The sequence below is a fragment of the Schistocerca piceifrons genome, chromosome 2 (assembly GCF_021461385.2).
Source record: "Schistocerca piceifrons isolate TAMUIC-IGC-003096 chromosome 2, iqSchPice1.1, whole genome shotgun sequence".
Taxonomy (NCBI): domain Eukaryota; kingdom Metazoa; phylum Arthropoda; class Insecta; order Orthoptera; family Acrididae; genus Schistocerca; species Schistocerca piceifrons.
This window is the reverse complement of record NC_060139.1, coordinates 248460612-248604790: the sequence shown is the minus strand read 5'-3', so window position 1 is coordinate 248604790 and position 144179 is coordinate 248460612. Positions and strand designations below refer to the sequence as shown.

General features: G+C 43.3%; 1 protein-coding gene across 1 annotated transcript; it reads right to left on the bottom strand.

The window, feature by feature from the left end:
- Positions 1-34563: 34563 nt before the first annotated feature.
- Positions 34564-103144, bottom strand: LOC124777671 (juvenile hormone acid O-methyltransferase-like). The gene is made up of 6 exons (XM_047253152.1): positions 103003-103144; positions 85533-85691; positions 77610-77830; positions 63856-63985; positions 47804-47951; positions 34564-34860 (listed from the first exon to the last, which is right to left on the bottom strand). The coding sequence occupies exons 2-6, from the start codon at positions 85683-85685 to the stop codon at positions 34673-34675; spliced, it is 840 nt and encodes a 279-aa protein (XP_047109108.1). The 5' UTR covers positions 85686-85691; positions 103003-103144; the 3' UTR covers positions 34564-34672.
- Positions 103145-144179: the final 41035 nt, after the last annotated feature.

Genomic DNA, 144179 nt, shown 5'->3' with positions numbered 1-144179 from the left:
TTGTGTCTGTCGTGTGATCTTTTTTCTATTGTTTACATACTTTTCGGTTTAATTTGTCTACCATACGGATATTATAACCACTTGTTGTTCTCATCATTATTTCATTCTTATCACCGGCACGCAAGTCGCCCAATGTGGCGTCGACTGAAACATGACTTGCACTCGGCGACCGATTTCCCTGGTTGTGGCCTCCCGACCAACAATGCCACACGATCATTTCATTTTTTTTGCCGCCTGAGTAGCAGATCCATTAGGGACATTTCGGTCCTTCTAAAGCTGCCGAAGTCGACTGTTAATAGCGAGACTGTGAAGTGGGAACGCGAAGGAACAACCACGACTGAACCAAGATCAGGCGGACTAGATGTACTGACAGATGTGGACGGTCGAACGTTGTGGAAGGTACCTGTAAAAAATCATATGTCCGTGAAAAGACTTCCTCGTGAATTCCACGGTAGTATCAGTTGTCCAGCTTACACAGTGATAGTGCGCAAGGAATTAAAAAGAATAGGCTATTCATAGACCACGCATTTCTATAGTCAGTGTTAAGCTCCACTTAAGATGATGATTTAAAGAGACCGAGCGACCGCTACGGTCGCAGGCTCGAATCCTGCCTCGGGCATGGATGTGTGTGATGTCCTTAGGTTAGTTAGGTTTAAGTAGTTCTAAGTTCTAGGGGACTGATGACCTCAGATGTTAAGTCCCACAGTGCTCAGAGCCATTTGAACAATTTTTTTAAGGAGACACCACTGGGTGGTGGATGACTGGAAACGAGTATTGCGCAGAGATGAATCGCGCTATACCCTGCGTCAATCCTATGAAAGACTTTGGGTTTGTCGAATTGCTAGAGAGAGCCACCTGCCATATTGTGCTGTGAATAATAACGATCCTGAAATAGACTGACCTCAGAAGGGACCTGACCTGAACCCAATGGAACACTATGGGATGACTTAAGACTTCGATGTCGCTCGAGATACCAATTCCAACATTACTACCTTGTCTGGTTTCAGCTCTTGAAGAAGAACGAGCTGTCATTCCTCCACAGACACCAAGGTACCTCATTGGATGTGTCCCCAACAGAGTTCATGCAGTAATAAAGGCGAAGGATGGACCCCTCTCACATCAATGTCCACTAACAGGTATGCGGATACATCTAGTGATATAGTGCACCACGTAGAAAGATATAGGTGTCACATAGATGTCTCAGTTACAGAAACGGCAGAGAAAATATTGTTAAGGTTACATTTCTCCTTTTACTGAAGTATAAAAATGAATTATTTTCTTACCTAATTCATTTTTATACCTAGGTGTTATAAGCCTACCACTACCCTTGTAATTTAGTTTGTTTTTCCCTAAATAACAGAAAACCCTGTCTCTATGTTGCCATATATAACCCTCTTACAAAACTTAGTTTAGTTTCCAAATAATGTGCACTATTAGAAGATAGTTATGTTAATAGGAAAAGCTAATCAATAGGATTTGACCATGCGTTATGTATAATGGATAAGTAAATCAGATTATTCAATTCTTTTCCTAAGATCTTACCCAGCGATTAGAAAGAAACGCAGTATGAATAGTATTATATTGAAGCTAATGCAAATCAGTTCCAAGTTCATTTAGTGGTTTACAATAGTTACTAACGGTAGCCGGCCTATCCAGGCAATGAAACAGTAAAGTATTGGAAAAGCAGAAGTATGAATTCTGCCTACTTTCTTGCAACTGTTTAAGTTGCTTCTTCAAATAATTATTACTGCACGTAAAAAAAGTTGGTGGATACATTGGAATTTCTTTTTGACTGCTACACCTTGTAAGTAGGCTGTTTAGGTTCTTATATTGGTAACGCCAACGCCACGTAGCGCTCTGTATGAAAATCACTGGCTGTGCTGTGTGCAGTCTGTGGCTGCTTTGCATTGTTGTTGGCTATTGTAGTGTTGGGCAGTTGGCTGTTAACAGCGCGCAGCGTTGCGCAGTTGGAGGTGAGCCGCCAGCAGTGGTGGATGTGGAGTGTGAGATGGCGGAGTTTTGAGAGCGGATGATCTGGACAGAGACAATAAATTTGTAAGACTGGATGTCATGAACTGATATATAACGACTTTTGAACACTTTTAAGGTAAATACATTGTTGTTTCTCTGTCAAAATCTTTCATTTGCTAACTATGCCTATCAGTAGTTAGTCCCTTCAGTAGTTAGAATCTTTTATTTAGCTGGCAGTAGTGGCGCTCGGTGTATCGCAGTAGTTCGAGTAACGAAGATTTTTGTGAGGTAAGTGATTTGTGAAAGGTATGGCTTAATGTTAGTCAGGGCCATTCTTTTGTAGGGATTATTGAAAGTCAGATTGCGTTGCGCTAAAAAATTGTGTGTCAGTTTAGTGTTGATCAGAATAAGTAAAGAGCGAAATGTCTGAGTACGTTCAAATAACGTAAGGGGTTAACCAGCATAGTAATTCAATAATTTTTCTAAGGGGACGTTTCAACCTTTATACATTACGATCTTAAAAGAAAACCCAGTAGATAACTCCGAGGAAGCTAAAAAAATTATTCCTGGGGGAGGGGGGACCTTTAGAAGAGCACTTTCCGTATTCAACAAAATACTAAAATACTTAGATACTAAAGCACACACTTTTTATACTGAACATTTCACTTCAAGAAAATCTCTTTCTTACTAGAATTTACTTTCAAACACTATTATTCTTTGAACTAACACTGTGTAGTCATTTAGCAGGTTCTAGTAACTTGGCTTCACTCTGATTTAATTTTACGTAAGCAAACTTTTACTATAATAAAGCGCTGTACCTCCGAGGATGTCTGCCGCAGTCGGAGGCAAAACATCAGGAGAGAGTTTTATATTTCGACCACGGCCTATCAGCCTGGAAGTTTCAAGTGAAGACAATACCGGCCGTGAAAGCCTACATTGTATGATTTTACTAAAATACTTTGCAATTGTTAAAAAACTTTCTCATTATTTCCACAAAATAATTTAAATGGCGCCTTTTTATATCAACTTGTCACTTCATAAATCTGTAAAACAGGATACTCGGATTAATCAAACACCAGGAAGGAACCATTTCTAGGTGTATGATTAGGATGAAATAACAGGGTGAACCAGTTTCTTTAAAGTTCGAGAACGATTATTCACAGTTTAAGTTAATGGTTTAGGCTGTATAAAAGTAGAATACAAAAAAAAAAAATATCTGGTGGCTGTGGACTTGAGAGTGGTGAACAATTATAGTGGCTACACTCCCACAGCTTCCCGTAGTTCGCGTATAAGGTCGTTGTGACAGAGACGGTCGAAAACTTTTTCGATGTGCAGGAACACGGCCCCTGTGGCTTTGTCCGTGTTGTAGCCGTGTATTATATGTTCGACTACGCGGAGGAGTTGTGTGTTATTGAGTGGTGATTCCTAAAGCCGAACTGATCCGGTCTTAGGTGTCGTTGGTGATGCAGTGTCTAGTGATGCGTTTTAGCATTACCTTCTCAACAATCTTGCTGGGCGAGCACAGCAGACCGATGGGTCGGTAATTATGGGGGCGAGAGTGTTCTTTATCCGGCTTCCTGAACATCAGGACCTTGGCCACCTTCCAAAAGTCAGGGACATGGAGGACACGGATGTGAATGCCATCAGACGCAGGGGCTTTCCTAGCATTGGTATGTTTGATAGCCCAAGTAATTTCATTTGTCCTCCTGCGTCTGACTGCGTCACGCGAGGGCTGGGCAACAAGTCGTGTAACCTTCTGGTCCGTTTCAAATGTGAATACTGGATCTGAAGAAGCCTGATTCGGCATGAAAGACGCTGCAAGTGTTGTGACGTAAGCTCTGCCTTCTCCATCGCGGAGTAAGCTGGACCGTCTGGTCCTTGTAGAATAGGAATGTAACGTTTCTCCCTGGTGATGTGTCTGGCTAGCTTCCACACGCCAGGACGTGTGGTCTCTAGCCCTGCGAGATACTCTTTCCCCCCCCCCCCCCCATTGTTGGTTTCGAAATGTTTGTATTTTGTCCCGTATTATACCCTGAAGTCTCTAGAACGGGCACCTGGTACTCTGTCAGTATCTCCTGAGGCTGTTGCTCATTGAGATAAGGTCCAGGATTTCCTGGGGCAGGGCCGTCGAGTGTTGTTTTGGTGTTATACGTGGAATGGCATCAGTCATTGCGTCTTGGACGGTAGTAGTAAGAGCCTCCACCGCCTCATCGATTTGTTGCGTGTTGTTAATTTAGTGGCTGTCCAGAATACGACTATCAAGCTTTTCATTGAACAGGGTCCAATTCGCGCCCTTGTAGCTCAGTATCCTGCGTGGTTCTGTGTCCTGCAGTTTTTCTTTCGTGTGTAGTGTTACGGGCATGTGGTCTGAGACCAGATCGTTTTCAACCGTGTGCTGTGTGACCACCAGCGCATTTGCGGCAGTGGGGAGCGAGACCGCATCGGATACCCGAGTGCGCAAAGCGCTGGCAGTTGTGGCATTGTTGGGGGGGGGGGGGGAGGGGGGGGAGGGTGCGCCGTGTGTTGTAAACCTCTACATTGACTACCATGTGAAGAAATAATTTTAACTTCAGCAGGTGGCGGCCAGCTTGACCATGTAGTTATGTGATGATCTCGCTGTGACGAGCTCAAGTCATTCGATTTACACGAATGCATTTCCATACGAGGGTGGTGAGTTCCTCGTATACTGCCTCGATCTGGGTTCGAGAGTGTACCCCCTTGATCAAGTACTGCTTGGTAGTTTCCAAGACTGCCCTGTACGTGAAGTGTTTTACCTTTCTTTCTTTAAGAAAGTCCAGCAGATTCTTGTAGTGTAATTTGTTCGCCACGTACTATGCGGCGTGGTCCCCGGTGAGTTTGGAGTAGAATGTTGTGGGGTTGTGTTTGTTATTAAATTATTTGTTTAGGAGACTAAGGTCTCCATAGTTGTGTACAATGACTGGTGGGAAGCCAGCCGAGGGCTTGTTCGGATTCTGCGCAGCTGCTTGTGTGTTTGTGTGTGCTGCAGTAGCAGGGTTGTTCCCTGTGTTGCTGGTGTTGCTATTTTGCGTTGTAGGTAGAGTTTGCAGCAGGACACGGCGGTTGCCTCGTGAGTTTGTGGGCTCACTTGTTTGTGTGTTTTAGGGGGTTTGTGTCGTAGACCGATCTGCTGCCATGACAGTTGCTTGTCTCTTCTGTCGGCTCTGGCTCCGGCTCTGTTGGAGCTTCGGCCGCCAGAGGTGAAGGCGAGGACATATCTAATGTGTTTTTAGCAGGCGCTTGTGTGTGTGGTGCGTGTGTCGGGGTTTGTGTGTGTTCACCCTCCATCATCAGCTCGATCAGCTGTTGCTGCTCGGCGATCTGCTGATCCTTCGAAGCAACTGCCTCTTGGAACACGGAGAGTGGGATGGAGATGCTGGCGGGAACAGCCGGCATTCCTGCCTCTCGTGCTGCAGCTTTGCTACGGGTTAATTGGAGGAGATATGCTGGAAGGATCGGACATGTTTCCTGAATAAGGATGTTTTATTTGGATAGGTTCAAGGGGGCAGGCGGTGTACGACAATTTTGCTCTTTTCGAAAACGACAACTTTTGCTTTTTTGGCGAGAGTGTAATGTATTGTGTACCTACAGAAGAGGGGAGTCACTACGACCTATTTGCACAAAGTGCAATGCGCGGCGCAAGAGAGCGCGGGTAGAAGAGAGCGGCCTACAGTGCGCGGGGTTATCCGACGTGAACGAACCCCTGTCACTGAAACACCCTACCAAAGAACGGGAGAGTCCCGCTGGGGGGGTTTGCAATTGAGGTTGCGGAGAGGTGAGCCGAAACTCTTGCCGCTTAGCGCTCGGAAGCGAATGCCAGTACGGCCTCCAAGTAAGTTGTTGTACAGCCTCAATTTCTCTTCTTGGCGTCGTTCAGTTTAACATACAGTTGCCCAACAACTCGCAGCTATGCCGTAAGCCGTTTGCAGTCTTCATCCGAGGCATTTTCGTGCAAATATGCACGCAAAGCTTCTCCGGCTCCACAAGGGTGCTGCCTCAATCACTGCTGCCTACAGACTGTGTGACTTACTTTCTGCGCTCGCTCTAGGTAGCTCGCTAATTCACCCTTGCCACCTTTTCCACTCCCCAGAGCCACTTTCGTTTCAAACAAAAGCACACTGGGTTTTACATAATACCTATTTCTTACATTGTTCTTAAGTGTGGCCATTTATTACAACTGTCAAATTTACATCAACATGAGTAGTTTCTACACACAACTATTTTTAAATATAAATGTCATAATAGAATAAAATGTTCTCGGGTTTCCAACGGCGTCACTTGCTTGAAACTAGACGAGCTTTCAGCCAAGCACTCCTTGGCCATTGTCAAGTGTTATGACTGCCGGTGGGCTGTTGATGCGCCCTTATATATGCTAGCTGCAGCTCTGACGTCACTGGTGCCCGTGACATTGCCATACGTGGGCATGTTTTGAGTCGGCGTTCGATGTGCCCTCTTCAACCGCGCTATCGCTGGATCCCACGCAGCGCTGAGCTGCAAGCCACCGTCTCTATTCAGGGTGTTTGCGGTTATTTTTTATTTCAATAGCTTTCTTTATTAAACTGTCCCAGAAGCCGTTAGTGCGAGCCACGACAGAGGTATCGTCAGATTTTATGTGGTGACCGTTTTCTAACGCACGCTCAGCTAACGCAGATTTATCTGGATGCGTAGGCGATAATATCTCTGACGTTATTTCCTGCGTAGTTCCACAGTGCGTAGTGTTTGTCCGATGTACTTCTGGCCACACTCACAAGGTATTTCGTAGACTCCAGGTATTCTGAGACCTACTGTGTCTTTAACTGGTCTCAGTAATTGACGGATTTTCGTTGGAGGCCTGAAGATTGATTTGATCTTGTGTCTTTTCAACAAGCGGCTTATCTTGCCCGACACAGAGCCACAGAATGGCAGTAAGCAAGTTTCTTTTCCTGCTCTTCGTCGGTGGTCTTATTCTGATATTTCCCAGAAATCACTTCTTTCACTTGATGGGCGCTGTAGCCGTTATTCCTGAAAACCTTGCGTAGGTGGCTCAGTTCATGGGGCAGGTTATCGTCGTCTGAGATTACTCTTGCACGATGCACCAATGTTTGTAATACTGTGCGCTTCTGTGCTGGATGATGATGGCTGGTGGCGTGAAGGTACAGGTCTGTGTGGGTGGGTTTTCTGTAGCTGCTGTGACCGAAGCACCCATTTCGTTAACGGTGGACAAGGACGTCGAGGAAGTGCAATGCACTATCTTTTTCCACCTCCTTGGTGAACTGGATATTACTGTTGATGTTATTGAGATGTTACAAAAACTCGTCTAGTTTCTCGCGTCCGTGTGGCCAAATGACGAACGTGTCGTCAACGTATCGAAAGAAACACTTCGGCTTCAATGGCGCAGTATCTATGGAAATATCCACAAAATTCTCCATGAAGAGGTTTGCAACAGCTGGAGCCAACGGGCTACCCATTGCTACGCCGTCTGTCTGATCGTAATACTGGCCGTTGTACACGAAATAGGAGGACGTAAGAGTGTGCCTAAATAGCTAGACCACGTCACTTACAAAGTACTGGGAAGACACAAGATCAAATCAATCTTCAGGGCTCCAACGAAAATCCGTCAATTAATGAGACCAGTTAGAGACGCAGTAGGTCTCAGAACACCTGGAGTCTACGAAATACCTTGCGAGTGTGGCCAGAAGTACATCGGACAAACAGTGCGCACTGTGGAACAACGCAGGAAGGAACATCAGAGGTATTATCGCCTACGCTATCCAGATAAATCTGCATTAGCTGAGCATGCGTTAGAAAACGGTCACCGCATAAAATTTGACGATACCTCTGTCGTGGCTCGCACTAACGGCTTCTGGGACAGTTTAATAAAGGAAGCTATTGAAATAAAAATTACCGCAAACACCCTGAATAGAGACGGTGGCTTGCAGCTCAGAGCTGCGTGGGATCCAGCGATCACGCGGTTGAAGAGGGCACATCGAACGCCGACTCAAAACATGCCCACGTATGGCAATGTCACGGGCACCAGTGACGTCACAGCCGACAGCTAGCGTATGTAAGGACGCACGAACAGCCCACTTGACAATGGCCAAGGAGTGCTTGGCCGAAAGCTCGTGTAGTTTTAAGCAATTGACGCGGTTGGAAACCCGAGAACATTTTGTTCAATGTTATCGCCGCGAGACTCTGCATTCATATATAAATGTCATAAGAAAATTATTGAACATAATAAATAATTTACATAGTATTTTACAAACATTACTAACATACAATGTCAAAAACTTCAATCTCCAGTATAGTACACTTTACATATACAGAAAATGTAGTACCAATATGCGAAAAATTTAAAGAAAAAAATTATAAAAAATGTTCATGAACCATAAACAAATAGTGTTATGTTGTGAGGAGGATGGCAAAAAGGAAGTGTGAGAGATGAAGTACGGTTAACATTTTGGGAAATTGCGAAAGAGAGGGGGAGTGGTGTGAGGCTTCAAAATTATCGGGAGTAATTTTACATCCGAAATGGTCGCCCCAACGCTTTGGTGTCAACTGTAAGTGAATTAAAGCCTAATAAGTGGACTGCGGATTTTTAGGTCGTAAAACGTGTAATTTAGGCACCTAAAATAGGTTCTTTCAGTACATCATTTAGGCCATATTAAAACTAAAATTGACCCTAAAAAGTATTTCACAGAAAAACTAAACGTAATGTAAAGTACGCATTGTTCACTTATGAGCGAATTGTTATTCGTTTACGATAAGGAAAATGAAAACAGGCACAGCTGCACAACACAGAAAGCATTACCCACTATTAATGTTCCAAATGACTCCAAACCTTTATAGATTATCGAAGATAAAAATACGGTACAGAACACAAGCCATATGTTGAAATACATGTAATATATAATTTAACAATGCCTGAATAAACTAGTGGTTTCAAAGTTGAGACCATAGTTGGATTCACAGTAAATGACTAAATCCTTTATAGGTTTTCCATTGAAACACGACGGTGCTTGTCAGTAAATGTTAATTTATACGCCGAGAAAAAACGTTCTAAATCAACGGATGTGACAGGGGCGCACTTCATTAGCGGCACATGTTGGATAGGAACGCTGCATCCAGCAGAACTGGATTTTCAAGTATTGGTGCTGCCGCGCTCACGTCCTTCAGGCCGGGTCTCTTCTGGAAAACCTGCTCCTTTTTTGCCTGTACTTTTCCGCCGACTTCTACTGGCGCTTCATTAATTTTCTTTCTCACTTCCCGTGGCAAAGCAATGTTCTCGTAGGTAGATCTCCCTGAGCCTTGTAAAGCGGAAATAATTCTCGTCATAAATGTGTAGGTTGCTCTAGTGTAAGTCCAGTCCCGTTGAACTGAGGGATCTATGACTGACTGTTTTGCGGAAGTTACAGAAGCGGCATCCTCCGGCGGATTTTGAATTACCCCCTGAACTGCTGGGATGTGCTTACTGTAATATTCTGCTGCAGCGAACGACGTGCCCCAGCGAGTAACTATAGGTTCAGGTGGCCAGGGGACATCTGGAAGTTGCTCCTTGAATGCCTGTACCCTTGATAGTCCCTTAACAAAAACTTCTTTTGCCGTGGAGATTAATTTATTTACCTTAGGGAACTCTAGCCTTACTTGCTCCGTTATATGGTTGATACCATGTGCTACACAAGTTACATGCAGCATCAAAGGGTAGAACACTTGGAGCAAATGAGACGCGGCAAGCATGTATGCAGCGGCATTTATGACGGCCAGAAGCACTTTATTTTCATCTGCGCCATTTGGATATGACACCTTCAGCCTATTGTTGACAAACTGTGCAATTGTTTGTCTTTGGGAGTTATTCTGAGCAAATCGAATAAGCTGTGGATGGCGCATCTGGATCCAACTTGCCAACAGTCAGATTTGCAGTGTACCGGCCGAGATTGTCAGTAGTTCCATCCACAGAAATCCACATGCAAGACTCCCCAATTTCCTCGTGGATTCTTTGCAATGCATCAGTGTAAGTTGGGTCCACGTAATTTTTACGCAACGTTGATTCTGCAGGTACAGACTGACGGCAGTACTTCTAAAGAAAACCTTACAAAATAGGATTTTCCTATTTTTCTAAAAGGATGCGTTAAGTGGGACTTTCGAAACCTAATCCAAGAAAGAAGCAGGATGCTGAAGTGTGTATAGAAGTGGCATTCTTTGTGGCTTTCGTTTACAAAAAATAAAAAAAAAAAATTAGAAAAACTTAAAGCACAGATTACAAATTTTTGTTTCCCAAGTATCCTGACACTGAATAGATTTTTGTTATAACTCAAAACTTTTATAAAAATGTGCATCATTTTAAAAACATTCATGCTTTGTACCGTAGAAATGACATTTTCACATCGCTTAATTTTCCTTTACATCAAAATCGAACTCGGCAACTTAGAAGTTATGGTAAAACAATTAAGCCCCTGTGTCTGTTAATATTATTTTAAAGGATATTTACACAATAAACTGCCTCACAAATGCCCTGGTGTCGAAAGATGTGAAAAGAAATTCGCAATTCCGAAATGGCAGGAAAAGCTAAGAGGCATAAAAATATAACAGCTGACTTCTTTGTTGCAAGCCTGGCAAAATATAATTTTCCCATCTGTCGTATAGAGCGGAAGCTCTGTCAGCCACTGTGTAAGCAGGCTGTTTAGGTTTTTATATTGGTAACGCCACGTAGCGCTCTGTATGAAAATCACTGGCTGTGCTGTGTGCAGTCTGTGGCTAGTTTGCGTTGTTGTCTGCCATTGTAGTGTTGGGCAGCTGGATGTTAACAGCGTGTAGCGTTGCGCAGTTGGAGGTGAGCCGCCAGCAGTGGTGGATGTGGGGAGAGAAATGGCGGAGTTTTGAAATTTGTAAGACTGGTTGTCATGAACTGCTATATATATTATGACTTTTGAACACTAGTAAGGTAAATACATTGTTTGTTCTCTATCAAAATCTTTCATTTGCTAACTATGCCTGTTAGTAGTTAGTGCCTTCCGTAGTTTGAATCTTTTATTTAGCTGGCAGTAGTGGCGCTCGCTATATTGCAATAGTTCGAGTAACCAAGATTTTTGTGAGGTAAGTGATTTGTGAAACGTATAGGTTAATGTTAGTCAGGGCCATTCTTTCGTAGGGATTTTTGAAAGTCAGATTGCGTTGCGCTAAAAATATTGTGTGTCAGTTTAAACATAGTCATGTATAATTTTCCTAAGGGGACGTTTCATATGTCGACCCTTAGCCGAGGATACCTCACTGGAATCTTCTGATTTTTTCTTGTAGTTTGTGTAGTTAGTGTAGATTTTGTTTAAAACAGTTGTGGCATGCATGTAGATTTGCACCAAATATTTCGCAGCTGCGCTTGCGACTAACTAGATATTATTTTCAATGCTATGTTAATGTGTTTTCTTATTTTGCTCTTCAAATTGTGCTTTTCTGTGTTGTTGTGTGAAATATTGTGACAATAATGGCGTGTGAAAAACGTAATACTAGGCTCCAAAGTAAACTGAGAAATGACAGTGAAGACGAAAGCAGTGTGTTAGCGCCACCGTGTAATGAATTAACTAATGTTCAAAGTACTAATTTGGTAATTGTATATAGGGAAATGGAGCGGGATGCAAATAATGGCGTAGACCGTGAAAGAATTAGTGAACAGGGAAGCATTATCGATCGATCGGTCGGCAACAGCTCGCTTCAGGAATCCGAAATGACAGGACAAAATCTCGCAAATACTGTAGATTCAGGTTTTGGTTCCTCACCGTTTTCTCAAATAAGTCAAGACACATTTTCTGCTTTTCGAAATGTGAATGTTGCCGGTGCAAATTCACTGCCGAAAAGCACCGAGGAATCTGTTTCAGACACCAGTGCATTGTTATTACAATTAATACAACAAATGGGACAAACACAGCAAAAGCTTCAAAAGTTAGACACAATGGAACAAAATCTTCAAAAGTTAGACACAATGGAACAAAATCTTCAAAAGTTAGACACAATGGAACAACACCAGAGACAAACACAGCAACAGTTAGACGCAATGGAACAAAATCTTCACACCATGCTTGAACAAACACGTGAAGATTTAACTACTGAGTTACATAAAATAGAATCGAAATGTCAAAAAGTTTGTAATGACGTAAAAACACAAATTTATTTTGAGCATTTCCAATCTATTTTTTTGCGTCATGAAAATGCATTGCAGAATCACGAAGCAGCCATAAAAGAACTGCAAACTATTGTTCATGAAAATTACGACACCTTGCAAGCTAAAACTGACTCAGTTGCATCTACCGATTCGGTTACGCAACTTGCAAAAACTCAGGAAAACTTACAGGACACAGTAGATACGATTTCAACACAAATGGATACTCTGAAACTTGGTTCAGAAAAACACACAGAGGAAATAATTTCACTATCGGGTAAAGTAGCCGAACTTTCAGATCAGTTCACTAACTTATCTACAAAGGTAGATGGTGATCTGAATGACACAAAACCGGTAGTCTTTAATGACACAGAAGAGTGCAAACAAATTAGGAAATTCAAACAAAATCAGAATCAAATTAATACGCAACACCAAAGAGAAATCCGGGAAGTACAAGATCAGATGACACAGGTAATACAAGAATTACGTATTTCAGAGGCCACTCGCGCTCCAATACGGGAAGAGGGACATAGTAATACGGAACAGCCACAAAATAATACCTCAGGGCACTTCGGAAATTATGAAAGAAATTGGCAAGGTACACCGAATTTTGAGATGGAACCGCCAAAACGACGTAACAATGACCGACATGCGACTCGCCGATATGATGATTTTGACTACAAGCTGTTCATTACTACACGTAAATTCAAAACATTTAAGAATTCTGGCAACGACATTCATCCACAAGCATGGCTCCATCAATTCTCTCATTGTTTTCCTCCCAACTGGTCATTAGAACACAGATTAGAATTTATGTGTGGCTATTTAGAGAATGAACCAGCTGTAAGAATACGATCGGTCATGCACGATTGTCACAGTGAAGGAGAATTTTACCATGTCTTCCTCTCAGCATATTGGTCTCAAGCTACACAAGACCGAGTAAAACATAGCATCATGATGATGAAACACTTTGAACAATCTGAATTTTCCAGTCTTGTCAAATATCTTGAAGATATGTTGCATAAGAATCAATATCTTTCAAACCCATACAGCCCTTCAGAACTCATCCGCATTTGCTTAATGAAATTGCCTGAACATTTAAGAAATATTATTTTGGCAGGACGTTGCAAAGACGACATTGAAGCTTTTCAGGGACTCTTACAAGAATTAGAAATTGACACAGACAGTCGCGGGATGCAAAAACAGGTAAACAATCACTACAGGTCACATCCGTCACAATCCCGTGATGACAGAAACAATAACTGGACACGACAAGTCTATTCTTACAATGCAAATCGTGACCAAAACAGACACCACCCATATGACAACCACTGGCAGAGTAATAATAGTTACAGAGAAAGATCGCATTTCCGTAGTAATGAATATAACAGAGATTACCATAGAAACAGACAATATGGGAACAAAAACAATTGTTATCAAGGGAGACAGAATAACTTCAGACGCAACAGTTCAGCGCGCAGTAACGATTCTGGGAGAAATTCTCCACCACATGACTGACAAACAAGAAACTATGTAAACTACCGACAAAACGACAGACCTGAAATCCATCAGAAATGGCGGGATTCAAACAGAGCAGGGCACTCTCGACAAGGTGAATTTGTAGAAGTTAGGTCTCCTAATCCCAATAACGACGCACGCCAACAAAGAGACAGACAATGACTCGCACCGCAGGCAGCTACGTGCGCCGGCTGGCTCAGGGAAAAATTACATAGACGCTAACCTTGAGAAAAATTTTAGCATTCTTTACCGATGTACCATATACCACATGATAATTCCACTGAAGTTGAAACTCTGCGTACTAGGAAGAGTAAATGTTTACACCACATTTCACATGTAAAACCGTTTATTGAAAGATAATGTGCTTTTTAACTTTGTCTTTGCCATATAACTTTTCACTTTACATTACCAGTATGCTTTGTCAGACCTAGAATCTGTTAACATACGACAATGTTTGAAGTTAAATATCCAGTCAAGAACCAAGAGATCTTATTTAAACAAAAATTACGAATGCATTGTTATAGTGAACAGATGACACAGTGTTGTTATTTTTACATTCTTGCTTGTTAGTTGCACGATCACGTAATGACTATAAGGCTCACATACTTAGGACATATACCGATACTGCTAATGAGATTTTCATGCTACATTTTGGTTTACTTGAAAAGACATTCTTTATTTGAAGTACTTTCTGTGGGATGAAAGATGACTTAGCACTTGGTTTCTTTGACAGCTACATAATTATATCACCACGCTACTAATGTGTGACACAATTTACATTGTTGCTTTTGTGCTGTATCTGCTTTATATCTGCACAGTTTTTCTGAATTCTTCTGGAAAGTAAAACATGTTTAATAGTAACTTTGTGGTATAGCTACAATAAGACAGCCTTTTTTTTTGTTTAGTAGCACAACAATACGTTACAGTGTAGTACTTTTTTGATCACGGTACTGTACGTAATAACTACGATATCTATACACAAAGCATTTCACTTTTGATTATTATGAGGTAAGTACATTGGCTGCTGCAGAACTTAGCTTTCGGAGGACAATAACTACGGCACTTCCACAGAGATTATCTTACAGCAAGACGCACATTTAGCGCTACAGGACACGTATTTGAGTGATTAATTTTGTACTTAAATCATTTATTTTTAAAGATATTTGAAGTACAATGATACAAAGGTTTTCCGTGATACATTTCATTCCATTGCTGTAATCTGTAACACCTGAGGGTATAATTACATTTAATCGTCAGGGGGGTACACGCTTACTTTGTGCACCATGTGTGTGGCAAGCACAAGGAGCCCTAGCTAATATGGTATTTGCTTATACAACTTTACACATCGGTACCATATTCCTCTAACACACAAATTACACAGCTATCTGATCATTTAACTGAGAGATAAACATTTTTTTAATTACATCAGTGACAAATGTTTACGTAATTACACAGTTGAATAACTTCACACTTATGAAACTGTATTTTGTCTGTACTTTGTGAACTGTTCATATTTTTTTTTGGAACCATTATGATACTATGAGAGCTTTGAATGATGTATTTGGTATGGGGTCATGATTTTTCAAGAATGTTGGAGGTAGATGACACTATCGAAATGAGCAGAGAATTTTTTTTATTTTTCGACATTATTGCAGAAAGCTATGCCTTTTTTGAGATTTGGCTGAGGTTTTATGATGTTATGATGACGATGTGTATTACGCTGTTGCGGTATGTTTATGATCAATAAGCTAATGCTATATGAGGAATTTGATTATGCTACATATTTATTATGATGAAATATTGAAGAAGTGTTGACGAATATGTATATGTGTAATAAGGTAAGGAATAATGAGTAGTGGTTAGGGACTCTGACTTGTGGAAAAGTATGTTGGAAACCAAGAATCGTACATTAAGAGTTATGAAATGTGTGTAAACGCGTGAATGTATCACAATGCCGACGAATATTTTTTGGACACTGGTTATATTTATAGGATTTTGTTTCTACAGATTTGCAACGCAAATTCTCGAACTGTGAAATTTTTATATGAGACTGTCACAGTAGTGCAAACTGGTGTCGTAAATATTTCGGTAAGAAAGCCAAGTGACCTTGACGTAATGCATCTTGAGTGGCCAGCTGTGTCAGACACCTGGAGAAAAAGCCATTAGTGTGTGCCTTTTCAGAGGCACAGGTAAAAAAAAGGGAGGCCATTATCCTCGCTATTGACATTTCTTTGTAGAAAGCATCGCAAATACGACACACTCAAACTTGAAAACATATGATTACACTGTGGAGCTCTTAATTTATGATATTTACTGAAATGCCTAATGAAATTATGAGAAACATTTTACATTTATTGTCTTTCTAGTTGAGAGATTCTTTTGCCTTTGGAGACGCCATTTGCCTAGTGAATGACATTTCATGCATTGCTCTATATAGGCTATATGTATATTTGCTCATTTCGTTTAATATCTAGTTTCTAGCTGCACTGCAGCATTGGTTATTATAAAATTTAATAGATGTACTAATATCACTATTTTCTGTCTACAGATCCAGGAAAGAATACATTTATGATGCACTTTCTTAGAAAAGAGAGCACAAATAGACATTTCCCTTCACAGGAACTGCATAAATAATTTTTTAAACGATTTGGTAACTTGTCTGCTACAGTAACTTATCGTGATGCATCACTCTAGTATTATGATGTGACATAGGAATTAGACATGGCCATCTTTAGTGTAATATTTTTTCTGATTGAGCTTTGTCATGTTTAGATATAAGTTATTGCATTTGCTGCTGCTGTTTGCCAGGCATAGTGCTACTAAATTTCGCTTTGTATTACTCTGTTAAGCTAGTTTTACTACTGATTTATTTTTCTTGTTGCTGCACATTGGCTCATATTAGTTGTAATGTTGCATTGCTGGTAATTTAGATTTATTGCAGCTTGGTTTGACAATTTCCATTTTTTCATTGCTGTTTGTATTAATTGTTTTATGCTGCTGCATTGCCTCGTCCCTTAGTTTAGCATCTGAGCTCGGTAGATTTAAGTTAGCTTAAGACTATATAAGAGAATGAGTTGCGATGAATTAGAAGAAATGCATTGAAAAGTTTTACGAAAAAAGTACAGAAAGCAGGTATAGATAGCACTTTTTGAAATAATGGAGAACGAAGGGAGATCTCCAAGAAGTAAAAAAAGTTTTGTTTGCAAGATACTGTAGTAAAACAAACCCTGTCCTTTCCCTTTGTGTTATTCTGCTATGTGTTTGTGTACCCTTGTTTATTTGTGTTTTTTCTGTCTTTATGTGTTTAGCTGATGAGAGTTATGTTGTAGAATTTTTCTAATACAATGTTATTTACTTTGTAAAGATGTATAGACATTATTTATCTGTTCTGTTTTGTTGCTCATGTGTGAAGTTTATGTATCAAAAGTTATTCTGATCTTCTATGTATGTACTTATGTCATAATTCCTGTAACACTGATGTATATGTTATTTCGATTCTTTTGTAAAGCCTGTACTAGAAATGTTATCTGTATTGTTATGTTCTTTAATGATGCATTTTGTACCTTTGTAATTGTATTCTTATGTTATAAAATTGTAATTGACACCAGTTCATCATATTATTAACTTGTAAGTTACAATTCACTGTACACGTTTCTGTTGGTCATAGTATATGGACAATATGTGAGAAGTAGGGACTGTTAGTGTTTGCACATGTGTTAATAATTCAGCATGTACTGGATAACAGCATTGCTGGTTCTAAGGACAATTCCAAAAAACTTTGTGAGTGCAAAGTGGTGGTTATGGACTTGCTATATTATCCGCAAGACTCTTCAATGGTGATTGTGCACCTGCACAGTCACAACAGATGGCTGCTGGCCATCTCTACAAGGACTACAGTGAGTCTGCATCTTTGATGACCCACCAATACCATTATTTCTACAAGGACTACAGTGGGTCTACACCTTTGCTGACTCACCAGTACCATTATTTCTACAAGGACTGCAGTGGGTCTGCACCTCTGGTGGCCCACCAATAACGTAATCTCTACCAGGACTACAGTGGGTCTACTCTGTGATGACCTACCTACCAATATTCTTCAAAACTTCGAATGACTCTGCTGTGGGTTTGCTCTGTTGTGACCCATTACCTGTCTGCATGTCAAGAGTCAGCACTGTCTTTCTGTTGGAAGGACAACACTACTTCTTCAAGACTGCATGGAAATCCACTACTTCCTTGTGCATTGTCTTTTACTGCTCAGACTTTGAGAAAAGAAACGGCAGTTTTACTGTGATGAATGATCAGGACTGTCTTTATGGACTGTGAGAAAATTTTAGCTTTTGACCAACATTGTATTAATAAGTGTGTGCATTTGATATCTTTCTTACTGTAATTATGAAAAAAATTTTCAAATCTGTATTGGCCAGTGCCCAAAACAATTTGTAAAATTTTTTGTGGGGAGCATGGGAGCTATGTAAGTAGGCTGATTAGGTTTTTATATTGGCAACGACACGTAACGCTCTGTATGAAAATCGCTGGCTGTACTGTGTGCAGTCTGTGGCTAGTTTGCATTGTTGTCTGCCATTGTAGTGATGGGAAGCTGGATGTTAACTGCGTGTAGCGTTGCGCAGTTGGAGGTGAGCCGCCAGCAGTGGTGGATGTGGGGAGAGAAATGGCGGAGTTTTGAAATTTGTAAGACTGGATGTCATGAACTGCTATATATATTATGACTTTTGAACACTAGTAAGGTAAATACATTGTTTGTTCTCTATCAAAATCTTTCTTTTGCTAACTATGCCTATTAGTAGTTAGTGCCTTCCGTAGTTTGAATCTTTTATTTAGCTGGCAGTAGTGGCGCTCGCTGTATTGCAGTAGTTCGAGTAACCAAGATTTTTGTGAGGCAAGTGATTTGTGAAACGTATAGGTTAATGTTAGTCAGGGCCATTCTTTCGTAGGGATTTTTGAAAGTCAGATTGCGTTGCGCTAAAAATATTATGTGTCAGTTTAAACACAGTCATGTATAATTTTCCTAAGGGGACGTTTTCAACTGTCTTATGCGATTACACTTTGAACCAGCAGTTTTCGCCATTTTCTTCTGTTGAACCACTTGCGCACTGAAACTAGAATAGATTTTGAACAGTGAACATGTTCCACCTTGAACATGCAGCTTTACACTATGTAGCAGTTGCCACCACCAAAATAGATAAGAGAACGTCATACCCGCTGTGTGACGTCGTCAGCGCATAGCGCACTGATTTGTTAGCTTCACAGCATTGTTGCCACATTCGAGACACTGCAAAACGATGGTCAGCACCAGCTGAATTTTCACTCTTTCCGTGCAGTACTCATGTGTGGCTTCAGTCTTCAGGGGAAAGGTGAATGTCCGAAAGAACAGATACCATCGGTGACCATACAGCTCGTTAGAATGAATTTACAATGAAATAAACGCCCTTAGCTGCTTACATGCGTTGACATACGTCAACGGGGACAAATGAAAATGTGTGCCCCGACCGGGACTCGTACCCGGGATCTCCTGCTTACATGGCAGACGCTCTACCCGTCTGAGCCACCGAGAACACAAAGCACAGCGCGACTGCAGGGATTTATCTCTGGCACGCCTCCCGCGAAAGCCACATTCTCAACGTATTGTCCCGCACTACGTTCGTAGTGCCCCCGCCCATTATACTCATTACTCGCGACGCGTTGCCGATTCCCGTAAGAGTTCGGGCTCTATTTGTGCATTCGCACAGAAGAAGAAGATGGTCAAGTGGCCGGTGAGCCTTAACTATATATATACTGAGATGGTATCTGTTGTTTCGGACATGTAATGAGTATAATGGGCGGGGGCACTACGAATGTAGTGCGGGACAGTACGTTGAGAATGTGGGTTTCGCGGGAGGCGTGCCAGAGATAAATCCCTGCAGTCGTGCTGTCCTCTGTGTCCTCGGTGGCTCAGACGGATAGAACGTCTGCCATGTAAGCGGGAGATCCCGGCTTCGAGTCCCGGTCGGAGCACACATTTTCGTCTGTCCCCGTTGACGTATGTCAACCCCTGTAAGCAGCTAAGGATCTTACTTTCATTGTGAAGTGATTTCTGTTTGTAGTAAGTGTAATGCAGGAGCAATGGCGTGGATCGAACGGTAAGCGTAAAGGGCGACAAAACTAATATTGTAGTATCAAAATGTACTGATCTCCAGATGTGAGCACATGTTGTGATTCTCGAAGAAAGGGACATAAATGAAAACGGAAATATACGGAAAATGGCGAGTTTGACAAAACGTTTGGGCGTAGAACTGCACTCCGTTACTACGAAAGAGAACGGTATGTGACGGATAGAAAAATACATACTGATCTCGTGATAAAATTTATTATTCTGGCTCAGAGACCTCCGTTAATTGTCTTCTCCGTTCACCAGATTTTCGATTTAGAAAGTGTAACGATGGTTGCAAATGTTTATGGAATACAGGGACAGTACAGCAGCAAGAACGAAGTTTTGTGTACAATGCACTGTTTGCGTTCTGAGGATAACAGTCTTGCAGTACATTTCGATGGAACGTGGCTTTGACAAAACCACACGCACAAATTCAGTATACTTTTCTCGGCTTCAACGGAAATATTAGTCTAAACTTACCCACAATTTCTTTTTTATAGCGTATACCGGCGTCTTGCGTGGTGGGCTAGTACTGAAGGGTTTGCAGCAGCTGCAGATTTAAAATTTCACGAGGTAAGGAATATTCACGGTTCTGTTAAGACGAGTCCTAGGAACTAAAATCCTGTCGCGGATAGATGAGCTCGCAAATAAATTGCGTTCATAAAGGGTGACAATTATTGAACTGTATGAAATGAAATCGTCATAATTTCTGAACCGTTTGCGTTAGGACGTTCAAACTGCACAGTTGGCTGCATGGGAATTACTATGGGAATTAGTATGCGCATGCGCATAGCACATAGCGACCAAGCCCACTTTCGTTTGGATGGGTTCGTCAGTGAGCAAAATTGGCGCATTTGGGGGACTGAGAATCCCCATTTCGCGATCGAGAAGTCTCTTCGGCCTCAACGCCTGACTGTGTGGTGTACAATGTCCAGTCACGGAATAATCGATCCGGTATTCCTTGATGACACGGTGACAACCGAACGGTACGTGAAGATTTTGGAAGATGATTTCATCCCCATCATCCCAAGTGACACTGATTTCGACAAGATGTGATGCATGTAAGACGGAGCTCGACCCCATCGAAGCGGGAGAGTGTTTGATATCCTGGAGGAGCACTTAGGGGACCACATTCTGGCGGTGGGTCACTGGCATGTGCCTCGATTGGCCACCATATTCTCAGGATCTCAACACTTGCGACTCCTTTTTGCGGGGCTATATTAAAGACAAGGTGTACAGAAAAACCGCCAAAACTATTACTGTGTTGAAAAACGCCATTCAGGAGCTCATCGACAGCATCGATGTTTCGATACTTCAGTGGGTCATGCAGAATTTCGCTTTTCGTCTGCGCCACATCATCGCCAATGATGGCAGGCACATCGAACATGTCATAACCTAAATCCGAATATCTGTAGTGACGTTTACATGATGAATAAAGCGTGTGCACGCCATAGTTTGTAACTAATTCACATTTTGCTTTTTCAGATAGTTCAATAATTGTCACTCCGTAGGTGACGCGTTAAAATAATGATGTCTCAGATGTTACCAGAATTAATTTCAGGAACGTACCTACAGCTTTTGCATGGGGTGGGGGGGGGGGGGGGCAACACTATCATTTTGGAAGGTAAACCTGTCTTCACCCACCACATAAAAAGGTTTTGCTGTTAACGCCAATAGAGTCAATCAAGAAGAAATAAAAAAAACCACAAATACAGTAGCATCCACATTACATGCAGGTAAAACCGTAGAGAAACGCTAATTGATCCAAGTGTCTTTAAATAAAACATATGTATTGTAGCTGTTGAGGTATTTATTTATGAAAAAGCAACTAATTGTAAGCTAACATTGGAGGTAATTATATATTTTTGAATATCATTATTAATCATTTATGTTAAGCAATAATATTATTATATTAGTCTTTATATTTAAATTGTGACACTTTGGCATTTTGCTGTATCTTCAGGTCGTAAGTTAATTTAAAAATAAACTTTAATTACTTTAATTTAAAGTATTATATTTAGCCTTTTACGTCTTGCTGCTAACTTACTAATAATTTCTTCACAATCCGATTGCACCGCCAGATCACGATGAACACTCAGTAGAGCAAGACCAGTAAGTCTTTCACCTCCCATTTTATTCCTTATGTAAGTTTTTAGCGTCTTCATAGTCGAGAAACATCTTTCAGTGGTCGCCGTTGACACAGGGAGTGTGGCTAATATGATAAGAAGCTTTTTCATCGAAGGGAAAAAGAGTTCATCACACTGATCAATAACTTCTATTGCAGTGACAGGTTTTTCCTTTACAGATTTCCAGTGATTGTGCCATATCTCGTATTAACTCAGATTGTTGTGCCTACATTCTCACCAAGAAATATTTGCACTATCTTCTTAAGATTTTCTTTTGTCCTGGAGTCCTTATTGTTTTTCTCAGGCAGAAGCATCTGAATTCCTTCGATTGTTTCTCCATGTGGTTTAAAACGAGCATCAAATTCTGTTATCACATGTTCAATAAAAGAGTAAAATACATTTCGACGATAATATATTTCAGCAATTTCTCCTGATACATCGCTGCGCTGGGTTTGCCTTCCAGTCGTTCTTGGAACAGCTATGTCACTTGAGCTCATCTACTTTGCCTGCTCGAAAAGGACTGAGAACTCACTTTGATTACGAATATTTTTTAGAGTAGTTTTAACTGTTTTCGCGTAACTGCAAGTGTTCATCAGGTCAACATTGACCTTCTGCATTGCTTTATTCAGGTTCGCTGGATATGAAAAAACTTTTTGTAATATAACAAGTGACATGATAAATTGAGTATTGGCCCATTTGTTCACTTGTAATTAAATGTTAATCTAGAAGGTTCTTCTTTATTTTTTACAAAACTGCGGCTCAAAATCATATAACCCTTTTTATAATGGTAAATAGGAGACTCACCCTTCTTTGCTTCATCCTCAGTTTTCCTAGATGGTCCCGCTTCTTCACGCTGGGATTCCGCATCACGTGGTGACATGCCACTCTCTTTCGAAACATGTGCATCAGAATTCTGTGTCTCTTTTTTAGAAAAAAAACCAGAAGGTATTTCTGTGTTGTCCGTTTCATAGTTTTTTTCTTTCTTCAAACACGACTCTTTTAAACAACCAAACACACGCACGCACACTATAAGCGAGCTTAACACACGACGCTCGAAACTTCGTCACTCTAATTGTGATTTCCCAACAGGAAGCGACAGAACACACTGGATTGGTTCCGTTAAGTGTTGCCAGCCAAAAATAAGTTAATACCGCTACGAGCTCATCCAAATTCCACTACAGTTTCAAATGTAATTTATGATGTAGTCTAGATAATTCCTGAGGATATACAGGCTAAATAAATAATTTAAGCTATAATCAAATATATTTCATATCTTTCCAACTGGCGCATTTAACGATCGGTAACAGCTAGGACGACAGTGTCCAGTGATGGACCTGAATATCGTGTTTCATTCAAATAGTTGCTGTAAATATAGTAAATGTAGTTTGATGCGACAGGTAATTTTCCTCTTTATATGGAATCTGAACTGGCTAATGCGTAAGGAATTAATTAACAAGGTTTTTTTAGCTTTGTGTGTGTGAAACGTTTCAATGTTTATTAAAATCGCAGTGAAATGTATGAATTTGTTGATGCAGCAATACTTTAGTCACCTTCAGTTCTCAGGTAATAATTGATACGTTTTTCAAACTTACGGAAATGTTCCTCCGTAATTTTGTACGAAATATAATAATGATCAATAACGGTTGTTGTTTTGGATGTCTAGTCATACTTTCAACAAGTGGTTCAAAATGGTTCAAATGGCTCTGAGCACTATGGGACTTAACTGCTGAGGTCATCAGTCCCCTAGAACTTAGAACTACTTAAAGCTAACTAACCTAAGGACATCACACACATCCATGCCCGAGGCAGGATTCGACCCTGCGACCGTAGCGGTCGCGCGGTTCCAGACTCTAGCGCCTAGAAAGGCTCGGCCACTCCGGCCGGCTTTCAACAAGTCACTTAACGTTTCTGCGAGTAGCTTAATAAGTCTTTAAGTTTTAATGTCTGTCGTCATGAAGAAAGACTGTTTGGTATCTACATTCCCGTGCATATATTACACATTTTGTACTTGGCAGTGAAAATTTACGAGGGTTTTACATTTCGCCAAAGAAAGTTGAAGTCCGCTACATCTTTAACAATTTCAGAATTTCGCCGCTACGCCACGAAGGCCAAAAAACTCCAATTCGCGTAGAGGAATTCCGCTACGGTTGGAAAAATTGCACTCACTTCCTGTTGCACACATAGTGGGGGTGGGGGTAGACACCCCGCCGCAGGGCACAGCTATTTTTTGCAGCTCATTCCTCCATGCCGTCCGGAGTGGCCGCGCGGTTCCAGGCGCTACAATCTGGAACCGCGCGACCGCTACGGTCGCAGGTTCGAATCCTGCCTCGGGCATGGATGTGTGTGATGTTTTTAGGTTAGTTAGGTTTAAGTAGTTCTAAGTTCTAGGGGAGTGATGACCTCAGAAGTTAAGTCCCATAGTGCTCTGAGCCATTTGAACCATTTTTTTCGTTCCTCCGTGGCTTCTCACTACGTCAACCAAGCGTAGTACGCGAGTATTTTGTGGCACGGGGTTTCAAAAGCGGGTTGTTGTTGTTGTGGTCTTCAGTCCTCAGACTGGTTTGATGCAGCTCTCCATGCTACTCTATCCTGTGCAAGCTTTTTCATCTCCCAGTACCTACTGCAACCTACATCCTTCTGCATCTGCTTAGTGTATTCATCTCTTGGTCTCCCTCTACGATTTTTACCCTCTACGCTGCCCTCCAATACTAAATTGGTGATCCCTTGATGCCTCAGAACATGTTCTACCAACCGATCCCTTCTTCTGGTGAAGTTGTGCCACAAACTTCTCTTCTCCCCAATCCTATTCAATACTTCCTCATTAGTTATGTGATCTACCCATCTAATCTTCAGCATTCTTCTGTAGCACCACATTTCGAAAGCTTCTATTCTCTTCTTGTCCAAACTATTTATCATCCATGTTTCACTTCCATACATGGCTACACTCCATACAAATACTTTCAGAAATGACTTCCTGACACTTAAATCTATACTCGATGTTAACAAATTTCTCTTCTTCAGAAACGCTTTCTTTGCCATTGCCAGTCTACATTTTATATCCTCTCTACTTCGACCATCATCAGTTATTTTGCTCCCTAAATAGCAAAACTCCTTTACTACTTTAAGTGTCTCATTTCCCAATCTAATTCCTTCAGCATCACCCGACTTAATTAGACTACATTCCATTATCCTTGTTTTGCTTTTGTTGATGTTCATCTTATATCCTCCTTTCAAGACACTGTCCATTCCATTCAACTGCTCTTCCAAGTCCTTTGCTGTCTCTGACAGAATTACAATGTCATCGGCGAACCTCAAAGTTTTTATTTCTTCTCCGTGATTTTTAATACCTACTGCGAATTTTTCTTTTGTTTCCTTTACTGCTTGCTCAATATACAGATTGAACAACATCGGGGAGAGGCTACAACCCTGTCTTACTCCCTTCCCAACCACTGCTTCCCTTTCATATCCCTCGACTCTTATAACTGCCATCTGTTTTCTGTACAAATTGTAAATAGCCTTTCGCTTCTTGTATTGTACCCCTACCACCTTTAGAATTTGAAAGAGAGTATTCCAGTCAACATTGTCAAAAGCTTTCTCTAAGTCTACAAATGCTAGAAACGTAGCGGGTATTCTTCTAATATTGGCGTTTTTTGTGTATACTAAGGAAGGGGGGGGGGGGGATGTCCGGATCCCTTATATACGTCCGTGATTAATTTTATAGTTTTGTTAACAACTTTCCCGCTGGAAGTTTCTGCAAGGTCTGACAGAACGCAAATTCATCAGCGATGACAGTATTCGTTGCACAGGTGGAATAGGTTCACTCTACATACGGTATTTTGTTGTTTATCTTGGTATAGTTTTTGTTTTCACGTGAAAATATTTATGGCGTGGATCTATACATTCTGAGAGTGTTCTCATGTTTTTTCAGTCCTGATAGGTCCACTCTGTTTTTTTCCAAACGTTGAAGTAAAAAATTATTTTCTTCAAAATTTATTGTAACTTTATTTTATAACAGTTGACTGGAATTCGCTTTTGGAAAGTACTCCTACATATTCTAGACTAAAAATACAGATGTGTGGCGTTTTTTCGGAATTTTTACTAACATTTGAAATTACCGTTGACTGGCAATGCTGTAAAGGCCTGGCCAGACAGAAAACAGCTTGCATCAGCGGCATACGGCACAGTGGATGGCCGGGGCGTTAAGTGACAAGCACCGCCACTAGAGGAGGGCGGCTGGCAAGTGTCACGCTGTGTAATCCGCCGAAACCCCATTTAGGACGTTGCGTGTGCAGCACAGTAGGACAGAGCTGCCTCGCACTGCTGCTGGCGAGTGCGGTACCAGATGCAAACAGTCCGACCGGCGGTGAGTCTCTATTGTGAGACAAGCTGGTTGCCGCTGCGTCAGAGCCGCTTTCTGTGAGACCGTCACCATACAACAACGAGCACGTCATCGATGCTGCCTAGCCGTTGCAACTCAAGGCCACAGGTTGGAGCACAAGGCCGCGTTGTGTCTGGTCAGGCGTTAGGGTGCGGTCACAGTGGCTTCGATATCGGTGGATTCCGCTGACGACCGACATCGGCCAGAGAATGCCGATCTTTTCAAATCAGTACGCCACTATGTGCGCGGTTACACTACAGACGATCTTATTTCTCGAACGTACAGACTTCGGACGACAATCGGTGAAATTCAAGTCAGTTTGTTTTCTTCGGTCAAATCGACCGACGTTCCCGCAAACGAAATATGGAGCGTGGGAAACTGATTAACTTAGTCCAAGAAAGAGCGAGCTTGTGGCATCCTGAGGATGGAAGTATCACCATCGGGTTATAGCTCGGAATCTATGCACTGAAATCGCAGGTTTATTCGAAACCTCAAATAGGTAAAATCTGTATTGGAAATTTTAAGCATAAATTATAACCTCAAAAAATAACTTATTCTAGTGAAAACGTATCTTATATGCTTATAGCAACTGTACTGGATCTTTCTTGCGGTAGGTTGTCATTAGTTGTCAACAAATCATTATTACTGCTTACTGGCGTTTTATGCCAGCGGGGGAGTGATTCTGTTAATACGACGTGGTTTGCAAATGTGGTGTACGGTATGTATTTCCACTTTTAAGAGCTTTATGTTTTCAGAGTGTCTTATGCTACGTATTTTGCTTGTCTTTCGCTAAATGACAGTCATTGAAGGTTAATTGACGTACGTCTGCACAGCGAAACAGTGTTTATAACTTGCTTTTCAAGGTCATCACGAATTACCATGAGTATGTAACAGAACGTTTCTCCCGTCATCTCATGTATTCGTAAAACTTTCTGCTTATTCCGATAAAGAGGACAGAGTGTATAGTACGAGGCAGGAAAGCTCATTCGTATGTATTCGGCGTCTCTTTAACAGCAGAAGCCACTATGCAGCACTCGTGTCCAAGCACAGAGGTGTCGGATCTAAAAGGTTAAAATCAAACCTACTTCATACCTACAATAGCTTCTAACCTAACCTAACTTAACCTAGCCTAGCCTAGCCTCCTTGACCCTGCAAAAAGCTGACAAAGGAGATCGGACACACTATGACCACGCTGTCGGCCGATGTTATCGGGCGACTTCTGGCCTAGATCTCTGACGACCGTTGTCAGTGCCACTGTGAACACAGCCTTAAGACCGTGAGATGAGCTCCAGGTGCGTATTTTCGTTACAGCCGCTAGTGTTCAGTTTGGCGAGTGGATAACAAAAATTCAACAATGACCTTGAAACGCCCCCTTAGAAAAAATTATGAATTACTGCGTGGTAAACCTCTTACATTGTTTGATTTTCAAACAGCTGAGCAATACTGAATGTACTCAGACATTCACTAAAGTGACACAGAATATTTTTAGTGCGACGCAATCTGACTTTCAGTAATCCCTACAAAAGAATGGCCCTGACTGACAATCACCTATACCTTTCATGAATTCTTACCTCACAAAAATCTTCGTTACCCAAGCTACTGCAATACAGCGAGCGCCACTACTGCCAGCTAAATAAAAGATTCAAACTACTGAAGGCACTAACTGCTATTTGTATATATATATATATATATATATATATATATATATATATATATATATATATATCAGTTCATGACATCCAGTCTTACAAATTTACTGTTTCTGTCCAGATCATCCGCTCTCAAAACTCCGCCATCTCTCTCCCCACATCCACCACTGCTGGCGGCCCTCACCTCCAACTGCGCGACGCCCAACACTACAATAACAATGTTCCAACAATGCAAATCAGCCACAGACTGCACACAGCATAGCCAGTGATTTTCATACAGAGCGCTACGTGGCGTTACCAATATAAAAACCTGAACAGCCTACTTACAACCTTGCTTTTCTACAACGAGAGTCGCTGTATAACTGAGGAGAAAAGTGAGAGTTTTGTTCTTTTTTTCTTTTTTACGACACTTGTTAGGCCATTTCAACTCTCCTTTTTTATGTGTGTTTATCTTCTTTTTCCATCTGAGGTCGATTCAATGCCTACGAATATCTTTCCTTGTGATTCTACGAGCTACAGATTTTTTTTCCAAATATCGACTTCAGTGCTTCTACCTATGATTTTTCGATGCAAGTCTAATCTTTTAAAAGTAGAAGAAATAGGTGCCTTTTAGGATTTTAAAGTTGAAGTAGACAAAAAGAGGCCTTAACATTGAAATAGGTTATATTAGGTGCTATGAAGTTAACGGTTTCGGTTTTAATTAGTCATGAAACACATAAGTACAAGTTTATTTGCAACTAGGAACTCAGGAAACGAATAGGTTTTAACCTAAAGATCCACGGTCTACTAATAAGTGTGTTACATACAGATGTGTGAGTTATGGGTTTCTTATATGAGTTCTTGTTAATGTTGTAGTGGTGGCTACAATGTAGTGTAACGGAAAAAACAACCTCGCAGCTGTCCTCAGTAGCATCAGCGGGCGGCTGCAAATGATAATAACTTGATTGTTAAAGGCTGAGTGGAACGCTGTTCATTTGCCTGGAAAATGGTTCCGAATGAAATGAACGTAGGGCTTCTGGTCAGTACGGTCTGAGGTTGAGAGATGGACAGTTCAGTTTTGGCTTGAGAGTCAATCGTTCGGAAGTAGTAATGGACAGTCGGGAGTTGGCCGCAAGAACTGTGGTAGTGCGCCAACGATCTGTTGAATTCAGTATTGCGCGTCCGGTAAAGTAATGTGAGAAGCGTGGCTCACTGGTTAGTAAAGAGCATGTCAATATAGGGCGATGTTATAGATTTTCCGCGAGAGAGGTTATTTACGCGAACGTGTATCGGAAGGTTGAGTGTCGAGATCTGAGTCTATTGAAAGTTAATTTGAGGTTAATGCCCTATGATTTAATTCGGTAATAGTTGATGCACTGAAACACCTATTGGCCTTTGATAAGGTTAAATTGATTTGTTTGGTGATATTTGAAACGGATCGGAGAGCCGACTATTCCGAAGTAATAAAAGCAGTGCGTCTGTCTAGCTCGCTCAAAATTAGTTGAGTCGAAGCTTTTGAATACGCTGCGGTATTCTTGTGGATTTGTGGGAAATGTTTGAGATTGTAACTCCGTTGTATGTTAGGTTGACGACCCCTACGTACACGCGAATGGAACATTATATGGTAACAGCACTTGGTAATTGATTTAACGTTGCGACTCAGATTTGAAGGTTTAATTTCGTACTCTCTGGAACTGAACAAGTTTCTACGGAACCATTTCACTGAGCAAATACAGTTGACCCATCCACTGTGAATATAAAATTGCGAGTGGCTTAAAGTAACATTTTTAATTTGCGCGCTTTATTGATCCAACGCCTTAAATGACTTTGTACCTTAACCCACTAAACGTCAGAGTTTAAGTGGTGGTGGTTGTCGTTTATTTTTATTTATTTTTCTGATATTTAGTCCACTTTTCAGGGAGTTGCCAGATCTCGTAACGTACCATCGTATGACTGTATTAAAGAGAATTGAAATATTGTTGTTCAAAGTGAAAGAAAACTATCCCGACATATTAATAAATTGAAACCCATCTACTGCCCTTTGATGCAAAGGAAGAGAAAAATAAATGGTTAAAGAAAGTAATAATTTTAATAAAGAATACTTGTTAGATCAGAGACGTTTGCTAGACAGAAGTTTTGAAGCTTGTGGAATAATGAAAGATATTAAAACGAGGTTATTAATTAGGAAAGAAACAAAGTTGTTAAAACTAGTCAAAAGAAGAAGTATAATACCATTCGGAAGGAAAGATCAGGATTAGCTGGCATATTAGGAACAGAAAATAATATTTTGAACAGTTACTAGTACGAAATATTTAGTAATGATAGCAAAGACAGAGATTACCTGTAGCCAATCCGGCAAGCACTGTATCGATGGCATGCATTTAAATTCATAACTGACTTCAGAGAAAAGATGTGTAATCTTTAAACGAGAACTTTTAACGTTGAATTACCATAGGAAGAGTGGAAGAAAAATATCGGGCTTGAGTTTTTGAAGAACTTCAATGGTGCAGTATTTCATGAGTATTGACTCCACTGGTCGGTAAGTTATGTGAAATGAATTGACAGGGGTATAATCCTGTGAGGTTTAAAAGTACATGACTGACCGCCATTTAAGACCTGTGTACTAAAGTTGCGAACGGCAAATATTATTTGTTACTAAATTATTTAGTCCCAAGACGGGCTTTGTGTGTTATTTGTTAGGAGATTGAATGTTACGAGTGGATTAATCTCTCGTGTATATGCTAACATTCTTGAATACCGTAAAAAATTATTAGATGAACTTTGTATGTGTTGATGCGCAATATACGCGTCATTTATCTTAGGAGTTGAGCATAGAAAAGGCTGAAGTCAAAGTAACCACGTTCATTGAAATAGTTGGACTGTAGGGGCGATAGCATGGAAAGGCCCTGCTATGTATTAATAGGAAAACTGTTAGCACAGGGTTAACGTTTTGCTGTTATGGAAGCAGTACGAGCGTGCATTACATTTAGAAGTTGGCGCGGCTGGTACTCAAGTGCTGCAGAGTATGATTGCAGCTGCCTCAGTTAAAACAGTCTTTGAATCGAATAATCTTAGCCCAGCATGACGTCTTGTAAGGCTGTATTCATTGTGAATTGTGATTAACTTTGGTTTACTTGCACGTGTGAAACGGAGTGACGTGAGTAAAGCAAAACACAACACAGCTACCAGTAGTGGTATGTGCCGAAGTTCTGCATCCGGCGTAGACGATTTGTTCATTAGTTCATCTACAGTTAGGGTGGAGACTGTTTCTTCAAACAGTGTCTGTGATCCAATTAGTGAACGTCGTTTCGTACCATTCTCGGTAGAAGTTTTCTGTGGGAAGGACGCATATGCACAATAATACGATACATATAGCATGCTGGTGTATAGTGTTCATGGTTGCGTATTAAAGTAGTGATCCTGTACTAGATAAAACAAAGAATAGGGGATACTCGGATTAACTCTTTAACAAGGCAAGTGGACGAAAGAGATACAGTGTTATATAGATATACAGGGTGCATCAAAAAGAATCATCCAATCAGGCACATCTATATTTCTGAAACTAATAAACATATACAATGAATTTTGTTTTTTGATGAACGGGAGGCTGAAAAAGTTTTTTTTTCATAGGTGTTCAATATGCCCCCTTTGATGATGATGATGATGTTTGGTTTGTGGGGCGCTCTACTGCGCGGTCAGCAGCTCCCGTAAAAAGTTCCAATTTTTACACAGCCCAATTAGCCACTGTCATGAATGATGACGATGGTGATGACATGATGACAACACAAACACCCAGTCCCTGGGCACAGAAACTCGCCAACCCGGCCGGAAATCGAACTCAGGACCCCATGATCCTGAGGCAGCAACGCTGTCCACTAGCTGCGGACTGCCCCCTTTGAGATGCACGGCCTATGTTAATGCGGTATTCAAACTGTTCTCACACTGCAGCTAGAATCTATCGAGTTACAGCTTCCACAGCTGCTGTTAGGCGATGTCTCACTTCGTTCATTATTGTTGGTAACGGAGGTACAGAAACAGTCTTTTATAAACTCCCACAAGAAATAATCACATACAGTCAGGTCCAGTGACCTTGTAGGCCAGTAATGTAAAGAAGAATCATGTGGTCCAGTGTGATCGATCTATCGTTCAGTAATCCTTTGATTTAAAAATTCCCGCACTTCCAGATGCCAGAGCCCCGTTCTGTTAGTAAATGAAGTCGTTCGAATCAGTCTCCAACTGTGGGAAAAAGAAATTTCTCAAGCATATCGAGATATGTGCTTCCTGCAACAGTGTTCTTGGCAAAGAAAAATGGACCATACAGCTTTTCCCGTGAAACTGCACAAAACACATTAAATTTTGGAGAGTCCCTCTCATGTTGTAGAACTTCACGTGTTTGTTCCGTGCCACATGTTCCATTCGGATGGTTCAACTTTCCATTTAAATGGAATGTTGCCACATTACTAAACACTAAGTGCGGAAGAAAACTGTTCTCCTCCGTCTTACCAAGAACGAAATTACAGAACTCTACACGTTGTTGTTTGTCACCTTCACGAAGAGCTTGCAGTAGCTGAATTTTGTATGATTTCATGTGTACACGTTGACGCAACACACGCCAGATGGACATTGGGGCATGCTGAGCTGTCCAGCTGCACGGCGAACGGATTTCTGCGGACTTCTTATGAAACTATGACGGATACATTCGACATCTGTGTCAGACACTTGGGAACGGCCCGGCGATTTGTTTTTACACAAACAACCTGTTTTTCGGAGTTGTTCATGCCATCATCTAATGCTCTGTGTTGCAGGAGGATCCACACCATACGTTATACCAAAATAACGCTGAACAGTTATTACCGAACCGCTCCGCGCAAAACGTAGAACACAAAACACTTTCTGTTGTCCCGACACCATTTTTACTAGAACTCAAGTGGGTGTATACTGCTGCTACCTAGCGGGAACCATGTAACAGTCGAGAATTTGTTCTTTCCAACAGTACGTTGTTCACGCACATATCTCAAATAATCTCAAATAACATAATAGTTATGATTTTTTAAATGGGATGATTCTTTTTGATACACGCTGGATTTATCGGACGTCCGATTAGAGTATTCCTAACACGGCTAGCAATTCGTTTGCTTATCCGAAAATGGCACAGAAAATGGCGTAACTGTTTAGGTGTGGTGAAAGGCTGTAGCTGCACGCTCCGGAGCTTTCATTACTGTGGTTACGCCCCTGGTATTGAGCGCACAATGAATGACTGTCTGTTTCCGTACATAGCATAATTTCTCTTATCTTATTTTCGAGAGCCCCGTGTAAGACACAAGATTGTGGCAGCAATGCGTTTGTATGGTCTTCCTGAAATATAGCTCCTCTACACTTATGCAATAGGATTTGGCAAGATATTCGTCTTCTTTGAGGATTGTCCTTGAAGTTCCCATCCTTTGCAGATCGTAAATCTAGCTGTTCAGCTTTGAGCAGTCTACAGTGCAACAGTCGTATAGTTGTACCTCTTGTTACAACAGCCTCCCTTTAAGTTTTGGTTATTACTCTTTCGTATTATTATACAGTGGTATCTAGTAGATGAGGATGCAAGAGGAATTGTCGCTTCCCCAGCCAGTGGATGTGGCGTTAGATGTCGTGCCTTGCCCTCGGTCGTCTTCTCGGTCTTTTGGTTTATGTCAAAGTGTAGTTTTGGTGGCCTTTATTCCTGCGGAGAATCAATGCCCCGAGGAACATGTTGTGATGTGAATTCCCTTGTTGGTTTACCATGTTATTACGGCCATGAGAAATTCATTCTGGGATGGCTGGGATCTTTTTGACTTGCTCTTTCCTAGTGGCGTCCTTGGTGCAATTATGATGCCCTGCTGCAGTCGATCTGATGTTCCCTGTGTCCAAGTAGACAACCTATAGCTTAGAGAGGTAAAACATGCCGTCTGCTGATAAACAGCTAACACGAAGTGCCCAGAAAGAGTATAACAGTATTTAAACTTTGCTGATTTTTAGTGTCTTACTGGTGTTCTCTCGCTAATTAACTATACTGCGGTGGCTAAATTGCATTCACAACAGTCAAATACACAACATCGATACCTGTCAAATGTTGTAAAGCATAATAGTTTCTGCTATCTAAAATTGTGTAGGTGTACGACGTTTAATATTTAAAACGTCTCATTTCTAGGGAAACCAAGTAAATGTATAACGGTCTCGTTAAGAGCGCCTGCGAGTTTCCCCATAAAGGAAATATGTCTTTAAACCGTATGTTCGTTCTTGTTATGTATTCATGGCTTTATTTTCACATTTACTGTCAATTTTTCTCGATACCCAAAGATTATATGCAAAGAAGCCTCCTTTAGCTCATGACGTATCAAGACAGCGAGTGATACTTCAGTCTCTACCTTGTGTGGTCCCTTTCTCGATTTTACGAGAACATACCCTAAAATGTTTACTGGCGCTTTTGGGCAACGTTACGCAATTAACATGCTATAAAATGAAGCTGCAACTTTTGAGGGTATATAATGATACAACTGAATTTCAGGAATTTATCACTGGAACGATAGAAACTTTGATATTGTAAATCACAGACACCGATTTAAAACTCTGCTGAAGTAGGGCTACAGGTGAGAGATTAAACATGACAGTAAATAGCCGAACAATTTCATAGGTTATGATCAGTTTATTTCACAATACAGATTTGTGCTTGATATTACTTTGACTCCAATAACTTTCGTATGCTGCATCATCAACTGCTAATTTAAGATGCGTCTACGGCTTCCTCGCGACGCAGAGGATACAAGGGAAGTTGTAAGAAAACTTCGTTTTCCCAGTATCTTCGTCACGACGTATGGTAATTGACTTTTGCTTTAGGTTGGCTTCCCATACTGCGTTCATGAAGTCTTCCTTCTCGTGCGCGGGTATGCGATTCAAGAATGGGTTGACAGAGGTCAAGATACCTGAAATAAAGAAAAAAAGTCTGCTATTTACTACATATAGACAGCAAGAAAATTTTAGGGAAGACGATGCTAGATCATGTGTAGGCAAAGTAGCGTATTTTAATCCATGTAAGAGCACAATAAAAGTATCATAATCACACATAGATATCTGTTTCCAACAGTTGAGTCTCTGTATGTAACGCGGGAACTGTGTCAGACACATATACTATTAGGACGAAAAGTGCTGTTACTTGGTGGTGTACTCTGAGATAAGAATTCTGCTCTGAAACATATTGCAGTATCTGACGAACCTTTCATCGCAACTTACTTGCGCTTGTGCAGGAAAATTTAAAATGCATGACAGTATCTGTCGGTGAGCAGAGTGAAGGGAGGTAGTACAGAGGGAAGCATTGTGACAGCATGATTTACACCAGCCACAAATAACTAATGCTGCCCGACCTATGCACATCACAAAAGAGTTAGAATGATCTCCACATATGTAACAATGAACGTCTCTGCGTTCGCATGTGACTAAGGATTGCAAGGAAAAGAAGTGAGCGAGCAAAAAAAAAAAAAAAAAAAAAAAGTAATGCGTAGAACTTTCATCGCACGTCAAGGTGAGTAGAGAACTTTTGATATAATACAATGCCACACACACACCTCACACTCACACATACGCAACCACGCGTAACACAAAATATATGGATTTGCACTTTTACTTTGATGTGAAACTAACGAAAGTGACGATTCCCGCCCTCGCTGGCTCAGATGGATAGAGCGTCTGCCATGTAAGCAGGAGACCCCCCGTTCGAGTGCCGGTCAGGGCACACATTTTCAGCTGTCCCTATTGAGGTATATCAACAACACCTGTTGGGAGCTGAGGGTTTCGATTAATTATCATTTCTTTACAGAGAAGCTGCATGGTCATCATTGGTATCTGTTCTTTCTGACCAGTTAATATCTTCATATAGTTATAGGCTATCCGGCCATTGACCTCCTTCTGTGCGAATGCGCACACTTTGCCCGAACACTCACGGGAATCGTCACCTTAGTTGGCGTGAGTAATGAGTGAATGGGCAAATATCCTTTAGGAACATTACGAATGTAGGTTGTGGACAGTTGGGAATGTGGGTCTCACGGGAAGCTATCCTCTGTGCCCTCGGTGGCTCAGATGGATAGAGCGTCAGCCATGTAAGCAGGAGATCCCGCGTTCGAGTCCCGGTCAGGGCACACATTTTCAGCTGTCCCCATTGAGCCATATCAACAACACCTGTTGGCAGCTGAGGGTTTCGATTAATCATCATTTCTTTGAATAAGGTCTTTACCGTTCGTCTCATTGCGTATGTCTTTCAACTATCTTCTGTACTATACTGTATCAGTTCTTTCTACATATGGTCCTAACGACACATCGTGCAAATGATACCTTCGTCCTTCAGTGTTGCAACCATTGTATGAGGGAATTGTATGGACTACCAAAACGGATGACAATACCATCCTCTGCTCAGGACTGCCAGCACCTCGTCCTCAGCACGATAAGGTTCAAAAATGGCTCTGAGCACTATGGGACTTAACTTCTAAGGTCATCAGTCCCCTAGAACTTAGAACTACTTAAACCTAACTAACCTAAGGACATCACACACATCTATGCCCGAGGCAGGATTCGAACCTGTGACCGTAGCGGCCACGCGGTTCCACACTGTAGCGCCTAGAACCGCACGGCCACCCCGGCCGGCACAGCACAATAAGGCATTTGTGTTAAAGCAGGAAAGAGTGAAAGTATTAACTGTGTAAATACACGTAATAAAACTGAAGTTCGTTATGCCTCATTTACGACTGCATGCTGAAAAGTAATGCCTACGAATTTTTTGCATGAAAATTCTTTAAGTTTTTTAAATAAAACAAATGTTATCAGCATTCATCACCTTTATTTTTCATGGCTAAATATTTTTTCTCAACATTGTCACTCTGGCGACGAACAAATTTTTCCCAACGAGAGACCAGTTTGTTGAGACCGTTACTATGGAATGTTTGACTCTGTCGACAGAGGCACAAGCTGACCTCTGGTCGCACTGCTTCATCACTATCAAAGTGAAGCCATCGAAGGTGTTCTGTAGTTTCTGGGAACAGATGACAACCGGATGGGGCCAAGTCGAGACTGTATGTAGAATGATATGACGGTGAAACCAAGGCGTCGGATTGTTGCAGATGTCACAGAGCTCGTGCATAGACTGGCAGAGGTTGCGTGTGAGTGGACGGATCGTGGAATTCGAAACTCCATTTCAGCACGCTGTTTGTTAGCGCCGACATAGTTAGGTAATAGACCGTCACGTTAGACGCTACAATTCGGAGCCCTCTTGCGGAAGAGGCCTGCAAATCGGTAGACATGAAGAATAAAGATGTAGAATGTCATAATGTTTGATTTACATAAAAAGCTTTAAGAGTTTCCACGTAAAACATTCTGAGGAATTTCTTTACAACACCCTCTGCATCTGGAGTCATTATATCTTTAATGGTAATGATGGTCCATTACAAAATTAAATAAGGTGCTGGTACTAAATTAAGTTTTTAAAGTTTCTCAACAGTTCGCATTATTGCAGTTTGCAACGAATAACATCGTTATTTTATTTTTCGATCTTTTACGGTATTTAATATCGTGTTGCCTTTTCTTTTCTTTTCAAATGTGATATAGTATTTTTGTTACTAGAATTTATAAAGGTTGTTGTTCTTTCCTTTGATGCGTTGTTGGAAACAGTATTGTAACGGCGGTGCTGTGCATACTAGACAAACATTAGTAATGAAATAGTGTTAAATTAAGTTAATCTTGCATGATTCATGAAATTAGTATTGGAAGCATGTCTACGGTAACAACTGTACTATACGAGTACTAATAGCAAACATGTAAACCTTCGTGCCTGCTTGTTTGTCTTTCAACAAATCAATCTCCAAAACCACTACACCAATTTCTACGAGATTTTCACTGGTAATGTCAACGTAGCTTGAGACCATGTACAAGCTTTATTGCAACAAAATCGAATCATGGAGAAAAATGTATCCATACATATAAAAATGTATGTTCCACATCTTCTCCGAAACCAGTGAACCGATTTCAAAGTAGACATTTCACTTACTGTCAGGAAAGAATTGCTGCGGGGGTAAGAACCCCTGCAAATCAAAGTGGTGAAAAAGAAGTGTAGGACACGACATGCGAATGCCCAGATTTTATTCATCCAGTAATTGAGAACTAGAGCACTTAGTGACTTACAACAAACTTTAAACATAATTTCAAGCCTTTAAGAAACTCCCACAAAATAATGAAAGGAAACAAGTTTATCGCTTACTACTATTTCGCTGTTCATTTTCGCATCCTTTTTACTAACTGTATTCGCATCACATTTTGCAGAGAATATTGGCATAAATCCCAGAATATACGTGAAAAATTTTATGACTGTACGACACATACGTCAGGATATATGGAGTCATAAACACTGAGATGCGTTAAAAACTGCCGCATCGTGCATGACATTTAACTTTATTATTACTAACCCACAGAACAGATTTCGATGAAATTTCATAAAAAGATTGAACCCTCTGGGAAAATATGGATTACTTGAGAACGAGTATTGTGCAAGATACTTACTGATTTCAAGAATGTGACGTTAATTAGGGAAAACCGTATACTCTTTGATAAAGCCATTTACTCATTGATTTTTGAACTTTATCATATTTATGGAAATGCTTATGTTGGTTGATATTTGCTATCTGATATGATTAAAATGCATATACAGTGCTTTTGCAATCATCAGTGTGTTCCGTCAGTACTTGCACACTAACGTACACTTTGCATAACGTACAGCTATTATGCACGCATCCAGTATTCGAGGACGAGAGCACTTGTCAGTGACTTGCAACTAGTTTTGCATATAATTTAAAACTTTCTGTGGTGTCACCGCCAGACACCACACTTGCTAGGTGGTAGCCTTTAAATCGGCCGTGGTCCGCTAGTATACGTCGGACCCGCGTGTCGTCACTATCAGTGATTGCAGACCGAGCGCCGCCACACGGCAGGTCTCTCAGCGACGCTCATCATTAATGGATTAAAGTTAAGTATTCCACCAGCTACGTCCGTTTTTCTAAAGTCTAATTTCCTTGTCCTGTTCCAGACCTCACGCCAGCCTGCGTGAGCTAAAACGCGTGCCTTTCGGCTTCCTATAGTAATACGGTGTTGGCTCTCCTGCCAACCCACAACACTGGCGACGAGGCAACACCGCGTTCGTAACTATACTGCCCTGATTTACATGTGTAATGGCTTCGCCACCATCTCCAATGTACTGTCCGAATTTTATCGCTTACAGAATCAGCAGACGCAGGCCTTACTGGATGCCCTTGGGCAGCTCGTCCAGGGTCAACGTGCAATGCAAAACGATGCGGCGGCCGCCGCTCCACCGCTAACGCAGCCACAACACGCAGTTGCACCTCCTTTTCGTCCTTTTGATGCTACACTGGAAAGCTGGACGGAGTGGTCACGTCAATTTGGATTCCATCTCGCCGCCTACAGAATTCGAGGTAACGAGCGGCAGCCTTTTTTATTGTCCTCCGTCGGGGTGCACATGTACCGTGTGATAGTCAAATTATTTCCCCGACGCGACGCAGCAACTCTGTCCTACGAAGAAATTTTGTCTGCATTAGATGCATATTTCAAAGAATCAGTCAATGTAGTTGCCAAACGGTATACCTTCTTTCGCACAAAACGTACGGCAGGTCAGACTAATCGTGAGTGGGTTGCAACCTTGCAAGGCCTTACTAGGGATTGTGCTTTAGAGTGTCAATGTGGACTCCCTTATTCAGATACTATGGTACGTGATGCAATTGCACAAAGAATTTATTCACAGATCGAGAAAGAAGCATTGGCTCTCGTATTTGGTGTTACAAAGTTTCATGATTTCTTGTATGGTCGTCACTTTACCATCATCACAGACCACGAACCTTTGACATCGCTTTTTCATCCGACCAAGCCTGTACCTCCACGTATAGCGCAGAAATTCATTCGCTGGTCTATTTTCCTCTCGCAGTACCGCTACGATATCTTGTATCGGTCCACTGCTAAGCACGGAAACGCCGATGCGTTGTCCCGTTTGCCTGTTGCTGAGGATAGAGCATTCGATTCCTCCGAACTTGCTTGCATGTTCATTGATTCGGAAACCGACGACGTGGTCGAATCGTTTCCGATTGATTTTCGTCGTGTAGCTACAGCCACAGCTGCCGACCCTGTCCTTGCTACCGTTCTGCGTTTTGTTACTACTCAATGGCCCCTGTCAAAGTCACGGATCGGGGACCCGTTGGTTCGCCGATTTTTTGTTCACAAGGAGAGACGTTTTGTACGACGTGGTGTTTTTCTGTTGCGTTCTCATAATGATCAGTCCAGGGTCGTGGTCCCACGTTCGTTACAGTCCTCTGTCTTACAGCTTCTCCACCAAGGACATTGGGGTATAGTGAGAACGAAACAACTTGCTCGTCAGCACTGTACTTCGGTCGGAATCGATGCCGCGATTACGAATATGTGCTCTTCTTGCATGGTGTGTGCCGAACAACAATCAGCACGACCGCGGAAATTCTTTGCATGGCCAAAAGCCGCTACCCCTTGGCAACGCTTACACATCGATTTTGCTGGTCCATTCTGGAATGCTCGATGGTTGGTTGTGGTAGATTCATTCAGTAATTTTGCTTTTGTTGTCCGGATGTCTTCCACGACGTCATCTGCCACCATCCAAGCGTTATCCGCTATCTTTTGCATTGAAGGTCTTCCACAGACTATTGTTTCCGACAATGGCCCACAATTCATGTCCGCAGAATTTCAGTCATTCTGCAAGGCCAATGGTATTCAACAACTGACGTCCGCGCCGTTTTCGCCACAGTCAGACGGTGCCGCTGAACGATTGGTCAGGACTTTCAAGTCACAGATGTTGAAGTTGAAAGAGTCGCATTCTCGGGAGGGCGCGTTATTGCTCTTTTTGTCCTCGTATCGCTCTCAGCCCCGAGATGGTCGCTCGCCGGCTGAGTTGCTTCACGGTCGCCCTCATCGAAACTTGATGTCTTTGCTACATCCGCCGCATCAGGTTCCTGTGCAGCGGCAGACACCTGCTTTTGCCCCAGGCGACGTTGTCTACTACCGCCACTATCGAGGTTCACGGTGTTGGCTCGAAGGGCGCATTCTTCACTGCCTCGGCCGCGCTATGTATCTGGTTTTGGGGGCCTCTGGTGAGGTGCGTCGGCATCTCAATCAGCTGCGCCTCTGTCGTCGCACGGGATCTGCCGCTCCCCGTCTGCTTTCAGCGACGGTGCCGTCCGGTCAGCGCCCTGGGGACCCATCTACTGGCTCGCCTCTGCCCCAGGTGTTACAGACGCTGCCTTCCATTTTGCCCCATGGCGACCCGCCGCCGCCGCTGCCGCCGCGCCGCCGCCGCCGCCGCCGCCGCCGCCGCCGCCTGTTCTCCCGCCGGCGACGCCCGCAGTGGACGCGTCGCTGCAACCGCCGGGCGCCTCCCTGGGTCACGCGCCGCCGATCGCTTCCCGTGACCAGTTGTCCTCCGCCATGGAACTCTTGCCCGCTCCGGACCATATGTCGTCTTCGCCCGTCGTGTGCCCCGGCCCGATGGAGGTCGACCCTTCGGCCCCTCCTGTCTCTCTGCGGGCGCATACACCGCATGTTGGCGTGCACCCTGGAGCAGGTTTTCAGGCGTTTCCTAGCTCCCCTCGGTCCGAATGGCAGGGTGCGGGTGGCACAGCCTCGCCTGTTGTTAGGCTCCCCACTTCGTCGCATACGTCAACATGGGGTCCTTCCCACGGCGGGCGGAAGCCTTATGCCACAACCGTGCGCCGATTTGCGAGGGAGGGATGTGGTGTCACCACCAGACACCACACTTGCTAGGTGGTAGCCTTTAAATCGGCCGCGGTCCGCTAGTATACGTCGGACCCGCGTGTCGCCACTATCAGTGATTGCAGACCGAGCGCCGCCACACGGCAGGTCTAGAGAGACTTCCTAGCACTCGCCCCAGTTGTACAACCGACTTTACTAGCGATGTTTCACTGACAAAATACGCTCTCATTTGCCGAGACGATAGTTAGCATAGCCTTCAGCTACGTCATTTGCTACGACCTAGCAAGGCGCCATTACCAGTTACTATTGATGCTGAGTCATGTACAGTCAAGAGCGACGCTCATCATTAATGGATTAAAGTTAAGTATTCCACCAGCTACGTCCGTTTTTCTAAAGTCTAATTTCCATGTCCTGTTCCAAACCTCACGCCAGCCTGCGTGAGCTAAAACGCCTGCCTTTCGGCTTCCTCTAGTACCCGGTGTTGGCTCTCCTGCCAACCCACAACACTTTCAAGAAACTTTTTCTCGCTTACAACCTCCGCAAAATGAAGAAAGGGAAAAAAACCTCATTTACTGCATTTTCGCCATTCATGCAGCAACACAGTCGCGTGAGGCGTGACGTCATAACGTTTAAATTTATTACGTCTTATGTACTAACTCTATTCGCAACGTATTTAGCAGACAGTACCCACATATACATGGAGTGTAGCCATGTATGGAAGTGAAACATGGACGATAACCAGTTTGGACAAGAAGAGAATAGAAGCTTTCGAAATGTGGTGCTACAGAAGAATGCTGAAGATAAGGTGGGTAGATCACGTAACTAATGAGGAGGTATTGAATAGGATTGGGGAGAAGAGAAGTTTGTGGCACAACTTGACTAGAAGAAGGGATCGGTTGGTAGGACATGTTTTGAGGCATCAAGGGATCACAAATTTAGCATTGGAGGGCAGCGTGGAGGGTAAAAATCGTAGAGGGAGACCAAGAGATCAATACACTAAGCAGATTCAGAAGGATGTAGGTTGCAGTAGGTACTGGGAGATGAAGAAGCTTGCACAGGATAGAGTAGCATGGAGAGCTGCATCAAACCAGTCTCAGGACTGAAGACCACAACAACAACAACAACAACAACCCACATATGTCGCTGAATGTACCTACATACCTACAAATGTCATTGTACGACACAGAGGAGGAGATGGATAGGGAGAAGGGGGCGAAGAGGATATGGACATACACTAAAAAATTTTAACAAATAAAAGTGTACACCAACAACGAATTATCCGAATGGGACAGAAACTGATAGATGTAATTTACATGTACAGATGAACAAATACAATTTCAGAAAAACTGGATGATTTATTCAGGAGAAAGAGCTTCAGAAATTGAGCAAAGAAAAACGCATTGGTCTACCTCTGATCCTTATGGGAGCTGTTATTTGGCTTGGCATTGATTGATAGATGTGTTGCATATTCTCTTGAGGTATGTCGTCCAACTGGCGCATTAGAACGTAAAAATCCCGAAATGGTTGCAGGGCTCTGCCTGTTATGCTCAAAACTTTAATTGGGGACAGATGCGGTGACCTTGCTAGCCAAGCAAGGCTGTGGCAAGCACCAAGACAAGCAGTAGAAACTCTCATTGTGTGCAGGCGGGTATTAAGGCTAAAATGTACGCCCAAGGTGGGTTGACACAAAGGGGTCAAAACAGGACGCAGAATGTCGTCGACATATCAACCAAAGGAGTCCTTATGAAAAGAAATGGCACCCCACACCATCACTCCTGGTTATCAGGCTACATGGCGGGCAACAATCAGGTTGGTATCCCCTCTGGCTTCATTGGAGTAGAATTGTCTTCAGTGATGAGTCACGCTGCTAAATGATCCCCGATGACCAGTGAAGTCGTGTCTGGAGACGACCCAGATCTTTCACTGTGTGATTTTCACACCCTTGTCGACCTGAGGAAAGTCATACGTGAATGTCGTTTTCAGTCGTTAGGATGTATTGATCGTCTCGTCCTCCAGTGGTATAAATGTCTTAACGCATGTGGTGATTGCTTTTGAATGGAACCATTTTATGGTCCCACTCAGGCGGACGTTCGATTTTCGTTTGACTGCGTCCCATAGAAAGAGGAGATGGACAGAGAGAGGGTGCCGAGGAGAGGAAAAAAGACAGGAGGGAGTAGCACAATGGGAGAAGATGGACAGAGTGTGCCAGTTGGAGGAGGTGGACAGAGAGAAGAGATAGGAGTGGGACAAAGAGGGGAGGGAGTAGCAAGTGGAGACGGACGGGATCAGATGGAGAGAGAGTGACAGGTGGAAGAGGTGGACGGAGAGAAGAAGAAGGAAATGGACAGACAGAGGGGGAAAGGAGGACTGGACTACCAGAATTTAAATGATTGTATACCCAGGCATGTTGGATACTCAGTGAAGTAATGTTTCAAGTCAGCCTGTTTAAGCTTCACAATAATAATTTCTGTTATCTAACTAGCAAATTTTTGCACACAGTTCGAAGGTAACCAGTGGTTTCATTTCTCTAAAGTACTCAGAATTATGATAGTGAAGAAATACTGAACCGCGCGGAGTGGCCACACAGTTGGAGACGCCATGTCACTAATCGTGCGGCCGCTCCCGCCGGAGGTTCGAGTCCTCCCTCGGGCATGGGTCTGACTGTTGTCCTTAGAGTTAAGTAGTTAAAGTAATGTGTAAGTCTAGGAACCGATGACCTCAGCAGTTTGGTCCCTCAGGAATTCACACACATTTAAAGAAGAAATACTGATATTTCAAAGTGATTTGAGTGTTGATTATCCTATTTCTGGTCACTGTCCTATCTTTAGAAGTGAACTTAAGTTGTGAACGTCGGTTTCCTCATCTACTGTCGATCGTCTATACACGACGTAATTTAAAATCAAGCAGAATAAGAGTATACAAGTATCCTATTTTAAATCGCTATTTACTATCCTTGTGTGCTGTGATAGCATTAAAAGCGGCGGCTTCTCCATTATGTTTATGCAAACATAATCACGATCATTTACAAACAAAACAGAAAATTTGCGAAACAGATTCGCCTATTGCGACTATACACTGAGGTGACAAAAGTCATGGCATGTCTCCTAATATCGTATCGGACCTCCTTTTGGCCGGTGCAGTGCAGCAGCTCGACGTGGTATGGACTCAACAATTCGTGGAAGCCCGCTACAGAGAATCTGAACCGTCCGTAACAGTGACATTGTTGCCGTTGCTGGATTGTGTGCTCGAACTGACCTCTCGATTATGTCCCATAAATGTTCGCTGGAATTCATGTCAGGCGATCTGAATGGTCAAATCATTTGCGCGAATTGTCGAAAATGTTCTTCAAACGAATAGCGAACAGTTGTGCCCCGATGACACGGCGCATTGTAATCCAAGAAAATCCTATCATTGATTGGGAACACAAAGCCGATGAATGGCTGCAAATAATCTCCAAGTAGCCGAACATAACTATAACCCATTAATTCAGTTTGACCACACTCCATTACTAAGCCACAACAAGTTTGCACAGTCCCTTGTTGACAACTTGGGTCCATGGCTTCGACGGATCTACGCCACACTCGAATCTTACCATCAGCTCTCACCAAATGAAATGTGGACTTGTGTGACAGTGCCACGATTTTCCAATCGTAGGGTCCAACCTATATAGTCATGAACCCAGAAGATGCGCTACAAAGGCACTCGCGTCGGTCGTCTGTTGCCATGACCTATTAACGACAAATTTCGCCGCATTGTCCTAACGGATACGTTCGTCGTACGTCCGACATTGATTCCTGGGTTTATTTCACACGGAATGAGTGCTGTCGACAAGGAATCTCAGATCGATTCCATATTCCTAGATTTCCAGAAGGCTTTTGATACCTTTCCTCACAAGCGACTATTAATCAAATTGCGTGCATATGGAGTATCGTCTCAGTTGCGTGACTGGATTCGTGATTTCCTCTCAGAAAGGTCACAATTCGTAGCGATAGACGTTAAATCATCGAGTAGAACAGAAGTATGTTCCGCAAGGTAGTGTCATAGACCTCCTGCTGTTCCTGTTTTATATAAATGACCTAGGTGATAATCTGAGCAGCACCCTTAGATTGTTTCCAGATGACGCTGTAATTTACCGTCTAGTAAAATCATCAGACGATCAATTCCAATCACAAAATGATCTAGAGAGAATTTCTGTATGGTGCGAAAAGTGGCAATTGGCAATAAAGAAAAGTGCGAGGTCATCCACATGGGTACTGAAAGAAATCCGATACATTTTGGGTATACGATAAATCGCACAAATCTAAGGACTGTCAATTCGACTAAAGACCTAGGAATTACAATTATGACCAACTTAAATTGGAAAGACCACATAGATAATACTGTGGGGAAGGCGAAACAAAGACTGTGCTTTGTTGGCAGAACACTTAGAAGATGCGACAAACCCACTAAAGAGACAGCCTACATTACACTTGTCCGTCCTCTCCTGGAATATTGCTACGCTGTATGGGATCCTTACCGGGTAGGATGACGGAGGACATCGAAAAAGTGCAAAGAAGGGCAGTTCATTTCGTGTTATCGCGCAATAAGGGAGAGAGTGTCACTGATAAGATACGCGAGTTGGGGTGGCAGTCACTGAAACAAAGGCGGTTGTCCTTGCGGCGAATTCTATTTACGAAATTTCAGTCACCTACTTTCTCCTCTGAATGCGTAAATATTTTGTTGGCCCCACTTAATTAGGGAGAAATGTTCATCATAAAAAAATAAGAGAAATCAGAGCTCGAACGGAAAGATTTGGGTGTTCCTTTTTCCCACGCGCCATTCTAGAGTGGAATGTTAGAGAAGTAGTATAAAAATGGTTCGATGAGCCCTCTGCCACGCACTTAAGTGTGAATTGCAGAGTAACCATGTAGATGTAGTAGATGGAACTCCTTGTCTGTTACCACTGCCAACTCTACGAAAATGCCGCTGCTCTCGGACGTTAAGCGAAGGATGTCTTCGGCCACTGCGTTGTCCGTCGTGAGAGGTAATGCCTGAAGTTTAGTATCCTCGACACACTCTTGACACTGTGGATCTCGGAATATTGAATTCCCTAATGATTTCGGACATTCAGTGTTCCATGCGTTAGCTCCAACTAACATTCCGCATTCAGAATCTTAATTTTCCTCGTGCGGCCATAATCACGTCGGAAACCTTTTCATATGAATCACCCGACTACAAATGAAAAATCCGCCAATGCAGTGCCCTTTTATATTTTGCGTACACGATACTATCGCCATCTGCATATGTGCACATCGCTACCACAAGACTGTCACCTCAGTGTATATTGACATCAGCTGTTTGCGACATGAAAATTTGTGGTGGAGTGGGACTCGAGCCCGGAATTGCGGCTTATCGGAAGCAATCACCTTAACCACATCGGCTATCCCAGCACGCCGGCCGCGGTGGCCGAACAGTTCTAGGCGCTTCAGTCTGGAACCGCGCTACTGCTACGGTCCCAGGTTCGAATCCTGCCTCGGGCATTGATGTGTGTGATGTCCTTAGGTTAGTTAGGTTTAAGTAGTTCTACGTTCTAGGGGACTGATGACCTCAGATGTTAAGTTCCATAGTGCTCAGAGCCATTTGAACCATTTATCCCAGCACGCCTCCATGACCGATCAAACCTTCCACATGTCACGTAGTCACAGCCCTTATGCTCCCACAATTCGTGATTCCAACACAGGGAGGCAGATATTATATCGTCATTTTAGATTGATTACTGCGTATGTAGGTATGGATGCTGCAGATTGTTCGTTTTCTGTGCACTGGTTAATGGACATTGTCATAAGACAGGTTGTCTGTTCAAAGAGCTGGACAGTATCTTGTCTTTACAGGAAAATAATAATTTCTGAACAAATACTGAAATTAACGAAGGTGTACATCGAGTCATTAGTTGGTACATAGGCAGTCAAAATCCATGATGTATTCTGCATGTTGAAAAAATTTGAATTTATGGCACCTCAAATACTACATAGCACATTTAACACATTCTTACATTCACATATGGATTTCATGTTTGAATTAAACACTTTCGTACAGACATTAAACTCTTACCTTTACAGTCTTCTTTAGTGTCGTAATCAATGCTTCTGGGTTCTGAAATCCGGTAAACGACTTCGAAACCTGCATCCAGCAACAGCTGCAGGAAGTCTGCTGTTGGGTCCTTGGAATAGTGGTACGGCGACAGGAATAGCTCAACATCCTGCAACAGAAGTGGGGACAGTTTATGGTCGTCAACTGTGCGGCCTGTTGCTACCAGCAGACCTCCTTCCATAGCGTTTTATAAAAAAATGACTGAGCACTATGGGACTTAACATCTATGGTCATCAGTCCCCTAGAACTTAGAACTACTTAAACCCTACTAACCTAAGGACATCACACAACACCCAGTCATCACGAGGCAGAGAGCTTCTTATACCTGGGATTCATAGTCATGTAGAACTTTATAAAAGACATATTTACGCCAGTGACTGTAACACTTTCTCTATTTCACGATTGCAATTTCGGCCTTAGACCATTATCAAATGCAGATTTTTGTGGCTTTAAGCCATGTCAACTTAAAATGAGCTGACACATTTATACGTCGTCGTCATTACTGTTAAATACATTCGTGACGCTGTTGCATATTGCGGGCACACATATCCATAAGTTTTATGATCTTTTATTTTTCCATAGCGTGCAACAGTCACTGAAGAAAAAGTGATAACAGGTGGTAACGCCTATAAGCTACGTAGAAAGCCCGCTGTCTTTCTCCCTCTAAAGTGTTCCTTGTTTCAAGTTTATCACATCAGCCTGCCACCAAGTTTTCTGGCAGACGTAGATTCGTTTGAAACTGTAATGCTGACAACACAAGTCTTACGACTTGAGCGCTGGTGTGTTTTCATGTAGTCAATGAATCAGTGGACTGCAGAGTGTAGTAGTGGCAGGCGGAATTTTGAGGGACAGAATTACTTGGAATATTAGGTAATATAAAACGTGAAATTAGTGAAGACCACTGGTAAGCAGTATAATTGTGATTAGAAGAGGAATATTAATTGGAAATATATACGAGAAAGATGATAATAAGCTGTACTGTGGAAGTAATGGTCGAGTTTAAAGTGGCTCAAGTGGTAAGGCTAACAATCTCGCGTGAATCGTATGAAGCAGTAATTATCCTGTACAATGTTACATCTGATCTTTAGTGATTTTGATGGGGTCATTTTCCGAATCGTTCCAGCCAGATTGAAATCAGTATTTTAAAGCGGACTGCGCGTAGCAGCTGAAGCTGTTTTGGTTTGAAATACTTGTCGTATAAACAGTGACGGTATTTGTGTGCTTTGCTGCTTCTTAATTACTGAATACAAACCATGTGCATACTAGCATCTAATAAATCGGAATGAACAATTATGAAACTATATTAACATCGAAACGACAGAGTCTTGGTACTAGACATGCAGTCACAACTCTCAGGAGTCCCATGTTTCTCCTTATGTTTTTCTCCCAATCCCCCACCCTCCCTCCTCACCAACTAAATAATTTCCTAAATTTGTGACCGATAATGTCGTTTCAAATATGGGACTTGGCGTGAGTAGAAGACTACATTGTGTTGGATGAGCTTGTAAAGGTTGCTTCAGATGCCTTTTATCAGGAATCTGGAACATGTCAGCTGCTGTTTGGCTAAGGACAGAACTGAGTAGTTTTAACTGTTACAAAATTGAAAATTAATTTAATTATATTGACAATTTTCATGTTAGGTCCGTCTGTGCATAAGCGAATCAAACGAATTTGATCATGATATACATGTATCGCCTACTATTTTATTTTACATCTTAGACATTGTAAACTGAGTTTAGAATCAGCTCTGGCACATTCTGATTCTCTATAACGTAACAGTAGTCCAAATATCTGCTTACAGTGTTCATAGGTGCTGCTCTGTACGTGTTCTTGTTCTAGTTTTATAGCGATTCTTCCGCTTTCTGACATTCGAATTTTCATTGGTGCAGCACTGTGAATATGGACCTTCATTTACTTCGTTTTATGCTTTGAATGTTTTTGCCAAATACTGAGCATACATACTACAACAAACACAACAAATCGCATTAGGGACAATCACACATAGGAGCCAGTATTCAAACAATGAAGCAAAAGATAATAATCAGTAACTTCACAATAACTAAGACAGACAAAGTATACGTAACATTATTCATTAATAAAGAACAATCATCACAAACAAAGGAATACATAAATACCCACATCATACGACCATTGAAATCGGACTCAATAACACCACTCCAGGCAAATGTGAGAAAGACTTTTCAAAAATTCAACATGCACACTCAGACAGACAGAAATACTATGTAACTCAGAAGGACCCACAAGAACCAATACTCTACAGCCAAACAAAAGTAGCTACATACAACATACCCGTAAACTAGATATAAATTTCAGAAAAGCTCCAACGTACCACCTGACAAAATGTTTCCAATACGTTCTCACAAAACATTATAAAACAGAAACTAATAAGCCGTGAAAAAGCAGAGATAACCTAATAGAACATATGCACAACATGTATACACCACACACAGGATTACTGATCTCATTTGACATTGAAAACATGTACACTTCCTTCCTCATCATGAACACAATCGAAATGATAGAGTTAAGTGTCACATTATACGGCAGCCACATTTCTGTAGTGTCAGAAATAAGAAATAAGCTCACAATGATCACTTGACAAAACTACTTCAAGTATGAAGACGAATATTATTTGCAATGTGATTTGCTACCAATGGATCCCTAATATCAAGAATCTTAGCTAACATTTTATCACTCATTTCGTAAACAAAATATTTGAAAAAACAGTGACTGAAAAAAGATTTAAAATCACGTATTGGCCCAGATATGTGGATGGTGTAATTTACCTTGAAAATGAGCCGAAAGGAAAAACAGATGAAATCCACTCACAAGGAACGCCTTGACCGTGTGGTCGCAAGTTCAATCTTCAGTAATGCTCATTTGAAAGTATTGTATAAACGATTAAGACACAAAATATATTCGCTACCATGTGCGTCAGGAGGGTGATAGAAAATGAGTGTCCAGGAGCATTTTCTATGGGATGTATGTATTACACATCACAACATGAACATCGTCGACGTTCAAGAAATGTTCAAAACAAACCATTAACTTGCTCCATGAACCGAAAGAAACATGGCACTTCAGAGTGATCACAAAGGCTCGCACCATCAGGATCGAAGTCGAACTCCTTGGGAGTTCGAAACCGTGCGTTTCAGATGCAGACGTGATTTGTGGCTCCCTGTTCGGCAGCCCCATCAGTCAAATAAATCAGTAACAGCTTGCACTGTAAGCGCTTGAGCATTGTCCTGTAAAATGATGGCCAGGTCCTGCAGAAAGTGTCATCACATCTGTCTCTATGCTGTTCTTGTTTGGAACACAACCTACGACCAGCTTAGAGACATAAGTGATGACACTTTCTGTAGGATCTGGCCATCATTTTACAGGACAACGCTCAAGCGCTTACAGTGCAAGCTGTTACTTATTTGTTTGACTGATGGGGCTAGTAACTGCTATACCACATACTGCACTCCCCTCACTTAAGCCCTCGTATGTTCAACTCGATTTCTAAACTGAAGGAAACACTTCGCTTCAGAACTGCTACAAATTCGTCGGGAAATAGACCGCTCCGCTCGTACTGTCAACACAACTGGCACTGCTAAGAGTATCCTACGACTTCCACATCGCTGGCAGCGGGCTGTACACAAAGCTAGTGTCTAATTTGAAGGTCAGTAAGCCGGCCGATGTGGCCAAGCGGTTCTAGGCGCTTCAGTATGGAACTGCGCGACCGCTACGGTCACAGGTTCGAATCCTGCCTCAGGCATGGACGTGTGTGATGTACTTAGGTTGGTTAGGTTTAAGTAGTTCTAAGATCTAGGGGACTGATGACCTCAGCTGTTAAGTCCCATAGTGCTCAGAGCCATTTGAACCATTTTGAAAGTCAGTAATACTTTGAAACACGTATATGTTTTGTGCGAGCTGTAAATAAATAGTTGCCAATATTAAAGTTCCAGCCCTTGAATTTTAATATTTTTCACAGTATTTTTCCAATACCTAAATTATTTCAAATCTATCTTTCCGACAACGTACTGAAATGCTTTTGGAACAGATGTTGTCTGGACTATTTTCAATTTAATTTATAACGCTATGCTTTTCATGACGTACACCTCGAATAAGTATTTATAATTCTATCAGTTAAAGTGAAAATACAGCAAACCTGAAAAATGTGCACGCAGGCGACATTTCAATACGAATCCAAAACTCTAACGTAAATGCAGTAAGTAAAAATCACACTTTACTATCGTATGAAACGAAATGGTTTTACATCAGGAGCCAAACCAACATTTTCAGTAAGTACGATTGCAGATCATTCTTAAGTGAATAAAACGAAATGCGTGTGGTAAAAGAAATAGGAAATTTTTTGGAGTAGCAAAGACGGATTTGAAATACTTTAAATAAGTAAATAACAGCTACGACACAAAGGCCACAAAAATGAAAAACTGAGTAAATGATTATAAAGCTGCCACCTCAAACCATTCAAGGGATGAAAGACGACACAGGAAAAAAATGGGCATCTGACACTATCGTCTATGTGTCAGCAATGACATCTACTTCCAAACTGCTCTGTAACTCATTGGAATGTTCACACTCAATGCGAGGAGTGAGTACATTGAAGCTACTTGAGCCTTTTAACGTTAGGCAGAGATAACATAGGTAACCGTATTTCGTTGTTATCTGTGCCTAACATAAAACTATATGTCAAAATCTTGTCCTTGAAAATGGCTTAATGACGAATTCGCAATCGTAAAACAAAATTCTGACAGACGAAGGCAAGATAACAACTTTTAAAAAATCGGATGTGTTATTCGAAGATAATACCAACCTGTGTATCAATGCACATAATGAAGTTGATTTAAAGTAAAAGTTAGTGTTATAATACAAGAAGTTACAAGATAATTTAAGACAACCATTAAATTACAGGAACATCATTGGTCAACATAACACATAAGGACAACATAATCATGGATTTGTAATACTGAGCAGACATCTTTTGTAACGTTTTATGGATATGTTGTTAGAAGGTCATATAAGATGGTAAAATCGCGATGGGCTACCGAAAATGATTGAGAGATTATTGATGTAACAAAATATGTTTAATGGGTAGTGTAGTACTGAAACAATTGTTTCCTTGCTACTCAAACACGTTTTATATATTACAAACTCCTGAGATATAAAGCAGAAAGAGAGTCGTACAAAAATCATTTAAATTTCAAAAATTAGTGCTAATGATAATGATGGGTGTAACCAACAGGTAACAGCGCAGAATGTTTATGTATATTTTCTGGTAACACATAATTAATTTTCAGACTTTAACAGCGAGGATCTAATTTATGAAACTAGCAGGGAGATACTTCCGTAAATGACTGCGTAGAATAACCAGGTATCAGAAAAACAGCCTAAAATAATAGCTTCTATATCTACATCACACTCCGCAAGCCACCTAATGGTGTGTGGCGGAGGGTACTATCGGTACCACTATCTGATCCCTCCAACCCTGTTCCACTCGCGAATAGTGCGTGGGAAGAACCATTGTCGGTAAGCCTCTGTATTGGCTCTAATTTATCGAAATTTCTCCTAGTGGCCAATACGCGAGATACATGTGGGGAGAAGTAATATTTGTCTGACTCCTCCTGAAAAATGCTGTCCCGAAATTTTAATAGTAAATCTCTCCGTGATGGACAACCTCTCTCTTGTAACGTCTCCCGGTGGAGTTTGTTTAGCATCTCCGTTACGCTCTCTCGCCACCTGAACGAGCCCGTGACGAAACGCGCCGCTCTTCGTTGGATCTTCTCTGTCTCCTCTATCAGTCCTACATTATACGCATCCCAGATAGATGATCAGTACTCAAGAATCGGGCGAACAAGCGCCTTATAAGCCACTTCTTTCGTGGATGAGTTACATTTCCTTACGATTATTCCGATGAATCTGACTCTTGTGTCTGATTTTCCCACTATCTGTTTCAAACAGTCATTCCACTTAAGGTCGTTCTGGATGGTTACGCCTAGATATTTACAGCGGACGTTGTCTCCAGCTGTTTGCCATCAATAGCGTAGCTGTACAGTAATGGATTTGTTTTCCTATGTATGCGCAACATGTTGCATTTATTTACGTTCGGGGTCAACTGACAGAGCCTGCACCATTCATAAATTCTCTGCAGGTTGTTCTGCAAATTCTTACTATCTTCTGGCGTTCCGACTTTGGTATAAACAACTGCATCATCTGCGAATGGCCTTGAAGAGCATCCGACACTTTCTACTAGATCGTTTATATATTTTGTGAACAGCAACGGTCCTATCACACTTCCCTGTGGTACTCCGGATATTACCTTTACATCTGTCGATTTAGTTCCGTTTAGAGCGACGTGTTGAGTTCTGTCTGCAAGAAAGTCTTGAATCCAATCGCAGGGCTGCTCCGATACTCCGTAAGCTCTATTTTTTTCATTAAACGGCAATGCGGGACGGTGTCAAATGCCTTACTGAAATCAAGGAACACGGCATCAGCCTGTGGAACTCATGGAAGAAAAGAACGAGCTGAGTTTCGCAGGGTCTCTGTTTGCGGAATCCATGTTGATTTTTTTTTAGAGGAGCTGTTCATTTTCCAAGAACGTCATAATTGTTGAGAATAAAACATGTTCCATAATTCTGCAACAGATTGACGTCAACGATATAGGTCTATAATTGTGTGGATCTGTCTTATGGCCCTTTCTTAAAAGCGGGAATGACCTGCGCTTTTTTCCAGTCGTTAGGTACCTTTCGTTGCTCAAGCGATCTACGATAACTACTAGAAGCGGAGCAAGCTCTTTCGCATAATCTTTATAGAATCTTATAGGTAATCTGGTCCTGAAGCCTTTACGCTACTAAGCGATTGTACATCTACATCTACATGATTATTCTGCAATTCACATTTAAGTGCTTGGCAGAGGGTTCATCGAACCACAATCATACTATCTCTCTACCATTCCACTCCCGAACAGCGCGCGGGAAAAACGAACACCTAAACCTTTCTGTTCGAGCTCTGATTTCTCTTGTTTTATTTTGATGATCATTCCTACCTATGTAGGTTGGGCTCAACAAAGTATATTCAATTCCGCGATCGGGTATCTCAATATCTGCCATTTCGACGTTCGCACGACGGTTGAAAGCAGGGATCGTGTTACGATCTTTCGCGGTGAAACAACTTCGGAAGACCGAATTCAGTATTTCTGCCTTCTCTCTGTTATCTTCCGTTTCGGTGCCGGTGTGGTCGCTGAGAGAATGAATAGATGATTTTGACCCACTTACTGATTTTACATATGACCAAAATCTCTTAGGGTATTTACTCAGGTCGGTAGACAACGCCTTACTTTCAAAATCATTGAACGCTTCTCTCATTGCTCTCCTTACGCTCATTTTCACTTCGTTTAGCTTTTGTTCGTCAGCTAGGTTTTTACTTCTCTTGAATCTGAGATGAAGTACTCTTTGTTTACGTAGCGCTTTTCTAACACGGCTACGAAACCATAGTGGATCTTTCCCATCCCTTAAAACCTTACTCGGAACATACTCGTCTAGTGCATATTGAACGATGCTTTTGAATTTTTTCGATTTGTTATCCACATCTTCGTCCTCATCACCGAATATTTGATGCTGACTCCTGATATATTCTGAAATTTGTATCCTGTCACCCTTGCTAAGCAAATATATCTTTCTACCTCCCTTAACATTCCCTGTAGGTCCCGTCGTCATAGATGCTGTCACAGCCTTATGATCACTGATACCTTCCTCTACATTAACTGATTCGACAAGTTCAGGTCTGTTTGTTGCCAGGAGGTCTACGACGTTACCCTCACGAGTTGGTTCTCCAACTATCTGCTCAAGGTAATTTTCGGACAAGACATCCAGAACAATGCCACACGAATCCCTGTCTCTGGCACCAGTTTTAGTGGCATAACACTCCCAATCTATACCTGGCAAGTTGAAGTCACCCCCTATTACAACGGCATGATCAGGGAAATTACTAATGATATTCTGCAAGCTCTGTCTGAAACGCTCTACAACTACAGATCTTAGCCGGCCGAAGTGGCCGTGCGGTTAAAGGCGCTGCAGTCTGGAACCGCAAGACCGCTATGGTCGCAGGTTCGAATCCTGCCTCGGGCATGGATGCTTGTGATGTCCTTAGGTTAGTTAGGTTTAACTAGTTCTAAGTTCTAGGGGACTTCTGACCTCAGCAGTTGAGTCCCATAGTGCTCAGAGCCATTTGATCCATTTGAACTACAGATCTTGACCCAAGTGATCTACACTCCTGGAAATTGAAATAAGAACACCGTGAATTCATTGTCCCAGGAAGGGGAAACTTTATTGACACATTCCTGGGGTCAGATACATCACATGATCACACTGTCAGAACCACAGGCACATAGACACAGGCAACAGAGCATGCACAATATCGGCACTAGTACAGTGTATATCCACCTTTCGCAGCAATGCAGGCTGCTATTCTCCCATGGAGACGATTGTAGAGATGCTGGATGTAGTCCTGTGGAACGGCTTGCCATGCCATTTCCACCTGGCGCCTCAGTTGGACCAGCGTTCGTGCTGGACGTGCAGACCGCGTGAGACGACGCTTCATCCAGTCCCAAACATGCTCAATGGGGGACAGATCCGGAGATCTTGCTGGCCAGGGTAGTTGACTTACACCTTCTAGAGCACATTGGGTGGCACGGGATACATGCGGACGTGCATTGTCCTGTTGGAACAGCAAGTTCCCTTGCCGGTCTAGGAATGGTAGAACGATGGGTTTGATGACGGTTTGGATGCACCGTGCACTATTCAGTGTCCCCTCGACGATCACCAGTGGTGTACGGCCAGTGTAGGAGATCGCTCCCCACACCATGATGCCGGGTGTTGGCCCTGTGTGCCTCGGTCGTATGCAGTCCTGATTGTGGCGCTCACCTGCACGGCGCCAAACACGCATACGACCATCATTGGCACCAAGGCAGAAGCGACTCTCATCGCTGAAGACGACACGTCTCCATTCGTCCCTCCATTGACGCCTGTCGCGACACCACTGGAGGCGGGCTGCACGATGTTGGGGCGTGAGCGGAAGACGGCCTAACGGTGTGCGGGACCGTAGCCCAGCTTCATGGAGACGGCTGCGAATGGTCCTCGCCGATACCCCAGGAGCAACAGTGTCCCTAATTTGCTGGGAAGTGGCGGTGCGGTCCCCTACGACACTGCGTAGGATCCTACGGTCTTGGCGTGGATCCGTGCGTCGCTGCGGTCCGGTCCCAGGTCGACGGGCACGTGCACCTTCCGCCGACCACTGGTGACATCATCGATGTACTGTGGAGACCTCACGCCCCACGTGTTGAGCAATTCGGCGGTACGTCCACCCGGCCTCCCGCATGCCCACTATATGCCCTCGCTCAAAGTCCGTCAACTGCACATACGGTTCACGTCCACGCTGTCGCGGCATGCTACCAGTGTTAAGGACTGCAATGGAGCTCCGTATGCCACGGCAAACTGGCTGACACTGACGGCGGCGGTGCACAAATGCTGCGCAGCTAGCGCCATTCGACGGCCAACACCGCGGTTCCTCGTGTGTCCGCTGTGCCGTGCGTGTGATCATTGCTTGTACAGCCCTCTCGCAGTGTCCGGAGCAAGTATGGTGGGTCTGACACGCCGGTGTCAATGTGTTCTTTTTTCCATTTCCAGGAGTGTATAAAAGCATCCGATCACCATTTTTGACCGTTCTTTGCTACTCAGTTTCAGCCAGATTAATTCACATTTGGAATCAGTGATAACCTCGCTAGATTTTATCGAATTTTTTACTGCAATAAACACGCCGCCACCATTGGCGACTAACCTATCCTTACGATAAACATTCCAGTTTGAACTTGGGATTTCGTTGTCACTGACCTCTGGCTTCAACCACCTTTCTGTTCCCAATACTATCTGTGCATTATAACCTTCAATAAGCGATACTAATCCTGGGACATTTCCTTGGATGCTCCTGCAGTTTACTAGAATCATATTAATCTTTTCTATCTCTGATCTGCGAGGACCAGCATTCTCTGAGGTCGCTGTGGCTGATTTAACTGGCAAATCGTGTTTGTTCCCAGAGGAGGGGTCATCTAACCTAAAAGGGCCCGATGTGCACGCCACACGTACTGCGCTACCCTGGTAGCAGCTTCCTGAGTGTAGTGCACGCCTGACTTATTAAGGGGAACCCTTCAATGCAGCACCTGATGGCGAAGGTCGAGAAATTAGCATCCGATACCGTCGCAGAGCCGTCTGAGCCACTGGTTTAGACCTTCCACTCTGCTCCAAACCAGAGGACCGCGATCAACCCTGGTTACGATGCTACAAATAGGCAGATTAGCTTGCACTTCTACGTTCAATGAAAAAAAAATACAAGAAAATTACTTTCATTAAGAATTTATAGAAATAGTTGCTTCTAATAAATTCTATTGCATTAATGTACATTTGCTTACTAATTAATTTGTAGGGTGATATAATTAAACTTCCAAACCACTGTAGAAATAACACCCTGGCGTTGTAAGCATCATAATTTAATAGTGGTCGCTACAAATGACAATCATACAACAATGCCTAAGGTGTACGTTTGACATTAAACAAACTGTGTGCTTGGGTGTACAGGTGCGATACTGTTAGTTACGTAAGCCCATCCACCATGGCAAGGTCATTTCACATCGGATGGGAAAATCGGTTTTTAGGCCACGAGGGGTACCCGCGAGGTCTAGGGAGCCTTGCCACGGTCCGCGCGGCTCCCCCCCCCCCACCCCCACCCCATCGGAGGTTCGAGTCCTCCCTCGGGCATGGGTGTGTGTGTTATCCTTAGCGTAAGTTAGGTTTCAGTTAGATTAAGTAGAGGATAAGCTTAGGGACCGATGACCTACGCAGTTTTGCCGGCCGGAGTCGCCGTGCGGTTCTAGGCGCTACAGTCTGGAACCAAGTGACCGCTACGGTCGCAGGTTCGAATCCTGCCTCGGGCATGGATGTGTGTGATGTCCTTAGGTTAGTTAGGTTAAAGTAGTTCTAAGTTCTAGGGGACTGATGACCACAGCAGTTAAGTCCCATAGTGCTCAGAGCCATTTGAACCATTTGAACCTACGCAGTTTGGTTCCATAAGACCTTACTACAAATTTCCAAAAAAAAAAAAATTTAATTGTCCTGAGGCCAAAAACCGCATAAAAAGAATCACTCACATGGTTTTTAATTGTCCTGAGGCCAAAAATACCATAAAAAGCATCAGTCAAAATCATATAGGGTTATTAATTTCCGTGTGACTGGCGCAAAACATGTTCAGTATGCTGTCCACCGTTTTGTGCATCAAGTTGAAGCCGAGAAATAGCATGTTCCACAACTGGTCGAGGTGTTTCCGTGGTCACGTTCAGGAAGTGTTGCGGAATGCGTGCCTTCAATACAGCTAAGTTTACAATCGTAACACTGAACACAGAACCTTTCTGATAGTCCCAAAACCGGAAGTCACATTGATTAAGATCAGGAGGTCGGGACGGTCAGGCTGATAGGAAATGGCGGCTGATAATTCTAGCATTCCCGAAATGGCGCTTCAGCAGCTGCTTAACTGGATTTTCAATGTGTGGAGGTGCGCTATCTTGCATAAAAATGATCCCATCCATACATCCACGTTGTTGGACAGCTAAAACGACGTGGTTGCGCAAAACACACTCATAGCGCTTACCAGTGATGGTACAGGTAACAGTAGCGGAAGCAACTGTCTCTTCGGAAAAATATGGCCCTATGATAAGTGATGCCGTAAACCCGCACCACAAAGTGATCCTTTCAGGATGAAGTGGTACTGCAACCAGAACCACTTCATCCTGAAAAGGTCACTCTGCGTGTGGATTTTCCGTTTCCCATATTCGACAATTCTGTGTATTGACATATCCTGGCAGATGGAAGTGGACCGTCCACAAAATCTTCCACGGCCAATCATTGTCCACTTCCATGAGGGCAAAAATTTCTAAAGCAGAGGTCTGTCTTACTGACAGGTCAAAAGGAAGCAACTCGTACACAGGGATAATTTTGACTGGATAGCAAAGAAGGATGTTTCGTAGAATTTTACCCACAGTGCTCACGGGTATGTCCAGCGTTCGGGCAATTCTCCGTGCAATACAAGTTTGCATACCACCACTCGTCTCCTTCTGCATTGCTGTGGCCGCTGCTTCCGCTGACGTCGAATCAGTTCGTTTCCTCCCTCTACCAGGTTCCACACCAATAGAACCCGTCTTTTCGAATTTCTGAATCATTTTCTCCTGACCCACTGCAGTCATCGAACCAACCCCTTTTTTTCAAACTCTCCAATGTCCGGAACTTATGCAGAGCGACGTGTGAACAGTCATCATTCTTGTAGTACAGCTTTACAAGCAAGGCGCGATGTTACATTGACACAGTCATGGCGAACGTCACAGACGCGAAAGGAGAAACAGCCGTGCACTCGGCCACACTATTTCTTTCTTCTGCCATACGTTTTCCCCCTTCACCGATAATATTCCTTTGTAATTTGACATCAATCTGACCAGTGATGTTATTTCTACAGTGTACTGAAAGTTTAACTTTAATTATAATAACCCTATATGTAATAGTCAGCTGCGTTTTGCTATGTTGACTAAGCGTCTTTTATAAGAGTGTTTCTATTAATGTTGTTCTGTTTTTATTTCTGCTGTATCATCACCAGTACAGTTTTCTCAAATGAATCTGTTGAAGAACACGAAAATAATGTATAAAATGATGTTAGGATAGCACTGTGAAACTGGGTACTGTACAGGGGAAGTCATAAAGTAAAGAGAGTTTTCTAATTTCTTGCCGTAGAGCTTGGTAACACTGGTAGTATCCAATGCTGAAATATTGTCATCTGCAGCAATTCTACACAAGGTGTCATTCTTATTTCCGCATTAGTCGTTGTATTGTAGTAGACCGCGAAACATGGCAGTTCCATTGTCGATCTGCACCAAGGAAATGAGGGCAGTTATTAGCTTTTTGTTTGCGGAAGGTGTTAAACCTGCGGAAATTATTCGTCGAATGCAAGCGCAGAAGGGCGGTAGCTGTTTATCGTAAAGCAAGATCTACGAATGTATAGAGCGCTTCAATCGGGGACGAACTAACCTGTGTGACGAGGAAAGATCGTGCAGGCCATTGACGTCAACAACTGAGTACAATTTGGAAGTAGGCGAGGGTACGGTGGTGGAAAACAGATGAATTACAGTGGACAAAATCGCCAATACTTTACATATCAGTCATGTTTTAGCGTATTGCATCTTACACGACAGGTTAGATTTTCGGAAAGTGTGTGCAAAGTGGATACCGACAATTGTCAGCGCAGCTTAGGCGCAAAAGATAGACATATGTGTTAAACATCTGGCCCATAATCATAGCGAGGGAGATGGATTTTTTCGGCAAATCGTTACTGCAGACGATACAAGGGTGAATCATCACAAACCGGAGAGTAAGGCTGCGAGCATCGTTCGGAAACACCCATCATCAATAAGAAGTTAAGAAATTTAAACATGAACCATCAGCTGCTAAGATTATACTAACTGTATTCTGGGACATGGAAGATATGGTAGCTGTTCTTATCACCCCAAGAGGCGAAACTGTGAACAGTGAGAACTATTGTGATGTGTCGCGCATTACACTGAACCCTGCAAGCAGATCCAAACTTTGCAGAAAACTGCGAAAAGGTGTCATCCTGCAGCAACTTAATGCTCGGTCACATTCTGCCAAACGGACGACCGAAACAATAAAGGAGTTGCGATTCGAATTGCTGGAATACCCGCTATACAGTCCAGTCCTGACTACAAGCGATTTCAAATGGCTCTGAGCACTATGGGACTCAACTGCTGTGGTCATAAGTCCCCTAGAACTTAGAACTACTTAAACCTAACTAACCTAAGGACATCACACACATCCATGCCCGAGGCAGGATTCGAACCTGCGACCTGCGACCGTAGCGGTCGTGCGGTTCCAGACTGTAGTGCCTTTAACCGCTCGGCCACTCCGGCGATTTCCATATGTTTGAACCACTGAAGAAAGCGCTCAGAGGAAAAAGTTTTTCAACCAATGCAGAAGTCATTGATGTGGTGGAAAATTGGTTACAGGTGCAACCAAAAACCCTTTTTTTCCGACGGAATCAAAAACTTGTGAAACGTTGGACGAAGTGCATTGAAGTGCAGGGAGTTTATGTAGAAAAATAATGTATGTTTCAGTTTTCTATCGTTTAGAATAAATATTCCTTTTCTCGAAAGTTCCTATACTTTTCGACTGTCTCTCGTATATTATTACAAATTTAATTATGCACTGATCAGCCAGAACATTTTGACTACCGATCTGCTATCGATATAAACACGTCCAGGCGATAGCAGCAACTGGCGAGGAATGATTTCGTCAGACACATACACAGTGCATGTAGTATCAGTGAGCGTGCTATCCGTGGGCAGAAGGGGAAGGGACGTGATCTATCTGAGTTTGACTGAGGGCAGGTTGTGACGGCCCAGAAGCTTGGCACGAGCATTTCGCAAACTGCGCGACTTCTCGGGTGTTCGAGGACTGCTGTGGTGTCTTCAACAAGTGGCGAAACCAAGGTGAAACCACGTCCAGACGTCGTGGGGTTGGACGGCCATCCCTCATTACAGATGTCGGACGTCGTAGGCTGCTCAGACTGGTAAAATAGGACAGGCGGCGAACTGCGGCGGAACTAACACCAGACTTCATGCTGGGCAGAGTACAGGAGTGTCTGAGTACACAGTGCACCGAACACTTGTAACGATGGGCCTTCGCAGCCGACGACCCATGTATGTGTCAGTGTTAGCAACACGACATCGCCAACTACGACTGAAATGGGCACGTGACTATCGGCACTAGACATCTGCGCAGTGTCAAGGCGTTGCACTTTCTGATGGGGCCCTATACCTTCATCATGCCGATGGGAGCGCGCGAATCTGTTGTCTTCCAGGTGAACAGCTCCTTGCCACCTGTATACCTGGACGTCTGGCGGCGGCTCCATTATGCTCTGGGGAACATTCAGGTGGGCATCATGGCTCAAGCCATGACGACCAAGGAGCATCGCGCACTTGTTGGAGACGCGAACATTCAGCTGGGCATCACTGGGTGCAGTGGAGCTCGTCATGGCTCGAGCCATGACGACCAAGGAGTATCGCGCACTGGTTGGAGACGCGAACATTCAGCTGGGCATCAATGGGTGCAGTGGAGCTCGTCATGGCTCGAGCCATGACGACCAAGGAGTATCGCGGACTGGTTGGAGACGCGAACATTCAGCTGGGCATCAATGGGTGCAGTGGAGCTCGTCATGGCTCGAGCCATGACGACCAAGGAGTATCGCGGACTGGTTGGAGACGCGAACATTCAGCTGGGCATCAATGGGTGCAGTGGAGACTACGTACACCCCTTCATGGCGAACATGTTTCCAGACGGCAGCGGCATTTTTTAGCAAGATAATGCGCCGTGTCCCGAGGCCAGGAGTCTGATGTAATAGTTCAAGGAACACAGTCGTGAGTTCCTATTCATGTACTGGCTCCCAGACTCGCCAGATATGAACCATATATAACACATCTGGGATGTGATTGAACGCAGTGTCAGAGCTTATCATCCATCTACCAGGAATTTACGGCAATTAGACGACTTGTGTGTGCAGATTGGTGCCAACTCCCTCCAGCGACCCACCAAGGCCTCACTGCTTCCAAGCATACACGCGTCGACGCTGTTATCCGTCGCAAACGTGGACGTACCAGCTATTGGGTAGGTGGTCATAATATCGTGGCTGATCAGTGTACATGTATTTTGATTAGGTTTTTAGTTATTCACAATTTTTATACACTTTATTTGTAATACGTCCGATTGTTTCTATGTTATGAACATTGCGAGGTTTCCTAAAATATTAGAAAGTTGTGAATGTATAGTCTCAATACACATTCTTCAAAATGTCTTTTACACATCTGAGCTAATTATCAGTGAACTTACTTGCATGTATTTGCTCCACCTGGGATCTTTTCCCACGATATCATGTGCGAGGAAAGGGCTTGTTGCCATCATGACGAATACAGCTTCTCCTCCAGACGCCAGTAGCTTGTACATGTTCAGTATCGCGCTCCTGAAAAAAAAAAAAAGAAAAAAATACAGCACTTCTTTTAGTGTAATTGGTGTACACAAATTTCTTATCATTAAATTCAATAATCTTTCTAATTCTCGGGTCCACATTGCATTAAATCTAATCTGTATCGACATCTACACTCTGCAAACCATTGTGGAGTGCACGGCAGAGGGTACTTTCCACTGAAAAAGATATTAAGAGTTTCTTCCAGTTCCATTCGCGTGTAGAGCGCAGGAAGACAGAGTGCTTTCCTGCATCTGTGCACACGGTAATACTCTACCTGACCAGAAATATCAGGACATTCTTATGTAATGCGGAATCGAACACTAGATATCATGAGAGGCCGACAAACGGTATTCAGTGAGACGGAGATTATTGTGCTGTCAGTAGAGAAGCGGTAACAGACCAATGTGTTGGGCGGGAGAGCTCAGTTACTTCTAACGTAGAATAGTCTTTGGATCTCAGCTGGGGACATTTCAACCCTTCTAAGGTTGACCAAGTCGACTGTTGATGAGAGTGTGAAGCGGAAACGCGGAGGAACCACCACAGCAAAACAAGAACAGGCAGACCTTATGCACTGTCGAGCATCCCAGAGGGTGGTTGCAAAATATCGTATGAAATCAGTGGAAGGAATCACTCCTGAGTTCAAAAGTGCTACTACAATTCCAGCTAGCACAACGTCTGTGCGAAGGAAGTTAAAAAGAATGGGGTACAAGGGTCGAACAACTTCTCGCAAGTCACACATTTTTGCAGTCAGTATTAAGTGACGGTTGTGGTGGCGTAATAAGCTGCGCCACTGAACAGTTGATGACTAGAAGCTATTGATTCCGAGTGACAGTTCACGTGACATCTTGTGACAATTCATGTGTAGTGCCAACAGTGAAGTGCAGATGAGATGGTGTCACGGTATGGCGGTGTTTTACGTGGTCAGAATGCGGTCTCCTTACTGCGCCTAAGAAAACGAAAAATGGGGAGGGATACGAATGCTTTTTACAGCATTAAGTACTGCGTACAGTAGAGGAACAGTTCGGAGACGATGATGGTTTGTATCAGCATGACAATGTGTTCTGTCATAAAACAGCAATTGTGAAGCGACGGTCTCAGGGCAGTAACATTCCTGAAATGAAATGGTCGGCCCAGAATCCAGCTCTGAATTCAATGTAACACCTTTAGAATGAGTTAGTACGTTGCTCCAGATCTCAGCGTCCAATATCGTTACCTTCTCTGCTTTTGGCTCTTTAGGAAGCAGGGGCTGCCTTTCCTCAGCAGACATTCAGTCACCCCGTTGAAAGTGTTTCCAGCAGAGTTCAGAGCCGTCATAAAGGCGGTCGGTGGACTGACCCCATATTAATGTTCACTAACATTTGTCCGGATACCTTTGATCAGAGACTGTATATGTTACCTACGAGAGTGACTTGTAGGAGGTTGCAAGTATACTTCTAGATTCCACACTGATTCTTGGAACTTTGCAAACAGACTTTCGTGGGGTTGTTTGTTTCTATTTTCAAACGACTGCCTGTTGACTTTTTTTGCATCCGTGATATTCTCACATGGATCAGACAAACCTGTGACTATTCGTGCTGTTGGTTCTACGTATTCGGTATGGGTCTCTCAATCTTGAGAAACATTCTAGAATATGTAGCACGAGTGCTTTTTAAGCAGTCTTCTATGTAGACTCATTCCATTTCCCCAGTATTCCACCAATGAAGCGAAGTCTATTATCTGCATTGTTGCACTGTCTATGACAGAGGCTCATGTGACCACTCCCTTTCTTATCCTTACAAATTATTTCACCCACATGTTTGTATGGGATGACTAATTCCAATCGTGACTCACTGACGCTGAAATAGCAGGTACAACATTTGAGCGTTTTGTGAAGTGCACGATTTTACATTTAAAGCAAGTACTCTCGGGATTACATTGAAGTGGTGCCAAGATCTGGGTGCATAACTGTGCAGCTATTTAATTTCTGGTATGAAGCCATTCTTCTGCATTGGCTGTATTTTTATTCGAGACAAACATTTTATCGCATTGGAACCGAGTCTTCTACAGGAAAAAAGGATTTCGTGCAACAAACGAGTCGCTTCCACAACTTAAGGTTGTAAGAGTGCAATAAGGCTATAGGGGACCTACATAAATTTTTTTCTTTTATTAATTTGCTATGCTTATTATGTATTGTATTAAATATCGACATTCAAATACTACAAATATATCTATCTGGACATAAATTTTTCAACGTATATTTACGTATCTTTCCGAAAAGAGAACATATTTCGACTATCGAAACTGAACGATCGAATGAAAGGATCCGTAACGAGGAAACAATGGCTTTTAACGTGACGGGATGGCTGGTATGTTGGCTCCTATGTGTGAGGAGACGGATAAAACATTTAAATTGTGTATACCGCATCATGTGAACAACACAAAGTGCTTATTATTGAGAGAACTGTGAAACTGAATGAAGTTGGACCTTTATTAAGTGTGCAGGGGCGCGTATCGGTGGCCGCTGCTGAAAAAAATCTGTGTACATGATATCATATTTGATCATTACGGGGACTGTGCTGTTTTGTTTCAGTGACTGCCACCCAAACTAGCGTATCATATCAGTGACACTCACACCCCTATTGCGCGATAACACGAAACGTGATGCCCTTCTTTGCACTTTTTCGATGTCCTCCGTCAATCCTACCTGGTAAGGATCCCACATCGCGCAGCAATATTCCAGCAGAGGACGGACAAGTGTAATGTAGGCTGTCTCTTTAGTGGGTTTGTCGCATCTTCTAAGTGTTCTGCCAACAAAGCACAGTCTTTGTTTCGCCTTCCCCACAATATTATCTATTTGGTCTTTAGAATTTAAGTTGCTCATAATTGTAATTCCTAGGTCTTTAGTCGAATTGACAGCCGTTAGATTTGTGCGATTTATCGTGTACCCAAAATTTATCGGATTTCTTTCAGTACCCATGTGGATGACCTCGCACTTTTCTTTGTTTAGTGCCAATAACCACTTTTCGCACCATACTGAAATTCTCTCTAGATCATTTTGTAATTGGAACTGATCGTCTGATGATTTAACTAGACGGTAAATTACAGCCTCATCTCAAACAATCTAAGGGGGCTGCTCAGATTATCACCTAGATCATTTATGTAAGTCAGGAACAACAGAGGGCCTGTGACACTACTTTGCGGAACGCCAGATATCACTTCTGTTCTGCTCGATGATTTACCGTCTATCACTACGAACTGTGACCTCTCTGAGAGGAAATCACGAATCCACACAACTGAGACGATACTCCATATGCACGCAATTTGATTAATAGTCGCTTATGAGGAACGGTATCAAAAGCCTTCTGGAAACTAGGAATATGGAATCGATCTGACATCCTTTGTCGACAGCACTCATTACTTTATGGGAATAAAGAGCTTGCTGTGTTGCACAAGAACGATATTTTCTGAATCCGTGTTGGTTATGTATCAATAAGTCATTTTCGTCAAGGTGATTCATAATGTTCGAGTACAGTATATGCTCCAAAATCCTACTGCAAATTGAAGTCAGTGATATGGGTGTGTAATTCAATGGATTACTACATTTTCTTTCTTGAATATTGGTGTAACCTGTTCTGCTTTCCAGTCTTTAGGAACAGACCTTCCGTCAAGTGAGCGGATGTATATGATTGCTAAGAAAGGCGCTATTGTTTCTGCATACTCTGGAAGGAACCTGATTGGTATATCATCTGGACCGGAAGACTTGCCTTTGTTAAGTGATTGGAGTTGTTTCGCAACACCTAAGATATCTACTTTTATGTCACTCATGCTAACAGCTGTTCTGGTTTAGAATTCTGGAATATTTACTTCATCTTCTTTCGTGAAGGAATTACGGAAAACTGTATTTAGTAACTCCGCTTTAGTGGCAGCATCATCGGTAACATTTCATTCGCTATCGCGCTTCGAGGGGAGTGGGATGTATGCAGTTTGGAGTGAGGTGACATGGTATGTGGCAGTGATATGCTGTTTCACTGATCATAGGCATTTCTGAACGAACAAGGTACGTAATATAGTAAGTAACATTAGAGAATAATTTAAGTCGTAATATATCTTAAATATGGTCTTTGATTTGCAATTTACAGACACTGACCACATCAAAATTCGTCATTTGGAACACGATATGTGACTTTTAAACTGAGTAGCGTACCAAAATCCACCGAGGCATGCGGTAACCGGTTTCGGCCATTGAAATACAAGTTGTGGTGGCGCCACCACTGAAAAGGGGGAGCCTCCAGGTGAGGCGGAAGCGAGGGCGTCTAGAAGGTCCTCGAAGCTTCGCGTAGGAATAATTCTGGGGGAAACTAAAAGTAAGGTGCAGATTTTATGGGGAGACGTACCATGGGAACAGTTGGCGGACTCCGTACCTGGCCCTCACGGATGGGAGATGCAAAAGTAGTCCACTCAGAAACATACACTAACTAATCTTCATCAAACGAGCTGGACACAGAAGGACAAGGCGGACTGCAATCATTGTTGGTAGGCAGGTAAATGGTATCAAACGTACAATACGATTACATTTTCAGCCTGGAAAGACCAACATGTATTGTGCTGCGTGGTCCAAAGACATAATTTTTCGGATCGCATCGAGAACCTATAGTTGCGAACATAAGCATCAGCACGAGTGGCATGCGGCTGTACTCAGATGTAGTCCTGTGATGCCCTATCCCACGCCGCTTGCTCCTGAGCGAACAGGTCCTACGTATTGTTGAGTGTAGGTGGAGTCCTGATGGCATACTCCACAATATCCCACTCATTCACCATCGGCCAGAGGCTGGCGATGCGGCTGGCCCTAGCAGAGTATCAAAAAAGGTTCAAATGGCTCTGAGCACAATGGGACTTAACATCTGAGGTCATTAGTCCCCTAGAACTTAGAACTACTTAAACCTAACTAACCTAAGGACATCACTCACATTCATGCCCGAGGCAGGATTCGAACCTGCGACCGTAGCGGTTCCGGATTGAAGCGCCTAGAACCGCTCGGCCACAGCGGCCGGGTAGCAGAGTATCCGTTCTTGCGAGGCATGCTCCGGAGGTGGCTGTAGTATGAGGATGAGAGTTGTCTTGTTGAAAGAGAACATGGACAAGGGCGTGCACATACAGTCGAGCTACCGCTTTCAGTACCACATCCATGTACTGTGAACTAGAAACAGTAACGATGAATTGGAACCACAGGAGAATGCTACCCACAGTATCGCACCAGGCTGACAGGACGTGTGATAGGAGACCACAAACTGTGACGTTTTGCACTGCGGCTCCTGGCACAGTCCAGCTACTAAAACGGACTTGATGCCAATCTGCAAAGCCCCATGCTCATCGTTGCTGACACCAGGCGCGTCGGCCGCGACACCGTAGGCTTGTGAGCGACGTGTGTTACAACAGTCGGAGTACTGTGAGGCCTTTGTGATGCACCCGCCTGTCAATAGTACTAGCTCTTACGGCACGTTGCATGGTAGGCGGATAGCCCGCCAGATATAACGTATTATTGCCTTCAGATCAAATCGCGTGTGGTGGACAAACTGTCGGTGCTCCCGGCTTGTATTGCGTGTCCTGATCCTACATGTCATGCATGCATGCCTTCCTGTATCAATTGTCGGCAATGATGGACAACGGTAGCCTCTGTACGACCGACGTGGTGCGCAATAGGACGAGAGGAGCACCCAGTCACCCGCAACGCCACGGTGCGGCCGCTCTAGAACTCGTTCAGCTGGGCAATTTACGAATACTATCAGACGTGTCGCCTGACCGCAGCGCACATACAGCTGATATTTATTTATGCTATCCGCTGTCATACTGGCTGTCACAGGCATTTGGGGCCCTCTTATATCAGACTATAAGTGAGACGTCACGAGTCACTCATGGTCAATGAGTAGGTGACGAACCGTGCAAATGAAATTGGTGCCACAGCTGGTATCGTGCAACATACGAAGGCGGTATGCAGTGCATCAATTGGGTCATTCTGGATGCAGCTCTTTTTATAACAATGAGTGTACTTTTTGCAGCTAATCCTGGGATCGCTAAATTACTATAAGCAGGGTTCAGAATGAGCTTATGCAGTAGGAACATGTGTGGAGCATCAAAATATCAAAATTTTATATTTTCAGAAAATTGATATATCTGACGTCACAGTCGGCTAAATAGTTGGGGTCGCCGGTCCTTGTTCTAGGTAGATCGAGACTAGGGCTGACTGAGAACGGATCTGTCGTTAACGGCAGCTCAAATTCAATGACGCAATAAGCTTTTTGGTAGTTCTGACTTTTATAAAGTCGAAATATGAACAATCGCATAGGAAGAGTCTTTAGCTGGTGTTTACAAGTTCCACTTTTGACTGTGATTATACTTACAAAGTTCTAGATTAGATCAGATGAACAAAGTTGAAGTCATGTTATGGCGTCATATCTCACCTTGGTACCCAGAAGTGGATCTACGCTCAATATCTGGCTGTCAGCTTGCTCAGTGTTGTGTTGGATAATAGCAAATTGCCTTTTGGTCGCGACTGTGGGTGCTATTTTTATTGTATTGGAGAACATTGCGTGCTTAAGCAGTTTCAGAAGTATCCTGGCATTTTGCTTGTAAAGTCCCACGTGGCAACAATATGCTTTGCTTCGGACTGGGATCGATAGACAGCCAAATTTACGGGAGACTAGAAATTGTTGGCTACAGTGAAGCCTGCACGAATTATGGTGAACGGTACATTCATCTTTGTGTTTACATTGTTGCTAATGTACGGCAACTTAATACGAGGACACAGGGCCGCGACAACATTGTGCGTTTTTATCGGTTTCGTGTGACACTTATTTGCTGGTGTACAATCTCTCCCCAAGTTGTTTTTGGCAACGCAGAGCTTAGGTACGCTAGCCCAGTTGAAGCGCAGCGTCAGAACGAATGCCGACCAGGTAAGGGAAGATAGGTTTTAACAGATGGATGCAGTGCTGGTACAGAAGGAGTAACTGAACCATCAGACCAGTCTCTGGTATCAATAGACCATACATGGCTGTTAGCCCACTGCTCACGGCTGCAGACAGTTCGTTCTAAAATACATTATATGATTGCTTTTGTAGTCTTTCTTGTATCCGTTCTAAGTTGATGCATTAATAATTAATGGGTAAGCAGGAATAGCAGTTCAAGCAGAGGATGAATTTTTATGCATCAGTCCCACCTCCCCCCCCCGTCACTCTTCTCTCCCTCTTTCCCTGTATGAGTGTATATACGAGTTTTATCTCATGAGGGTTCTAGGCCGTTGTCCTGTTTTTTCACGTTTTTTTCAGAAATACTTAAGAGTTTCGGCCTACCATCTCTACGATGGCATCGCCAGCACCAGCTACCGGATCATCGTGACTGCACCTTGACTTTCAACCTCAACACCCTCAGCAGCATAATCATCAGTACCTGGAGCATCGCTGCAATAGCACTGCCTGTACAAGGAATGTCAACAACTGGATGCGGTCACTGTAGTTTTGACGACGATCATCTATCGGCCAGTAGCAGTCTCTCAGCCCATTCTGTTTGTGATAATGACCATCGGGTTTGTTTACCCCACAGCTTTGCCGTACTCAGTGTTTCGAGGTGCACTTGGGAAAAGGATATCGTTTGCCCACATCGATAATTGGGTCGGATAGCGTTACCCTATCTTTTTCCTTTAAGCGCGTGTCAACCCATGTTGTAAAGGGAATTTCCCGAGATCTTAAACGGCCTGTGGTATTCTGCCACTAAGTTTAACGCTACACTACGCTGCGAGTTCACCGACCTGCAGAAGGATGGAGTTCCCTAAAATTCCACTATACATATTGGGGTGAAAATGGCGTGATATCGCGGGGCACCTCAGTTGCTGTGTGGTTTGGGATATCAACCCTAAATGACATATAGGCTCGATTCTCCAGGAGAGAGATTCTGGGGAAACCCATAGTAGCGTCCTGTATCTGGACATCCGCATTCATGTGTTTGATCAAAAACGTGGGTGAGAGGGGTCTTCCAGATGATGTAGCTGGAAAAGAGGGCATTATTAATATCTAAAATAAGGACAGTTATTACTCTGTGTGGTTACTTTTAGCTTGCGAGATAAAGTACAATAAACACCCACAGTATACAAGTAAACAGCACAGGGTGATAATAATAGTGGGTATTATGAACAAGGTGGTATTTAATTCCCCACAAAACTCCAGGACGTTGCTAAATTTGAGAGGCGGAATAACTATTGTAATCCGGCACTTCACTGTTACACATTAAAAGACCCGACTTCAAAACAAGCGTTAGGCATTGTTTTGGTGTAAGATGCATCGAAGCATATGAATTTATAGAGTATTACTTAGCTGATTTTCTAGTTGACGGTCTCATTGTCTTCCGTAACGGCACAATACTCTGATCTAGTATGAAGAAAACCAACTGATGGAAGGACTGCAAAATTCAGATGGCTTCTAAAACTTACTGAATGACGTAATGTTCCTGAACTTTAAACTGTTTGTATTCAGCAGTATTTCGCACTCTGAAAAATTAGCACAAAATACTTCTGCCTTCAGCAGTTCTGCAGAAGCACACCATCATTCACAAAACCATGCTACCAAAAATGTCAATTTACAGCTAACCTCCCTCCAAGACTGTATACAACGAACAACAGAGATTTAACTTGTAAACCGAAGAGTTTACAGCTCTGACAATATTAATCGCTGGTGCATCTTTAAAAAACTTAATAAAATGAATTTACACAATTTTAAGTAAAATGTTTCAATATTAATTAAAATATGTAGAATATGAAATAATTGGTTTTATGAAGATGTATTTATCCGAAGTCATTTTTATATAACATATCGTTACCTCCTGGTATCATAAGATTCTTACTGTATCACTGGCTCGATTGCATTACACCATATGTCTATTCAAGTATACAGACGGAATGAATGTAGGTAAGAGAAGTACAATAATGAAATTCAGAACATTCAGGAAAGAGTTGTTGTATTCTTTCGCTTCACCAAATTTGCTAGTCGGCGTCAAAGGCAGATATGTTGTTCATCGCTCAGGGAAAAAAAACGGAATACTGCAGCCCATTCTATATTAGTGCTAGTTAATGAAAATGTACTAGTAGAAGATTAAATTGAGAAAAGACTACAAAATATTTTTGTTTCTTTGTTCCATGAGCTATACAGTCAATAGACTAAGTAGGAGGCGAGACGGCGGTTTCCACCGCTGCACGAGGAATTTGCGTCGGTGAATGTAATCTTCCCGGAGTCGACGGCCATGCAGAAGAATAAGATGCCTTATAGTGCATTTCACTGTTGTGTTTACTCGTACAACAATGTAAAAAAAGAAAAATATTGCACGTGGTGAAATATGTCCAGTTCTGATCTAGCCACGATTGCTTTTGCACACAGTAATGTGCACGTTGTTCTGTGCTGTAAGTACGTTCGATACGTTGAAGATAACAAATGGTTCAAAAGGCTCTGAGCACTATGGGACTTAACTTCTGAGGTCATCAGTCCCCTATACTTAGAACTACTTAAACCTAACTAACCTAAGGACATCACATACATCCATGCGCGAGGCAGGATTCTAACCTGCGACCGTAGCGGTCGCGCGGTTCCAGACTGCAGCGCCCAGAACCGCTCAGCCACTCCGGCCGGCTGAAGATAACAGAAATGTGTTTTTGTAATGACATATTTTGAAATAACCTAAATGAAGAAATTTCTGAAAAATATCCACTGAGGAAATAGTTTAACGAGCTGATAATGCTGATTTAAAACAAAAGGGATCATAATGAACACGAACTTTAAAATACCAGCTAAAATTAAACTGAGATTAACTATCTGCTTGTCAGAAACCATTGCACCCTGGGCCATCGCCAAAGCTATAGCTGTCGTAGGTTAAATCTGGCTGACGTAGCAACGCAATCAACCGCGCTATTAACGAACAACATTCTATCGGAAGATCTTGATATGGCAGCCAGCCAGGATTCGCAATTGTCAGAATAAAGATACTTTGTAAAAACAGTGGTCTGGCAAGCTGCACAGTTCCGTACTTACGAAACAAGTCGCCAAGAACAGTCGACTTGTTTCGCTATTAATAAATGCAATCATCTTTTTCCTCTCGACCTTGTATTATACTGAACAGCCAGGGAAAATGGTACACCTGCCTAGTATCGCGTAGGGCCCCCGCGAGCATGCAGAAGTGCCGCAACACGACGTGGCATGGACTCCACTAATATCTGAAGTAGTGCTCGAGGGAATCCTACAGGGCTGGCTATAAATCCGTAAGAGTACGAGAGGAGTGGAGATCTCTTATGAACAGCACGTTACAAGGCACCCGAGATATGCCCAAGAAAGTTCATGCCTGGGGAGTTTGGTGGCCAGAGGAATTGTTTAAACTCAGAAGAGTGTTCCTGGAACCACTCTGTAGGAATTCTGGACGTGTGAGGTGTGTCGCATTGTCCTGCTGGAATTGCTCAAGTCCGTCGAGATGCAGAGTGGACATGAATGGATGCAGGTGATGAGACAGGATGCTTACGTACGTGTCACCTGTCACAGTCGTATCTAGACGCATCAGAGGTCCCACATCACTTCAACTCCACTTGCCCTACACCATTACAGAGCCTCCACTAGCTTGAACAGACCCTGCTGACACACAGAGCCCATGGATTCATGGGGTCGTCTCCATACCAGTACACGTCCATCCGATTGACACAATTTGAAACGAGACTCGTCCGACCAAGCACCATGTTCCCAGTCATCAACAGTATAATGTCGGTATTGACGGGCCCAGGCGAGGCGTAAAACTTTCTGATGTGCAGTCATCAAGGGTACACGAGTTGGCTTTCGGCACCGAAAGCCCTTATCGATGATGTTTCGTTGAATGGTTCGCACGCTGACATTTATTGATGGCCCAGCATTGAAATCTGCAGCAATTTGCGGAAGGGTTGCACTTCTGTCATGTTGAACGATTCTCTTCAGTCCTCGGTAGTCCCGTTCTTGCAGAATCTTTTTCCTGGTGCAGCGATGTCGGAGATTTGATGTTTTACCGGATTCCTGACTTTCACGGTACACTCGTTAGTCGAACTATTCAAAAGCATATAACCCAAGCGGCCATCTAGTTTCCTCGTCTTTCGCCCGTCTATTGTATTGTATTGTATGCATGTGGACGGAGGGACTTCGTCCCAGCCATAGCCCTCAGTGGATCACAACCCCACAAAGGCTACAGCAGTCCACTCACCCCACCGCCGTCCCACACCGAACCCAGGGTTGTTGTGCGCTTCGGTCCCCAGTGGACCCCCCCCCCCCCCCCCCCCCCGCCCAGGGACGTCTCATACCAGACGAGTGTAACCCCAATGTTTGCGTGGTAGAGCAATTATGGTGTACGCGTACGAGGAGATAGTGTTTACCCAGAAATCGCCGACATAGCATTCGCCGAGGCAGATGGAAAACCGCCTTAAAAACCACCCACAGGCTGGTCAGCACACCGGACCTCGACACTAATCCTCCGGGCGGGTTCGTGCTGGGGACCAGCGTGCCGTCCCGCCCGGAAAGCAGTGCGTTAGAGCTCACGTCTAACAGGGCGGACCTCTCCAACCTACAGTACATACACAGGTGTGATAAGTCTTGCTCTCGTACACTGCGTTCCTCAAGAGTTTCCGAGAACTCGAGATTCAGAGTTCTGTGAGAGTGTTTTAATTCACTTCGCAAAATATGAGACAGATGATCACGAGTCAGTAGCTAACATTCTGTAAGAAAAGATCTGTAAAGAAGCAGCGAAGCCTAAAGCTAAGTGTCCCTTTCCGCTGTAACGCCAAGTAGATAAGTAAGTATTTTCAGCAAAGAGAAACAGAGTGAGGCATACGAAGATATTACGACATATAATTCTACTTAATGCGCAACGACAATCTCCACTTTCTGGACGACCTCCAACGATACAGCCAGTTGGATTGGTCTGGTAATTTCTCTCCACGCCGGAATAGTGAAAATAGCAGTCTGATAATCACCGTGCAACGACTTGTAAGTCCTTTACGCTTGAATTTTTCCACATTGTCGGCTCAAGACATCTTCTTGGAGAAGAACGATGTTGCCGATTCTGATTTTGCATCTTCGGCTACGTTCTGAATTGATAAAAACTCTTGGGTAACGGTAAGTAATATTTTGTCCAACGAGTCTATAAGTCTTCTGTTAGTCTCTGCTGACACTTGAATTCTTTCAGTTGACTTTGAGAGCTCGTTCCCTCTCAGTAAAGTAGCGAATCCCCCCACTATTAGAAAGCGCGCTGACGTGAGCACTTCGTTATCACTCTGGGAGATAGCTCTCGAGCGAGTTGAGTCCAGCTTCGATGCTTATAACAGTTTGAAGTCTCTCGTCGTCCAGCTTACTTCGCCCGAGTGCTTTATGAAGGCATCGTTTTACTGAAACAACGATTCCTTCCAACCAAGCAGCACGTAGAGCGCTGAACTTCCTGGAGATACACCTTTGGGTGATAGATTCGTGGGTTCGATCAGACGTAAGGGTTTCCCAAAGTTCCAATATTTGTCGGTGAGCTGTTTGGGTGGTCTTGGCCTCGTCACTGTAAATACACTACGCGACACAATTAAAGTGTCACGTTTCTGAAACCTCGTCATTTTCTCCCATTACGACGCAGAAAATAGAAATTTGGTTCGAGGATGCCTACAGTCTTCCCAAAGCAAAGTGTCGACACTTGCGGAAAAAAGGTCGCACCTCAGAAGTTCATGTGGTGTGTAATGTGGATTAATGGTGTCACATTGGCACTAAACTCCATCACGATTTTGACCAACCCCACCCTTGAATGTGGCACACGATGGGAAGGTCGTCACATCCCCCTTTACCAACATCTCATCCATTCTCCTGAAGTCTCTGCGATGGAGGTCAGAACCGGACTCATACGAGTTCGAATCATTATGTCTTCCTATGGATGGTCGAGGAAAACATTTCAGACACACCACCGCTCAGAATTCACACAAAAAAGTCTCAGGAGGTGGCACAAAGGATGTGAATGAAAGCGCCCCTGCTCCTGTGGTGTGGTTCCACACATTTCGCACTCGAAAACGACAGTTTACAGTGCATCCATGATATGGCCTCGATCAAATGTTATAACATTGCGCGTCTCACTAATCCTAGATCTGAGTGACACTGTGATGGCCAACATAAACCTGTGGACATCTCTATCTAGTTGAACTAATCCATCCGCCTGGCAGCAGGCAAGCGCGGATGCAGGGCTCATTTAAGGTGGGCGGAGTTTTTCAGTGGGTATCGCCCCATCTCCCCTCAAACATATCATCATCCCATCACAACCACGTGTAAAGTTCCTTCGTTGATTGAGATTTTAATAATAATAAAAATGAAATAGTTAAAATGTTTTAGTACTATCACAATAATTTGTTTACATCAGGGGTTAGTGATGTACTTTTGCCTCTTGGGGTTGGGACATTATGACCGATATCCATATAACCCTCTCACCCCTCCCCCAGTGGAACCAGCTCCTGGCAACGGGAACGCTCTCTCTCTCTCTCTCTGTGCAACACAACATTTACCTCTGAGATGCTCATGAGTGTAGATAAAATGACATCTCATTGACTGAAGATGACATGAGACTGGCTCACCTGTTGTCTGGTATCCAGTGCATGGAGTACACAGTGAATATTTTTCCGTAAGGTGCATGTTCCCACGCCCGAGTCTGCTCCAAGTGGCGAGATGCCGCGTCGTACACGTCATACTGTATGACGCCTGGGAGTGCGTTGTGCTTGTCGGCGTGCTTCAGCATGGCCGGGCTCACGTCCGTCGCGATGAGTCTCACGCCTCTGGGAAGCCGTGCCGCTATCACCTGCCGCGAGAAAAGGGAGTTCACGGATTCTGAGACACATATCAGCGAATAAAAATTTATTCTATAGTGCTTGTACGAGAAAGTTTTTTGGTCAGCGTGTGTTTCTGGTCATCGCAAAAGGGGGTGTAACCAAAACGCAAAGGAAGTTACTACAAATGCTATGAATTCGGCAATGAAACGTAAAGAAACGCCTGGGGCTAGTTTTGTTGGATTCCAGTGCGGGGAAGAGACAGGAATAGACTCCTAGTGTGGAATTTTTTATTGCTACACCGAATGTGAGGCACTTTGACTTCTTCCGGAAGCTCGTTCATTTGCTTTGCCTGTGAATGTAAGCGATAATACCACAAGAGATTAACAGTGTAGGTCTGAGAAATTGACTGGTTTTCCCTTCTAATTCGTGGGTGCTGAATGATCCAGGTTTTGGTTGTCGGGCTGGATTTCTCTTGTGATACGCCAGCCTTTATCGAAATCCTTGAAGACTTGTTATTATTCTGTGGCTTCCTATAATCTTCTACAGATTCAATTATGGAAAAATAATCGAAATATATGCAAAGAATTACCGAACATTACTCTCAGTTGATAAATCTAGATCTAGCAAAAGATATCGAGTATGTTATGGATACTCTTAGTCATTCTTTCATAGATTTCAGCAAAGTTAATTTGAAAGAAGCATTTCTCCACAAAGGGAAGAAGTTTCTTCTCATTCCATATGCTGTTAATTTGAAGAACAAACACGAGAATTTTAAAGTGCTACTCACACTTATCAAGTATGAGAGTGTATGAAGAGATAACTAGGTAACTGCAATTCTTCTCGGCGTTGAGTTTCGGTACACAAAGCACGGCTGGGACAGAGGACACAGAAAAAAACGCTATTAGACAAAAACTGACCTTCTCGTAATGAACTCCCAGCTGGGCAGAAGAATATAGTGAACGTCCTCTTTATTAACTCCAAAAATGTGTGTCTAGATCTACTGCACGTTAAATACTGTCTTGTTAAAGTCCTTGTGAAATACGTGGACAAAGCTTCAAGTGTATTCATGTACTTGCAATAGACGTTTTCGAGGATCAGTAAATCAAAAATTAAAGGAGAGAATATTGTAGGCCCGCAAAGTTATTGATTTAATGTCTGAATAACATTTCCTCGATTTATTAGTGACACTGAAAAAAAGGCATGACTGTCTTTCAGGAGTGTCTGCAAGAACTTTGGAAGGCAGCCACAGGGCAGAGAACTACAACGATATTGCCCAAGAATTACTGAGATCATACCAACTAATGGGCTCTAACATGTCACTTGAATTGCATTTCTGGAATGATCATTAGGACTGCTTCCTGATAACCTTGACGTTTTTAGAGACGAACAAGAAGAACGGTTCCAGTAGGACATTTCTCAAGTGGAAAAGGCGTCATCAAGGCAAATGGAGACCCGCGATGTCGTCCGACTACTGCAGGTCCAAATGAAGCGATGTTTTTGTTCCTGATTAGGAAGGAACCATTTTTTGGTATGATTATTTTCTTTACTCTTATGTCACTTGTTTCTTCGATTCCTTTGCATATCGACAAAGCTTTTTGCTGTTTCCTTTGGAAAGGCTTAATGCGACAGATGTCATTTTGCCAGAAGCACGAAACAGATTGGGATTTACAAAAACAATTACTATATGAGAAGTATGGTTGGCACAGAAAGTCTGATATCAAGGGACGAATTGTCTTCCAGAAACGGTGTATACTGTTCCTGCACAACTGAAAAATGCGGCTTTCAGTAGATCAGTGTAATCAGGAAAAGAGGTCCACCCCGAGGGGGAGAAGCGACAACAAGCCATCACCAAGCACCCAGATACGTGTCTGGCTCATGCACATTGCATGAAAGCCACACTGGCTGCTCATCATTGGGCAATGAGATACACTAATTTCCTCTACGTAATATCTGCCTCCCAGTGTTCCATTCGCCTGTAACGACTAACAGCCAGAGAAATAAGCATCAGATTATCATTCAAACAATACACACACTACTGTTTTTATGTTAATGTGTGATGGTACTATGTTAACTGTTTGAAGTGAAACACTTCAGAGTTAGGGTTCATTGGCTTCCTTTGGCTCATGGTAAAATATGTCATACGTTATGAATGAAAACAAATAGCCATGTCTAAACTTCTACAATATTTTTTTAAGTAACTGATTTCCGGCTGTTAGGCCGTCATCGGGCACTAAGATATTTGTGACCGCGAATTTTTCATATCAAAGATTGTAAACTAGGTGCGTTCAGAGACTCATAAACGACAGATATTAACGTAGAATACAACAATAAAGTAAGAAAAATTATTTCTATAAAAATAGTTGAGTAAAAACAATTTAGTTCAAATCAAATATATGACTTAATTAATGGTTTAGATAACAAATTCCAACAACTGTTCAGAGACGAAAAAGCAAACTGATGAAAATCCAGTAATCTTTGGTCACTTGTTACGAAGTTAAGACTGTAAAAGATAGTACTGTTTCAGATAAGTATTACATTAAAAGTGAGATAAATGATGAGAGTAGCCTGGTAAGTGAAACAACAGCAATTATATGTAGTAGAATTATAGGGAAACTGAAAAAAAGGTAATTGAAGTAAAGTATGGGCCATATAAGTAGAACAGTAATTTACAAAGTAGTTTGGTTGGAGTTGTTTGCAGCATCTGCAGTTAAATGTGGTGAGTAAGAGAACTCTCTCTAATCATCCAGTACCACGTTTGCGAAACTGAAATATGTTTATTCATTCCCATTATCTCATGACGGTTCATCTTCTTTTCTTTTATATATATATATATATATATATATATATGACTTCATGCTGCACATTGTAACTATGGTCTTCATTAAGTCTCCAACTTCTTTGGTGTTCCGTCATGTAGTTGGATATTGCCCTGCTAAGCTGGCCTTTGCAGAATTCGCGCAGTTACAAGTGATTTTGTATATTCTAAAGCTGATTTGGTGTCCTTATAATTGTATAAAATGTGTTCCGTAATGTTGTACACGTAAGATTTAAGTTTCCTCTCTACATTCGGAGCGACTTTTCTTGAATCTGGACTTGTGTATATTTATTTGAGGTGTGTGTCGAACGCAGGGCAAGGAAGAATGCAGAACTCCTGTTTTTCTTTTTCTACGCAGTATGAAGTCTATCAAGGCAAGAGTAAAACCATAGCTTGATATTGTTTGCTTAATTTTGCGTGGAATTTATCACACACAGTTATCTAAGCTAAATAGTTTGTACAGGATAGGAAAAATAAAGCCACTGATGTCAATGAGCAGGAGAACTGCCCATCACAGAAACCGCTGGAAACCTCGATTTCGATGCCCCAATCGGTTGCTATTACATGTCTGAGTCAAGTGTAATCACGTTTTTGGATTCTCAGTCCCTCATTTTTTCAGATGAGGCCTAGTTCAGCCTGTTGGCGCAGATGAGGTCAGAGAACATGCTACATTACGCATCAGAAACTCCACGTCCATACGTCGAAGAGCTTTTATAAAATCTGTAGGTAGGTGTTTTTTGCGATATGCCTAGTATCTGCATCTTAAACGTTTGTTTCAGGTAATCGTTAGTGATGACTGCTATGTCCAGAAACTGTGCAATCCATATCTGGATCAACTCACAGAAGATGAACGAATGTATGGATATTTTCAGCGAGACGGAGCAATTGGACATACTATCTTGATAACCCTGTCACGACTGCATGAGATGTTCGGTGAGCAGGAGGAAGTCGGCAGAGGCAGAGGTATCTCCTAGCCACCTCGATCGCCTGGTCTATGTCCCTATGATTTTTATCTGGGGGTGAACCTGAAGGGTCAGATGTACTCAAATAATACTCACGCATACTGCAACAGCTACGGCAGAGCACTATTGCTGCTATCCCTAAGACAGAGCTACTACTCGTGTCTCTCAGTTTGATAAACCGAACACGGTGCTGCGACGACTTCAACGGCGGCCACTTTCGGTATCTCCTGTGATGTTCATTAACAAAAGTCAATCGTTTGTCAGTCTTATTGTACATATTTTCTGTGTCAGTTGTATTCTTCACATTTTTATCGAAGTAATTCTTCTCACTTTAGTGTTATATGTAACGTTATTAACTGTCTTCTTTCGCAGTCAACTATGAGACTCTTTGGATTACCTAGTTTAAAATCTATAAAATTCACGGTCATCTTTGTACCTGATGACTGCATAACAATCGAAAACCGGTTGATTAAATAAATATTGTGAAATATTATGCAATTGCTGTCATTCAAAATGACTTGAGAGTGGCTTGCTAATCACCTTTGTGGAGAGTATCATAAATTTAGCTGTGGCGCAAAATAGATTCAGTATCTGATGAAAATTATCCGGACAATACTATGTAATGCTGTATTGACCACTAGACATCAGGAGAATGGTACGCGCTTGCATAAACCGAAGCGGGTGGTACAGTGTTGTGAGTACAGAAAAACTAACGGCAGAGCGGTTCCGTTAGGACAGCTCAGTGATTCGAACGTGAACTAGCCATTTGATGTCATCGAGTAATAGATCCATCACGGACGTTACAACGCGTCTAAAGCTGCCCAGGTCGAAATGTTGGAGATGTAACTGTGAAGTGGAAACATGAAGAAACAACCAGAGATAAACGAGCGGCATGCCTACCTCACGTATTGACCGACAGGGTCTTCGTGTTTTGCGTAGAATGGTCGTAAAAAATCGCTTTAAATCAGTGGAAAGAGTCTCTCGTCAGCTTCAAAGCGCAATCAGCAGTCCATCTAGCACAGCCACTGTGCTTAGGGAGTTAAAAAGAATGGAGTGTCTGAGATACTGCACTGCAGTAAAAGCAACGAGACACAATGATCGAGAAATTCGTCATAAGCCTTAAATTTCTAAAATCAATACTGACCGAAATGTTTGGAAATTTGTGGTAAGACCTTATGGGACCAAACTGCTGAGGTCATCGGTCCCTAAGCTTACGCATTATTTAATCTAACTTAAACTAACTTACACTAAGGACAACACACACACCCATGCCCGAGGGAGCGCTCGATCCTCCGACGAGGGAGGGGGGGGGGGGATACTGAGCGACGGTTGGGGTTTTGTAAAGAGTGATGCCAGTAGGTAGTGGATGACTTGAAACGAATGATCCTGGGTCATGAATCACGCTATTCCTGTGGCATTCTAATGGAAGAGTCTACGTTTGGAGAATGCCTGGAGAGCGTGATGTACTCTCACGTAAAGAGCTAACAGTGAAATACAGCGGAGGTTTTATTACGGTATGGGTATGCATTTCGTGATTAGGGCGTGATAGCTATATTGCTCTTAAAAACCTCTAAATGCGGAAGGATATGAACTAATTTTACAGCAGTATTTTTTTGTAAATAAAAATGCCTTGCCTTGCTGCACTGTGTTTTATTTTCCCAGATGCGTTTCGTCTTTTTTCACTTTAAGGCGTCATCAGTGGGTTCTATAATGATAAAATTATGATACACTTTTCTTTTGATAAGTATTATTCGTAGATTATAAAACTGTGTGTGTGTGTGTGTGTGTGTGTATGTGTGTGAGTGTGTGTGTGTGTGTGAGAGAGTGAGTGAATGAATGAGAGAGAGAGACTAAATATGCACGGATTTTTCTTGGTTTAAATGTCTTGTGGAAAGGTTCATGGACACGTGAGTGGAAAGAGAGTTGGGAGGTATTATTATTATGATCCTCTGTTGTATTGTTACTCTATTATTTTATCTATTAGTGTAAACAATGAGTTGTTTGGTATACTTACTTGATAATTCAACAGGGTTTACTCTTCTGCCTTGGTTTTCTGTATGTGATAATTTTCTTTCAGAGTTAGGAGGTGTTTTTTATTGTTGATTCTAATTATTTTCATGTCTTGTTCTCTAGTGGTTGGTTTGTGATTGGGTTGTCTTAGGTGTTCTGCAGATGTGGAGTGGTTTGTCCTGAACTTCTAGGCTCTCATGAGTTCTTTGTATCTGACATCAAATGTTCTGCCTCTCGGAAGACTCACAGTGCATCAAAACAATAAGTGCAAACAAAATAAAAAGTGGGAAGACACACAAAAAACTAGTACGTAACTTCCTGACAGATTAAAACTGTGTGCCGGACCGAGACTCGAACTCGGGACCTTTGCCTTTCGCGGGCAAGTGCTCTACCAACTGAGCTACCGAAGCACGACTCACGACCCATCCTCACACCTTCAATTCTGCCAGTACCTCGTCTCTTACCTTCCAAACTTCACAGAAGCTCTTCTGCGAACCTTGCAGAACTAGCACTCCTGGAAGAAAGGAAGACTTTCCCGTGAAAGGCAAAGGCCCAGTGTTCGAGTCTCGGTCCAGCACACAGTTTTAATTTGTCAGGAAGTTTCATTTCAGCGCACATTCCACTGCAGAGTGAAAATCTCATTCTGGAAACGTGTACGTGTTTTATGTTTCGTAAATAGAGCGGTAATGCGACCTCCAAGTGGCCAGATGAGAGGAGTCACTAATGCCAGCTAAATGCAGGAAGAGCCGTAAGTAATCACTTGTTTACATAAAAAGCGAGCAGTAAACTGTTTTATAATCTGCGAGTAATACATATCAAAACAAAAGTGTATCATAACTGTATCATTATAGTTCCCACTGATACTGCCTTAAAGTGAGAAAAAGGCGAAACGCGTCTGGAAAAATGAAACACAGTGCAGCAAGAGAAAGCGTTTTTATTTACAAAACAAATGTTTCTGTGCTCCCTGCGGAGGATGGCCACGCAAAGAAAAAGAAACTCGTCATTTTACAGCACTGTGCACTGAGTACAGTACAGGAACAGTACGGAGACGTGATCGTTTCTATCGATATAAAGATGTACCCCGTCATAAAGCAGTATCTGTGAGACAATGGATTGTGGACAATAAAATTCCTAAAATGGAATGGCCTGGCCAGATCCCTGACGTGAACCCACTGGAACATATATGGACTGAGTTAGAAGGCAGACTTCGCTTCATAGCCAGTGTCCAACATCACTACCTAGCCTTGTTTCGGTTCTTGAGGAACAATTTGCTGTCATTCCTCTACAGACATTTACACACCTCACTGAAAATGTCCCAACAGAATTGGAGCCGTCATAAAGGAGAAGAGTGGACACAACCCCATATTAATGTCCACTAATAGGTGTCCGTATACTTTTGATCAGATTGTGTAATTTTTGTGGAAGTGTGAGAAATTACGAGGTACTCTAGTCAGTGTGGCTGGTGCTCCTGAACCGTTTACTTCTAATGTTTACGAGCCGATAAATATGTGACTAAGCCACATGTCCACAACATCATTTCTTCCAGGAGCGGTAGTCAGCATAACTTCCGTGAAGTTTGGAAGGTGGTACTGGAGAAGTGAATCTGTGAGGGTGAGTCGTGTGTCGTGCTTGGATAGCTCAGTTGGTAGAGCACTTACCGTTAAAGAATATGATGGGCAAGAAATGTACAGAGAATGCCAGAAACTCGGAGTGTCAAGAAATTTTCATGGGAAAACCTGACGGGAGAAGGAGAAGAGGCAGACCCAAGAAAAGGTGGCTGGACGATATTGAAGAAGATCTAAAGGCGATGGGAATAAGAAATTGGAGAAGGAAGGCGATGGACAGAAAAGAATGGAGGCAGGTGAAACAGGGCGCCAAGGTTCTTCAAGGACTGTAGAGCCAACCAAGAAGAAAAGCTTTCTAGCGCCACGGCGGCTGAGTTACCTGCCGGCTGACCTCGCCGGTGCCGCAGCCGACGTCGAGGGCTGGCAGCGGCGGGTCCGGCCAGGTGAGTCGCGGCCACAGCTCGTCCAGGAAGGCGCCCGCCGTCTCGAACACCTTGGCGCCGTGTCGCGCGTACAGCCCCGGGTCTTCCATCTCCACCTGCAACACCGCTACTCAACGTAAACACACCCGTTTCGCTACGCTACACCTAGGTGTTTCTACTTAATGGGCACCGGTGGTACCTTTTATTGGAATGGGGGTGAGCGGGAGAGGACTGCGAGACATTGATACAGTCATCCACTACATCTTCTCCCGTGCTAACTTCTTCATCGCAGATTAACAGTCAAGCTCGGTTTACACCTGAGCATATGGAGGCGAACTAGTATTCGCAGACAATTCGCCATTGCTCACTACCGTTCGTCTGCATCTCTGAATAAGTGTTTACAGGGGAGAGAGCACGAGAGAACGAGCATAGCCCATGAAAGCTGCGTTACTGTTTTTTTAATTTTTTTATATATATAGCGCTAGTAATCCGCACTCAGTATACAGTTATGTAGTTAGAGTCACGAAGCAAAACTTTGATAATCAGAGAGGATCATTTGGGGAGGGGGAACTTCAATAACGGGTAAGTGCTCTACCAACTGAGCTATCCAAGCACGACACACGACTCACCCTCACAGATTCACTTCCTCCAGTACCACCTTCCAAACTTCACGGAAGTTATGCTGACTACCGCTCCTGGAAGAAATGATTTTGTGGACATGTGGCTTAGTCACATACCGGAGAATTGTTTCCAGAATGAATTTTTCGCTCTGCAGCGGAATGTGCGCCCATCTCAAAGCTGTATCTCGCTGTTTAGCTTTTTTATTAAAAAATGGAAATGTCGCATGGCGAGGGCCTCCCGTCGGGTAGACCGGTCACCTGGTGGAAGCCTTTTTGGTTGACGCCACTTCGGTGACTTGCGTGTCGATGGGGTTGATATGATGATGATGAAGACAACACAATACCCAGCCCGTGAGCGGAGAAAATCTCCGACCCAGCCGGGAATCGAGTCCGGGCCTCTCGGCATGGCAGTCTGCTGCGCTGACCACTCAGCTATCGAGGCGAACTTTTTTTTAAAACCGCATACCCGTCAGCAGATGGTCAAATCTATAAACCCTGTGAAATACACACCTCGCACTACCCATTGTGCTGTCAAAGATGTACACCAATCCGACTTCCAGACCAATCACCCGCTGAGCATATGCATATATGGAAGACAAAAGGATGGTCTCTGCTCCAGTCTGCAAAGCTGTCAACATTCCTTTGTCAGTTGTGACGACAAGTGGAACTAGTGTGAGTCATAGTCTCAACATCTGACCGGTCGCAGTGTACTTGTTGAGCTTGGACAAAAGGAACATGGCATTATGGGTTGAGTTCTATTATCAAAACAACAGCAATGTTCCAGCTACACTTCGAGAATATCGCCGGCTGGAAGGATTACGGAAGGGTCCTCTTTCTCCACCTGCTGTGCAGAGCGGGATGAAGAAGTTCGAAACAAGTGGAGAACTGGCCGTCGCTCGAGGCCGACGACGATTGAACCACAGGCGGTTGATGAAATCACTGTTGCTATGGCAGACAAAGCAGCGCGCAATTCCTGATCGTCAGGCAATGGGCGTGCTGTGTCACGACAGTTGAATATCCCGTGGTCCACTGTACGGAAGGTGTTTCAAACCATTCTCAAATGGTATCCGTACAAGATCCATATCGTACAGCAGCTTGCACCACAGGACGCACACCGATCTGTTGACTTCGCTTCGACTTTCTCGTAAGAACTGAAGTTGACGAGGGATTACCCTGTACAATCCTATTGACAGACGAAGCTTACTTTTCTCTGATGGGTGAGGTGACCACACAGAATTTCCGAGTGTGAGGATCTTCACCTCCAGCCAATGTGCATGAAGTTCCTCTGTATGGTGAACATGTCACAGTATGGTGTGGCTTCACGGCTGCGTTCATCATTGGTCCAATCGATTTTGAACAGGTGGCGCTCAGGGACAACAGACGTGCAGTGTGACTGGCCAGCGTTACAGCAATATACTTCGCCAGCATTTAATACCTGCCCTACAGCAGAGCGACGCATTGAACTCAACAGTTTCCATGCAAGATGGGGCCCTACAGCACATCGCTCTTGAAGTTCACCTGCTTCTCCGAAACACGTTTGGAAACGATCGAATTATCAGCCGATGGTTTCCAAATACTTAGCGAGCACGATCACTTTATGTCAATCCCTGTGATTTCTGGCTGTGGGGCTTCCTGGAGGACAGGGCTTACCAGAGGAACATTCACACATGTGCTGATCTGAAGCGCAGCATATCAAGAGAGGTATCCAGTATACCTATGGACGTGCTTCGTTCTGCTGTGCAGAATGCAATTCAGACTGTTTTGGACACTGATGGGCACCATATTTTCTAACCCTTTTCTATCAGTAATGCTACAGTGTGTAATGGTATGATGTAGTGTAGCAGCACATTAAAAGTGTTTAAATTAAACTGATTCAGCATTATTTCGCTTCCCAATGTCCTCAATATTAATGCTACCAAATTTGGTCCACGTAAGATAATTAGATTCCTTGTTATGATGCGTCAAATGGGGAAAGTTTAATTATAACCACCCAGTATATAAAGTAACATGTATGTATGTGCAGAATCTCCTCCAAAAGACATCAGTTTGTTTCCACCAAATTTGGCACACAAACAGCAAACCTCATGACTATCAGTACTGTGGAGCTTATAACCTCCTAGTTCCAATAGGAGCAGGGATACAGGCAAAAGGCTGCCCTGCGTGATTTGTTATGCTGTGTAGGAGTAGTATCGAGACGGTCTGCAGAGTATCTTACATGTTAGACACAAGTAACGACTTCCCAGCCTCAAACATGTAGGATGTTTTCTTGGAGTAGTATCAGTCCATTTCATTGCTTTGTCGACCTGCTTTGCATGGCAGCCTGCACAACATGCATGTTGTGGGACTAGAATCAGGCTGCTTTATCGATCTGCTTTTCAGGGGCTACATTTGTAGGTGGACGTGGCTGTTGGAAGTCAGAGATGGACAGAAAGAGGATATACAGAGAGAGAAGGGGCAGGAGGTGATGAATAGAGTGATAAGGGACACTGAGAGGGGGATGGACAGAAAGAGGGGGAGGAGGAGATGGACACAGAGAGTAAGGAGGAGCAGATGGACGTTGTGAGAAAAGTGGAGGACAAAGACAGAGAGAAGGGGGAAGAAGAGATGGTCGAGAGAGGGGACAAGAGAGATAGACACAGAGAGGAAATAGGAGGAGGTGATGTAGGAGGCAGGTGGAATGGGTAATGAGGTAGTGGGCAGGGGGAAAAGGAAGAGGGGAAAGAGGAAATATACAAAGAGAGGGGGAGGAGGATATGACAAAGGGAGGGAAGAGGTGGAGATAGAACTCAGTGGCAATGAAGTTTTCCCTGCAGCTTAACCCCATATGATAGAGATGGGATAACAAAGTGGATGGAGAGACGTGGGAGCAGTAGGTGGACATACAGAGGGGGGAAGGAAGAGGTGTGTATGATATATGTGTCAAATGCATATGGGGTTAAGCTACAGGGAAAACTTCACTGCCACTGAGTTCTTTAATAATAAAATCACAGCATTCCCAGTGCATTAGGTCGCTAGTCGAACATATTTTGTCAAATATTTCCAATTTCTTTTTTGCAGTGTGTAGGTATTTCTTTTTTGCAGTGTGTAGGTATAGTTAAGCTAAAATCAAAATACTATTCATCAAGTGTTTCGTGTGAAGCCCAGCACTGACAAAAGAAATCGGAATGTCTCTCCTTGAAAATAAAATGTTTTTTGTGGACATTCGATAAAGTGCTCTGAAATTAGTTTTGCAGGATATTCACTTCAACGATGTACACTCCTGGAAATGGAAAAAAGAACACATTGACACCGGTGTGTCAGACCCACCATACTTGCTCCGGACACTGCGAGAGGGCTGTACAAGCAATGATCACACGCACGGCACAGCGGACACACCAGGAACCGCGGTGTTGGCCGTCGAATGGCGCTAGCTGCGCAGCATTTGTGCACCGCCGCCGTCAGTGTCAGCCAGTTTGCCGTGGCATACGGAGCTCCATCGCAGTCTTTAACACTGGTAGCATGCCGCGACAGCGTGGACGTGAACCGTATGTGCAGTTGACGGACCTTGAGCGAGGGCGTATAGTGGGCATGCGGGAGGCCGGGTAGACGTACCGCCGAATTGCTCAACACGTGGGGCGTGAGGTCTCCACAGTACATCGATGTTGTCGCCAGTGGTCGGCGGATGGTGCACGTGCCCGTCGACCTGGGACCGGACCGCAGCGACGCACGGATGCACGCCAAGACCGTACGATCCTACGCAGTGCCGTAGGGGACCGCACCGCCACTTCCCAGCAAATTAGGGACACTGTTGCTTCTGGGGTATCGGCGAGGACCATTCGCAACCGTCTCCATGAAGCTGGGCTACGGTCCCGCACACCGTTAGGCCGTCTTCCGCTCACGCCCCAACATCGTGCAGCCCGCCTCCAGTGGTGTCGCGACAGGCGTGAATGGGGGGATGAATGGAGACGTGTCGTCTTCAGCAATGAGAGTCGCTTCTGCCTTGGTGCCAATGATGGTCGTATGCGTGTTTGGCGCCGTGCAGGTGAGCGCCACAATCAGGACTGCATACGACCGAGGCACACAGGGCCAACACCCGGCATCATGGTGTGGGGAGCGATCTCCTACACTGGCCGTACACCACTAGTGATCGTCGAGGGGACACTGAATAGTGCACGGTACATCCAAACCGTCATCGAACCCATCGTTCTACCATTCCTAGACCGGCAAGGGAACGTGCTGTTCCAACAGGACAATGCACGTCCGCATGTATCCCGTGCCACCCAACGTGCTCTAGAAGGTGTAAGTCAACTACCCTGGCCAGCAAGATCTCCGGATCTGTCCCCCATTGAGCATGTTTGGGACTGTATGAAGTGTCGTCTCACGCGGTCTGCACGTCCAGCACGAACGCTGGTCCAACTGAGGCGCCAGGTGGAAATGGCATGGCAAGCCGTTCCACAGGACTACATCCAGCATCTCTACGATCGTCTCCATGGGAGAATAGCAGCCTGCATTGCTGCGAAAGGTGGATATACACTGTACTAGTGCCGATATTGTGCATGCTCTGTTGCCTGTGTCTATGTGCCTGTGGTTCTGTCAGTGTGATCATGTGATGTATCTGACCCCAGGAATGTGTCAATAAAGTTTCCCCTTCCTGGGACAATGAATTCACGGTGTTCTTATTTCAATTTCCAGGAGTGTATATCAACAAGGCAGCAAAATACAAAGAGTAAACAGTACTCCAAGCTGTGCCGCTGCATGGCTGTGCCCCAGACAGAAATCATGGTGCAGGCAGGCATATGAGAGTGGGCAATGCGGGAAATGAGGTTGTGGCGAACAAATATTCCAAGATGTGTCAGACGCTAGAGGACACTCGATCTGGCTGTTTTTTAGCCTAGAGGCTAATAGAATTCCAGGCTGTCCTCAAAAATTTATCTTTGAAGCCGTACTATCCCGACTGTGTTCGTATGGTGGCTGTGTGGCGTTTTCTCGATTGGTCTCTAAGCCCATTCATAATAGCAAAATACAGCCAAAAAATCGGTAAACAAACATCGTTTTCTGAGGACACTGGTCATTATATGAAACATGTGATGAGCGCTATCTGTCTGGTATGAGTGACTATACACATTTGAATAAGAAAGTTGCAATACCTGTTGATAAACCATGGACTCTATAAATAGACATATATATAATAATTTTTCAATGGACGTGAACAATTGTTAGAACTCGTCGACATCTTTCAGGGTGTGAAAATACAGATGACAATGAGGTGCAAATGTGGTTGAACCAAGATGGCCGATATGAAGTGACTAAATGTGCTGTTGTGGAAATGATACATAAAGAGGATAGACATTGTAGTGATGAAGAGGAAGTGGTTGCCAACGAAGTTAGTCATATTTATGGGATGGCAACATCAGAATTACACTAGTTTATGTGGCGGAACACAACGTGGTGCCACAGCTGACACGTAGGCTGCCTTGCAAAGCAGGTCGACAATGAAGGCCGATACCTTTCCACACAAGTGTCATACGGGCATGCCTACGTGGCAGGCGCTGAAGACAGACGTTTCTGCCCGTATCTCCACTTCTACTGGAACTAGGAGATTATGGGTTATAAACCACACAGTGTTGATAATCATGAAGTTTGCTGCTTGTGTGTCATATTTGGTTGAAATAGATCCAGGCGTTTGGGAGGAGATTCCAGACTTGAATACATACATATGTCCATTATTGCTGCATATATATATATATATATATATATATATATATATATATATATATATATATATATATATATACCCCCACTCCTTTTTTTGTATGAATATGAAGGGTAAAGTCAGGAGCTAATGCAGGGATTTTCATACGTTTCTCACTAACGTTATGATGGGACTACAGACATTCTTTACAAAAAATATATGTTAATTCTTTTTTCTGAAAATAAAATATGTACAGTAGTTAACAGCTGTACAGTACTTAGTGTGACAGGTATATGTAAATGCGCGTTTTGTGCCTGTATGTAAATCAACAACAACGACATGAGTGTGTCTATGTCGTCTGTGTTTGTGTTGAGTGTGGAGTTCTAAATTTCTCAGTACTCTGCACACTGTGTGTGCAGAGAAATGAGGGACTCTGGCGACATCTGCTAATATCGAATGTTAACTATTCTGGTTGAACTCACTCATATTATAGAAATGCATGTTGTCCTTTTGTATCTTCTCAGTCTTTGTTGTGTTGTTTGCTTTGTTTTCGTCGGACACAGAAACGTTACACAAGACTCTTGTATTTTTTTCTACTAGAGAGACGAAATATCTGAAAGGCAAATAGGTATTTACATTTTGAAAAAAAAGCCCACACTATGCATAAATAAAAAAACAGACAGATAAACAAGGGTTAATGAAAATTATTTCAGCAGTGAAAAAGTAACAATTATTTGACGAGAAAAATTATTTTCGTTGTCATTTGGCACATAACAAGAAAAAGGATAAAACAAAAAAGCGCTATTTACTGCATTCTTCATATTGTTTGATGAATTTGCAGGAATATATTTTCTCGAGCAAATAAATGCATTTGATCTGAAATGTTTGGTCGACACTTCTCCCATTCTTTCAGTTCTCAAGAGCACATAGAATTTACTACATGACATTCGGCAAGAACTTCCACAATGAATTCTGTTTTCCTGATTAATAAACCCTACTATCAATGCATCATTGCTTGTTCCTACATTTTGTTTTAGATTTTTTCATGTAAAGAATAGTCCCTCATAACCTCGCTTTTATCGTTCACAAGCCAAACTGCTCAGCAGACAACTCTTATAACACGATATTTTGGCACTGACTCGTAAACGAAAATTACGACTCGAAACAGACGAGACAGAGAGACAATGCCAGCCACTCGTGCTGGCGAAACGTCGGAAAAATCATTAGATGAACGTCGGCCGATGAACCCGAGACAGAAGCCAATAGGCAGTTTGTCAAGAAGTGGCCACGAAAGCCTCAACAATTTTGTATTACGCCTCTACGGGGAGGAGATTTGCAGATTGTACCGACGCCTTGACCAACGACGGAAGAAGAAAGCGCGACTGATGTCCTCTCTCGCCTTTCTGTCACGTTGCCGAGATGAATGTTCTACACCAAAGTTCTTGAGATGTAAGCGCCTATTCACCACCGCCCAAGCACATCGTATCTACGACAGAATGGAACGAGCTTTTCTTCGTGAGCGAATACATACAACACGGAGAGAGTTGGCAAGAACGGATCAGGAACTTCTGGACATTTTCTATCAACTAAGTAGCAGAAGGCATCGAGACGACTGGGACAAGATCGACAGCATCACTCACAGGAGCATGCAGAACGAACTCGAGCGCTGCACCGAGCGACAGAAGAAAAAGTTTGAAAGATGCCGGAAGCAGACCGACAAGGTGACTCCCGACATGTCACACACATTGGTCAACCTCACTGAACGACAATTGACCGAAGAGGAAGTGTCTGTTCTTCAAAAAGGAGGGAATTTCGCTATCATCTCGAGAACTATAGCTATGGAGGACATCATTGCCAACACCGAAGCAGCCATTCGTACCCTTCCTTGTGAAAGGGCAAAGGAAATACGCACGGAAACAGCCAGGATACTGCGCCGAGCAAAACCACCAGCTTGCAACCTGAAGAAAGAAGAGGTACAAGCCATTAAGAATCTCAACGCCGACAAGAGTATATTGGTACTGCCTGCCGATAAGGGGAATGCGACCGTCGTAATGAAGACCGAAGATTATGAGCAAAAGATCCGAGACCTATTAGATCCGACGACGTACCGAAAACTAAGCGCAGATCCGACGCAACGTATCACACGGAATACGAATCGATTAATCAAGGCGTCTGCTCTGCCGGCGGACATACAGAGAAACCTGCGCAACACAGAAGCACTACCACCTCGGCTGTATGGATTACCCAAGATCCATAAGAACAACGTTCCACTGAGACCGATCGTTAGCGCTCCTGGATCACCGACATATAAACTGGCAAAACACTTGGCCTCTCTGCTCCAGCCACACGTGGGGAAGACCGACACATACATTAAGGACTCAGGACATTTCATTGAGAAGCTGAAGAAACTGAAACTTGCACCAAACGACATCCTGGTCAGCTTTGATGTTGTTTCGTTATTTACGAAAGTGCCACTCAGTGACGCTCTGGAGCACATCGGTTCCATTTTCCCGCTAGACATCAGAAAGCTCTTCCATGCATGTCTCACCACGAGCTATTTCACGTGGAATGGCGATTTCTACGAACAGCTGGAAGGCGCCGCCATGGGTAGTCCTCTCAGTCCAGTGGTGGTCAACTTCTTCATGGAACAATTCGAAGCACTGGCACTGGACTCGGCGACTTGCAAACCTAAGGTGTGGTATAGGTACGTCGATGATACTTTCGTGGTGTGGAGCCATGGTGAAGAACAGCTTGGTGACTTCCTAAGACACCTGAACAGTCTCCATTCCAACATAACATTTACCATGGAAGTAGAAAAGGACAAGAAACTGTCATTTCTAGATGTGCTGGTCACAAGGGACGGCGAAAACCTGGGACACAGCGTGTATCGAAAACCGACTCACACGGACCGATACCTGCACAAACTGTCAAACCACCACCCGAGCCAGAAAAGAGGCATGATTAGTACGTTCGTAACGAGAGCAGGACGAATATGTGAGCCGCAACACCTCAAACGAGAAATGCAACACCTGGAAACTGTTCTGAGGAGCAATGGGTACTCCACAAATTATATTAGAAGTGTAACAAAGCCAAACACTCGGCGAAATAAGGAACCAGAAAAAGAAATGTCGGGTACGGCCTTTCTGCCATACATTCCCAGAGTAACGGACAGAATCGGCCGTATATTACGCAAAAATGGCGTAAAGACGATTTTCAAACCGACAAGGAAGATCAAAGAGTGTCTTAGATCGGCGAAGGAGAAAAGAGACCCACTTGCAATGTCGGAAATATACCGCATACCATGCACATGCGGAAAAGTTTATGTCGGAATGACTGGACGATCCATTAACACCAGGATCAAAGAGCATAAGCGACATTGCAGGTTGGGGCAGGTGGAGAAATCGGCCGTGGCAGAGCACGCACTGAATGAGACCGACCACGTAATAAAATTCGCCGACACGGAAGCTCTGGCTGTAGAGAACCACTATCACACGCGCTTGTTCAGAGAAGCTATAGAAATACAAAAACACGCGAACAGTTTGAACAAGAAAGAGGAAAGCCTTAAGGTAAATGGATCCTGGCTCCCCGTACTGCAGCGAACGACCATCGCAGGTAGCAAGAGGAGAACCGCACCGGAGATGACCGCGGGGAAGCTGGCTCTGAGCACTATGGGACTGAACATCTGTGGTCATCAGTCCCCTAGAACTTAGAACTACTTAAACCTAACTAACCTAAGGACATCACACACATCCATGCCCGAGGCAGGATTCGAACCTGCGACCGTAGCAGTCGCGCGGTTCCGGACTGAGCGCCTAGAACCGCTAGACCACCGCGGCCGGTCGCGGAGAAGCCCTCGGACGTTGGCGCGCCAGGTACATATAGTCTGCGCCCGCGAGCTCGTATCCAGTTCACCACCGGCAATGGAGGGTGAAGCTTTGACAATGCCAGTCACTCGTGCTGGCGAAACGTCAGAAAAATCATTAGATGAACGTCGGCCGAAGAACCCGAGACAGAAGCCAATAGGCAGTTTGTAGACGAGAATCAGTACAGTAATTGGGCTCACTCGTTAAGAGAACTCTGAACATGGACCAGTATGTTTATTTCAACACTAACTGCGTCTCGCAATGTTAACCATAGCTAAACAGTTATTTATAAAGAAATTTAATGCCGAACCTTACTATCCACGCAGATGCGCCATCACAAACTTTCCTGCTTGGAGATATTGACGCGTGAAACACTTACAGCTCAACAAAATGCGCGACATAAAAAAACACCAAAGTCTGAGACAATGGAAGAAGCTGACGGAATACACGCAAGCTTTAAGGGTTTTCACATAAAAAATTTGGAGGCATAACGTTTCAGCATGCCCTCGTATCCAGAACCTAACGAGTCAATATATTGATGTGCAACTTTCGCTAACTTATAGGGGACATACCTGCGAAATTTCAGAGGTAGTAAAATAATTTTCAACGTTTATAACTGCCGAACTACGACACTCAAGTTTTTAATGGAAATATATACTCGGGAAAAACCTTGGAAGAGGACTTCGATGGCTTAACATGTGTGGAAGTGATGTTCCATGATACATGGAATTTCTTCTTTTCGACAAACTTGTTTCCTTTTAGATCCCTTTTTTTAGTTTTCTGCCCAGAAAGAAACCCAGAGTTATGTTATTCATGGATGATATTTTTCGTATGTGGACTGTATGTTATTTCTGCTACAATGTTAGTTGGCTTTTCTCTCGTAAGTTGCCATTGTTCTTCGCTGGGGCATTTTATTCTTCACATTTACTGTCTGCAAAGTTTTTTAAACTTAATTGTACAGCATGATCGTGATGGCTTAGCAGGATATGTGTATAACCCCATCGCTTCTCTAACACGGTGACGACACTTTCTATATACAACCATAGCAATATTTCGACTGTCGTAAACATTGAGAAATCCGAGTAGCTTCACGAGAAATTTGTCTTGATATGCTGCGCTACTGTCAGTCCTATTCCAGGGAAAGGGAAATTTTATCAAAAATCAGTGAAGGCGCAGTTTGGCGATGAAATCTGGGGCCGCTGGCAGAGTGTGGTAACAGACGACAGCCAGCGGGCCAGGCAAGGTAAACATGGCACTCGCGGACGCGGAGCTGCGACTGCGGTATTGCACGCACGATTTGTTTTGAGTGGAGCAACAACGATGCAGGAAACTGCAGCGTTGCTTTAAGTTATTGCAATGTATGAGGTGGGGCACTAGGCCAGAGCCAAGAGTGGCGATTTGTAAGTGGTTGACGTGTGGGAATTTATCCCTGCCATAGTTTCTGTATCTCTCTGACACTACGTCAGAAGCGATGGAGAAACCAAGATAAACAGATGGGCAATTTTAGCTTGGGACAGAATGTGCCAGGTCAGTCGAGCATCGGGACGGACCTGTGCTGGTCTACACTTATAGGGGCCAGTCTGGCAGCAATATTATAAGTCTTCTGCATAAACTTGTACTTTGTTTCTGTGTACTTGTTGGGGCTATATTCCGGCTCTGGGGTCACAACACCGGGGCAGGACGGAACGGCAGCATGGAACTTGGAGATCGCACGGTCTGCCTGAAGGAGGGCAGTCACAGTGGTCTGCAATGGGTCCAAGAGGGGCTCGGTCCCACTCGAGTCTACGGGCCACATTCGCTTCCCACCTGGCGTACCGGGGATCGGGCGGGGCGTACGCTGTGGGAGGCGCAGCAGCACCAGAGACGGATGCGGGTGTTGCCATCCGGCAAGCACCGCTAGCGGCAAGTTGCGGCACAGCATCCAGGAGGGTGCAGGTTCGAGTCCGGTCCTGCCCTGGGAGCAGCAGCAGCCCGAGGGCCACAGGTGCCCAGTACACCAACCTTCCTCCCATGGTCGGACAGAGCAGGCCAAACAGGGCTGAGGGCGGCAAGGTCCAGGGACTGTAGCAGTCTCCAGAATTGCGGGCAGTGGAGCGGCGCCAGTCGCAACGCCCCGGCGGGCGGCGACTGGCATTGCACGACAGACTTCCATCGGCAGGCGACCTTGATGATGGCAGCAGCGACGTCGGCATATCAGGAGTTCGCTGAGCCAGCTGGACCCGTGGGACAGCTCGCGTTGCCACGCTGACATTACGCTTCACCCATAGAGTACTGTAAATTAGTTGAATAAACGGATGTTACCGAATACCGCTGAATCACTCTACACTGCCTCTCGACGCTCTTGGCCGGCCGCAATGGCTGAGCGCTTCTAGGTGCTTCTGTCTGGAACCGCGCGACCACTACGGTCGCAGGTTCGAATTCTGCCTCGGGCATGGATGTGTGTGATGTCCTCAGGTTAGTTAGGTTTAAGTAGTTCTAAGTTCTAGGGGCTAATGACCTCAGATATTAAGTCCCATAGTGCTCAGAGCCATTTGAACCATTTGAACGCTCTTGAACTTGCTCGGTCTCCTGACAAAATACGGAGTGGTGGATCCCAGCTTCAGCTCTGCCAACTTGAGTCTCGGGTTCGACACCCCAACTCCGTAGCAGATAATTACAAAAGCAGACTACAGACTAATGGACTTTTAGTGTAGAGGTAAACAGAATAACGATGCCTGAGTTTCGTGTTTGTTTACATGTGCTATGGGGGAAAATACGTTGCGGTAACCGAATGAGGTGGCAAACTGGTTAGCACACTGGACGCCCATTCGGGAGACTGACGGTTCAAATTCGAGTTCGGCCTTTCTGATTTAGGTTTTCCGTGATTTCCCTAAATCGCTTCTGACAAATTCCGGGATGATTCGTTTGAAAGAGCGTGTCCTAATTCCTTCGCCATCCCTCCCTAATCTGATGTGACTGATGAGTTTGTTGTTCAGTCCCTTTCCCCAAATCAACCAAACAAATAACTTTGTGCCACCTTTTCTCTTGGAGGAAGGACTGCCGTTTACAGCTCTATTATCTTGTTACTATTTAATCAAGTTCCACATTTTATGTTATGCCGCTGAAGTTGTCTTTCGTGGCTGTTTCCAAGGCCACAGATAATGTAGTTCCATTAAAAATGTCTACGACATATTTGGGCAACTATAAACGTACGTCGGATTTATCACAATGTGCACAATAAATTAGTGCGGTCATGCCAGTGTTACAAAACCGTTAATATATAGGGCTGCATTTCCAGCATGAAATTTTCACTCTGTAGCGGAGTGTGCGCTGATATGAAACTTCATGGCAGTGTGAAAATTTCATTCTGGAAGAATCCTTCAGGCTGTGGCTAAGCCGTTCTTCCAGGAGGTCTGCAGGAGAGCTTCTGTGAAGTTTGGAAGGTAGGAGACGAGGTACTAGCGGAATAAAAACTGAGAGGAGGGGTTGTGTGTCATGCTTAGGTAGCTCAGATGGTAGAGCTATTGCCGGCGAAAGGTAAAGGTCTCGAGTTCGAGTCTCAGTCCGGCATGCAGTTTTTATCTGCCAGGAAGTTTCAAGGCTACATATATTTCGAAACGCTACAAGTGATGTGTAAGTTACAAAGTGATAAACTATCCTAGTTTGATTTTTCATCGTCCCAGATGCCCAAGTACTGGTAAAAAGCATTTCAACAACAAGTGTATCGGTCGTGACTCGCCAGTGCCGTGGCATTCCAGTTCTCTCGACTTGAACCCAGTTGATTTTTTTGTTTGGGGATACTTAAGAGTTTTGATGTATTTAAGCCCTGATGACAGCGTCGATGAACTCTGTGAACGCATTGTGGATGAGTGTCTCTATCTGCATCTACATCTGAATCTGTTCTCTGCAGACCACGTGAATTGTGGCTATGTGGATCACTTGTTATATTGTATTTGTCCTCAAGTGCATATCTGCAGTTCGGATCCTCGGGGACTCGGTTATAAGACGAACATGAACTGTGTCGTAACACGTCGTATTAGGGAAATGATTAGTTTCCTTTCCCATGTTTTTTAAGGACTATTTGGTTGTTTTATTGTCGTCTACCCACTCCATTTCGCTTTCAAGTACCATAGTAAGACACCCCGTATTGTGGATATCCTGCTTAAAATACCTCACCTTATACTGGAATGGCCAATATTCAGAGATATGACAGGAACGATCGTTCGAAGCGGCGAACTTCATATGGACATAGGCACTACCCAGAATGGTTTCATAGATAGAACACATTTAATGTACATTCTTACTTATGTTCGGCATTATTCAATACATTGTCAAGTTTCGACATCTGCACATGCACGACATGCGTCTTATAAAGTTTCAATTGAAAAATCCGATCAGGAATTCGACATGTCGGAAAGCGCCGACGGTATTCTTCGACAGCAACAGGAGCACTACCGTCGCAGAAGCTATACGATATCTGTATATTCTTTTTTAGTGTGGCTACGTGGCATTTTAGCCAGCACATGTATAAACACAGTTAATCGATGCTTCTGTCTGATACACTCAGGCCCTCGCAATAACTAACTCACAACACGGCATGGACAACTGCGCCGTTCAACGGACTAGTTTAATGGCAGTAAGAAATCCCGAGCAACGAGACTGAAAGCAACGATATAAGCTGGGCTAGAACAAAGCGTCAGAGAGGTGTTCTGAGTAAGACACATACTAACGCGCCACTAATCGAAACACAAATGTACAATGAATGTCTTCTCTCTCGTAAATCATTAGGAATAGGGTATATGGCGACGTATTTTGCTTCAAATGAGCTTTGCTGCATATCCCTGAATACTGACCATTCCTCCAGGGACAACATAAAGGTTCACAATTATTGAATTACTTAAAAAAAAAAGTAAATTAGTTACAAACTACGGCGTGCACACACTTTATTCAACATGTAAACTTTCTTTCTTTCTCTTGTGCCTTTGTCCCACAGGTCAGCATGGTTAATCGGATTTGGCAATGTTAGATTAAGGGGTGGCCGGATGCCCTTCCTGCCGGCACCCTGTACCCCACAGGACGGAATTAGTGTCCCCCAACTGTCTGCGACTAGTGTAACCCATGGAATAATGCGAAAGTGTTCAGATGTCTGTGAGCCATGTAACTGAGGCGGGACGTGGGGACGAGCCCGATATTCACCTAGGGGGATGTGGAAAACCGCCTAAAAACCACATCCAGGCCGGCGAGCACACCAACTGTCGTCGTTAATTCGCCGGGCGGATTCGGTCCGGGGCCGGCGCGCCTACCCGAGTCCACGAAGCAGCGCATCAGCGCTATCGGCTAACGTGGCGGGTTTTTATTCAACATGTAAATATTACTACAGATATTAGGATTAGGTTATGACATGTTCGATATGCCTGCCATCATTGGTGACTATGTGGCGCAGACGAATAGTGAAATTCTGCATGACCTGCAGAAGTGTCGAGACATCTATGCTGTCGATGACCTTCTGATTGGCTGTTTTCATCTCAGCAATGGTTTTGGGGTTATTGCTGTGCATTTTGTCTTTAATACAGACCCATCAAAAGGAGTGCCACGTGTTCAGATCCGGAGAATATGGCGGCCAATCGAGGCTCATGACGGTGGCCTTTCGGTACCCCAGAGCCAGAATGTGGCCCCCAAAGTGCTCTTCCAGGACATAAAACTCTCTCCTGCTTCGATGGGGTCGAGCTCCTTCTTACATGAACCACATCTTGTCGAAGTCAGGGTCACCTTGGATAATGTGGATGAAATCACCATCCAAAACCTTCACTTACTGTTCGGTAGTCACCGTGCCATCGAGGAATATCGCACCGATTATTCCGTGACTGGACATTGCACACCAAACAGTCACCCGTTGTGGGTGTAGCGACTTCTCGATTGCGAAATGCGCATTCTCATTCCTCCAAATGAGCTGTACCGTGACATTTTCACGTGCAAATGGCCGACAACAACAAGGTGAGTGCGCATGCACATACTAATTTCCATCATGCCCCGCGGCCAACCGTGCAGTTTGAATGTCCAAACGCAAACCGTTCAGAAGTTAAGACGATTTTATTTCGTATAGTTCAAGAATTGTCACCCTGTACGTTTGACTCATTAGGAAAAAGTGAGAGACACGGTCACATACAGGTCATAGCTCTCTGACGATGTTGTCTTCACATCAAATGATTTCACAGGAAATGGAAACCAGAGCAGTGTAATCTTTCGGATGTGTTGTTATTAGTAAACTGTCATAAATAAAGATAAGTGAAAACCAATAGTAGTTGATCGCAGTTTGTCTGTGGCATCTTGACTCAGTCACGTGGCGACGTTACGAAGCAATATAAATTAGGATAAGTGGAAGAGAGAAAAAAGATTTTCGGGTAGTCGTAGATTCCCAGATAAAAGCTGCGAGAGGGCAAAGGAAATGATACGCAGCAGTGCTGTGTGAGATTTTATTATTATTTCTGTATTTAAGCATCAAGCACTGCTGTAACGGTTCAACTGTGTTCTTGAGACAAACGGGCCGGTTTATTCTTTTGGAAAAAGTTAGAGATATTTTCGGGGGTCTTAAACTGGCAACGTATGGAAAAACATTGTTAGTTGCCGTAATCGGTATGTCGGTATTCGATTTTGACAGCCAGACCATTTTCAACTGCATCCCTCGTCAAGAGGAGATAACAGACATAGGGATGTGAGAAGAAGTATCCGAAAGTCATTATTGCTTTGTAATGGCTATGCTACCTAACACCCTCCATCGTGCTCCATACGGCGGTTTGAGGAATTTCGTTGTGTATACAGAAACAAATTTATAAGCATGATTCATCTTGAGGTTGTGTTTCTCCCTAGTGGCATAAGTTTGTTTTTGGTGAGGTTCCACATTGAGCAAACACATTTTCTTCTTCTTTTGTACCCAGACATGTTTCTCTGAAGTTACGTAATCTTCAGTGGGTTCTTTATTTGGTTTCTATCAAATAACAAGAAAGATTACTTTTTACAATCTATACAAGTACGTTACTTAAAAACTGAAATTCTGATTGTACAGACAGTTAAAAGTAATTTTTCCTGTTATTTGTTAGAAACGAAATAAAAGGAAACTTCTCAAGATGCTTTAATTTCAACGAAACAATTCTGAGTAAAAAAAAAAAAATAGTGTCCGCTCAAGGCTGAACATAAAAAGAAACATATTCATACATTACTGAAAGACAATGCATAAGATATACGCTGAAAATACTTCAGAAACAAGCACAAATTAAAAGTACTGGTTGTTACTGACCTCAATCACGGATGCCGCTGGTGAGCGCTGTTACCTGCGAAGTGAGGATAAGTGGGGTAGGCACCTCAGCACGGTTATATAGCGAGCAGCAGGCCTGTTACTCCCAAGGACGAGCAAGGAGACTGCTGGTCTGTGAACGCGTAACCAATGAGCGTCAGCACCAACCTGGAAAAAAGTGCGATTACAGTTAACGAAGCGTCGACGCTGTATGAATTTTCAGTTTCGGTGTCGCCAGGCGTAGTTGTTGAGATTTCTCTTGCCGGCATCTGTTCTGAAACGAGTCTAATAGGTCTCGCAGTTATCTACATGATGTGCCGGAAATAATTGGCAGCCATTCATGTGGAAAGTCTGATATTAATCTTCTTTAATGACTTCGGCTTCTAACACAACAGTTTCCGACAGGTACCATGGAGAGGCAGGGCAAAATACAAAATGAAACCTGCAACGTAATCAGAGGTTCTTTGAAGACAACAAGTCTGTGCATGTGTACGTTTTTTCTGTTATATTGCCTTCAGATAATCGTCAACCAGCCTTGTGTCTGTAAGGAATCCTCGTCCTGTTCTTAGACTTTAGGCTTTCTGTGGTGTTCCTAAACTACATCAAGCGACTGACGATATTCTTGTTTTACTACTTGTATTTACTTAGGTGGTTTCTTAGTTCCATGTTCCGTAAATACTATTCACGATAAATGTTATGACGTCGAGGGTGTCAGTTGAACAAAATCTTGCAATATTGGAGTATGTGCTGGCCTTTTACAGGTTTGTAATTGGCAAATTATTTCTATTAAAGAACTCGTCTGTGGTGTAGATGTAGTTGTTAAGGAGAAACGCTTTTGAAACTTCCTGGCAGTTTAAAACTGTGTGTCGGACCGAGATTCGAATTCGGGACCTTTGCCTTTCGGGGGCAAGTGCTCTATCAATTTCTTTTTCTTTTTTGTTGATCTAATTTTGTTCTCTATTGTTCGTTGAATTCGTTCTGGGCGGACGTCCGATGACACCTATTTAGGTTCTTCGTTGATCCATTTACTCAGTTTTTTGTTACAGAGGGTAGCTAACCGTCTGACCGAACACGCTGAGCTGCCGTGCCGGCAGCCAACTGAGCCACCCAAGCACGCCTCACGCCCCATCCTGAGCTTTATTTCCGGCAGTACGTCGTCTCCTGCCTTCTAAATTTCACAGAAGCTCTCCTACGAACCTTGCAGAACTTTCATTCTAGAAACAACTTTGTTCTTGTTTGTTTATGGCGGTCAACATCGTGGTTATCGGCATCCTGGCAAATCCTACATGACATGAATGTGGTTAAAACATACAAAATGTAGACATCTCAGAAGGTAGCTAAGATCACATTTAATTTATCCATTTTATTAGTTCTTTAACTCCGTGACTATGGATCAAATTACGTTAAGAAATATAGCAAGCAGCCACTTCTTCACGTATTTTTAAAACTAATCTCCGTCCAAACAGGCCATGAAGACCCAATGGTACCGACCGGCCGCCGTGTCATCCTGAGACCACGGGCGCCAATGGATGAGAATATGGAGGTGCATGTGCTCAGCACGCCGCTCTCCCGGCCGTATGTCAGTCTGCGAGACCGGAGCCGCTACTTCTCAATCAAGTAGCTCCTCGGTTCGCTTCACAAGGGCGGAGTTCACCCCGCTTCCCGACAGCGCTCCGCAGACCGGATGGCCACCCATCCAAGTGCTAGCCCAGTCCGACACCGCTTAACTTCGCTCATTTGACGCGAACTGGTGTTACCACTGCGTCAAGGTAGTATTTTTATTTGTTTTCCTACACATTTCGTGCCTTCATCCATGCTCAGTTAGCGTAATACATATTTGAATCTTCTGCAAGTACATCTCTTAAAATATCGACTGCAAATAGAAGGCTACGCCACCCTGTGCAAAATAACAATTTTGTTTGGTTACTACACTTCACGAGTTGTAAATATACACTATATCGCTGGGTGCGTGTACTTAACTACCTACTCAGCTTGCTGCTATTTCGAATTTCCCGTTTATAGATGTGGCGCCAATATTCTTTCGCTTCTATCTTGTACAAAAACAGCGCAGTACAACCAATTTGGCGAATGACAACTTTGATTACATATAGAAGTTTTATCTGCGCTCAAAATTAAATTTTGCTTGCAGTTTCTGAAAGTACTAATTCTAGTTTAAGCTTCTGTATGACTAAACAGAACTGAAATTGTTTAAGATGAATGAGCTACGTACTGTTTGCCAGTATTAAATAGAAGTAATGTAGTACATTTTATATAAAAATTAATAATGTAAATTTTGCTCACAGTTGGAATGACATTTACAAATAAAAAAGATACAACAACAGATTTTCATAATTCAGTTTCTTCATTGAAGTTCATTTTTCTTCTTTTATTAGCCAGATAGAGTATTTGTAAGTTGTGAGCTATGTCAGTCACTTGACGTTCATCTTCAGTTACCTGTAGAACAAATGTGCAACCTCCTCCACCTGGCCAACAAAGGAAAAATAATGAACTTATTTGCAGAAACTGAAAATCGAAAAAGAAGACGAAGTAAATATTCCATAATTCGAATCAAAAACAGCTGCCAACACGAGTAACGTAGAAGTAAATATCCTCGGAGTAATGAAGCAACTGAAATCATTTAATTAAAATAAGTATTTTAGTCCAGACTGATTACCAATCAGGGTCCTTTCAGAGTATGCTGATGCAATAGCTCCATACTTAACAATAAATATACAACCGTTCGCTCGACGAGAGATCCGTACCAAGAGACTGGAAAGTTACACAGGTCACACCAATACTCAAGAAAGGTAATAGGAGTAATCCACTAAATTACAGGCCCATATCGTAAAGATCGATATGCAGCACGATTTTGGAACACATGTAGTGTTCGACACACAGTCAACATGGATTTAGAAAACCTCATTCTTGTGGAACACAACTAGCTCTTTTTTCTCATTAAGCGTTGAGTGCTATTGATAAGGGATTTCAGATTGATTACGTATTTCTGGATTTCCGGAAGGCTGTTGACACTGTACCACACAAGCGGGTTTTAGTGAAATTGCGTTCTTGTGGAATATCGTCTCAGTTATGTGACTGGATTCGTGATTTCCTGTCAGAGAGATCACATTCCGTAGTAACTGACTGAAAGTCATCGAGTAAAACAGAAATGATTTCTGGCGTTCCCCAGTGTAGTGTTATAGGCCCTTTGCTGTTCCTTATGTATATAAACGACTTTGGAGACAATCTGAGCAGCCGTCTTCGGTTGTTTGCAGATGACGCTGTCGTTTATCGACTAAAAAAGTGATCAGAAGATCAAAACAATTTGCAAAACGGTTTAGAAAAGATAGCTGTATGGCGCGGAAATTGGCAGTTGACCGTAAATAACGAAAAGTGTGAGCTCATCCACATGAGTGCTAAAAGGAATCCGTTAAACTTCGGTTACACAATAAATCAGTCAAATCTAAAGGCCGTAAATTCAACTAAATACCTAGGAATTACAATTAATAACAACTTAAATTGGAAGGAACAGATAGAAAATGTTGTGGGGAAGGCTAATCAAAGACTGCGTTTTATTGGCAGGACACTTGGAAAATGTAACAGATCTACTAAGGAGACTGCCTACACTACGCTTGTCGGTCGTCTTTTAGAATACTGCTGCGTGGTGTGGAATCCTCACCAGATAGGACTGACGGAGTACATCGATAAAGTTCACAGAAGGGCAGCACGTTTTGTATTATTGCGAAATATGGGAGAGAGTGTCACTGATATGATGCAGTATTTGGGGTGGACATCAGTAAAACAAAGGCGTTTTTCATTGCGGCGTAATCTTCTCAGGAAATTCCAATCACCAACCTTCTCCTCCGAATGCGAAAATATTTTGTTGACACCGATTTACATAGGGAGAAACGATCACCATGATAAAATGTAAATCAGAGCTCGTACTGAAAGATATAGGTATTCGTTCTTTCCGCGCGCTATACGAGATTGGAATAGAGAATCGTGAAGGAGGTTCTATGAACCCTCTGCCAGGCGCTTAAATGTGATTTGCAGAGTATCCATGTAAATGTAGATATTCACACAAATGTGCATCCCCAAATGTCACCCTAAATAAGTTTTTGGAAACAGCCGCAAGTTGCACTTAGTATTTTTTATTTCGCTCTTTAAATGAAAAAAGCATCATCAGAATATATGGTCTAAACCTGGATGACAGCATTAAATACTGCGTTTAAAGTTGGCTGACAGCACTAAGGATTAAACTGCCTGTACTATAATAATTAAACTTACGTTTAAAGTACAGTAGTAAATGATGACACCGACAGCGCTAAAGGTTACTCTTTGACACTGTCGATATCATCATTTGCTACAGTACCTGGAAGCTCGAAACGCGTACTGCTACTACTACTACTACTAGTAGTAGTTTAAAGCCGCGCGGGATTAGCCGAGCGGTCTAGGCGCTGCAGTCATGGACTGTGCGGCTGGTCCCGGCGGAGGTTCGAGTCCTCCCTCGGGCATGGGTGTGTGTGTTTGTCCTTAGGATAATTTAGGTTAAGTAGTGTGTAAGCTTAGGGACTGATGACCTTAGCAGTTAAGTCCCATAAGATTTCACACACATATGAACATATAGTAGTTTAAATAAAAATAGATGAAAATTAGCTGTTTCTGTTGTTGTGGTCTTTAGTCCAGAGACTGGTTTGATGCAGCTCTCCATGCTACCCTATCCTGTCCAAGCTTCTTCATCTCCAAGTACCTACTGCAAGCTACAGCCTTCTGAATCTGCTTAGTGTATTCATCTCTTTGTTTCCCTCTACGATTTTTACCCTCCACGCTGCCCTCCAATACCAAATTGATGATCGCTTGATGCCTCAGAGTATGTCCTACCAATCGGTCCCTTCTTGTAGTCAATTTGTGCCACAAATTCCTCTTCTCCCCAATTCTATTCAGTACCTCCTCATTATTTACGTTGTCTACCCATCTAATCTTCAGCATTCTTCTGTAGCACCGTATTTCGAAAGCTTCTATTCTCTTCTTGTCCAAACTATTTATTGTCCATGTTTCACTTCCATACATGGCTACACTCCATACAAATACTTTCAGAGACGACTTGATGACACTTAAGTCTATAATCGATGTCAACAAATTTCTCCTCTTCAGAAACGCTTTCCTTGTCATTGCCAGTCTACATTTTATATCCTCTCTACTTCGACCATCATCAGTTATTTTGCTCCCCAAATAGCAAAACTCGTTTACTACTTTAAGAGTCTCATTTCCTAATCTAATTCCCTCAGCATCATCTAATTTAATTCGAGTACATTCCATGATCCTCGTTTTGCTTTTGTTGATGTTCATCTTATATCCTCCTCTCAAGACACTGTCCATTCCAATCAGCTGCTCTTCCAAGTCCTTTCTGTCTCTGACAGAATTACAATGTCATCGGCGAACCTCAAAGTTTTTATTTCTTCTCCATGGACTTTAATACCTACTCCGAATTTTTCTTTTGTTTCCTTTACTGCTTGCTCGATATACATATTAAATAACATCATGGATACATTACAACTCTGTCTCACTCCATTCCCAACCACTGCTTCACTTTCATGCCCCTCAACTCTTACAACTGCCATCCGGTTTCTGTACAAATTCTAAGTAGCCTTTCGTTCCATGTATTTGAGCCCTGCACCTTCAGAAATGGAAAGAGAATTTTCCAGTCAACATTATCAAAAGCAATCTGTAAGTATACTATAGGGTGAATGTTGGACAATGATGGGCTGTCAGGATGCGCTGTCTTAAAACTCGTCCGAGTTTCCCAATTGATTTACTGTTTCCAGCTACACTGCCCCCATTCCTCTCGGTCTGTGTCGCCCGGTCCCGCGATGCTGAGGACACCACTTCACTGTCTGCAAAATGGCTTGGCGTGGAAAAGCTGCCTCAGTGACCCATGCAGCGCACTGCTGTGTGTAGACCTTGTACGGCTGCGGAGTTGTGATGACGTCAGGAGGCGCTGGCAGTCGATCTTCATCCCTGCTGCCTCAGCACTGCTCATGGGGGAGCTACAATGCGACCTGTGGTGTTCTTCCTCGCCAACGCAGTTAAGATCATGGCGACAAGAAGCGCCCATGATCCGGCGTCCAAATCTGTGGCCCTCGTCTCGAGATGCCTCTGGCGTTTGTTGGGAGCCAACATGACTGCCCACAGTAGTGAGCTGTGGCGTGGCCCGATGCTGGCTGGATGCGGACCACGCGTTTGCCTCAGAGATCGAACCAGCGACCTGTTGTGGACTGGAATGCTGGCGCCCCATCTACTACTGTGTATAGCCGGTGGTGTGACACGCCCCGCAATCCAGGAGAGCTGTCACACTCGAAGGCCTTGTTAGTGAATGGTGCCTATTTATATGCAGCTGTGCGCCTCTGTTTTGCTCCGAGTCATGTACTCGTAACACCTGGGTTGGCCAGTGGGCCCCTTCTGCCTGTAACATGCGCCATGCAAACCATCGCATTTACTCTTTTTATCGGATCTATGGCCTTGTAGCCTCCATTCTATTTCGCAACCGCTGGAGGTGTAACTTACTGTCAACAAGCCCACTACTGGCTGTAACTTGTGCACCCCGAAATATTGCACCGAATCTAACCTTTTCCCATCTTAAACACAGGTTCCAGTACATTATTCCCCCCTTCGGAAAGACCTAACCCCTGGGTCGACCTCGAACTACTAAACGTTTTTGGGTCGGCACATACTTCTCACATATTTACTACTACTGCACTACTTGCCATTAAAATTGCTACACCAAGAAGAAATGCAGATGATAAACGGGTATTCATTGGACAAATATATTATACTACAACTGACATGTGATTACATTTTCACGCAATTTGGTTGCATAGATCCTGACAAATCAGTACCTCTGGCCGCAATAACGGCTTTGATACGCGTGGGCATTGAGTCAAACAGAGCTTGGATGGCGTGTACAGGTATAGCTGCCCATGCAGCTTCAACACGATACCCCAGTTCATCAAGAGTAGTGACTGGCGTATTGTGACGAGCCAGTTGTTCGGCCACCATTGACCAGACGTTTCCAGTTGGTGAGAGATCTGGAGAATGTGCTGGCCAGGGCAGCAGTCGAACATTTTCTGTATCCAGAAAGGCACGAACAGAACCTGCAACATGTCATGCATTATCCTGCTGAAATGTAGGATTTTGCAGGAATTGAATGAAGGGTAGAGCCACGGATCCTAAAACATCTGAAATGTAACGTCCACTGTTCAAAGTGCCGTCAATGCGAACAAGAGATGACCGAGATGTGTAACCAATGGCACCCCATGCCATCACGCCAGGTGAATGACGAATACATGCTTCCAATGTGTGTTCACCGCAATGTCGCCAAACATGGATGTGACCATCATGACGCTGTAAACAGAACCTGGATTCATCCGAAAAAATGACTTTTGCTATTCATGCACCCAGGTTCGCCATTGAGTACACCATTGCAGGCGCAGCGTCAAGGGTAACCGCAGCCATGGTCTCCGAGCTGATAGTCCACGCTGCTGCAAACGTCGTCGAACTGTTCGTGCAGATGGTTGTTGTCTTGAAAACGTCCCAATCTGTTGACTCAGGGATCGAGATGTGGCTGCACGATCCGTTACAGCCATGCGGATAAGATGCCTGCCATCTCGACCAACGCGAACAGCAATGTCGCGATACGGTAAACCACAACCGCAATAGGCTACAATACGACCTTTATCAAAGACGGAAACGTGATGGTACGCATTTCTCCTCCTTACACGAGGTATCACAACAACGTTTCACCAGGTAACGCCGGTCAACTGCTGTTTGTGTATGAGAAATCGGTTGGAAACTTTCCTCATGTCAGCACGTTGTAGGCGTTGCCACCGGCGCCAACCTTGTGTGAATGCTCTGAAAAGCTAATCATTTGCATATCACAGCATCTTCTTCCTGTCGGTTAAATTTCGCGTCTGTAGCACGTCATCTTCGTGGTGTAGCAATTTTTATGGCTAGTAGTGTATTAGGAAACTTAGATGTGGTCTAGTCCTCTTAAAATAGATGTCATGAGACAAAACGTAAAAATTCCTTACTGTATGACTACTCCACTTAATGCTCGATCAACCCCTTACCTACTCGTCTGATGCCTTCGGTATCCAATCCACTGGGATTTGGACTACCGTCAGTTCTCTCTTGGAATTTGCTCTCCGACTGATCAGAATAAAAACAACACACAGCAAAGTTGAGGCTGCGATGACACTTGGCACAGAGGTGCTCAAGATGATTATTATTTGTCGTTGCCTTTGTTTGTATTGAGCGACATGCTGGACAAGCTGTTTAGGTGATATGCGCCCCTCTTGCCTGAAATGAACTGGTTTACAGACCTCAACAGTCCTGACTCCAGTGATTGATTTAACAAGGTCGGATTCTGCTTTGGCAAAACTCTTAAGTTGCTACTGGTCAGTACAGCTGTGGCTGTGTAACATTCAATTGCCTGACTCCTGAAATTGACGCTGGCAGATGGAAGGTTGGTCCTATTATGTTACACGCAGTTCCATTGATTAAGATTCTGCTCCCCTCGAGCTCTATACGTTTCGCTTCGGCAAATATTCTCAGCTCAAAACAACTTGCTACTACTATTAGTTTTTCTAGGTGGAGAAGATCCAATGCATCTCGACCCATTGCAAGCTCAATTTTGGCTCCATGATGTCCCTTGGACAGTCTATTTCTTCCCTCCTAGCTAAAAATAACTGCACCTGCACGTGTCCAGATTGGTGCTTATCAACCTGGCTGGACATACCGTTACCTTCCCTCTATAGCAGCTCCGTAATTTCTTCCTTGTCATCTCGGCGTACTGGCTGTTAATGCCGCGATCAGCAATACCTCCTCTGTTTTTTTACTTCTACAAACTTGCTCAACGCTCCCATTTTCAGTGACCTGAGGACAGGGATCACCATCACCCTTCCTCCCTCTTCAAAACGACTGCTGCCCCCAGCAGGCTCACAATTCTCGGAAACACAAACAACATATGAAAATACAATGCCTAATTAATCAATGCAAACCCAATGACACATAACAAGGAAAAAAACTATAAATAACTCACTACTTTCTGGATCGAAAAGCATATGGCACATCATGCTGTACTCTATCTTGCTGGTTTTCTCTGCACTGAACACCTCTCTTCACTCTCTCTTTCTTCCCCTTACCTTCCTGTGACATGCCTGAAATCACATCTGGACAACACTTAAATGGCCACAACCACCCAATGTGCACTATCGTTGTTCTAATTAGCAGCTGAAGCATAACATTAATGAGGGATGTGGTTTCAACTACTTGGTATGGCTCTTGATACCTCGTGACGAACTTCTTCGTTTTCCCTCTTGGCGTATAGGGGCTGGATAACATTACCCATTGCCCTACTCTATACCGCAGTAAACTTCCTTTCCGCTTCACTGCGTCTTCCTGCCTTTCCAAAGCCTTTGTATTTGCCTTTTGTACCCGTTTCCAAACATCGCGAATTGTCCTCGTGAATTGACGTACAGTTTCATTGGTCTTTCCTTTCTGCAGCTTCACTAAATCAAACGATGACGGCGTTTTTCGCCCGTACACTACCTCACACAGAGACAAACTGGTATTGGCATGGACTTTTGCATTGTATGCACATGCAATATGCTTCAAATACTCGTTCCACTGACGGTGATGGGAATCCACATAAAAACTCAGCATCTTCCCAATTGTTTTGTGTACCCGTTCTGTCCTTCCGTTTGCCTGTGGATGCAACACACTCATCCTCAGCTTCTTTACGTTCAACACTTTACACAACCGCTTCATTAAATCCAACATGAAGTTGGTCCCTTGGTCAGTAATTATTGCCTCGGTACACCAAACTTCAAAATCAAGTAATTTACTAATGCTTGCACGACCATTGCTGTCTGTTGATTTGGCATAGCCATCATCTCCACATACCTCGAAAAATGACCTGATATTGTCAGAACGAATCTGTTCCCCGTTGGTAATCGACTTAAAGGTCCTAAGACATCAATTCCCAACACAGAAAACGGACATGTCGCTTCCGGCAATCGTTGTAGCTGTATCCGTTTATGTCTCAAATCTGCTCTCTTCGCACATAGTATACAATTCTTGACATACTGATCCACATCTACTTTCTTACCTCTCCACCATTACCTCTCCACCACTCTCCTATTCGTCGCTCTACTCCCACCATGACCAGATAACACGTAATCATGTACTTCCTTTAAAGCCTCATCTGTGAGTTTCGCTAGCACTACTATCCTTGGCCCCAACTTCGTTTCCCTGTACAGAAGACCGTTGTACATATTAAATTGTGACTGTGTCTGATATACTTTACATTCGTTGTCAGTGTCCTGTAATCCTTGCCATACTGCTAGGTCATAACCTATAACTTCTACTTTTGCCACCTTTCTACTCAGTGCATCCGCATTACCGTGATTCTTCCCAGGCTTGTGCACCACCTCGTAGTCGAATTCACTAAGCCCCACAGCCCACCTAGCGAGTCTAGTGGATGGGTCCTTTAACCCCAACAACCACTTCAATGGAGCATGATCTGTCACTACCTGAAATCTTCTCCCATATAAATAACATTTAAAATACGTGATTCTATAGATTACGCTAAGCATCTCCCTCTCTGTTGTTGAGTAATTCCTCTCTGCTGCATTCAACTGCCTAGACGCATTGGCTACAGAATGTTCTTTTCCATCAATTTCCTGACTAAGAACACACCCTAATGCTTGATGCGATGCATCGCATGCTGGAATAAATCCCTTTTCAAAATCTGGAAACACAAGAACTGGACTTGATGTTAACACTTCTTTCAGTTTTTCAAACGATTTCTGACATTCTCCTGTCCACTCAAATTTCACACACTTCCGTAACAATAGCGTCAATGGCTGTCCTAAATCTGCAAAACCATTCACAACCTTTCGATAGAAATTGCAAATTCCGACGAATGATTGCTCTTCCTTAACTGTTTTGGGCTCCCGAAAATCCCTTACAGCCTGTACCAACCTCGGATCTGTTCGCACTCCGTCCTAAGTGATTAAATGACCTAAATATTCCACTTCTTCCAATGAAAAATGACACTTCTCCAGGCTCAAAGTCAAACGAGCTGCTCTTAACCTCATAAAGACTTCCCTTAACCGCTGTCTGTGCTGCTCCATACTACTTGAAAACAATATAATGTCATCCAAATAGACAAGACACTGCCGTGTTTTCAAACCGCTCAGCACACTGTCTAGCAACCTTTGAAACGTTACTGGAGCGTTTTTCAAACCGAATGGCACTCTGATGTACTGGTAATGGCCTCTCAGATTAGAGAAAGCAGTTTTTGGACGATCCTCTGGAGCCACCTCTAACTGATGATAACCACTTGTCAAATCCCTCGTAGAAAAGTACTGGCACTGTCCTAAGTGATCTAAAGCCTCCGACATGTTTGGAATGGGGTATGCGTCCATCACAGTCTTATTAGTGAGGCATCAGTAGTCATAATAGAACCTGTATTTCTTAGTTCCATCCATAGATTTTTTAGGCACAACGACAGTGCCCACTCTCCAGCAACTATTACTATGCTCTATAATACCGTCCGCAAGCTGCTGATCAATGAAATCCTCCACAATTACTTGCAAATACCTTGGTATTCTGTATTTACGGTAAACAACTGCTTCGCTCACTGTTGGTACCCTAAGTTGAATTAATGGAGTTTCTGGTAACCTTTTCCCGTCTTAAACGGTGGTACCGCTACACTACAAATGGTAGATGGTCCTTTCATTAATCTATCTTCTAAGATAAGTCGTAGGGTCAGTATTGCCTCACGTGTTCCAGCATTTCTACAGAATCCAAACTGACCTTCCCCAAGGTCGGATACTACGTAATTTCATTCGTCTGTAAAGAATTCGTGTCAGTAATTTGCAGCCGTGACTTATGAAAGTGATAGTTCGGTAATTTTCACATCTATCAACACCTGCTTTCTTTGGGATTGGAATTATCATATTCTTCTTGAAGCTTGAGGGTATTTTGCCTGTCTCATACATCTTGCTCACCAGGTGGTAGAGTTTTGTCAGGACTGGCTCCCGCTAGGCTATCAGTAGTTCTAATGGAATGTTGCCTAGTCCTAGGGCCTTGTTTCGACTTAGGTCTTTCAGTGCTCTGTCAAACTCGTCACGCAGTATCATATCTCCCATTTCATCTTCATCTACGTCCGCTTCCATTTCCATAATATTGCCCTCCAGTACATCGCCCTTGTGTGGACCCTCTGTATACTCTTCCACCTTCCTGCTTTCCCTTCTTTGCTTAGAACTGGTTTCCCATATGAGCTCTTGATATTCATACAAGTGGTTTACTTTTTGCCAAAGGTCTCTTTAATTTTCCTGTAGGAAGTACCTATCTTATCCCGAGCGATATGTGTCTCTACATATCTACATTTGTCCTCTAGCCATCCCTGCTTAGCCATTTTGCACTTCCTGTCGATCTCATTTTTGAGATGTTTGTATTCCTTTTTGCCTGCTTCATTTACTGAATGTTTATATTTTCTCCTTTCATCAGTTTAATTCAATATATCTTTTGTTACTCAAGGATTTCTATTAGCCCTCGTCTTGATCCTCTTGATCCTCTGTTGCCTTCACTATTTCATCCCTCAAAGCTACTCATTCTTCTTCTACTGAATTTCTTTCCCCAGTTCTTGTCAATCGTTCCCTAATGCTTTCTCTGAAACTCTCTACAACCTCTGGTTCTTTCAGTTTATCAAGGTCCTATCTCCTTAAATTCCTATCCTTTTACAGCTTCTTCAGTTTTAGTCTACAGTTCATAACCAATAAATTGTGGTCCGAGTCCACATCTGCCCTTTGAAATGTCTTAAAATTTAAAACCTGGTTCCTAAATCTCTGTCTTGCCATTATATAATGTATCTGAAACCTTCCAATGTCTCCAGGCCTCTTCCATGTATACAGCCTTCTTTCATGATTCTTGAACCAAGTGTTAGCTATGATTAAGTTATGCTCTCTGCAAAATTCTACCAGGCGGCTTCCTCTTTCATTCCTTATCCCCATTGCATATTCACCTACTACTTTTCCTTCTCTTCCTTTTCCTATTATCGAATTCCATTCTCTCATGACTATTAAATTTTCGTCTCCCCTCACTATATGAATGATTTTTTTATCTCATCATACATTTCTTCAATCTCTTCGTCATCTGCGGAGCTAGTTGGCATATAAACTTGTGCTACTGTGGTGGGTGTGGGCTTCGTGTCTTTCTTGGTCACAATAATGCGTTCGCTATGCTGTTCCTAGTAGCTTACCCGCATTCCTATTTTTTCATTCTTTATTAAACCTACTCCTGCATTACCCCTATTTGATTTTGTACTTATAGCCCTGTATTCACGTGACCAGAAATCTTGTACCTCTAACCTTTCCATTTCCTTTTTCAAATTTTTTAACCTACCTGCCCGATTAAGAGATCTGACAATTCATGGTCCGATCTGTAGAACGCCAGTTTTGTTTCTCCTGATAACGACATCCTTCTGAGTAGTCCCCGCCCGGAGATCGGAATGGGCGATTATATTACCTCCGGATTATTTTACCCAAGAGGACGCCATCACCATTTAAACATACACTAAAGCTGCATGCCCTCGGGAAAAATTACGGCTGTAGTTTCCCCTTGCTTTCAGCCATTCTCAGTACCAGCACAGCAAGGCCGTTATGGTTAGTGTTACAAGGTGAGATCAGTCAATCATCCAGACTGTTTTGTTGCCCCTGCAACTACTGAAAAAGCTGCTGCCCCTCTTCAGGAACCACACGTTTGTCTGTCCTCTCAACAGATACCCTCCGTTGTGGTTGCACCTACGTTGTAGCTATCTACTCCCAAGCCTCTCCACCAGCGGATGGTCCATGGTTCATGGGAAGGGGGGGGGGAGGAGAAACGTTGCTATATTTTTTTAAATAATATTACATTTGCTCTCTCTTACACGTTCTCACATTAGCACACATGTCACTCTTAATGGAGAAAATCTGAAAACTGCCTTAAGACGTATCATTGTAATAAGTTTTCAGACCAGAAAAGCAACGGAAGAATAAAAGTCCGGAAATGATAGTTATCTGATCACTAACATGAGCCACCCACCCTCGACGCACACTAAAATCTCCTGCCCAGCGGCTTAGAGAAAACGCAATATCAAACAATGCATGCTACATTCATCTCATAGTCACTAAAATTGAGGGGAAGGTCAGTTTATAAACAGCACCAAAAAATAATTAATGTAGATTAATGAAATTTCGGGAACAAGTTGTCTAGCTAACATATTTAAATGATTATCATTAGAAGACCACAATTTAATTTAAGCTCGAGACAGGCCATTGCAAATGTGAAATGCTGTTCCATTATTAATAAGTGTAACAGCCACAATATTGAATGCAAGCATGCAATCGTGCAATCATTGTGTTGTACAGCGATAGATGTCAATTTGTTCAAATGTTCAAATGTGTGTGAAATCTTATGGGACTTAATAGCTAAGGTCATCAGTTCCTAAGCTTACACACTACTTAACCTAAATTATGCTGAGGACAAACACACACATCCATGCCCGAGGGAGGACTCGAACCTCCGCCGGAACCAGCCGCACAGTCCATGACTGCAGCGCCCAGACCGCTCGGCTAATCCTGCGTGACTGTAAATTTGTAAAATGGAGTTTCATGCCTTGAGCACTTGCTCGGTCAATACAGGGGCAGTTAGTGCTGTTTGTGGATGACGCTAGAGCTGTCGTCCGGTGATTTCCCATATGTGCTCGATTGGATACCGATCAGCTGATCGAGAGAGCCATGGCAATAAATCAATACTCTGTAGAGCATGTAGGATAAGAACAGCGGTATTAGGGCGATCGTTATCCTGTTGGAATGCTGTTTATGAATGGCAGCACAACAGTTCAATCACCAGACTGATGTACAAATTTGCAGCCAGGATGTGTGGAATAACCGCGAGAGTTCCCATGCTGTCATACGAAACTGCACTCCAGACCATACCTCTAGCTGCAGGTCTAGTGTGTTTAGTACTCAACAAGTTGGTTGAAGGCCTTCATCTGGTCTCTTTCTAGCCAACACGCAGCCATCACTGGCACCGAGGCAGAACCAGCTTTCATCAGGAAACTTAACAGACCTCCACCCTGGCTTCCAATGAGATCTCCCTTGACACCACTGAAGTCACAAATGGCGGTGGTTTGTGGTCAGTGGAATGCACGCTGGAGGCGTCTTGCTCGGAGCTGCCGTTGCAGTAACCGACTTGTAACAGTGCCTTGTGCCACTGTGGGTGGTGTCACTCCTGGTAAGATTGACGCTACAGATGGAGATGCGCTAGAGCCACACGCCCAGCCCGATCGTCTTCCCTCTCGGAAGTGCCACGCGGCCATCCAGAGCCAGGTCTTCTGGCGTACATCCCCGTGACCACCACTGTCAGCAGTCATGTACAGTGGCTACATTCCTGAAAATTTATTCTGCAGTAGCATAGAAAGAACATTAAGCTGAATGAGATTTTCACTCTGCAGCAGAGTGTGCGCTGATATGAGCGCTGATATCAGCGCACACTCCGCTGCAGAGTGAAAATCTCATTCTGGAAACATCCCCCAGGCTGTGGCTAAGCCATGTCTCCGCAATATCCTTTCTTTCAGGATTGCTAGTTCTGCAAGGTTCGCAGAAGAGCTTCTGTAAGGTTTGGAAGGTAGGAGACGAGGTGCTGGCAGAAGTAAGGCTGTGAGTACTGGGCGTGGGTCGTGCTTCGGTAGCTCAGTTGGTAGAGCACTTGCCCGCGAAAGGCAAAGGTCCCGAGTTCGAGTCTCGGTCGGGCACACAGTTTTAATCTGCCAGGAAGTTTCATATCAGCGCACAATCCGCTGCAGAGTGAAAATCTCATTCTGGAAACATCCCCCAGGCTGTGGCTAAGCCATGTCTCCGCAATATCTTTTCTTTCAGGAGTGCTAGTTCTGCAAGGTTCGCAGAAGAGCTTCTGTAAGGTTTGGAAGGTAGGAGACGAGGTGCTGGCAGAAGTAAGGCTGTGAGTACCGGGCGTGGGTCGTGCTTCGGTAGCTCAGTTGGTAGAGCACTTGCCCGCGAAACGCAAAGGTCCCGAGTTCGAGTCTCGGTCGGGCACACAGTTTTAATCTGCCAGGAAGTAACATTAAGCTGCTTGTAGCCCTACTGCACGACTTCCATCGAACCCAGTGAGGTGATGATAATGGCGTTTTTGTCGCCTTAAAAGTATTCTTGACTAACATCGACACGCCCAAGGTACCCAACGCTCACGACCGTTGCAGCTTGTACTTTAAGCAAACCTTATTTGTATCCTGATAGTGGCACTACTAGCGCCACTCTTATGCGTCTGGCGCGAAATTTGAAAAGACGTGATCTTTCAGGTGTGGAAACACCCCTACCAACTTTCGTTCATGTCGCACAGTCCCTTCTTGGTGTTGCGATTTTTTTGCCATCAGTGTATATTCAGATAAAATGTGGCGAACTGCAGTCAGCACTACACAATCATCACGATCCGGCGCTTCTTCATGTTTGAGAAGGAGGGCATGTCTCGATGGGCTGCGTCCCATCCGAAAACGTATCAAGCAAATAATCATCGCTTCTAACTGGACGTATGGAGGTGCGCCACGGCCTCATAGTCCCTTTTACTGAATTCAACTTGTCAGCCATCATGCCCAGCCACTCTTCCTGCCTTAGACACATTACGAACGTTCCGAGTAATGACGGACGGTTCGCAGAGGAATAGCACTTTGGATTACATTCGTTAGGATTTGTTGGCAGCGGCTTCGGCAAACTCGTTTCACGAATTGCCATGTGTCCTCGTACCCAGCAGACTGATATGTCTAAAGGCAACTGGAGAAAGGCGTTCTAGGCTACTTTATGTGCTGGCTGCACATGGCGGATGGTCTGCGGAACATTGAGTGAATAGGAGCATGTCATGAATTTCCAACCTGATCACGTCTCATCTTATACATAGCCTTAGGAATCAGGTAGATATCAGCGTCAAATACTTTCGACTCATTGGGCAGATAAATTTTGAGGACATGGTCGCGAAAAGCGATAGAACAACCAGTAGCGCCGCCATGTTTGGGCCATCAGTATATACTATGTTAATGACATCTCGTTTAAAACGGCAGAACATGTTTTCCAAAAACGTAGTCCTGAGTAAACATATTGTTACAACTCAGTCAAGAGTGAAACTATCTTGAGATTCTTGAGCAACTACTGTGATTAGGATCGTAAAACAGCCCCTTTTGCACTTATACAAGGTGTATCATAAGTAATGATGTAAAGGCATACAGTTGAAAGTACAAGATATTTTAAGCAAAAGTGTTTCAGTAAACATGGGCTCTAAATCGCAGCAGTTTTTCATCTTCGATACTGTGAAGCAAATATTTTCTACTCCAAGCTCATTGCTCTCCATGTTTTGTGAGAAGACAGTATGCCCCGGAACATAAAAAAGGTCCAGTAAACATGTGCTCTAAAGTGCGTACTTTAAAAGCTATGAGCACTTCTTCAGTATAAGAGATGTGTTTCACAGTAGCGAAATGAAGAAGCACTCATAGCTCTGAAAGTTTGCACTTTAGAGACCATGTTTAGTGGAGATCGTTTCCTTGTTTTGATCCATACTACCACTTCTCGAAACTACAGTTTTAAACATGGCTGTTACTCAGCAACCGTATACTACACTACTGGCCATTAAAATTGCGACACCGGGAAGGAATGCAGATGATAAATGGGTATTCATTGGAGAAATATATTATGCTAGAACCGACATGTGATTACATTTTCACACAATTTGGGTGCATAGATCCTGAGAAATCAGTACCCAGAACAACCACCTCTGGCCGTAATAACGCCCATGATGCGCCTGGGTATTGAGTCAAACAGAGCTTGGATGGCGTGTACAGGTACAGCTGTCCATGCAGTTTCAACACGATACCACAGTTCATCAAGAGTAGTGACTGGCAAAATGTGACGAGCCATTGCTCGGCCTACGTTGACCAGAGGTTTACAATTGGTGAGAGATCTGGAGAATGTGCTGTCCGGGGCAGCAGTCGAACATCATCTGTATCCATAAAGGCCCGTACAGGACGTGCAACATGCGGTCGTACATTATCTTGCTGAAATGTAGCGTTTCGCAGGGATCGAATGAAGGGTAGAGCCACAGGTCGTAACACATCTGAAATGTAACGTCCACTGTTCAAAGTGCCGTCAATGCGAACAAGAGGTGACCGAGACGTGTAACAAATGGCACCCCATACCATCACGCCGGATGATACGCCAGTATGGCGATGACGAATACAAGCTTCCAATGTGAGTTCACCGTGATGTCGCCAAACACTCATGCGACCATCATGATGCTGTAAACAGAACCTGGATTCATCCGAAAAAATGATGTTTTGCCATTCGTGCACCCAGGTTCGTCGTTGAGTACACCATCGCAGGCGTTCCTGTATGTGATGCAGCGTCAAGGGTAACCGCAGCCATGGTCTCCGAGCTGATAGTCCATAGTGCTGCAAACGTCGTCGAACTGTTCGTGCAGATGGTTGTTGACTTGCAAACGTCCTCATCTGTTGACTCAGGGATCGAGACGAGGCTGCACGATCCGTTACAGCCATGCGGATAAGATGCCTGTCATCTCGACTGCTAGTGATATGAGGCCGTTGGGATCCAGCACGGCGATCCGTATTACCCTCCTGAAACCACCGATTCCATATTCTGCTAACAGTCATTGGATCTCGACCAACGCGAGCAGCAATGTCGCGATACGATAAACAGCAATCGCGATATGCTACAATCCGACCTTTATCAAAGTCGGAAATGTGATGACACGCATTTCTCCTCCTTACACGAAGCATCACAACGTTTCACCAGGCAACGCCGGTCAACTGCTGTTTGAGTATGAGAAATCTGTTGGAAACTTTCCTCATGTCAGCACGTTGTAGGTGTCGCCACCGGCGCCAACCTTGTGTGAATTATCTGAAAAGCTAATCACTCTGCCTCGTGATGACTGGGTGTTGTGTGCTGTCCTTAGGTTTGTTAGGTTTACGTAGTTCTAAGATCTAGGGGACTGATGACCATAGATGTTAAGTCCCATAGTGCTCAGAGCCAAAAGCTAATCATTTGCATATAACGTCATCGTTTTCCTGTCGGTTAAATTTCACGTCTGTGGCACGTCATCTTCGTGGTGCAGCAGTTTTAATGACCAGTAGTGTAGTTTCAACTTAGGATTATACAGCTTACCGGTTGCAAATTACTGTTTGGTGCATTGACCTTGAGCTTCGACACCTACTTCTACTGTCTTATCAACAAACAAAAATGGTTCAAATGGCTCTGAGCACTATGGGACTTAACATCTGAGGTCATCAGTCCCCTAGAACTTAGAACTACTTAAACCTAACTAACCTAAGGACATCACACACATCCATGGCCGAGGCAGGATTCGAACCTGCGACCGTAGTGATCGCGCCGGTTCCAGACTGAAGCGCCTAGAACTGCCCAGCTGAAATTTTCATAAACCGCAATGTAATTTTACGGTTTATGAAAATTTCATTCTGATGAATACATCCTTAGTAGGTGTCGAAACCTAGGTCAATGTACCAAACAGTAACTTTCAACCGGTTGGCTGTATAATCCTGTGTTGAGACTTCTAAAAATGTGGGAAGCAGAGAGCTTGCCGTAGAAGTGATTTGTTTCGCAGTTACGAAGATGAATAAGTGCTCATAGCTCTTACGATCTGAGTGTTAAGGCCCACGTTTACTTTACACTTGTTTCTAGTAGCGTGTATCTTCAGCTGCATGCATTTACGTGATGTATTTTTGTTTTTCACTATCTGTTCGGGCTTCGGCGAACAATACCATTTCGAGTAGTTATCTGAACACAGTTAAAAAAAACAAAGTACACCGGTGTAAGTTATGTAAAAAATAAAGTAACAATGTATAAGGGACGATCAAAAAGTTACTCTCTAAGGGCGTTGCTACAGCGCATATGCAAGTAACCCCACTCCGATGCAAGTATATAAGCTCCGACATCTAGGCAAGGGCAGTGGCATTCTTGTCTTTCTTACGTGTTTGCAGTAAATCCATAAACGTGAACTATGGCGAAATTATTACCACATGCGTCCAAACAAGACCAACGTACTGTTACTTTTTTTTTTTTGACGCCGAAGGACAAACACCGACAGACATCTATCGGAGAATGAAGAGTGTATATGAGGCAGCGCGTCTGTCGAAAACCACCATAATGGAATGGTGCGGCAAGTTCCGTGCGGGTCACGGCTCGATACAAGACGCCGGTCTGTCTGGGAGGCCAGCCTCATCCAGTTCAAGTGGGAGACATTAGAGCATCCGCGCTGTATTCTTGATCTCTTCTCATACTATTATCACGCCTTTGGTCCCTTAAAAAATGCCTTGAAGGGTCGATGATTTCTGTCGGACGAGCTTGTGCAGCAGGCAGTTATAAGATTTGTTCAAGCAGCATGACACAGTGTCTTACCAAAGGGGTATCTTCAACCTGGTGTGTCAATGGTATGATTAGCTCAATGCTCAAGACGATTGTGCCTGATTGGCATAACGATTCTGGACTGTACAACTTTCGGACGGGAACTTTTTTGATCGCTTCTTATAAATTGTCAGAACAAGGATAGTAAAATAAGTACCGTGGCCTAACAACTCGACTGCAAACATAATTGTAAAATGAATACTGTTACACAGAAACTCATGCACAGTTTCAGAAAGCGACAAACGTAAACTGAACTTACGTGTTTGTGGGAGAATACAGACAGACTGGTGAGACTTGTGAAGGGGCAGTGCTTAAATAAGAGAAACGGGGGAAGGAGAGTGTTGGGGTTACGGGGAGGGCCTGTAGGGAGAGGGAAGGTGGACAGGGGGAAGCAAATAATAATGGCATACCAATAGTAATGACGTAAGTACAATGAGAATAAAACAAAATACAGAAATAGACGCATATGTAAGATTTTCGTAGAACATAAGGTAAAGACGAGTAAAAAGTAATAGCATAAAAAGAGGAAAGAAGAAAGGAGCTTGGAAAGTTAGCCATAAAAAAAGTGGAATCAACGAACACAACTCTGTACGCTAACATGATGTTGTTTACACGACGTGAAACCTGAAGCGCGGCCTGTTTGTTACATTAAGTCAAACGTGCGTACTTTGAAGCCGTAAGTGACGCCACTAGGTTCAATCACATTGTAACACATCGAACACATTTAGTTCTTTATCAGCTTCATTAGCATTTACATGTAACTGGCGTACACCGCTAATCACTGCCTGAAAGAAGGCTTGCCGAGCGGTTTAAGGCGCTGCAGTCATGGACTGTGCGGCTGGTCCCGGAGGAGGTTCGAGTCCTCCCTCGGGCACGGGCGTGTGTGTTTGTCCTTAGGATAATTTAGGTTAAGTAGTGTGGAAGCTTAGGGACTGATAACCTTAGCAGTTAAGTCCCATAGGATTTCACACACATTTCATTTTCAAAGAAGGCTTTTTTGTTGTGCATTATGGGAAATGATGACATTTATTGAAGTAGGCTTACGATAAACACTAAAATAATGAGTTTGATTGACATTAAGCTGTAAATAGTTTAATTTCGTTCATATAGTCAATGTTAAATCATGGAAAAGTTACCTACTAGGCTTTGTCTGTTATTCCGACGTGTCCCTCACCTGCGTATACGCATGTACAGAATTCCACCGTGGAAATGTATCCAATTTGTTATGGGCAAGAGCGCTTCATTAAGAAGCGCTTCTACTCTTGTCCTTCATAGAATGTTCACAATATTATAGGTGACGTCACGTGTCGCAGTTCCTACGATGAATACAGTTGCACAAACAACTTCGCCGGAATTCACTTCCTCCACCGTATCAGCTCGTAAAAGGATTTTTATCCATTACAGGTTAGAAATTGCAAGGACATTTACTATGCACGTGCCGATTCTATGAAGCAAGGCTTAATTCAGGACGACAGTTATCCGTGCAGTATTTTGAGTCAATGTTCAAACCTAAAATCTTACAGTATCATATCGCAATAGGTATTTGCAAGAGTTGTGCCGTATCAATAAGAAATCGCCGGAAGTCAGTACCCTCAATGATTGTGCTTAGCGGGAGGTGGGAATAACATGTGCATCCTGAGGGGTTGCAGTCTTATTGATTCCTTTGTCACGGCCATCGAGGACCAGATGGTGCTCAGGAGGTCTGTCTGTGCACCCTCTGCTGCGACTCGGGCGACAGTAACTGTGTTGAATTTAGAGAATACCGGTGTTCGCAGTATTCACTGTAGGATGCAACCATTCCCCCACAGACGAGCGTTTACTTCTGTTGAACAGCTTCAGCCATTTGAACGGGATCGCACTACTGGCATGCGGGAAGCTGGATGGCCGTATTTAGGTACTGCTGCACATGTTGGGCACAATGCATCGGGCCGGCCGCGGTGGTCTCGCAGTTAAGGCGCTCAGTCCGGAATCGCGCGACTGCTACGGTCGCAGGTTCGAATCCTGCCTCGGGCATGGATGTGTGTGATGTCCTTAGGTTAGTTAGGTTTAAGTAGTTCTAAGTTGTAGGGGAATGATGAGCACAGATGTTAAGTCCCATAATGCTCAGAGCCATTTGAACCATTTTTTGAACCGACTGTTTCAGCGAGGAGTGGTGGCAGATCGAACTTCAGGGACGAAATCTGGACACCTGTTGTGTCATTAGTGGCCAGTGGGAACTGTTTGCTTGCAGCAGGACTGAGCTCACGGGTGCCTCTGGTCACACTACCGCTGACAAGACACCGCCATGCATCGTGTCGTGAAAAGAGTCGGCTGGCGAAATGTCGTGAAATAGCTGACTGGACGTAACCCTATAATTTGGCGTAGACCTGGTCGTCTACCTACTCCAGAATGCATTTGCCCACGACACACTGATCCCATTTCAGGCTTCATGGTATAGAGGGTCATCAGTTACAACGCGTGGTAACATTCGGTGTTTTTCAGGGTGCCTACATTGCGTAGGTTGTTATACATGTGCTATTGCCATTTCTTCGATAGGAAGGTGACGTGCTGTTTCAGCAGGACAATGCACGTCTACATCCGGATACTGTGACGCAACGTGCTCTTCGTGGTGTGCAGTAACTGCCCTGGGCACCAAGATCACCAGATCTCCTGTCAATGGAATACATACGGGACACGAGGAAATGGAAACTTACTCGTTCTCAACGGCGTGCAAGAATCGTTGATTAATGCAACAAAAGGAGCCATATGTATGGGAAAATCTATCACAGGATGGCATTCGGCACCTTTACGATGTTTGCAAGCGAGAATACACGTCTGCCTAGTCGCCAGAGAGGGTACATTGTGTATCGCTGCGATTACTTAGGCACCTTTCACAGTGACATGTGTTTCGTGTGGCCTGAATTTGTTATCGTATACCCTGTAATGTCTCCTTTCTCTTGGCCTTTAACGATATAAACACTTTCGCAGATTTGAAACAAAGATATGTACACTTCTATCAATGGACACTTCTACTGCAATAAATTTCTAATATTATCCGAAAGGTAGACATCAAAGTTCATAATAAAATTATTATCTCAGTAGATTTAGTACTCATCTGTATAATAGTTCCAGATTCACGGTTCTTTTCTTCATTGTATATGGATGAAAAAGAGATCCTGGTTTATGATTTTTGTTAGCGTACCAAAACTCCACAACGAAAATTCTTTTCTTGCTAAAGAGACCTTCCTTATAATTGCTGCTTTTTTTGATAACCACAATTCACAGTATACGCATATAAGAACAAGAAGCAATATTCTCACATACTTGTTGCCAAACACTATTTGAGATAAAGAACAAGCGCTGCGCGCACAAACTACGCGGTAGGTGTTGCCTCAACAGCGGTTGTACACCGACTGACTAGTGTGGCGCATGATTTGTTCCGTATGTTAGAATATGGCTTTCTCGAATGCTCCAGAAACAATAATGATTCAAAATACACTCTGCATACATTTAATTTTTTCAGTAGTGAATAATTTACACAAAGCTACATCTTTTGAAGTTTAGGAAAGTATAACGATAAATTTACTAACATAGTTCGCTTTAAATAACGATTTTTAAAATTTCTAATTACCACATGCTTAAGACAACGAAAATTTGGCTTTTTCTACCGTATAATTTTATTCATGAACGATTAGGTCTATTTACTGACTAAATACACCCCCCCCCCCCCACGAACCATGGACCTTGCCGTTGGTGGGGAGGCTTGTGTGCCTCAGCGATACAGATGGCCGTACCGTAGGTGCAACCATAACGGAGGGGTATCTGTTGAGAGGCCAGACAAACACGTGGTTCCTGAAGAGGGGTAGCAGCCTTTTCAGTAGTTGCAGGGGCAACAGTCTGCATCATTGACTGATCTGGCTTTGTAACACTAACCAAAACAGCCCTGCTGTGCTGGTACTGCGTACGGCTGAAAGCAAGGGGAAACTACAGCCGTAATTTTTCCCGAGGGCATGCAGCTTTAGTGTATGGTTAAATGATGATGGCACCCTCTTGGGTAAAATATTCCGGAGGTAAAATAGTCCCCCATTCGGATCTCCGGGCAGGGACTACTCAAGAGGACGTCGTTATCAGGAGAAAGAAAACTGGCATTCTACGGATCGGAGCGTGGAATGACAGATCCCTTAATCGGGCAGATAGGTTAGAAAATTTAAAAAGGGAAATGGATAGGTTAAAGTTGGATGTGGTGGGAATTAGTAAGGTTCGGTGGCAGGAGGAACAAGACCTTTGGTCAGGTGAATACAGGGTTATAAATACAAGATCAAATAGGGGTAATGCAGGAGTAGCTTAAATAATGAATAAAAAATAGGAGTGCGGGTAAGCTACTACAAACAGCATAGTGAACGCATTATTGTGGCCAAGATAGACACGAAGCCCACACCTACTACAGTAGTACAAGTTTAGATGCCAACTAGCTCTGCAGATGATGAAGAAATTGATGAAATGTATTATGAGATAAAAGAAATTATACAGGTTGTGAAGGGAGACGAAAATTTAATAGTCATGGGTGACTGGAATTCGAGAGTAGGAAAAGGGAGAGAAGGAAACATAGTCGGTGAATATGGATTGGGGCTAAGAAATGAAAGAGGAAGCCACCTGGTAGAATTTTGCACAGAGCAAAACTTAATCATAGCTAACACTTGATTCAAGAATCATAAAAGAAGGTTGTACACATGGAAGAATCCTGGAAATACTAGAAGGTATCAGATAGATTATATAATGGTAAGAGATTTAGGAACCAGGTATTAAATTGTAAGACATTTCCAGGGGCAGATGTGGACTTTGAGCACAATCTATTGGTTATGAACTGTAGATTAAAACGGAAGAACCTGCAGAAAGGTGGGAATTTAAGGAGATGGGACCTGGACAAACTGAAAGAACCAGAGGTTGTAAAAAGTTTCAGGGTGAGGATAAGGGAACAATTGACAGGAATGGAGGAAAGAAATACAGCAGAAGAAGAATGGGTAGCTTTGGGGGATGAAATAGTGAAGGCAGCAAAGGATCAAATAGGTAAAAAGACGAGGGCAAGTAGAAATCCTTGGGTAACAGAAGAAATATTGAAATTCATTGATGAAAGGAGAAAATATAAAAATGCAGTAAATGAAGCAGGCAAAAAGGAATACAAACGGTTCAAAAATGAGATCGACAGGAAGTGCAAAATGGGTAAGCAGGGATGGCTAGAGGACAAATGTGTGGATGTAGAGGCTTATCTCACTAGCGGTAAGATAGAAACTGCCTACAGGAAAATTAAAGAGACCTTTGGAGAAAAGGGAACCAATTGTATGAATATCAAGAGCTCAGATGGAAATCCAGTTCTAAGCAAAGAAGGGAAAGCAGAAAGGTGGAAGGAGTATGTAGAGGCTCTATACGAGGGCGACGTACTTGAGGTCAATATTCTGGAAATGGAAGAGAATGTAGATGAAGACGAAATGGGAGATACAATACTGTATGAAGAGTTTGACAGAGCACTGAAAGACCTGAGTCGAAACAAGGCCCCCGGCGTAGACAACATTCCATTGGAACTACTGACGGCCTTGGGAGAGCCAGTCCTGACAAAACTCTACCATCTGGTGAGCAACATGTATGAGACAGACGAAATACCCTCAGACTTCAAGAAGAATATAATAATTCCAATCCCAAAGAAAGCAGGTGTTGACAGATGTGAAAACTACCGAACAATCAGTTTAATAAGCCACAGATTCAAAATACTAATGCGAATTCTTTACAGACGAGTGGAAAAACTAGTAGAAGCCGACCATTTGGAAGATCAGTATGATTCGGTAGAAATATTGGAACACGTGAGCCAATACTGACCTTACGACTTACCTTAGAAGAAAGATTAAGGAAAGGCAAACCTACATTTCTAGCATTTGTAGAATTAGAGAAAGCTTTTGACGGTGTTGACTGGAATACTCTCTTTCAAAGTCTGAAGGTGGCAGGGGTTAAATACAAGGAGCGATAGGCTATTTACAATTTGTACAGAAAGCAGATGGCAGTTATAAGAGTCGAGAGACATGAAAGGGAAGGGAGTGAGACAAGGTTTTAGCCCATCCCCGATGTTATTCAATCTGTATATTGAGCAATCAGTAAAGGAAACAAAAGAAAAGTTCTACATCTACATTTATACTCCGCAAGCCACTCAACGGTGTGTGGCGGAGGGCACTTTACGTGCCACTGTCATTACTGCCCTTTCCTGTTCCAGTCGCGTATGGTTCGCGGGAAGAACGACTGTCTGAAAGCCTCCGTGCGCGCTCTAATCTCTCTAATTTTACATTCGTGATCTCCTCGGGAGGTATAAGTAGGGGGAAGTAATATATTCGATACCTCATCCAGAAACGCACCCTCTCGAAACCTGGCGAGCAATCTACACCGCGATGCAGAGCGCCTCTCTTGCAGAGTCTGCCACTTGAGTTTATTAAACATCTCCGTAACGCTATCACGGTTACCATATAACCCTGTGACGAAACGCGCCGCTCTTCTTTGGATCTTCTCTATCTCCTCCGTCAAACCGATCTGGTACGGATCTCACACTGATGAGCAATACTCAAGTATGGGTCGAACGAGTGTTTTGTAAGCCACCTCCTTTGTTGATGGACTACATTTTCTAAGCACTCTCTCAATGAATCTCAACCTGGTACCCGCCTTACCAACAATTAATTTTATATGATCATTCCACTTCAAATCGTTCCGCACGCATACTGCCAGATATTTTACAGAAGTAACTGCTACCAGTGTTTGTTCCGCTATCATATAATCATACAATAAAGGATCCTTCTTTCTATGTATTCGCAACACATTACATTTGTCTATGTTAAGGGACAGTTGCCACTCCCTGCACCAAGTGCCTATCCGCTGCAGATCTTCCTGCATTTCGCTACAATTTTCTAATGCTGCAACTTCTCTGTATACTACAGCATCATCCGCGAAAAGCCGCACGGAACTTCCGACACTATCTACTAGGTCATTTATATATATTGTGAAACGCAATGGTCCCATAACACTTCCCTGTGGCACGCCAGAGGTTACTTTAACGTCTGTAGACGTCTCTCCATTGATAACAACATGCTGTGTTCTGTTTGCTAAAAACTCTTCAATCCAGCCACACAGCTGGTCTGATATTCCGTAGGCTCTTACTTTGTTTATCAGGCGACAGTGCGGAACTGTATCGAACGCCTTCCGGAAGTCAAGAAAAATAGCATCTACCTGGGAGCCTGTATCTAATATTTTCTGGGTCTCATGAACAAATAAAGCGAGTTGGGTCTCACACGATCGCTGTTTTCGGAATCCATGTTGATTCCTACATAGTAGATTCTGGGTTTCCAAAAACGACACGATACGCGAGCAAAAAACATGTTCTAAAATTCTACAACAGATCGACGTCAGAGATATAGGTCTATAGTTTTTCGCATCTGCTCGACGACCCTTCTTGAAGACTGGTACTACCTGTGCTCTTTTCCAATCATTTGGATCCCTCCGTTCCTCTAGAGACTTGCGGTACACGGCTGTTAGAAGGGGGGCAAGTTCTTTCGCGTACTCTGTGTAGAATCGAATTGGTATCCCGTCAGGTCCAGTGGACTTTCCTCTGCTGAGTGATTCCAGTTGCTTTTCTATTCCTTGGACACTTATTTCGATGTCAGCCATTTTTTCGTTTGTGCGAGGATTTAGAGAAGGAACTGCAGTGCGGTCTTCCTCTGTGAAACAGCTTTGGAAAAAGGTGTTTACTATTTCAGCTTTACGCGTGTCATCCTCTGTTTCAATGCCATCATCATCCTGGAGTGTCTGGATATGCTGTTTCGAGCCACTTACTGATTTAACGTAAGACCAGAACTTCCTAGGATTTTCTGTCAAGTCGGTACATAGAATTTTACTTTCGAATTCACTGAAAGCTTCACGCATAGCGCTCCTTACGCTAACTTTGACATCGTTTAGCTTCTGTTTGACTGAGAGGTTTTGGCTGCGTTTAAACTTGGAGTGGAGCTCTCTTTGCTTTCGCAGTAGTTTCCTAACTTTGTTGTTGTACCACGGGGGGTTTTTCCCGTCCCTCACAGTTTTACTCGGCACGTACCTGTCTAAAACGCATTTTACGATTGCCTTGAACTTTTTCCATAAACACTCAACATTGTCAGTGTCGGAACAGAAATTTTCGTTTTGATCTGTCAGGTAGTCTGAAATCTGCCTTCTGTTACTCTTGCTAAACAGATAAACCTTCCTCCCTTTTTTTATATTCCTATTAACTTCCATATTCAGGGATGCTGCAACGGCCTTATGATCACTGATTCCCTGTTCTGCACTTACAGAGTCGAAAAGTTCTGGACTGTTTGTTATCAGTAGGTCCAAGATGTTATCTCCACGAGTCTGTTCTCTGTTTAATTGCTCGAGGTAATTTTCGGATAGTGCACTCAGTATAATGTCACTCGATGCTCTGTCCCTACCACCCGTCCTAAACATCTGAGTGTCCCAGTCTATATCTGGTAAATTGAAATCTCCACCTAAGACTATAACATGCTGAGAAAATTTATGTGAAATGTATTCCAAATTTTCTCTCAGTTGTTCTGCCACTAATGCTGCTGAGTCGGGAGGTCGGTAAAAGGAGCCAATTATTAACCTAGCTCGGTTGTTGAGTGTAACCTCCACCCATAATAATTCACAGGAACTATCCACTTCTACTTCACTACAGAATAAACTACTACTAACGGCGGCGAACACTCCACCACCGGTTGCATGCAATCTATCCTTTCTAAACACCATCTGTACCTTTGTAAAAATTTCGGCAGAATTTCTCTCTGGCTTAAGCCAGCTTTCTGTGCCTATAACGATTTCAGCTTCGGTGCTTTCTATCAGCGCTTGAAGTTCTGGTACTTTACCAACGCAGCTTCGACAGTTGACAATTACAATACCGATTGCTGCTTGGTCCCCGCATGTTCTGACTTTGCCCCGCACCCGTTGAGGCTGTTGCCCTTTCTGTACTTGCCCAAGGCCATCTAACCTAAAAAACCGCCCATCCCACGCCACACAACCCCTGCTACCCGTGTAGCCGCTTGTTGCGTGTAGTGGACTCCTGACCTATCCAGCGGAACCCGAAACCCCACCACCCTATGGCGCAAGTCGAGGAATCTGCAGCCCACACGGTCGCAGAGCCGTCTCAGCCTCTGATTCAGACCCTCCACTCGGCTCTGTACCAGTCCTGTCGACGATGCTGCAGATGGTGAGCTCTGCTTTCATCCCGCTAGCGAGACTGGCAGTCTTCACCAAATCAGATAGCCGCCGGAAGCCAGAGAGGATTTCCTCCGATCCATAGCGACACACATGATTGGTGCCGACATGAGCGACCACCTGCAGATGGGTGCACCCTGTAGCCTTCATGGCATCCGGAAGGACCCTTTCCACATCTGGAATGACTCCCCGCCGGTATGCACACGGAGTGCACATTGGTTTTCTTCCCCTCTCTTGCTGCCATTTCCCTAAGGGGCCCCATTACGCGCCTGACATTGGAGCTCCCAACTACCAGTAAGCCCACCCTCTGCGACCGCCCGGATCTTGCAGACTGAGGGGCAACCTCTGGAACAGGACAAGCAGCCATGTCAGGCCGAAGATCAGTATCAGCCTGAGACAGAGCCTGAGACCGGTTCGTCAGACAAACTGGAGAGGCCTTCCGTTCAGCCCTCCGGAATGTCTTTCGCCCCCTGCCACACCTTGAGACGACCTCCCACTCTACCACAGGTGAGGGATCAGCCTCAATGCGGGCAGTATCCCGGGCAACCACAGTCTTAGTCCGATCGGGGGATGCGTGGGACGAGCTGGCCGTCCCCGACAAACCGCCATCCGGACCCCCACAGTGATGCCCATTGGCAACAGCCTCAAGCTGTGTGACCGAAGCCAACACTGCCTGAAGCTGGGAGCGAAGGGATGCCAACTCAGCCTGCATCCGAACACAGCAGTTGCAGTCCCTATCCATGCTAAAACTGTTTTGCAAAGAACGTCTGAACTAATCTACAGAGAGCGCAAACAAATCGACAAAATTTAAACGGTTATTAAAATACAAGATTGCCTAGTAAATGCAGTAATGCTGCTACTTTCGCACTGCTGACACTGCTCGGCGACGGACGGAGACTACGCGAATTTACACTATTCGGGTACTAAAACGCGATGCTACAACTCTCAAATACTATAATACGCCCTAAATTTATGAATTAAACAATGCAAGTACCAAAAACACGCAAGGAAATTAAGAATTAAACTATGTAACAAATGAGTGAGCTAGGAGTATACGACTTGCTGCTGCAGCTGCTTACCCAACGGCGGCAGGGAGCACACTGACTGTGACCAACCGACACTTGCCGTTCAAAACAAAAACAGAAGACAAACGAGTACGCGAATTTACACTATTCAGATACTAAAACGCGATGCTACAACTCTCAAATACTATAATACGCCCGAAATTTATGAATTAAACAATGCAAGTACCAAAAACACGCAAAGAAATTAAGAATTAAACTATGTAACAAATGAGTGAGCTAGGAGTATACGACTTGCTGCTGCAGCTGCTTATCCAACGGCGGCAGGGAGCACACTGACTGTGACGGTTCGGAGGTGGTATTAAAATCCGTGGAGAAGAAATAAAAACTTTGAGCTTCGCTGATGACATTGTAATTCTGTCCGAGACAGCAAAGGACTTGGAAGAGCAGTTGAACGGAATGGACTGTGTCTTGAAAGGAGGATATAAGATGAACATCAACAAAACCAAAATGAGGATAGTGGAATGTAGTCGAATTAAGTCGGGTGATGCTGAGGGAATTAGATTAGGAAATGAGACACTTAAAGTAGTAAAGGAGTTTTGCTATTTGGGGAGTAAAATAACTGATGATGCTCGAAGTAGAGAGGACATAAAATGTAGACTGGCAATGGCAAGAAAAGCGTTTCTGAAGAAGAGAAATTTGTTAACATCGAATATAGATTTAAGTGTCAGGAAGTCGTTTTTGAAAGTATTTGTATGGATTGTAGCCTTGTATGGAAGTGAAACATGGATAAATAGTTTGGGCAAGAAGAGAGTAGAAGCTTTTGAAATGTGGTGCTACAGAAAAATGCTGAAGATTAGATGGGTAGATCACATAACCAATGAGGAGGTATTGAATAGAATTGGGGAGAAGAGGAGTTTATGGCACAACTTGACAAGAAGAAGGGACCGGTCGGTAGGACATGTTCTGAGGCATCAAGGGATCACAAATTTAGCATTGGAGGGCAGGGTGGAGGGAAAAAATCGTAGAGGGAGACCAAGAGATGAATACACTAAGCAGATTCAGAAGGATGTAGGTTGCAGTAAGTACTGGGAGATGATGAAGCTTGCACAGGATAGAGTAGCATGGAGAGCTGCATCAAACCAATCTCAGGACTGAAGACCACAACAACAACAACAAATACCTTTAGTGAATAATAAAGCAACTGATCTGTGGACAGTTGTCTAAAATCCATGGCCTTTTTGGTAATTCCAATCATCCATCAGATAACTAGTTTTCTTAGTAAAATACAGATTCAGAGAAATATGGAAAATTATTACTACGTTTTGTACCAAGTTGGAGAAACAGAACATTTTAGCAAAAGCACTAACATGTAACCTAAAGATCTGGAAAACATGAAGCGCATAACATGTAACTGAAATTTTTTTAAAGCTTTACGGAAAGACAAAGTGGCACCGCTCATTTCGGTTATCTCCATAAATTACCGTAAACCTTCGTTCATTATAGCTCGTGCAGTGATGTACAAGGATGACTCACCTGTCATGTCATCTCACCTGTCAATGAAATTACCTAGTCCTTCAAGGTGATGCATTTTTTCCGGCAGTGCGTTATTCTTCTAATTAGATACCGTTTGCAAGACTATAAATTTAATCACACTCTAGGGTAAATTTCAAGGCAAACTGCGTTCAGGAAGTTTCATTAACATCCAAGTTTATATTTTCAAATTGCCCGATACATTCTGTCTCAACATAGTTTAGTACGCCTTTTCACTATCGAAAAACAAAGTGACTTACAAGATATCTGGGCTCTTTGGAGTCCATACAGCGCACGAGTCAATCATTCGCTCTAGACTCCTTCATACATAGCTGCTGTGAGCGACACAACGATAGCTGCTACTGTGTGTGCGGCCCTCTCCCGGTTTAAAAAGTGTGTAAGAGGCCCATGACTAAGGAATTTTTTGCTAGCGCACTCGAGCGGATGTAATATCGATGGATTGCTCACGCGCTGCCTGAGATATGTAAGCTATAAGAGAATCGCAGACCAGAGAGCAGTGTTGGCTGCAGTAAGAGCAGTGGCAGTAGGAGTAAGTAAGACCTAGCAGTCGTGTATATGGAGTTGGCGGGACCGGTCGTGGGGAACGATGGCGGTGCCTGAGCGATGTAGTATAAGGTAAAAGCAGCCGCGCGCACATGTTGTTTGTAAATGTTTCAAAAAATCTTTTAATAACAATCTTTTTTTATAAAATTAACTTTTTGAGAATCATTCACCTGAATTTATAGAATTTACTAATTTCTGCAATGCATGGTCATCTGGATTACCGTAAAGAAAAATCAGTTGTTTCTTTCTATACATGACAAATCTAGCGGCCAGCATTGCGCTGGGCTGTGCCAGAAAATTTTCTTATAGGAGTAGATATATACGCGTTATCTGGCGACTTCATTGAGGTAAGAATTTTCAGTTTATTCAGTATGATCTTTCAGGGCCATGACGCACCACTGCTGACGGCCAAATTTACCAGTTTAGATTCACAGCCAGTTAATTATTGAAAGGTTACATATGAGTCACATGTTTTTATTAGAAGGTTCGTCACGTTATTATTGCAAGGTTACGGAATAGTAAACTGTTGGGAGGTTACAAGTGTAATCATTACTGACTTCCTTTAGAGGTCAAGATATTGACCATTACTGCCAATTTCATTAAAAAATTCGAGGACTCCTTTAGATTAGTGGTAAAGTTGTCGCAGCCTGACATAATGTAGTAAGTCCTGTGCAGGACAGGAACCATTAGTTGCAGAGCGCGCTGTGTCCCGTTCCCTAAGTGACAGGGTTAGGTTATAGGCCTCTTCATGGCTGGAGCTGAGTTCGTCTCCTTCTCACAGCTTCTCGATAGGTCTGGCAACCTGCAACTGGACGCACGGACGATGTTATATCGTAAAACTACCACTCCATGGTCTATGTTATCTCCACTGAAATGACTTTCAGGCAACATTGGCCCATATGGCGGCTAACGGACATGACATCTATTTCTCAGAGATCTTATTCACCGATTCCTGTTCTACAGTGGCGGATGTCGATTGTTAATGGACTTTAGAAACTCATTACGCGATCGCTACTTGCCCGTCGAACTACTGCGCTCTCTAGCCGAAAGGCTTCACGATCCATTAACATCTACATCAAACTCCGCAAGCCACCTAACAGGGTGTGGCAGAGGGTACTTCTCGTACCACTAACTGATGTCCCCTTCCATGGCCCACTCACGAATGGCGTGTGGGAAGAATGATTCTCGGTGAGCCTCTGTATAAGCTGTTTCTAATTTATCGAACTTTCTCGTCGTGGTTATTTCCGAGATGTATGACGGAGGAAGTAATATGCTGTCCGACTCTTTTCGGAAAGAGCTCTCTCGGAATTTCAATAGCAAAGCTTGAAAGCGGACTGTTCTATTTGACATGACGATTTTCATGTAGTTTTGGCCGTAAATATAGAGGAAGTTGCGAATTTGATAAATGCACTGAACCTCTGTAGTATTGGTATAATAATATTCTTTTTAAGTCTGTTTTGAGACCACAGATGTTGGTCAGAGACGTTACTTCTTTTGAAGAGAGTAGCAGTGTGCGCTGGACTTAATTTGAAAAGGATGGAAGCTGGCCTTTAGTGTAGAGGAGGCACCATTGAAGCCACATACCCGCAGGTCTAGCCTGTGCTTGGAGGTATCGAAAACCTCTCAAATTTCACTGTAGCATGTCCATTATATGCTGGTAAATGAAGACGTACTTTTAAGATAGCTGTTCACGCTTTTCATCGTGTACTGGTCCGCCCCCAGTAGCTGAATGGTCAGCGTGGCGGATTGTCAATCCTCTGGGCCCGGGTTCGATTCCCAGCTGGGTCGGGGACTGGGTGTTGTGCTGTCCTCATCACCATCCTATCATCCTCATCGACTGCAGGTCGCCGAAGTGGCGTCAAAGTGAAAGACCGGCACCAGGCGAACGGTCTACTCGACAGGGGGCCCTAGCCATACGATCAAATACATAAATCATGTTCTGAATATCCGTAACGCCTTCGTCTGCCTATTCTTTCTGCAGTACAACAGAGTCATAGTTTATCAGTTCTTCTCATGACACCACCACACAACTGCAATTTAGAATTTTATAGAAGTCATCTACAGTGGGGTATCCGCAAAGTGTGTTAGAAGGTACGTGTTACAACTGTATGAGTCGTATTTGGGTGAAAGGCACGTACTGAGCTCGGTGTGTGTTGCTGATTGCAGTCATGGTAGTCCCTTGGACAGGAAATGCATTATTTTCGTACTATAAAGATATACGTTTTGTGAGCCATATGTCCTTGTTCCGTGCAATCACACCACTCCACTGTGAGCAGTATGGTACTGTGACATTGGGCCTTTACGGCACGTTCATTCGGGCTGTTTCCACTGCTGTTGTGCAGAAGGAACTAACCGTAGTTCACTAGTGCGCACTTACACATCCTAGATCATTCTGGCTCCGTGCTGTTAAATATTCAGCTACGTTTAAAATATAATAGCGACGTAACTATGAATGTACTGTTAATACATTTATTCTTTTTCACGTATGTACGATAAAATTTTGATTTTCAGCCAGCATGCACCACATCAATCCAGCTGATGTAGTGGACATTTTACGAAACTGTGTGGAACAGTCAACTGTGGAATTGAAGACCTTTCTTTTGCAAATATACTATTCGAACTCATTAACTATAAGCTTTTTGGAGAAACGTCGTTGTGTGAAAATGATACATTAGAGGTTACTGATGAGAATAACTTTGAGGATGTATATTTTTTTTTTTTTTTTTAGTGATCTGTCTCATGATTGGTTCGATGCGGCCTGCCACAAATTCCTCTCCTGTGCCAATCCCTTCATATCAGAGTAGCACTTGCAACCTGCGTCCTCAGTTATTTGCTGAATGTATTCCAATCTCTGTCTTCCTCTACAGTTTTTACCGTCTACAGCTCCTTCTAATACCATGGAACTCATTTCCTGATGTCTTAACAGATGTGCTATCATTCTGCCCCTTCTTCTTGGCAGTGTTTTCCACATTTAATTTCCTCTCCGATTCTGCGCAGAAGCTCCTCATTCCCTGCCTTACCTGTTCACCTAAATTTCAACATTCTTCTGTATCACCACATCTCAAATGCTTCGATTCTCTTCTCCTCCGGTTTTACCACACTCCTTGCTTCACTATCATACAATGCTGTGCCCCAAACTTACATTCTCAGAAATTTCTCCTCAAATTGAGGCCTATGTTTGATACTAGTAGTCTTCTCTTGACCAGGAATGCCCTTATTGCCACTGCTAGACTGCTTTTGATGTCCTCCTTGCTCCTTCCGTCGTTGGTTCCTCGCTGTACTCATTTCTGCTGCTTCTCATTACATTCGTCTTTCTTAGATCTAGTCTCAGTCCGTATTCTGGTTTCATTATACTGTTCATTACATTCAGCAGGTAAAGTAATTATTCTTCACTTTCGCAATGTCATCAGCGTATCGTATCACTGATATTCTTTCACCATGAATTTTAATTCCACACTTGAACCTTTCTTTTATTTCCATCATTGCCTCTTCGATGTACAGATTGAACAGTAGGGGCGTCAGACTATATCCCTGTCTTACACCCTTTTCAATCCGAGCGCTTCCTTCCTGGACGTCCACTCTTATTATTTCCTCTTGGCTCTTGTACATATTGTATATTACCCGTCTCTCCCTATAACTTACCCTTACTTTTCTCAGAATTTCGATGAGCTTGCACCATTTTACATTGTTGAATGCTTTTTGCAGGTCGACAAATCCTGTGGACGTGTCTTTATTTTTCTTTAGTCTTGCTTCCATTAACAACCGCAACGTCATAATTGCCTCTCTGGTGCCTTTACCTTTCCTAAAATCAATTTCCATTTCCATTCTTCTTGTCAGCAACTTGCATGTATAAGCTGTTACGCTAATTGTGCGATAATTCTCGTACTTGTCAGCTCTTGCAGTCTTCAAAATTATGTGGATGATATTTTTCCGAAGATCTGATGGTATATCGCCAGTTCTACACACCAACGTGAATAGTCGATTTGTTGCCATTTCGCTCGATGAGTTTAGAAATTCTGACGGAATGATATCCATCCCTTGCTCCTTATTTGATCTTAAGTTTTCCAAACATCTCTTAAATTCTGAATCTAATAATGGATACCCTATTTCTTCTAAATCGACTCCTGTTTCTTCTTCTATCACATCAGACAAATCTTACCCCTCATAGAGGCCTTGAATGTAGCCTTTCCACCTACCCACCCTTGCTTTTAATTTCAACGAAAGTTGTTTTGACTTTCCTATATGCTCAGTCAGTCCTTCACATTTTTCATGCATCCAATTCGTCTTAGCTCCCTGCACATCCTATTTATTTCATTCCTCAGCGACTTGTATTTCCGTATTCATGAATTTCCCTGAACATTTTTGTACTTCCTTCTTTCATCGATCAACTGAAGTATTTCTTCTGTTACCCCTGGTTTCTTCGCAGTTACCTTCTTTATACCTATATTCTTCTTTCCAACTTCTTTGATTGCTCGTTTTAGAGATGTCAATTCCTCTTCAACTGGGCTGCCTAGTGAGCTAACCCTTATTGTTGTATCTACAGCCATAGAGTATTTCAAGTGTATCCCGTAATTCCTTAGTGCTTTCGTGTGTTAATGAAGCCGTAATAATTAAGGGAGGGAAAGAAGAATGTTATTCTACAAGTGAATGTGAACCATCAACATCAGGCAGAGTTAAACGAAATGAATTGACAGACATTGCTATAGAAAGGCAGGAGAAAAATTAAAAAAAGGAGCGCACTAGAAAATATGTATCAGTGACCGTAAAGATATTTTAATGTGCAACGAATGTAGTTAAAAAAAAACCTCCAAAATCGTGTCAGTATTCTTTAATGAAAATGAAAATCTTTGAAAAATTTAAATGGTGCAGGGGTCATGGTTTGATTGTCCACGGTTACTGATGGTGATGATGGCTGAGGATAAAATGCATAGTGGCAATGGCAAGAAATGCGTTTCTGAATAAGAAAAACTTAATAATATCGAGTATAAATTTAAGTGTTAGGAAGTCTTTTCTGGCTGGATTTGTCTGGGGTGCAGCCATGTATGGAAGTGAAACATGCACGATAAACATTTTAGACAAGAAGAGAATGGAGACTTTTGAAATGTGATGCTACTGAAGAATGCTGAAGATTAGATGGGTGGAACAAGTAACTAATGAGGAGCTACTGAATAGAATTGGGGAGAAAAGAAATTTGTTGGGCAACTTGACTAAAAGAAGGGATCGGTAGACAAAACACATTCTCAGACATCAATGGATCACTAATGTAGTACTGACGGGACGTACGTGGGCTTAAATTCGTAGAAGTACACCAAAAGGTGATTACAATAAACAGAAGGATGTAGGTTGCAGTAGTTATTCGGAGATGAAAAGGCTTGCATGGGATAGAGAAGCATGGAGAGCTCCAGCAAATTTGTCTTCGGAGTGAAGACAACAACAACAACAACAACAACAACGGCAACGTTCAGAAAATCTACGAGTTTTTCAATTATTATCAAACTTTACGTAATTCGTAAAAACTTTTATGCAATGTATTTTGTGTATTAACCTTTAGTAAGTTCTTTATTTCTGAAAGTAGTTTCACTGTAGTCGTTTTCAGTCATTGGTAAAGGTACTGACCTTATTCGCCGGAAAAAGGCCAGTATATTGACTTTTTCGTCACGTTGCCAAAACAGTGAGCCCAGATATTGCTCATATCGAAGGAATTTTATAGTCCACGTTTCGAAACATAAGCAACAAACTGAAAAAATAATGGAAGTCTCGAAGGCAGCGGACAGGTGAATGCGGCGAAAACGCACTGCATCCCCTAGAATAAACAGAGAAATAAGACGAATGGTAGTGGAAAACTGAAGAAACCCAGCACGGGTGATTCAGAACTAATGCTTCAATGGCTCTAAGCACTATGGGAATTAACATCTGAGGTCATCAATCCCCTAGACTTAGAACTACTTAAACCTAATTAACCTAAGGACATCACACACATCCATGCTCGAGGCAGGATTCGAACCTGCGACCGTAGCAGCAGCGTGGTTCCGGACTGAAGCGCCTAGAACCGCTCGGCCACAGTGGCCGGCAATTCAGAACACGTTGGATGATTGTCGAGTGCCTGTATCTACCCGAACTCTGTAGCGAAGCCTCAGTGAAATGGGGCTGTGATGTCACAGTCCTACCAAGAAACAGAAAAATTGCTCCAGTGATAAAACAAAAACGAATATAATGGGCCTAAAAGTACAAAAACTGGATCGTGGATGACTGGAATAAGGAAAATAAACCTAATATCACCCTACTCCTTTTTTTATGATAATAGAGACATCATAATGTGACATGATTTCATTTCGGGTTCACGTCGCTGAGGAAACCAACATCCAAATTCTTCTAGACAAAACGGAATTTGTGGGACGCAGAAGCCATGAAAAATGCCACCAAGATTGCATAGTTCAACGAGTGAAGCACCCTCTATCAGCAATAGTTTGGTCTATAATACGTAGCAAAGGAAATGGATGACTTTATATTGTGAAAGGGACGATGCGACAAGATCAGAATGGTTCAGAACTGGAAACTCAACTTCTTTCCCAGGCGAAAGAATGTTCCCGACAATAATTACATCTTTACGTACGATTCTGCACCATGCCAGAAGGCAAAATATGTGACTAAATATTTAAATGAGACTGGAGTTCTTGTCTTGGACTGGTCAGGGAACTCCCCAGACGTGAACTCCATTGAAAATGTTTGGCAAGGACTGAAGAGGGAAACTGCGAAGGGAGGTATACCCTCAAACAAGACCAGGCTGCTGGAAAAACTTGTCAGAGCGTGGCGTCGCACAGGACACGTGCATTGGAGAACATATCGCAGAAATGCATTATGAGTATGACAAGGAGAATTTAAGATCTGATCACTCTCTAAGGAGGATACATCAGATATTGAACTGTTTATCTTCATAACTTTCAGTAAAATTTTGCGTTTTAAATCATTTTTACTTTAAAATACTTTAATAAATTATCAAAAAAGTAATAATAGGGATACAAAAAATTGAATTTCATAAAATTGGCAGGATAAAGTGGCATAGTCAAATCAGACGTGTCCATTCAGTGAGTATAATAGCCACTCCCAGTGGACGGGATGTCCCACTCAAATCCATCCCAGCAACATAACTCGTGAGGGTAGCACACTCCTACAAAAATAAGTATCAGTTTTAGCAACAGGACACAAACGTGTCAAAATGTATTCGTAATTGTTAAAATGAGAGAGGGTACTTTTGTTAACGTGTCCTCATTCCACATCGTGTTAAAAGTCCCCTGAAATCAGTGGAGAGTCTCCGAAATGGTACTTCGTTGATCGAAACCGCCACTTTTGGCCACGTACAAAAACTACTTAAATCTATCAAGGTGCGTGTTTCAACTGTATGAGTCGTATGTAGTGAAACTCATATATCATACTCATTTCGAGTGGTGAAGATCCCCTTTTAAGGAAATGCCTACTTTTCGAGCAATATGGCCTTCCATTCATAATTCACATGTTTGTTTTGTAGGAAAACGACGTGTTATTCTCTAACGAAAGTAAACTTCGCAATATACTGTACAGTACGTAACGGAAAAGATTGAACATTAACGGACACGTTTATTTTATCCTTTAAAATGCATACATATACACAAAAATGCGTACAATGGGAGGGAAAAAGATCGCCCGCCCCAAATAATATCAGAGTCAAAAAAGAGAGCACTGCACATGCCCATGTTCAGAAGTGCCAATGTTCACAATTCTAGTGGTCTGTGGAGCTTCAGCTTGGTATTTACATTGTCAAATTCATGCAATATAACGAACTTTAATTCCTACTCCAGATTATCCTATCTTTTCCTTTACTGTTTGTTCAGAGTACAGATTGAATATCATCAGGGATAGGCTACACCCCTGTCTCCCTCCCTTCTCATCCACTGACTCCCTTTCACGCCTCTCGACTTTTATAACTGTCGTCCGGTTTCCGTTCAAGTTGTAAACAACCTTTGGCTCCCTGTGTTTTATCCTTGCTACCTTCAGAATTTTGAAGAGCGTATTCCAGACAACATTGTCAAAAGCTTTCTCTAAGTCTACAAATGCTGTAAACTTAAGTTTGCCTTTCCTTAACTATCTTCTAAGATAAATCGTGGGGTCAGTATTGCCTCGTGTGTTCCTACATTTCTCCGGAGTCCAAACTGATCTTCCCCGAGATCGGCTTCTACCAGTTTTTCCATTCTTTTGTAAGGAATTCGTGTCAGTATCTTGCGACTATTGTTTATTA

Bases quoted from the DNA above. Each gene is read 5' to 3' on its own strand.
- LOC124777671 (XM_047253152.1), bottom strand. From the start codon at position 85,685: ATGGAAGACCCGGGGCTGTACGCGCGACACGGCGCCAAGGTGTTCGAG. The intron at 77,831-85,532 runs GTAACTCAGCCG...TTCTCGCGGCAG, and splicing joins CCGGCGAGGTCAGCCGGCAG to GTGATAGCGGCACGGCTTCC. The intron at 63,986-77,609 runs GTGAGCCAGTCT...TTTTTTTTTCAG, and splicing joins CACTGGATACCAGACAACAG to GAGCGCGATACTGAACATGT.